This window comes from Sphaeramia orbicularis, chromosome 17, assembly GCF_902148855.1.
Source record: "Sphaeramia orbicularis chromosome 17, fSphaOr1.1, whole genome shotgun sequence".
In the NCBI taxonomy this organism is placed as follows: domain Eukaryota; kingdom Metazoa; phylum Chordata; class Actinopteri; order Kurtiformes; family Apogonidae; genus Sphaeramia; species Sphaeramia orbicularis.
The window spans coordinates 51963220-52094659 of record NC_043973.1 but is presented as its reverse complement, the minus strand read 5'-3'; the positions used below and the strand labels follow the sequence as shown (position 1 = coordinate 52094659).

General features: G+C 36.6%; 3 protein-coding genes across 3 annotated transcripts; all 3 read right to left on the bottom strand.

The window, feature by feature from the left end:
- Positions 1-30158: 30158 nt before the first annotated feature.
- LOC115437433 (formin-like protein 8) lies at positions 30159-98009 on the bottom strand. Its single transcript, XM_030160651.1, has 7 exons — positions 97845-98009; positions 65518-65720; positions 47232-47318; positions 42636-42713; positions 39793-40023; positions 30983-31399; positions 30159-30679 (listed from the first exon to the last, which is right to left on the bottom strand). Exons 2-7 carry the CDS (start codon positions 65708-65710, stop codon positions 30159-30161), a joined length of 1527 nt encoding a protein of 508 aa, XP_030016511.1. The 5' UTR covers positions 65711-65720; positions 97845-98009.
- Positions 98010-112864: 14855 nt separating this feature from the next.
- LOC115436659 (tripartite motif-containing protein 16-like) lies at positions 112865-116061 on the bottom strand. The gene has a single exon (XM_030159568.1). The coding sequence runs from the start codon at positions 115960-115962 to the stop codon at positions 114232-114234; it is 1731 nt and encodes a 576-aa protein (XP_030015428.1). The 5' UTR covers positions 115963-116061; the 3' UTR covers positions 112865-114231.
- A 6359-nt stretch (positions 116062-122420) lies between these two features.
- Positions 122421-124823, bottom strand: LOC115436658 (tripartite motif-containing protein 16-like). Its single transcript, XM_030159567.1, has one exon. The coding sequence runs from the start codon at positions 124743-124745 to the stop codon at positions 122961-122963; it is 1785 nt and encodes a 594-aa protein (XP_030015427.1). The 5' UTR covers positions 124746-124823; the 3' UTR covers positions 122421-122960.
- Between the last annotated feature and the right edge of the window lie 6617 nt (positions 124824-131440).

Below are 131440 nucleotides of genomic sequence, written 5' to 3'. Positions count from 1 at the left end.
TAGTGGATCAACAGGTATGAAACAGTTTAGTTCAGAAGATGGTTTTGGTCACCAGTGGCTGTTTGAGTCTTTATGGGTTAAACAGTGAGTGGACCTGCTTTGTTCGGTACCATGAAGCAATGGTACTAATGCAAGGACTGATGTTCAAAGGGATCATGTGGATGTGGACGGGGTCTGGACCAGCACTTATATTGGTCTACTGTTGTAAAAGTAATGTTCTAATGTTCTAAAATGCATGTTCCTGTCACCTTACAAGTGTTTTTCTTATACTTTTTATATTTACTTCTTGGATTATTTTTTTGCCACCTCCAGATAAGAAACCAAATATGGTAACTTCATTGACCTTGATTTTCTATATAATAAAAAATTGTGAAAAATTTGCCCCCCAAAAAGTCTTGTCCTGTCCTCCAATAACATACTAAGGCTGACATTTTGAAATTCAGAATATTTCTATGAGTGAACTATAAAGGGTTAAGTTCACTGGGTGCAATTACAACTATTAGACTGAGGAAAAGTTACTTAGTTTGGACCCTGGTATTGGATCAGTACCCAGTAGACTTTTAGTGCCAGGCTAATTCTTGAATGAGAATTGGTCTGGGCCCTCATTTAATTTTTTTAAAATCTTTTTTTAAACTTCTGTTTATTCAAGTTTTATAACAACTTTACAAACAATAAACAAACAAACATAAAAAGCAGTCAGTAAAAATTTAAATTATAACGATGCTACAAGACTTTCTTATGTAATATATGCTTGTGCAATATCACTAGCACACTGAGGTAGTACATAATGTTTGCACAATAGCTCATATTGTATAATAAAATAAAACACAAAAGTATGTGAATTAATAATGTTATTTCTTTACAATCAAAGTGAAAAGGAAGACAAACAGAGAAAGCAAAACAAAAAGCCCCTTATTTAATTTTTGATGTTCAATGGGAGTTACTAACAAGCTCAGTCACAACATTTCTGGATGTAACTGGACAGATTTACAGCCAATCACAGTGGTGTTAACTGATAAAAGCCAGTCCCAGCATTCGTCACAGTACCAAACCACATCTGATCTGGTCCATATCAGATGAATATATGGGACTGTCCCTACCTGATCTCAGCTCAGTGGAAATCAGTTTGGATGGGATCAGTGCCAGACTGACCTCCGTCTGGTTCACTGGTATCGGTCGATATCCAAAACAGAGGAAACAGTATCTGTGTCTGACTCATGCATCCATAGTGGTTTCCAGAGTTTTCTAAAGTTACCAGCATTGGCTGAATCTGACATGGATGCTCACACAAGCCTGACAGTAAGAGGAAGCTCAGACAGGAGTGAAACTATTCCTGCATCAGGCCCAGTGTTTTCTGTTTTGTTCAGTAATTTGTCCATCTGGATTTGCTGTCCTGTCACTTCTGCATCTTAGGCACAACAATGTCACAGAAGACAGAAGGACAGAAATCTGGTGAATCTGCTGAAGTAGAAAAGTTGATATGTCTGTCGTCTGTGTAAAATCACAGTATGAGATCCCAGTTAGCACCAGCTCCAAAACTCTCACTTGTCGACGTCTTTTACAGCTGTGTGGGGTTTTTTTGTGCATAAATGTGCATCTGTTACGTATTTCTGTGGCAAATAAAAAATAAAATAAAATAAAAAAAAAACACCTTTAGTCACAGATACATTGTGGGTGTGTGTCTTTAAAATCTCTTAGATCCACGTCAGTAAAAGCTTTCACCTACACACACATACCCATGTGCATATGCACACACACACAACAACGCTAGAAATAGCTGCTCTATATTAGAATGAGTACAGTCGGAGTCAATCTCTAATCAATGTCCCCGCTTTTGCCTGTCGACTGCAGCTGAAAACACAGAACACACTGCTGCATGGATGGATCGACTGTATACTCTTACATATGCATATGGAGAAATCCACAGTGTGTTGTTTTGATATGAACACACAGCGAATATGCCCATAATCTAAATGTGCTTTAATTGGAAGATCCACACTTTTCACTGCTCCTTTCTCTTCTGCTTTGTCTTTCATCAAAATGAACCAAAACTCATAGAAATTGCCTCAGTATTTGTCCTAGAACGGTTATTTCAAATGCCGTGATAAAATGCAAAAATGAGATATCAGTGTGACATTCATTATATGAGGTGAAACACAGTGATGATGAGAAACCTGGTATAAAAGATATTTTCATATTCTATTACCCCATTAAAGAGATATTACAGAAAGAGTAGGTAGTGACAGCACGCACAAAAGCGACTTCAGTGCATTTGTGCGTTATTATAGTGGAACTGGAGATCTTCTACTGTTGCGGAAATTACATTTGTATCAGACAATTTTCAACAGAGAATTGTGTCCCATCAGGCCAGACAAGACCAGACAGGATTTCTCTGGTCCTCCTTGTGGCTCAATGATGCCTGTTACAATGTCGGATAAAAACCACAGGCTGCTGCTACTTCAACTGTTACGTCGACAATCAAATTAACCTTAATTAAATTAAAATGGAAGCAGGTTGTGGTTGTGAGATTAGACAATAGCAGATGCACTTCATACACCCCTGTGCTTCATTATACTGCCCAGTGCTCCTGGTATTGACATGTGCACCAGCCATATAATCCACCAACAGCTCATTAACTTGATTAACACTGCCTTACGTTAGGAGACATGCCATACTATAACACTACTACACTGAGGGCAATGTCAACACTTGCAAGAGCAGCATAAAGGGAGAGTGAATGTACCTAAAAATAGATGTTGTTTTGGCAGCGGGGCTCTGTTTCAGAAGTGTAGGTGTTGTAAATTTGAGGCTTTAAAGACTGAGAGGGAGAGTCAGTGCAACTCTGTCAAAGAGAACCTCAAAGAACCCAGGAGGAGACCAACAGGTGAACACTAGGAGGCTTCAAACAGACACAAAAGATGCAAATGAACAACTCCTCGCACACACCCACATGTTGCAAGTGCATTCTCCCAAAGTGGCAACCAGCAGTTTCACAAAATACACCCCTTTGCAGACCCATGTAATGTTGTGATGCATGTAAAAGACAGCACAGATGAGACACCATATTTAGACAAAAGGCTATTTAGTTATAATCATATGGATTGCAACGTGTGCTCAGCTGAAGTACAGCAGCAAGAAGGACAAAGATGGAAGCGCAGACCATTCTTTGTGCATAATGGCATGACATTCAGAGGCTACTTATGGAGATGAAAGCACAGCACATAACCTGGAACCGTCTGCTGGAGCTTCAAAGAGGTCTCTTTAAGGTTATTAGATGTTAACAGATAGTTGGATATTAATTCTCTTTAAATTCTCTGGTTTCTTCCCTCCTGTAAGACTGGCGATCTTTGTGTTGTGGACCAAACAACATCATTTTTCATCATTTTCAGATGTTTAAGACAAAGTAATGAACCCATTAATCAAAGAAATTATCAGTAGTTGCAGCCCTAGTTACACAACAGCACTACAAAGTGGGTTATGCAGTAGCTTACATCATTTGTTGCTTTGTTTTTTTGTTGCCCATCAAGGAAGTATGGATAAAAATGAGCAATTTTGCTGAAATCTGACACTGTAAGTATGTTAACATGCACAATCTGGACACACTGCATGAAGATGACATGATTAATCAACTGTTTGTGTGTTTAAGATATTGTCCATATCAAGGACAACATTAAGTGCGCAGCTCATTAATCTTTACTGCTGATACAAAAAACCATCTCCCAAAAACCCTTTAGACCTCAGTTGAGTCCAAATTAATGTTGAATATTTTAGTGGCGTCTACTGGTGAAGTTTCAGGTCACAACTGATTGAAGACCTTGCCTCCTGTAGTGGCAGCAGAATGTTGAAACAAAAGATGTTCTAGAATCAGTGTTTGGGTTGTCTGTTCTGGGTTTTAAAGTTTAAGGAAGAAAAACTCTTATCTGCACTCAAACGTAGGTCAGCAATGGAGTATAACACTGGACCAAGAAGGAGACAAAGAAAAAGTTACTGTAGACAGATAAGAGTACAACATGGATTGTGAAAGAGAATCCACTCCTTAAGAAGACATAATTAGGTGTTTCTTATTAAAGCATGGATGATTACACAATAGTGATATATTACTTTGAAGTTCTCCAAATACATTCTTCTGAACCTAAAATCTTTAACCAAGTCAGATTAGTTTCTGTTTAAGGTGTCTGATGAAACATAAATCACTTCATTTGACTGAAAAATCAGCCTGAAAAAGTCAGAATCAACAGAAAATGCACTAACTGTGACATTAGACATGCAAATGATGAGTAAATGATTAGTTAAGTCTTTGGTCAACTCTGGAACTTTTGAAATGTGGAGTTTGTTCTGTGTTTTATGTGTGAAATATGAAGCCATGTTTACCTTCAATGTTCAGTTTATTATCCTGAATTATGTTGACAGACGTTCCTGCAGAAAGTGGAACAGGAAGTAGAAGGTTCGTTTCGCAGCTCCCATGATGCCTTTTAGGAGGGGGTGAGGAGGGCAGCACAGGTGTCAACGGGGTCGTCATCATCATCACCGTGGCGGCAGCAGCTGCAGCCTCAGTGCCATCCGTAACAGTCAGCGAGCGTCGGACTGCGACATGTGGGTAGGGGCTCTGGGTGGGCACGCTGTTCCCATCAGCGCAAAGTTGGGCACATTTGGCAGCATCCCCGGTGAGCCTCCCATCCCAGTGGGATAGGTTCCAGCCATTACCATGGGAACAGCCAGGTGTGAGCAGTCAGACATTGCCCGTCTTACTGCAGCCCGCTGTGGGGGTTGGCTGCTTTGGGTAGTTTTTGAGTCCCTGTCCAATGTCACACATGAGCCCAGTCTTCCATCATTACCCAGACTAACCCTGGTCTCTGGTGGACCTTCACTGAGCAGAAGGCCAGACCCTATTCTCCCCTTTTCAGTTTGGCTTAAGGTTTCCTTTTCCACCCCACTCTCTCCTACATACACAATGTCAACTTTGCTTGCTGAAGCTGGAGGTAGGCCTAATGGTCCTGTCATCGTTCTACTTCCTGTTAACTCAGCAGCAGGAGAAGTCTTCCCAGAGGGGTGTATATCATCAGTCGACTTTCCTAAATATGGCTTCACTTGCTGATTTCCATTCAGACCTGTATTTAAAAGTTCTTTCTGACTAAAAAGTTGGCCTCCTAGTGTAGACGATGTCACAGATTTCAACTCATCAACTTTATTTCCTTGATTCCATTTCGTATTTAATGTGCTGTTTTCACCAGGTCCTAAAGCCTGTTTGGGTGAAAGAAATAAACCCTGGTCTTGAGAAACCATTTGAACTCCTTGGATGTAAAATCCTTCACTGGTGTCCGTCCTGTCAGAGCTCAAATATGTGCCACAAGGGTTAAAGTTTTGATGCAAATAGTTTTTCCCAATGTTAGAATGTGACGTGTGCTTGGTTTCCGCTGCCAAGGTTTTCCCGGGTGAGATAGACGGCGAAGGTATCGAAGAGGACGGCGATGAGTAGGACGACAGTGGGCTGCTTGGACTTTGCCCCGCACTTCCTAAAAACCCCCCCGCCCTGTGTTTGTCCTCCATCAGCTTCAAACCCTCATCCTCTATCGTCAGGCTTGGCGTTCCCACTGCCTCGGCCGCTGTCCCGGCCGCCGTCCCATCGGCCCTGCCTCGCCCTAATTTCACCTCTTCTTCAATCAGAGTTATTTTGATGCCCTCTTGGGGGACAGGAGTGGCCGGCCCTCCCGGTGCCATCTGGTTGTGGCAGTGCCAGTCAGTGTGTCGGGCGGAGGCCAGACCAGAGGGCGACAATGGAGATGAAGCCGGGGCTGCTGGGATGCTGGCACCAGAGAGGGTACTGGGAGTTTTGTGCTGCTGCTGCTGCTGTTGATGCCCAGTGGAAGGTTGTCCGAAGCCACCACTACCACTGATGATGCCCGACTGCTGCCAGGGTGAATCAGAGAGGAAGGACATTCTCCTACTCTGTTGTCAGCCCGCTTGTCTTCCTTCTATCTGTCTTTTATTAGTTTCTTTATTATTTCTGTCTTCTGCTGCTTCTGTCTGTTCCCAGAAAGTTCCGGTTTATTCTCGTCCAGGATGCAGAAAACGTCCCCAGTATCCAAAGAGTTCTGAGCTTGAAAAGTAGATTCAGCAGTGCACCCCGTCTTTCTTAAAAGTAGATGTTTGTGCAGGTGACTGTGCTGATGCATGTGACGTGCATCTGTGCATGCAAAGTGAATGTATGTGTGTGTTTACAAGTGATGTGGGTGAGTGAGCGTCTGGTCGTCTCAGCTTCTCTCTGAGCTCTGCACCGATCAGCTGTGGGGCTAAACTGCACCTTGCTTTCTCTCTCTCTCTCTCTCTCTCTGTTTCTCTTTATCTCTGTTTCCCTCTCTCTCTCTCTCTCTCTCTCTCTCTCTCTCTCTGACATCACACAGTCACATGACAGCCTGAAATATTCCCTCATTCGCTGGTGGGAAATATCAGTATCCAGCCCCTAGCGACAAACACGCACATATATAGACAACATGGGTGCACGCAGATACATAATCACACACATGTGCACCGGAAAATAAAGAAATAACACACATACATGGATGCACTCACACAAACAGATCAATGGTTGTCACAGTTACTCAGCTGCCATATGACGGCGACTGCTCACATGTTGATACAGAGTGACACACGACCAGACGGGGATGGAGCTTTTCCCTCGTCTGATCACAAGTGGGAAAAGATGAATACATTCCTGGGGATGTAATTTACTATATTTACCTCATTAAATGAATGCTGTGAATGAATATATACAGCAGAATTTAATAATAAACTGTGCTGATTTGTACTGTTTCTGTCTAATTATCAATAATTTGGTTGATTAAAGCAATTCATTGGATCTTAAATCATGGTGTTTTTCAGAGATTTGACTCTTCTGAAATGCAGCACATTCTCTTTTCTGCTTTTCTTGCATTAAAAAATGTATAGATACTTTACTACTCTTTTTTTTATTTTAAATGATTAATAATGATAAGAATAATGCAAACATTCCTACAGGTGATGATAATTCATCTTTCATAGATGTTTACAGAGCAGGATGTTATGACAGATACAGTTAATGGCAATTATTGATTACTGACTGATCTAAAATGTTTAATACCTGTTGATCCACTGATGCTATCAATACATGTAAATCATTGGTGTAAAATGCAGTTTGTCATCTTTTCATGGTCATCAGATATGACCCATTTGGTTGTTCACAGACTCTGTACTGAACGTGGAAACATCTTCATCTTCTACAACATTGATTCACCAGTAAAACCCATGGAGTTGGATCAATGACAGTGGATGGACACACTGGGTTTATGTTTAGTTAATGACATATTTTACTGAAAAATGCACTTTTTCTTCAATTTTCTCTGTTTTGATATAATAATCTTTGAATTTACTTGGCTCTTGTATGAACATCAATGTGATCAATGAATTGAACATAGGAAAAAACATGATTTACAGTGAAAAACTCAAAATAAAGAGCATAATATTACAATAAATGGTGATAAATTTAGTAGTTATTTGCACATCCCAACAACATGAAAAAAGTAAAAGAAATTATCATACAAGCGACACCATTCTGTAGGATAGGATAGAAGCCAAAAAAGGCTTATATAATTACCCACATACACAAAAAAGAAATACAGAATAAAAATACGATATAACTGGTACAAATCAATGATATAAAGCCTTACATTTTTATGTAAATTAGAGTCCTTTTGAGATGCTTTTTAAATAATGATAAAGCAGATGTTGATTGAAGTTCAGGACGTAGATTATTCCAAAAATGTGGTCCATGATATTTGAGAGAATACTGACTGACAGAAGTCTGGGAGTACGAAGATAAAATTTGCTTGAGTATCATGTAGGATAATTATGAATAACAGAAGACAACATAAAAAAGTTCTGGAAAACTTTAGGAAGGACATGAGTTAAGTGAACACATTTTTTACACAAAGACACAGGTTTGGTAAATAAATCACTTAAGAACGGTTAAATTTAGAGGAAAAATTCATTTGGGAGCTGTTACTAAAGTAGCACTGGGTCTTCATGGGTTAAATATAAAAGTGTCAAACTATGGGCCATCTTTTCTCACACATGGCACTTGTTGGAAATAATTAGGTTTGATAGCGTTGAGTGGTCAATGAATGAGGCCGTTCTTATAGCATTACAGCAGTAATGATCAGCTTACACTCCACTAATTAAAACAGGATTAAGTCCAAACACTTTCCAGTGAACACTACTGCTGCTGTGATAACCGTGAAGTAGGTTCTTATCTGTTCTTATTCTGCACTAAACAGACCTGCAGATTTCCAAACCTCATTTCTTACTCCTCTTTTATCTCCATGCTTTTGCTTATAACACCAATTCTAGAGCAGGGGTGTCAAACGTGCAGCTCACGGGCCAAAATTGGCCTGCCAAAGGTTCCGTTCTGGCCCGTGGGATGAATTTGTGAAATGGAAAATTTAATTAAAGATATTAATAGTTAAGGGTGTCAAACTCAGTTTCTTTCAGGGGACACATACAGACTAATTTAATTTCAAGAGGGTTGGACCAGTAAAATAACATAAACTATAACTGATTGCGACTCAAAATTTTTCTCTTTGATTTAGTGTTTAAAAAGTAAAATTACATGATGAAAATGTTTACAATTACAAACTATCTTTTCATAAAAATGTGATTAATCTAAATAACCACAAACAACTTAAAAAAGTGGAATTTTGATCTTCACAAATGACTCCTCTGTTATGTATCACACTGCAAAGTCTACATTTATATGACAATATTCATGCAACAAAGAGTCACAGATTAGTTTTTTAAAAATTTTATTTTATGTATTTTATTTATTTATTTAGAACATGCAAAGAAACACAATAAAACAAAACAAAATGAAGCGAATTCAGACAAAAACAAAATAACATTTAAATGAACAGAATCTATCTTCAAGTACGTGCAAGTCTGAATTTTGCATGGTCAAAAAGGAGTAGGAAGAAGAATAAACTTTATTTTAAATTTAATTATTTTCATTCATTTATTTATTTCTCTTTCTTTTTCTTCCTTTGAGTGAGCAATTTTGACACCCTTTTTTCTTTTTCCAAAAAAAAAAAAAAGAGAACAGTGTACTTTGTACCAATGATGTCCTGTGTAATATGTTATGAGACAGTTTTGAATAAAAATTAGAAAAAAATAGGGAATTTTACCAATGTTCTGTCTGTTACTAAATGTTTTGTGTATTTGTAGATCCATCTGTAAGTTGTAATGTACATGTATAAATGATAAACTGAGGCAGAATATTAGGAAAACTGCACTTGTACTTTGTTTTTTTTTGACACTAAAATAAAGTGAAAAATTTGGACTTTTTTGACCAGTTATTATGTTATTTTACTGGTCCTGTCCACTTTAGATCATACTGAACCGAATGTGGAACCTGAACTTAAATAAGTGACACCCCCATTCTAGAGTCTGTTATGAAAGCACCTACATCTAAAATCACCAGACTGAGGATGAACATTACTCACACTAGTGCATTTACGACTTTCAAGCAACATTTTTTGACCTTACGCATTCTTCCTGAGCCCCATTCCCACTGCAGCATAATCTGACTTCAAGGGGTGCAGCCATCTGGACCAGAGGATTCTCTTGACAGAATCTCAACTGGAAATAAAAACTCTGAGCGGTCTTCGGGGTGCCTAAAGTGCACAGAAACCTCCAAGGGTAAATGAGAGGGATGGTCTCACAGAATCATGCATCAGTCTGTTATGGTGGCAGTGCAGCTGAGCGGTGGTTCTTTAGACACAAGCAGAAGTAAAGGAACCAGTTCTGTTTCAACTACAGGTTTCAGTCCAAAATGACACATGTTTAATTCTGCTGCTGCACCATGATGTTACTATGCGGTGCAGTTTATATCATGTAATGTTATTTGTACCCAGTGTTTAATGGTTAGTGTCATTAATTTATTTTTCTTATTGCTTATTATCATTACTATTATTATTATTACTATTACTTAAATTAATTATTAAATATAGATCGACTATTATCACTTAATTATAATTTGAATCCTGTGATTATTAAACTATACATACATACAGGGTGGAATTTGTTTGTTATGCACGTGAGGGTGTGGTCCATAACTAACATAACTAACACTGGCAATGAAACAAAGGTGAAATTTACATACTTTCAACCTCCAACTCCTGGGAGTTCTATTCCTCTATTAAACGGTGGATCTTAAAATTTTCAGAACTTCTAGCGTGTATTCACTGAACCCCCTCCACTGCTCTATGGGTCCCCCCCAACACAAACACACAAATGCTGGGCCCCAAGATTTTGTCATGTTTACACCCCCCCTTTACGGCACCCCATGCATCGGGACGTTCGCAAATTCTGAGACTGCTGACAGTTCAGGTGAACGCTAGTGCCAGTAATGTAGGACATTGGTGTAAGAAAACTGTCGCAACCTGCCTATTATTTACAGCAGTCGGTCCCCCCCCCCCCCCCCGACACCCAAGGATGAAATTTATTGAGTAGAAGTAGGGATGTAAAAACCAGAGGGGGGGGGATCCCCACCCTCCCCAACAAATCACACCCTGCAATCACACAAACATACATATAAATATATATAAAGCAGTAAATATTTTAATACTTTACTAGTAAACTAGCAGTAATTTCTTATTTTTTAATATTACTACTTTGTTATTTATTATTTCTCACAGTACTTTTGAGTGTGTTTTAATCAGACAAATGTCTTTCTGACATTATCTCAACTGTCTCTTTGGCACCATTAACTCTATTATTAATGTAATTTACTGGTTTTATTGTTTTAATGTGTTTTTGTGTTTTTATTGTTTTGCATATTTTATTGGTTTTGCGCAGCTCCTTGATCAAATCTGCTGTTTTTGAATGTGCTTTAAAAGTGAAATATATTGGACCGAATTATCACTCATTCTTCAACCTGGCATTTGAGCTCCATTGAGGTTCAATATAACTGTAATATAGATCCTGCTACCTGAATGACAGTTTTTATGACTGATCATGGTCTTTTGTTTATTGCTGAAAATAGTTTGGTTTTTTTTTATCCCTGAATCATAGTTTTTATACTTAACACATAGTTTTTACATGATTTTTAATTTTATTTTGTATATAGCATTTGTTTTATTCATTGCTGCTGCCTCCTGAGCTAATTGGATTGACATTTCATTTTTAGATGGAAGTCTTAAATGACTAATAAAGTCTGTCTATGTCTAGGTGTAAACATCATCAAACAACCATAGCAGTGTTTGATGGACTGATGTTTTACCAACAGCTGCACAATTCACTCAAAACACTAGATGATGTTAAAATGCTCAAAATCACTGTTGATGTGAGTAACTTCAGGGAATCAGCTGTGACTGAGCCTCTTAAAAACCCTTCAACAGTTCCATTTACGGTTGCTGTTTTTTGTTTTTTACCAACTCTAGCGTCAGTGACCCTATTTCAGCCCAACAAACCCGAGGCCGGAGCCAAAAGAACCCGAGCAGCCCGTCAAGCATGAATGGAAATGAATGAGTATTATTACATAATCCTCCCTAAACAATTTGTCTACTGTTACCGTAGAGGGAGAGGAAGATGAGGGCATTAGAGCTGTTCATGTTTCAGTGGACTTGGAAAGGGTTGTGTGTTACGCAAGTAATCCAGGCTCGGGGTCGAAGGTTGTTTGTGTTAACATTCAAGCAGGTTAAATGAAATTAATGTGTGGGTTTGACGGCTGAGGTAGTGGCATTTCAGAGACGAGACGGAGGCAAGATTGTAACTTCGACCTCTGTGAGTTCCTTCACATGATCCTATTTTAGTAAAAATGAAACGTGCATGAAGCTTATGTCCTCGTAGAATTGTCAGACGAGAAAAAGCCTGTGGCGTTGACCTTTAGCTGATCCTCCAGCTGATGCCAGTTTCACTGCAGCAGTGTTGGAAAGACTGGATGTTACTGTCACTTCACACTGCTGGGGAAATATTTGTGCACATCATGCCGACACAACTTGTATTTCACATTTTCACATTTTTTCCTGGTATCCTGGAAAAATCTACCAGTGTTCAGACTCTGCAGGAGTGTCAAACATGTGGCCTGTGGGCCAAAACCGACCTGAAAACAAGGTTCTTGTCTGACCAGCGGAGTGAATTTGCAAAGTTCAAAAATGACACTGAAGATGTTAACAGTCAATGGGTCATCTCATTTTAGTTCAGGTTCCACATACAGACCAATATGATCTACAGTAAAATAATAGCATCATAACTTATAAATAATGACTCCACATTTTCTTCTTTGTTTCATGTAGTATATAATATTACAGTATGCCTGTAAATAATGACAACTCCAAATGTTTCTCTTTGTTTTATTGCAAAAAAAACCCCATTAAATTATGAAACTATCATTTAACAATAAAATGTAAATAACCTGAACAAATATGAACAACCTGAAATGTCTAAAGAAAATTAAATGCAGTTTTAACAATATTCTGCCTTTTACTAAATGTTTTGTGCCTTTGTAGATCCCATAATAATAAGCTGAGATGTAAAATTGTAGCAATTGTTCTTATTTTAGCCACAAAATTTTAATTATACTATGCCTGTTTACCATTATACACATGCACATGATATAAAGAATATTGCTAAAATTGCCTAATTTCTCTTCGGAAATTAAGTTCTTTCAGGTTATTCATCTTGTTGTTTGGATAGTTTGTAAATGTAAATACGGTCATAATCTAATGCTATTTTTTGCACTAAAACAAAGAGAAAAATAAGCTGTTATGCTATTATTTTACTGGTCCGGCCCAGTTTAGATCAAAATGGGCTGAATGTGGAACCAGAACTAACACGAGTTTGATACTAGTGAGTTACTGTACATGGTTTGGTGCAGATGTTTGCGTTTTTTCTTGGTGAACAGCCTTAATCCTACTGAGGAAGTAGTGAAACAGTTACAGTGACCAAATTAACACTGTATAAAGCTGATAATTACACTATTCTATTTCACAGTTTTTATCAATATATACTAATTCAGTGACATTCCAGTCTCACAAACTTCAATTAAAGACAGACAGATGGAATGAACATGTAGTTGTGGGCCGTTAAAGTTTGTTTTCTGCAGATTTTCTGCATAACAATTAGTCCATTATGCAACAAGCGTTATTTGCTCTGACAGCGTGTTGTGCTTGAAATATAAATATTGCCTCATTTACATACATGTAAACAGCATAAATGCACGGTGATGCTATTGGTTTTGTGACTTGCGCAGTATATTTTTGTCTTATTTGCACCAGTTTAAGATTTGCAACCCCTTTCTGGATCAATGTGTGATATTTAGCAACGTCTAGTACTAAGGATGCAGATACAACTATCTGAACCCAGTGGACTTTAATGATAAATAAATAAATGATGATATTTCATCAATATGGCTGAGAAATGGTTAAAAAACACAAAATCTACATAGTTTACATTCATTTACAGGTAATTTAACCCTATAAGGACACCCATTATAACAGGCCGCCTAGATTTCTTTAGATTTCTTTTGTTTTTGCAAAAAAAAGGGTCAGAAAATGTGTTTTTGACAGTTAATTTGCACCTATTTTCAGGAAGAACTTCACTGTCAATATCTGGCCATTAAAGGAGTGATTTTGCTTTTTTTAAAATGGAATTCTTCATTTTCCAACATTTCCCTGTGGTCTACATAAACTGTAAATGCTCTGCTTGGGTCTGAATTCTTTATTAATTCAACTCCACAGGTCCATCTTCATCCCTATTTCTGAGTAATGACACCAGAAAGGTGGTTTGGAGCGCTGGCCCTTTAAATGCACATGAGCCACTTCAGGCCCCGCCCCCTCCAGGCTGCTGGCTGTGTTGCTCTGTCCTGTTCAACCAACAACTGAACATTTTAGGCAACTGCCTCGAAGTCTGGACATATTTTCAGTATGGACTACAACTGCTGCTGCTGACAAAAAATTATGTCTAACTGGAGAAATGTTCGTCTGAAATCCGAACCTTATATGTGCAAATGTTGTGACGTAACTAGTTATAGACGTAACAAATTAAGCATAAATTAAAACAGGTTGTAGAAATTCACTGGATTTTTGCCAAAATAAATATATAGATAGCTTTGCAGCACCTGGAGGGTTCAAATTCAAAGTGTATGAACTATTAGGGTCCAGATACACAAATAAATGAACCATAGACTGATAAAAGTGGGTTTAGATAAATATGACCCCTTCAATTATCATTATTATATGTAATAACTTTATTTAAAATAGTGTGCTATAGCAAAAAACAACAAAACAGACTTGAATTTTTCATCATATTTATTATAAAACAAAACTTTATGAGATTTATAAGATTACAGAAATAAACTTTCACCTATTTTACATGTGCTCAATCTACAGCATTCTGTGTCCATGTTACAGCTTCTTCTTTTTTGTTATGTCTGGTCATTTTGAAGCACTTTCTGTTTATAAATCGAAAGCTCAGAATCTCAGCTTTCAGATGATGTTAGCACTTTGACAATAGCACAAACGGTTCAGGGTTAAAAGACACAATCATCTAAATGGGGCTAAACGTGTTTTACTTGCTCAGTGATTTGATCTGATGCTTTCGACAGGATATCTTGTTATTTTTAAATGATTTTTGTGTTTTGTTACGTGCCAACTGCTGGTATGTGAATTATGAAGTTGTGTACAACAGGACATTTCGTTGCTTTTCCATTGCATTGTGCTGTAAAATGACATCCATCTCTGTGGTTATGTGAAGCTTTCACTCCCTAACGACAGGAATGAACCAGCTGAAGGATTGTTAAATGGAAAGACCGCTATGCTGCTCAACATGTGAAAACTTGAAATGAGGCGTTCAGGCTACAGGTGTAAGATCTGGGTTCGGCAAACACGACCGTCAAATTCTCTTCAGCTGTAAAACTTTTCATCCTGGAGGTTAACAATCAACTACAAATACAGGAATACAAATGAAGTTCAAGAGCACAGGAAGAAAATAACAGGTCTTATATTTAGATCGAGGAGCGGACAGAGGGGGGGGGGGGGGGGGGGGGACGGGAGGGTATCAAATTAAATATGATACCGCCGCTGCTTTCTGCAAACATGGCAGAGGTCACTGTACGCCCTCCCAGTGAAGGTCACAGATTGCTCGACATCGGCTCGAGATGCGGAAAAAAGAGGAGAGCGGCGCTACAGCTGGTTGTCCGCGGCGCCGAGCAGAAACAGAGCGCTGCTGGGGAGGAGGGGGAGGTGTGGAGGTGTGAGGAGGGGAGGAGGGAGGAGGATCTTGTCAGTGCGTTTCTATTTTTACTTTCGACCTCACTGGCTGTCACACCCAGTCCACCCCTTCTATATCCCTCCATCCCTCACTCGCAGAGTCGCTTGTTTCTATGGCAACCGCCTCCCATGTCTCCGTGACAACGCCCCCCCCCCCCCCCCCCCGCATACTTCTTTCTCTCACTAATACCCCCCACAACATCCCCCCCCCCCTTCAGTCGCCGATGCAGTGATTATTACGGTGCCGCAGCACAGGGAGTCTGTGGAGGAGAAGGGGAGACGTGATGTCGATGGAGGAGACGGAAAGGGCAAAGAGAAGGAGGATGGAGGGACGGGGGAGGAAGGGCAAAAGAGTGGGGTAAAAGAAACAGACGGAAAAAGAGGGAATGCATAGAGATGACAGACGACCAAGGGCAACAGATGAAACTAAGACTGATGATAGAGGGAAAAAAAAGAAGCAAAAAAAAAAACACTGAACCAGACAGAAAAGTGGGGCAGAGATAAACATAGAGGCCGTGGTGAAGGGAGGAGGAAAAGGAGGACAAGAGGCAATAAATAAATCCCAAAACCTCTATACTAGCCAACTTCTTGCTCTAGTGGCTTTAATCCAGTCTGGGTGTCTCTTTGGACCCACCTACAGTGTTTAATTAGAGCTGATATATGATCAGAGCAAAAATGTGGGTCCAAATCTCGTTAAAATCAGGAAAAAACCCTCATTTCACGACCTAAAACACTGCAAAGAAGAGAGGATAAGAAACTTCTAGCTGCCTCTACACTGCAATTTACAGTTTCAAGCTGGGTTTGGCAAGAAAACCAGAAGCGGCAGATATACCTTTCAACTATTCTGGAGTCGACAGATGTGAAAACATGTATAGAAGACAGAAATGTGGATGGAGGAGATGGACAGACAGGCACGAGGAAGATGACAGAACAACAGGGAGACAGATGTCAGGGAGGAAAATACAGCTCTAATGGAAAATTAAGGAGGTAAAGATGGTTTGAGGTAGCCCAACAGGCGCTGGTATCACACAGGGATGAGCTACCGTCACACGCAGGGAAATTAAATGAATCCTCTGACAAGTGAGCATCCTAATGTCTGAGAGACTGAGGTGCACGCACCAACTGGAATTCACCCCGTCTGAGACACACAAAGGAACGAGTCACACACACAAACACATGCTTCTGTACGGTACAGACGTTGATTAAACCGGAACCACACCAGTCAGCTCTTGGACAGTAAAGATATATGCCGTCCACCCGTTAATTTTCGAAAAGCATGGCCAAAAAATGGTGCAGGTCTTGCTCAAAGCCATGCTGATTATCAATATATTGTTCTCTAACCTCGTCACAGCCTAATTTTGGCTAAATCCATCAATTTTTCACAAAAATTAAGTGAATCATCAATTAACTCTACACTGTAAGACCAGATAAGTTGAGTTTATTTAAAAAATTTGAGTAAACCGGTTGCCTTAAAAAATTTAAATAATGAGTAATGAAAACTTGAGTGTATTAAACTTAAATGCTTGATTTGAATGGAATTGCTATTTTAAGTACAACACACTAAATGCCAAGTTAATTTAACTTAAAATGTGTTACAATATAGATTGCTGTGTATAATCATTAACTTATGGTAATGTCATCAGCTCATTGTACTCAATTCCAAGTTGATTTAAATTTAAATCTTTTACACTAAAAATTGCTTTGTTTAATTATTAAACTTAATATATTGTAGCATGGATGGAAGTTGAACAAGAAGTTAGCTCATTGCAATATACCAGTACAGGAAGTGCTATTAATTTGATAAAGCAAAAATTTCCTTAAACATAAACAGTCACAGATGAACAGGAAAGCCAGTGTTCTTCCTATGGCTCTGACTCATGGTGCAGCTCTACAAAAATACAAAAACAAACACAAAAAGGCCATAAACATACCATACACACATTAAGTCCAAATTAACACAACACCACAACCCCGCTGAACCCTGCACATTAAAATAACACATTTTCAACAACATGCCCAATACCCACAATGCAATGCAGAGATAAAAAGGTGTGGTCATGACTAAAACTTACTAATTTAAATCCATACAACTTAAACTTTTTTGTACTTTCACCGATGTCTAAAAATTAGTAGAATATACTTAACATTTTATAGTAATGGAATAAAATTGAAATCACTTAAGTCCATTGTAATTAAAGAATTTTAGTAAATACAAAGTCCAGGCTTACGGTGTCCCTGGACGCATCGGTGACGTGTGATTTAAGATGATGTGGCAGCAAGACAGAGCCTCTGTTTCAATTAGTGTGTAAAGTGCAGATGTCAAGCTAATCCTGTGAAGTCAATGGTGTTAAAGCACACGGAAAACCAAAGTTATGAGACACTACAAAAACAGAATTTTTTGGCAATAGTGTCATTACGTTTGGTGTGTGTTCAGGCAGGTAGAGACGGTAAAAATGGGCTTCTAAGGAAATTTCTTGCAAGCAGGAAGTGTTTACATGAAAAAAGATCACCGCATTTCTGTTGGTGGAAAAGTGCATCACATGAACCAATCATGTCCATACTGTGCCGTGTGTAATCTGACTAATATAACATTTATACTAGTCATCTCCATCTTATATCAATTTACACTTAATTTGTACACCTAGTCACTGAAAAGTGAATAGAATTTTATTATTTTCCCCTTATTTTATTATTCTATTATTTATGTCTATACTATTTTTGCACATTTGTACATGGTTGAATAAATATTCTAAGATGTTCAAATGTTGTTTGTGTAATGAACAGGATCTGACAATATATTCCATGACGTATGTCACTTTTATGCCCGCTGGAATATTACACACCCTGTTTTTTTATTACACACCCTGTTCCTCCATTTCTGCCTAATACACTGGCAGAGACACTGGAAATTAACTGACACCGACACATTTCGGAGCAAAAAGTCTCTTACATCACATGAAAACAAGGTGGTTCAATTATAACACCTGTCCACAGACTCCGATGTGATAAACTCGGGTGCGAGGAACGCAGACATGATGATACAGTCAGATGAATTTGATGCTATGATGCAATTAGACCACAGAAGAATTCGACATCCTCAGTAAAGCTAAGCTAATGATTGTGCCTCAATACTGGTATTTATGTGTGATTAATCCAGAAAAGCCCAGTGCTACTTTTGTGGCGGTTCCACACTATTTTTTTTTTCTATATTCAACCTTTCTTATTATTCTTATATGTTATTAAATGTTTTCTGTATTTGTTGATCCACTGTGATCTGTTGTTGTAATTCACGTGTAAACAATAAAGAGGCAAAATATTTTTCTTTAGATCTTTCAGGTTTTTCATGTTATTCCCATTTTAAATGACAGATTGTAGATGTAAACATTTTCATTATGTAATTTAACTTTTTTCACTTTTTTACTGGTCTGACCCACTTAAGATCATATTGGGCTGAATGTGGTCCCTGAACTTAAATGAGTTTGACCCCCCTGCCCAGTATGAACTCAAGCATCTGGACAGATACCACATCTTATGGTCAGAACCAAAGACACAAACTGCGAAGTCCTAGCCCTGATGCTTCATTTGAATTAATGCTTTAGCAAAGTTTCAGTATTAATATCCAGATGTTCTAACACATATCCCTGACAACACCAACAGACACACAAACTGTACAAATAACGGCTCACCTGCTGTGAATGTGGCCTGTAGTACCATATAAAAAGCACAGTTTAAGAGCACAAAAGCCCAAACAGACATAACAAGAACAGAATTACCTGTAATTCAGCCATGTTGAATGAACAGCTGTCAAGGGCAATGTTTTATTATTATCTGGAGAGAGTCACTTGAAAGAACATGATGAACCAGGGATGAATCTACAGTAACTGCTCATCATTTCTAAAGGAAAAAAAAATCTTTAAAAAGTCATGGTTTAATCAAATACTTTAACTGTACTGAGAAATCCCTTCAACCTCATTTTGCAGAAAAGCATACAGATTAAACCAGGGGGGTCAACATGCATGAAATACATGAAAATATTTACATTTACAAACTATCCTTTAACAATAAATGTGAATAACCTGAAAAATATGAACAAACTGAAATGTCTACAGAAAACTTCGGGCATTTTTACCAATATTCTGCCTGTTACTAAAGGTTTAGTGTATTTGTAGATATACAATTATTAGACCATCAAAAGTCATCAAAATAATGGTTATGCAATCAAATACTCCTGTGTGTATCATGTGACTAAAACACACTGGGAAAAATCTAAATCTTACCAAGTCTATTTCTCTCATTTCTAGTCCAAATATCTCATCACACTTAAAATAAGACATAATCACCTAAAGAGTAACTTTTCAGTGAGATATAAGAACTTATTTTTAGACAATAGATCTGGAAAATCTTATTTCAAGATATCTTACCAAAATAATTTTCACTTGTTCCATTGGCAGATTTTTTTGCTTGAATTAATCACAGCCCATCATGACGCTGTGTTTTATTTTTTATTTGCTTAGTCTTTTATTCTTAATGTTTTATTTTTTATTGAACTGTCTTCTCTCTGTAGCACTTTGAGATTCCGCCAAATGAAAAGTGCTTTATAAATGCAATTTTTTTATTATTATTATTATTATTATTATTATTATATTATTATTATGACTGGAAATGAGAAAAATACACTTGGTAAGATTTAGATTTTTGCAGTGCAGACAGAACAGAAAACATGGAAAATGGATAGGTATCAGCTCTGAAATTAAACTACTATGACCTATTTTTGTTGTTATCATTATATTTGTCCAAACAAATGGACCTTTAGTTGGACCAGGCATTAAAATGAACAAGAAACTGAAGAAAACAAGGGTGGTCTAATCATTTTTTTTCACGACTGTATAAGCTGAGACACAATATTGTAGGAACTGTTCTTATTTTAGCTCCAAAATTTTAACAACCTGTTACCAAATGTTTGTGTAAAAGTGAAACTTTGAGGCACAATGTTGTTAAAGTGGCATTACTTTTGTAACAAAAGTTCAGTTTTTTGAGTTTATTCACATATTTTGTGAAAGGATAGTTTATAAATGGAAATATTTCATAATTTAACATTTTTTACTGCACTAAAACAAAGAAAAAACCCTATAGTTGTCATTATTTATAGGTTATTATGTTATTATTTTATTGGTCTGGCCCAGTTGAGATCAAATTGGGCTGAAAGTGGAACCTGAATTAAAATGAGTTTGACACCTCTGGATTAAAATTTGACGCAGATTAATCAAACTATTGGTCTTGGCAGAAGTTGGATCTGATTTTGGCCGATACCTAATACTAAACTTCTACAATATGAAAAATAACATAACTCACTTCCACCTACATTTTTATAATTAGTCTGATAAAGCAGTGATTCGGGTTTATCAATTTAAGGCTTAACTACATGTTCAATTCAACAGGTATTTGGGTTTATACAGTAGAAGATTAATTAATCAGAAAAAATAGATTAATTTGTGGGAACAGGCATCGATAATATCGCCTGACAACTGACTGATGACTTTTCCTGCTCCAAATTATCATCATTATATTAGATTTTAAAAATGCACTGTCATGGCTGAAGCAATTAGATAATATTAGATAATAATCTAGAGGAAATTAGATTCACAATGAAGCAACTCAACAACTTGCTGATAGTCTGTATAGAAAATTAAATAAGTTAAAGGTCAAATCATGTGTTTCCAGATTTAGGATCAGGGCCAAAATGGGTCACAGAGCTCTTTTTACTGGGAGAGGAAAATATATAGTAATAATATGTGAAAGCATTTTCCTTATTATAACAGCAGAAAAGTGGAAGAATGAAGTATGAATGTTGAGCTCTGTGAAATGCAGTGGAAGCATCAGTTAGATATAAGAAAAATGATGAAAAAAGACAAAAATAACAGGATGAATATAACGTAAAGAGACATGACAACAAAAAAAATGCATAAAATAGAAAAAAAAGACTAAACAATGTTAAAGAAACAAGTTTAAACCAAAGTAAAAGTAAAAAAAAAAAAGACAAAAAATTTAAAAGCAGGCTTTCAGAGTAAAAATAAAGATTGATTCATGATGTGTTTTGTCCACAGGTGATGAGAAAAATTCTTGTTTTGGGTCTTGACATGAAAAACTCTGGTAAGCCCAGTCAAATGTGGTACAGTTTGCATTTATGTGCACTTTCTCGGTTGTGTTAGCAGTGTTTATGTTTATTAAAAGGAGGAACAATATTAATTGTTCCTAAGTCTCAAAATAAATAAATAAAAAATAAATAAATAACTATAAACATTAACCAGTAAGGACCCAGTGCTGCTTTTGTGGCAGTTCCCAAATGAATTCATATTTAACCTGTTTAAGTGATTTATCATCATTTACTGTAACACTATCTTCTCTTTTTTTTGCATTTTTTCCAGTGAAAATCATATATATTTAATTCATTCATATTTAATTCATTGATCACGTAGACGTTCATTAAAGCTCAGAGTAAATTCAAATGTTATTATATCAAAAGAGGGAAAACTGAAGACAAAGTGACGTTTTCACGAAAATCTGTCATTAACTGAACATAAACCCAGTGTGTCCATCCACTGTCATTGACCCAACTCCATGGGTTTTACTGGTGAATCAATATTGTAGAAGATGACGGCGTTTCCATGGTAACTACGGAGCCTCTGAATATCCAAATGGGTCATATCTGATGACCATGAAAAGATGAAGAACTGTATTTACACCAATTATTTACATACAGTATATGATAGAATTAGTGGATCAACAGGTATTTGACATATTAGTTCAGTAGATGGTTTTGGTCTTTGTGGATTTTTGGTTCTTTATGGGTTAAATACTTAACTGTGGATGGATGTCTGGTTAAAACAGCCACTGCTTTTACTTAGAGGGATCTGCTAAATGAACGTTTTCTCACACGTTCTTTCTGTACTTAGCATAAAGCTTATGCACTGATTGGTTTGTTGGTCAGTTTCAGCCCATGAAGATGTCAGCTAATGCCAAAAAAGAAAGATTGATTCCGAATGTAGAGTTTTTTAACAAGACATGAACTTGTAAGTATTCTTTACTTAAATCAGAGGTAAAGAAAAGAAAAGGAACTGAGATATGTAAACAAATAAAGCTGGATGCATTTATAGTTTTTCATTTGAAGATAATGTGGAGCTGGTTTTGCATATTTTCGAAAGTGTTTTTATGAAAATTCATTAAATAGTTGTATTCTGTGCTGCACATTTTCATTTTATTATTGTATTGTTGCATTTACTGTTCAAGGTTACTTTATTTATACCCGTGGGTAGATTTGTTTGACAGACAGAGTGACTGCATTTGGCATTACAACAAAACACACATAGAACCTGTTCGGCAGGTACTTGATCGTGTCGAGACAAAAAGTGCTTAGTGTTCCACCATTCATCAGTATAGAAACATGGATAAGTAAAAGGATAAAATAATAAATAAGATGAAATAAATACAAACAAGATGGAATAAATCACAATAAAAACCTCAAGAAGATAAAACAGTCTCTGAGATAAAACCAGGATAACAACATCAAATTAAAAATTAGAAGTCACAATAATAATAAATAGAGCAAAGAAACAGAATAAATACCTAAATAAGTAAATAAAGTGCAATGTCACTATTTCTTATTGAGCTCAGTGATGGAGACAGGAACAAAGCTGTTTTTTATATTAAGTATATATATATATATATATTTAGAGAGAGAGATATTTTAAGCAGAGCTGCAAGTGTATTGATCCGGCCCTTAACAACTGCCAAAGTTTCTCATGCGGCCCCATAGGAAACTTAATTGCCCACCCATGAGTTAAAATATTATGCTTGACTGAACATTGAATTTCACTTTCTTGTTCTCCTACCAAACACCAGGGGGAGCCAACAAGCGAGGCTTACACCAGCAGCATGATCATCCATCTGCCAACCACAACACACACTCAGGTCTCTGGTGATTATCTCAATTTATACCAATCACTTGGACTCAGAGTCAACCTCAAGGACAAATCCAGGTCGATGCTTCTCATGTTTGTGTGTTTCCTTCCACATTTCACCTCCTTCCAACACATTTACAGCCACGGTAAACGAATACGGATCAACACAGGTGTGACGGATAGTTTTTCTGTATTTTCAAGGCCCCACACACACAGAAAAACCTGAGTGCATCCTCGTTTTATATAAGGATGTGAAATATTTGTAGGCATCAATAATGCATGAGAGAGAGAAAACATGGATATGCAGGCAGATCGCTGATTTATAAATAGAAATAAAAGATAAAAATAAATGCACTGACAGAATAATAGAACAAAAGCAAATGTGTAGAAAGCCTCAAACTCACCGATAACCGAATGAAATTCAGTAACAGTTTAAGTTGAAAAACAAGTTTTACAGCCACACTGCTGAAATAAACCCAACAAGAAGCAATATGTTCAGAAATAAGCCACATATGAGGTCAAATCATCTCTGCAACAGCCGCTTCAGTGCTCTGCGGACATGTGACCCACCTGCAGTTCATAGCCAACATCTTATTTTAACTGGGAACACAATTTAAAAAACGGCCTCATTTCTTCATAAATATCAAATCTGCAAAGCGACACAAGATGGATTTACTTATAAAACTTTCATACCGGGTCCCAAAGTTAGATTTATGTCTGTGTAGAAACAACCTGGATAAAATAAAACAGTAATATATCAAATATGTCTCAATTAGAACACGCTCTGGTATAAACAGAAACAGTAGGAGTCAGTGAATGTGATGGGAAATGACACAAGTTTCAACACACTGACTGTTGAGATTTATGTAAAAGGCATTGTGGTGAAAGGCAGCGACAGCAACACACACTGACAATAAGATGATAAAAAAAACAACTGTAACCTTAGTGATCCATTTTAACAGGTAATACATATTAAAAGCTCCATTTCTTCTAGACTGGTGCCTCTGTTTGGAAATAATCATAAGCACCATTAGCACTAGGATCTTAATAACTCCCATTTATCACATCCAGTGAATTTTGTAACTGCTGCAATAAAAACACCCTACATGGAGTAAAAATACACTATATGGACAAAAGTACTGGGACAGGTAAAAAAAAAAAAAGGTGTTTCTTTTCTAACGGGGTCTGGGATACAAAACAATAATATTATGAACTATATGGACAAAAATATTGGGACACATCATGTCTACAGCTGTAAGATTCCTGTTCGTGCAGTTTTGAGATAAAAACATCAATATTGTCCATATCCTAGTACTGTGTATATATCTTTACTATAATATATATACAGGGTGTCCCAAAAAATGGACATCATTTGAGATGTCCATATCTGGAGTGAATACGTGGTGAGGAGAAATGACACTTAATAGGATTTATTTTGGACATAAATGTTTTATTCAGCAAAATTTAAACAAAAATTTTGGGGGATGGTAATTTTATAATGTTCCAAGTTATTACAAATGTTCAATGTTGCACCACTTGTGACTAACAAATTCACATTGCACATCCACATTTGACTGAGTTGGGGCGTACTTCAGTTCATAAACACCTTTCCATTTGGCAGTAAACGGCATGTCCTATTCCTGAAAGCAGAACAATAAAAAATATTACACTGATTTGAGCAAAAAGAACAAACAAATTTTCAAGAAATTAGTAGGTGATGAAATGAGTGCAATTTTTTGGGCACCCTGTATTATACTATAATAGATCCTGACACACATAAGCGAGACCATATTACACCTGTTTTAGCCTCTCTACACTGATTCCTGTTTCCTTTTAGAATTGTTTAAGATTTACTGTCGTTTTAAGTCATTAGAGAGGTTGGCGCCTTCTTAACTCTCTGACCTTTTAATTGTGCGCATGCCTTCTCGTTCACTGAGGTCAGCTGACCAGATGCTCCTGATTGTTCCAAGGTCCAGACTGCAGCACGGGCAGGGCTTTTCTGTAAGTGCTCCTAAACTATGGAACAGCCTACCAGTCCATATCACAGGGGTGTCAAACTCTGGTCCTTGAGGGCTGGTATCCTGCATGTTTTTGATGTCTCCCTCTTCCATCACACCTGGAAGCCATTACATCATTATCAGGCTTCTGCAGAGCATGACGATGACCTGACCATTAATTGAATCAGGTGTGGCTGGAAGAGGGAAATATTTAAAACAGGGGTGTCCAATCCTGGTCCAGCACACCTGAACGGTCGTTATCAGGCTTCTGCAGAGCTTGATGATAGGCTAATCATTTGAATCAGTGGTTGTTGGAAGAGGGACACATTTAAAACATGCAGGATAGTAACTCTCAGGACCAGGATTGGACACCCCCGATCTAAAAAATGCAGGATACCGGAGTTTGACACCTGTGCCATATCAGGACCACACCTACAGTTGATCTTTTAAAACTCGTTTAAAAAACACATTTTCATCATTGCCATTGTCATCATCATTACGTGTAGTTTTTTAAACATTTTTTTTTGTATAATTTATACCGAACGAGTGATATCAATGTTGGCTGTTGTTATGTCTTGTTCTGTCACTTGCCTAGGGACTGCAGATGAAAAAGTAGTTATTTTTACTAATTCTATCATATTCACATGGGTGTATTTTTATACACATGTTCATAAATATGCATGGTTATGCATTAAATAACTAATAAAATAAACATAAAAGTAAAAAAATGTAGTCATTGGCTTTTAAACCGGACTGAGAACTGACATTTTGGTGTGTATCGATTTTACTTCATTTTATTTATTCTCTGTTTTTTTTTTTCATTTCTATTTCATCTTTGAATCTGTACCACACTTTGGTCAACGTCTGTTCTTTTTTAAATGTGCTTTTATAAATAAAACTGACTTGATTATAGTTGTATATATTTGTTTCATCTGTGGTATAGTTAGTTTTTTGTATATTTTAGTTGTAGTTAATAGTATATGTACATGTATCTTGTAGTTTTATACATTGCCAATATTTTTCAGTATTTGTGGGATTTTTATACACTTGTTGCACTTTAAAGTGTTGCTGCTAAACGGGTTTCCATGGTTCCTGTAACATGACAACACACATCTGTTAAAGTACAGTTAAATTACAGTTAATTATTAGTTAAATTACATTAAGTTTAATGGTAGATTTTTCTTCCTCAGTGAGAGGTGGAAGAAAGTAGATGATTAGTTGTGTAGAAAATTATTATTCACAGTCAGAGCATGAAAAAATAGTTGAGAAATTTAGAGGTAGAACTTTAAAATCATAGTCATGGATAAAAAAAAAAAAAAACCCGAACAAAATCAATGTTGAGAGAAATTAAGTAAAAACCATTTCTGAGTCATTTTGGAACCAACGAACCAATGCAATGATTATTTATCCCAATATAAAACTATATTCTGACATTTGTCATTATGTTTTGTATCCCAGACCCTGGTAGAAAAGAAACCCCTGAATTCAACGTGTCCACATACTTCCTGTCCATATAGTTTATATCCATGCAACGGAGACAACCGCAGGAAGCTTTTTAATCTACAAGACTAAAGAAACGGAGTCACATGATTCCAGCATTTATTGTGTTATGTTTTGGTTCTTGACGGCATATTATTCATTATGTATCCTCACACGTATCCCTGAACTGACAATAGTCTCACACCGATTGCATGTGGTGTTAAATATAACATAGGCATCATCCAAGTGAAGCCATCTGTCGACACTTGGGGACACGTCAAACTGCGACAGAATAATAACTGTAAATGCAACTCATTCACTGTTTTCGCTCATTTTCAGCTTTTGTCTGATTTTTTAAAAGCTCAGGGAAGATAATCATTGTAAAAACAGAATTTGGAGCCTGAAACTGAATGTGTAATTTGATTGTTTAGCATGATATTCACATAAATCTAATTAATTCAACATGTTTCCCATATATGCATGATATTTAATGATGTTTCCGTGATGATATGAAGTTCAATTTTATGGTGTTTGTTGTCGTGATCACTGCCTAAAATAAAATCGGGGTGGCCTTTAGATCACATTTGTTGCATGAACTCCAACTTGCAATGTCATCTTATTTGAACCTCACAATCAAGATTCCCACAGTATAAGACAAAGATAATCTGGTCATTTACATTTACACTATAGAGCCAAAAAATAGAGAATGAAAAGAACGTTCTTACCTGCTGTTCATGATCACAATGGCAGCAATGAAAAAAAAAAACAAAAAAAAAAAAAAGAAAAGAAAAGAAAGAAACAGGGAAGGGGAGAGAGAAGGTAATGGTCAGATTTTTTTCTCCATTTAAGTTACACAGAGATAATTAAAGTCAGTCCTAACAACATCTCAGCATCAAACTACTACCACAAAATGAAACATTGTGAAAAATGTGAGGAGTTCTGGAAGGTACAAGGCCATGTGAATGTAACTCTGTTAGCAAGCACTGGCATGTCAGTCTACAGCATTTAGAACAGGGGTGTCAAACATACGGCCCGCGGGCCAAAACCGGCCGGAACAAAGGTTCCAATCTGGCCCTTGGGATGAATATGCAAAGTTCAAAAATTACACTGAAGATATTACCAGTTCAGGGTGTCAAACTCATTCAGTTCCAAACTCCAATTTCCAACATCTGAACAATATTCTGCCTCTTACTAAATGATTTTGTGTATTTGCAGATCCACTGTGATCTGTAAGTTGTAATATACATGTGTAAATGATAAAGTGAGGAATAATATTGTTAAAATTCACTGTATTTTCTTCAGAAAGGTTCAGGTTATTCACATTTTTTGAGAGAGGATAGGCTGGTAAATGTAGCATTTTTCATAATTTATCGTTTTTTGCACTAAGACAAACATTTACACTGTAACTGCACACAGAAAATAATGTAATAATAATAATGTAATAATGTATTCATAGGTCATTATGCTATTGTTATCAGTCCCGCTGATGTGGAACCTCAACTAAAATGAGTTTGACATCCCTGATTTTGAAGGTTTAGTTTAATAAACTGATGAAAGCGTTAACATTTAAGGCGCATTCCATAGAAACCGTCAGTACTGGTCAGGTTTTAGTATTTGGAAAAAAAATTCAGGAGAAGCAGAGAGAAAGAATCAGTGAAAATAAAGACTGACTGAGCAGACGGTGGGATGTAGCTCAGGATCCAAACCCAGCATCACAAGGAGGAAGAAGCATTGGAACGAGGGGTGGAGGGTTTTCCCCAGTGTGACCGCGAGACGTAAAGACCGTTTGCTGCTTGTTTAAGGGCCACAAATGTCTGTCAGTTGTAAAAATAACACTGGGGGAAACCCTGACCCCTGGAGGCACTTTCATTTCTCATTTAGGATTCTAGACAAAAGATTATAACTACAACAAAGATCTGAACACGACTTGAAAACGACACTGGATCTTTGCATTGCAGGATCAATGTTTATGAGTATTTAAAAGTCAAGAAGAGACTCTATTGCTCTTAGAAAACAAAAAACTACAAATTTAAGGTGGATTTTTTACATCTCTTCCAGGGTTTCGGTCAGTCTAGTGAGTGGGCCTCGAGCTGATACTGTAACATTAGTGGTAAAAATGTGAAATATAAATCTGCCCTTAAATATTTTAGAACGTAACAGGGACAATCAGGAACAAAAGTGATAAAGATATGAAAATTAAAAGCCAAGAAATCACAAATAAGTAAAGAAATCAGGTAATTCCAGAATATGCTCTCCTAGGGCTGGGCGATAAAATTATCCTGATAACTGTCATTTTGTGTTTTCATTGTTTTTTTTCGTTGTGGAAACGCAACTGTGTGATTTTATATCACAACATGTACGGATACAGATGTTTTATTTGATTAACAATGTGGAATAAAATATAAAAATACTTGTTTTACTTAATCATTTTGTGTATATTGTGAAATTAACACAATAAGATTGAATCATATAAAAGTTTCAGTGGTTTAACTTGTTTCTGACCATAAAACAAAGAGTTTAAAACCACGATTAACTGTGATTTATGTTGTTTTCCACCTTGTTCAAGAAACTCTAATTGCACTAAAACTAAGAATTAGGTCTTGAAACCAGATACTAACAAAGCACTTTTATCAAATGAACCTTTTTTTCATCATCTTTGTTCTGTTTTTGGCTCATTTTTATCATTGACAAATACATTCACTTCTCAAAAACTCTCAAAAAGAAATAATGATTTGACATTTAGAATAATAATTACTGATATCCAGTGGTTTGACCATTTTACTCCATATCGCCCAGCCCTATACCCTCCCAGTTTCAACTATCTAAACTATCTTTGCCCTGCAAGGACCCAGGTTATGTATTTGATTCTAGTGACAGAAAGGAGATAGCGGGAGGTTACAAAGACAGCAAGACAGTCAGATGAAAGATCGTGGAGCAAGCATAGACAGTCGAGCTGTCAGAAGCAGCAGGTCAGGTCATACAGTAATTATGTTATGGAACAGCAATACATAGAGGCAGGCAGAGCAGGGATAAAACTACAATACGGCCCAGTTACAAGGACATATCATGTCTAGAATACCGGGTGCTATATCTAGACAGCAAATATTTATGGTTTATTTTGCACATTTCAAGCTATATTATGAAGAAAAAAATATATTTGTGTCTAGATATATGATTAAAATAAACTATAATATGATCTTTTTCATATTTATCTGTCAGGCCGTGGTGATTACAATAAAATAACAATAAAAAAAAAAAAAAAAAAAACAAGAAAAAAACAGATCAAACACCAAGCCTGAAGCCTGGTGCTCAATCAGCACGAATAGCCATGCATACAGGAAGACAAATAGTAGCTACTTCCTGCTATCTTAGCCTACAGTGACTTTAGTTCAAGTATAGCCCCATTGTTATTAGGAATCTTCCCTGTAGGTTCACCAACCTTCCAGTGGGGGGAGCAGTGGCGACGAGGACTCCTGGTGCTCTGATGTGCAGGGTGAGAGGGAGGGGCTGCAGGGGTGACGAGGAGGGGCAGTGGCTGTGGCTGGGCTAAAGGATAGGCTATGCTGGTAGTGGCAGGGGCTAGGAAGTGAGGGGCGAGGGGGATGCGGTGGCGGTGGGTCCGGTGCAGAACGCCGCACTAACGCAGGGTAGGGATGGAACTGGGGGAGGCGGGGCGGTGGTGGCAGTGGTGGGCATGAGCGCAGCTGCAGGGATGAAGGGCTTTGCATCGATGTTGAGGCCTGACCCAACAGTAGTTGAGGGAGAGGGTGTGTCGTGTTTCGCGGTAAAAGGTGAGGGGCTGGTGGAAGCGGGGGTGAACAGAGTGGGGCTGTGGGAACGGACGCTTCTGCCAGAGTCGCTTCGCGACAGGGGCGTGGGGCAAGGGAGGGGGTGTTGGTGACAGGGGTGGTGGTCTGTGAGTCGGGTGCGGAGCCTGGAGGGGTCTGGAGCACTGAGTCCAGAAAGGAAAAGGTCTGGGAACTGGGCTCAGGTTGTCTCCTGTCATTAAAGCTAAACTAGCGCTGACATCTGCCCTCTGCTGGCAGCTGCTGAGCTAATGGTAGTCTCAGTTTGATGGGTGGAACTTTCTCTTCTTGTTGTTTTTGCCCGTTCTTAGTGGAAACGGGGAATCGTCTACACACATGGGCTCATAGGAGCGCGGAGATGAATCTGTGGCGAGGCTAGCGTGGGAGTGGTTGGTGAAACTGGTGGGTATTTGTGAAGGGGAGGTGGGTGGAACAGGCTGGGGCTGGACTTAAGAGCTTTGGAGTCAGGAGGACCAGAGTCGGACAGCTGTGGACACCCAGCTGCTGGGGGGCTCCCCACTCCTCTGGGAGTCTGGCCCGACTCTTAGTCTTCCTGCCTCTCACTCTCCCCCCTCCTCCACTCTCTCTAATCTCCCACTCCCAGTTCTCCTCCTCGTCCTCGTCCTCCTCTTCCTCCTGCTCCCCCTTGTCCTGCAGCCCACTCTTGTCTGATTGGCCGACGTTATTCTCCTGTCTATCCAAGAAGTCGTAGACCTCGTCACGGCCCTTCCTCTTCTTCTTCCTCCGCCTCTGCTGTTGCTTGCCAACCTCACCCCCCGGCCCAGCTCTTTCAGGGCTGAGAGGTTCGGAGGTGGAGGACGTGGGACTGCTGTCGTCCATTGAGCCACTGGGAGAGAGGATGGGAGCTGCCGAGGGGGAGGGTTTTATAAGAGGAGGAACCAATCACATACTGTGTCAGAAAATCACCTGCCAAAAGCCATCAGATTGTGGTTACCATGGGTGGTCTGTGCTACCTCAGCTTTAATTCTGCACTTTTGTAATGTCTTTTTTTTTTTTAGGAGGGGATCTTGTAGATTTAGCTAAAACTTTTTAACCCATAAAGAACCAGTGCTACTTTTGTGTCAGTGTGTCTCTATTTATCCTTCTTTGAGTGATTTATCACCATTTATTGTAATATTATCTCCTGTATTTTGCATTATTTCTATAAAACATGTATTTTCCTTATATAATTTCCTATATTTACCGTAGATGTTCATGAAAACTCAAAGTAAATTCAAAGGTTATAATATCAAAACAGAGTAAACTGAATAAAAAGGGACTTTTTCAACAAAGATATCAATAACTGAATATAAAAACAAGTGTCTATCTGTGCTTTATACTGTACTATTAAACCACAAAGACCCAGTGTTACATTTGTGGCAGTTCCTAAATTAATTTTTCTCTCTATTTGACCTTTCTTAAGTGATTTATCACCCTTTATTATCAAATTATCCTCTGTATTTTGCACTTTATCAGTGAAAATCACATATTTTCCTGTATTTCATTTACTGGTGATGTAGATGTTCATTAAAGCTCAGACTTCAAAGTTCAGGGTTATTGTATCAGAAACAGAGAAAACTGAAGAAAAAGTTACTTTTTCAGAAAAAAAATCTCTCATTAACTGAACATAAACCCAGTGTGTCCATCCACTGTCATTGATCCTACTCTATGGCTTTTACTGGTGAATCAATGTTATATAAGATAACAGTGTTTCCACGGTAACTACGGAGCCTCTGAACGTCCAAATGATGGACCCATTTGGATCTGATGACCATGAAAAGATGAATAACTGTATTTTACACCAATTACTGACATGTATTGATAGGATTAGTGGATCAACAGGTATTAAACAGTTTAGGTCAGTAGATGATTTTGGTTTTCGTGGATGTTTGGGTCTTTATGGATTAAATACTAAAATGTGGACTGATGTCTGGTTAAAGTACTATTTTGCTTGGCTGAAAACTGAATTTCAGTTTCTTCTTCTCCTAACAAACACCAGGGGGAGCATGAATCGATGACAAACTACATTTTACACCAATTATTTCCTTGTACTAATAGGATTAGTGGATCAACAGAGATCACACATCAGTAGATGCTTTTGGTCACCAGTGGATGTTTGTTGTTAAATTGTTAAAGTCTGTAAATATAAAGACTATAGACCTGAAAAGGCACTTCAGCATGACCAGACTGGATGGATTTTCTCCTCTTTAACCCTAGAATTTTCACAACTTGTGACATCAAAGCAGACGGTCTTGTGGCCCCCCTGGGATCTCTGGTGCCCCCCTGAGGGTGGCCCACACCCCGGGATGAAAACCACTGTTTTAGGCTATAGATGAGGATGTTTATTTGCATACAGAGTACAGAAGTCAGATCTGATTAGAAGTGTTCACTGGAGAAGTACATGGGATGCATTTTAATGCCAGGACTGAACTTTACTGCTGTCTTTATGTTGCTGATGCAGACCTGTAAAAGAATGTGCACAGTCATTTTCACTTCAGGCCTTTCATTAGGCATCTACAAGCTTTATTCTGGAGACACAACTTCATCCAGTGGTCGATCGGTAATCGAGATAATCACTGCTAAACTCTAAAGACATTCTCATAATATATAAGGGGATCAGTGTAAGAACAGAATGTATGCTTATGTATGAGAGTTGGGTTGCTGCTTGTTTTTTTTTACCTATTTATTTTCCCTAAAACCTATTTATTTAGCTGCTTTTATTTGTATTTTTATAGTAGGTTGTATTTATGATGAACAGATTGTACTTGTTACTTGTTAGAAATGACAATAAAGATATTGTATTGCATTCTACTCCATTTTAATACCTTTGTGCTTCTTCAAAGTCTAAAATGCTTGTGCAGGTTTTTAACTGACATGTTTCAGTTCATGTCACATGTTGCCAATGCCTGTGATTACAGCATGCATGATGCAATTTGTTACTGTAAGCATCAGCTGGAAATACACTACATCAGTCATCCTCAAGGACAATGCAAAGTCACTAGTGTTAACAAATGCATGATACAGAAATGTATTCAGTGAAATCACTGCAATGAGTTTAACGTCAACTTAAACAAAGGCCTTTTTTTAGTACTTTTAGAGGATAAATATGTAAAAAAAAAAAAATGAGGATACAAATGTAAAAGCTGCTAATGAAATAGAATTGTTCGTCATACATGCATTTAAAGATGCTGCAGCTTATTTCTGTGTTCCAATTGAAAGAAGACAAAAGGAGTAATAAGCAGAGATGTCAAGTGACGAAGTACAAATACTTTGTTACCTTACTTAAGTGGAAATTTTGGTTATCTATACTTTACTGGAGTAATTATTTTTCAGCTGACTTTTTATTTCTACTCCTTACATTTTCATGCAATTATCTGTACTTTCTACATTTTAAAAATAGCCTCGTACTCCTATTTTATTTCAGCTTGTTTTCATTCTGATTTGTCATTGTTCAAATAAAAATAAAAAAAAAACAAAAAAAAAACAATGCAGATAAATCGCACCATCCAGATAGAGTGAATTTCATTGTGGATGGGTGAGAGTATAAACATATTCAATTCCGACACCCTATTGGTTTGGACACGATCCATCGCAGCTGACTTTTAGCACCATTCCAATACTTATATTCAATTAGTCATCATATCCTCCGCTCCATGAAACACATGTTAATGCTCAGTAGTACACATACAGTCACGGAAAAAATTATTAGACCATCAAAAGTCATCAAAAACAATGGTTATGCAATCAAATACTAACTCCTGTGTGTATCATGTGACTAAAACAGACAGAAAAGAAAACATGGAATGCCTAACAACACTGTTTTTGACAGTACAATGCCATAGATATTGATGTAAGAACTGAAGTGATTTGGTTATTATCAAGAAAACCAATGGAAAATGAATAGATATCAGCTCTGAAATTAACTACTATGAGCTATTTTGTTATTATCATTATATTTGTCCAAACACATGTACCTTTAGTTGTACCAGGCATTAAAATGAACAAGAAATTGAAGAAAACAAGGGTAGTCTAATATTTTTTTCCGCGACTGTATATGGTTCTTTAATACATTTGCACAGGACTCAAATGGGCTCATTTTAAATGTTCATATATGCGGCTCAAACAGGTAGCCTAGTGCATCCCACATTTTTCAACATTAACATTTTAATATAACATTATGGCTATTATGGCCTTTAGAAAAATATTTTTTGAGAGGTAGGGTAGTGCACTATAGGCCCCTCCCCTGTGGAACTACCTAAGCTTTTGTCCTAATCCCATTTTTCCCCCTTACAGTTACTTTTATACTTTAAGTAGTTTTGAAACCAGTACTTTTACACTTTTACTTCAGAAGTTTTTTTTTTTTAAACCCTAGTATCTATACTTCTATCTGAGGAATGAATGTGAATACTTTTGACACCTCTGGTAATAAAGCGGTGTTTTCAGCTGTTCTGTAGTAACCATAGTCTGATCGCTTTCAGGTTCCTTTGAAACCAGCAGTTTCATTATGTGTGATGTATGTGACGGTTTCTACTGTTATAAATACATCTGTCCACTACTTACCTACCTGCTACAGACACTCTATGAACACATTAAGACTCTATGAATTCAGTGTTTAATGGTTTAATTGGATCTCTTTTCCAGCAACATCAAGTCTGAGGTGAAATTGGTTTTCATTTAGTGTTAATTTACCTTTAATTTCCTTAAAACTCTTGTAAGATCCCCTCTTTTAGTTGCTCTGTGTAACTCATGTCATGTAGATTTAGTTATACAGTGTTTGGTTGCGTTTCCCCCTCGACATACAGACATGCACTTTAATTTCCCTCCTTTCAATATCATCCTCAACATCATCATCATCATCATCATCATCAAAATCATAAATAAAGGGGCAGATCTGAGTTGTTTTTTTTTTGTAGGAAGCAGGCACTGCACACACACACAGCAGAGCAAAACGAAACACATTGGGAGCATTAGAGCGCTGACGTCCACAAACCAAGCACAGGTTTATAGTCTTACATGCAGGCTTGAAAACAAAAGCATGCATGTCTGAAGAGTCATGGTGATAAATGTCGCACATGCAGAAACACTGGACAATGATTCCACAGTTAACACACGGAATTAGAAAACAACATGAATGCATGCACAATTCAACAGACAAACACGATATTTAGCTCATACTGAAACGATCCCTGCATTGTCTGTTCCCACTATCTTCACAGTTTGTCCATTTTTCTTAATTATTACTGACAAGCACTTCATCAGCTCGCAAGGAACAAGAGATAGAGATGAAGGGATAGACAGAAACAGACAGACAGAGGGATAGATTGAAAAATAAAACTAATACAGCCCTCAGTCTGCTCGTCACGCCACCGTCCTGCCTACATGATTATACCTCATCCTCACTTTTCATCGTCCCATCTCCTGCTCACCTTTCAGTCTGTCTTACATCACTGGGAGAAAAAAAAAACCAAAAACATGTGTTCCCCTCTAAATCTGGCACCTTTCCCCTCATTTCCAAATTGATTGAAGTTGCTATTTTCTCCCAGCTATAAACAGCTCTAGGAAGAGATGAGGCGGGGCCATTATCATCCATATTTAATGCAATAAGGTATTTAATGGGATCACATCTTAATCTGGACTCTGGAAAATGGCCAGGAGAAACATTAGTGCTGTTTGAAATGCTGCTTATGCAGAAGTGAAGAGTGATTTTTTTTTGTGCAAAGGGTTTCCCCCTCACAGATACAGAGGAATAGTCTAAGCCAGTAACAACCAACTATTGGGTGAAGTCAAGGGAAGGTTAACATCTGGTCAAAAAAATTTAATTACAATAATCAACACCAAACTTATATTTGTGGATAGGTAATTACTTATATTTTCAGGAAAATGCATTTTGAAATGAGAATAAATTTGTGAAAAAAAAAAATTTCAGGAGTTTTAAGAGTATGAATGTTTGGAAAGTGACAAAGTTTTCTACCGTGACTCTGGGTTCATTTTATAAACTCTCATAAATTAACTAAATTTATTCCAAATACATTGATATTTGACGATTATATTATTTATGTCATATTCTAAACACACAGTGTTTAAAATTAAAAAGTACATATATCTTTGCAAAAGACATTCAAATATAAAGTTAATATTAATTGAATGTTGTAAATATTGATAAAAAAATGTATACGATATTGATAATTGAAATAAAAAAAGTTTAATTTGATATTTACTTTTGTTGTCCATCCGTGACGCTGCCATTTGTCAAAACTCTTGCTATTTAGGTCTGATTAAATATTTTTTTCCACTAACCAATTATTAGGTTGTAAAATAGAGGGTTTAAGGTATACACTGAATACATATTAGGATGAAAATGTCAGAGGAAGTTCACTTTGGAGAACTTTGTAATTCTTGCAAAAAATAGACATTTTTGTCTGCCCATGATGAAATAGTTTTTGATATTTGTCATTAAAAAATATTTGAAACTAAGTTTTGCCCTTTGAGTATGTTTAAGATGGCATTTAGACCTTTACAATTATGTGTAATATTTGTCGTAAACTTGTCTGGTTCAAAATTGATGAATTATAAAGTAGTGGGCGTTCCATCTGTGACGCCCTTGACCTCGTCCTATTGCGGATCCAATATATTGTCTGCCACCAGTTTAAGGTATTGGCAATGAATGAGTGTGTTGTTTGTGGAGACTTATGGGTTTTAGTTTATTTCTGCTCACAGGATGAATCTGATACATATGTCTGATGTATATAATAAAACCCAGCTTTGTACTTCGTGGTTTTTGTTTCTGCATCTTCATTTTGAACAATTATTTAACCTTTAATGTCAAAAAAGATGCTCATGGAATAGCTAAAGTCTTACATTCTGTCACAAAAAACTCTCCAAATAAAACACAGAATGATCTGGACAAAAGACTGACTTGTACGTTTTACTTTTTTTTTGTTTTCTAGATGTTCATCTCCACAGTGCATGTTAATAAGAAGGTCTGCTCATCAGTCAGTACCCCATTATGTTTAAAACGAGATATCAGTTTGACAAAATATCACATCATTTTGTACAAATTCACTTAGAGGTAACGGGGTGCTTGACCTTTATCCAACTAAAAAATACAGACATTTTCCAGACTTTTTCAAAACTGCTGTTTCTTTCCCCAGACCTTGACTTTATGTACTTCTATAGTTGTATTCCTACTTTTTTGGTTGAGACTGTACCTGTTGTGTGTAGTACAAAAGTTCATTCCAATAAATGTATGAATGAATGAATGCATAATTTGCAGTAAATTATGTTTTACTGACAGAAATGTTTTCGAAACATGAAAATCACAAAAGTGCATGAATATCACACAAACAAGTTTCACTAGAATCATTCCAGTAATGACCGGTTAGTGAAATCACATCTAGTTTTTTATGTTTTCCTCATGCAGTTCTTATCTTACAAGATTATTTACTTTTGCACATACTCTAAAATTCAACTATGAGAGAAGATTTTTTCCAGACTTTATTCAGACTTTCACACAAAATTCCAGACTTTTTAAGGTTGGGAAAACAGGGTATTTTTTTTTTTCAATTTCTGTAAAGCACTGTGAATTGCCCTGTGTATGAATTGTGCTATACAAATAATTCTGCCTTGCCTTGCCTATACAAATTCCATACTCTTTAAGACTTTCAAAACCTGTGCAAGCACCCTGAGGAAGGAGGAATACGCACAATTTTGGTAGCCAAAGTTCAAAGGCTGGGGTCACTATGACCTCCTGTCTGCCCATTCTAATGTCCACAATATTTCTGAGGGTGCATCTTTGCTTTTTTTAATTCAGAACCTATAGGCTGCAAATTTAATCCAACATTTAGAAGAAATGTTTCAACAAGAGTAAAGCATTTCATTAATGTAACCAAATGATGTAACAGCATTGGCCCATTTGCAGAAGTGCTCGGCTATGTTTTAAAATAGCAGCTTGTGATTATATCACTGCCATCTCTTTTCTGAAAATGTAATGAGTGGCAAGAAGTTCATTCTGTGTCAATAAAGCGACTCCACTTGTATTGAAAAGATGTGAAATATGTGTGAATTATTAAAGTGGCTCATTATGAAGCAGCTGTGGACGGAAACATAACATAACATTAAACCCTTTTAAGACGATGTGTGTCTCCAGTGACACATTTGACATTTTATGTCATTCAAATTACCGTAACTCCTGAACCATTCACGCTATGGAAAAAATTTAAACAATATCTGAAAGCTGAGATTGCTGAGGGACACATAATAGTAGGTCCAATACTTTTAGCAGCATTTTACTGAGGTTTTAGCTGTGTTTTTGAAGTAAATTCTTGTAAAAAATTGTATATATTAGTGATAGTGATGTTTTGGAGTGTTCGACCAGTGTGTTCTGCTGTGCATTTGTGGAGTTTAGCTGTTTTTTTCCTACTACAACCTGTCACTGATGCATCGTATCCTGATGCACCTTCAGCGACTCGACGAGAATAGTAGCTCTTATATAACACTTGTGAGCTAGCTTTAAGCTAACTGGGTTATCTTTAGCACAGAAACACAACAGAGGAGAGAAGAGCTTGTTAAATGTTTAATGTGCTGTGGATATACACGAATGAGTCATTTTAAGGGTTAAGGCCTTTTTCTGTTGGAAGATCTTCTGAATTATATAATTTGTGCTGATTGTTAAGTTTATTCACTGCATGCATATTAGTGTGAAGTGCAAAACATATGGTTTACTGAAGTGTTTTTCTTGTCAAGTCACCCTGTTGGTTTGTGTTTTGTTTCCAGGTGACTGCAACAGTTGATTTTCTACCTAAATTATCATTAACATCACTGATTCATATTAAAGGTAAATGGAGATGAACTGTTTTGCCCAGAGGCTACTGTTTTTCTTCAGAGTGTTTAACATGTGGGTCTGATTTGTGTTTTGGTGCTGTTTGTCAGTAGATACAAGACAGAAGGAGGGTGCATGGAGTGTAAAGACATGAGGCAACAAGCAGCATAGAAGCAAAGCTGGAACTGTTCCACTTTAAATTAATCTGACTAGAAAAGGCTGCCCTCTGCTGCCCAAAGCTGTTACTTGGCCCCTGCCGCCCTGTTACAGCTCTATACAGCAGGAAAATAAGACATCAGGGCTTTAGTTTGGATTTAATCTGTAAGTATGGTTCTGTTTTGGCCTGGTTTCCTTCATAAATCCAGCTAACCCATTTACGATGCTGCCCTTTTGTCCTTCTCCTCCAGGATCAAAACATGCAACCAACCCTGTTCCTGTTACCTGTAGAGTGATCCAGACCATGGATTCCCGGTCCACCGGTGGAAAACGGATCACTGGCCTTAAACGGACTCCCTCCGCTAATGTTACCGGCGGGTTTGGGATCTGAACCGAACAGGCCTGAGCTCTTCTGGGTGTCCATGGCCAAACCTATCCCAGACTGGCCCAGGGTGGAGCTCATACTGGTCTGGAAGGGCGGCAGACCGGTCCCTCCCATCCCAGACTGGGAGAAGCCTGATGGAGAGAAACAAAAGACAACAAAAGACAAAAGATGAAACAGGAAGTGGAACTTTAATCCACCTGCTGCATGATTCTGAACATGGAGTGGAGGTGATCAGTGTCTGTGGATGTGGATGTTTTCAGGAGCAGGAGAATCCCACTTATACAGAACCATATCAGACTTGTGAGGTCGAGTTTGTTTTTGTTCTGCTTTTACCACATAATAAAGGCCTGAGTAAATATCAGTTTCCCTTTAGATGTGCACTATATGTAACCCTTAGAAGTCCTTTTTGAATCATTTTGATTTTGCCTTTATATTTCTTTGTTTACTTTGCCTTGTTTGGAATAATTTTTTCAGCACAGCCTCAGATTTTTTTTTTTTATTTAACGTGCTGTATTAACACACTGAACCTAAAATCACACAAACAACATGAAATCCAGTAGGAACTTTTCTTCTTTTTCAAATAGGGAAAAGTTTGATTTTTTTTTTTTTTTACATTTTTTCACCAAAAACATGTTAAACAAACCATTTTGATAACTTTGAATGAACATATAAATAGAAAACTTATATAAAAAAAAAAAAACCCACAAATTTAGCAAACAATAAAGTTATATACAATTATTTGCATGAAATTGCAGGCGGTGCCTGCGGCGTTTTTTTTTTTTTAGGAAAACTATATACAACAACATATAAAACAATCTGGTGTCACAATATGATGAACAAACCATTTTTGCAACTCACAAAACTACATACAACTATTTTGAACAATAATCAGGTGTCACAAGATACCACACATCTGATTGGTTGATGTAGTTCACTTTTACACCTTATAATCCTGTTTTTATTGTCTCTTCCTACATGTGATGAAATATTGTCAAAAATTCAGTTGTGTATCATAAGTCTGGTTTTACTCGTCCTTTCAACACAATTGACTTCACAGTTTTGCTTTGACATCTGCACTTTCCACACAAGTTCAAATAAAGACTCAGTGAGGTTTCCTCCTGCTAGTATGTCATCCTAAGTCAGCTATGCTATTTTAAAGTGATGGTGCGTTCAGGGACTCTGAAGGGTTAAAACATTTTTGCCATATTTTCTCTATATCATATAATGTTTTCCCACTAGAACCGAAGTCCTTAATTGTTCTTAAAGGTAACAAAGTTTCCCAACAACAAATGCACCTCTGCAGCTTACGTTGTCATGTCACTGTGGCATTTTAATACATTATCTCAGATTAAAACTGACAAACAAATAAACTTGATCAAGGCAGCAGTTTTATGAGGCAAAATCACATTATTTATTTGAGTCTGGAGGTTCAGAATAGGACGATAAGAACAGCTCCAGTTCAAACCATTAGAAAACTAATGAGGTTTGTTAGAATCTGACCCAAGGACACAGACTGAACACATCTGACTATAGGTGGTAACAAAGATCAGTTCATGAAGTAGAGTCATACTAAGACAGTAAATGTACAAATCTCCATCATGAAATGAGTATGAAGGCTCAAAAAATATATAAGTATATAATATATAAAACATACAAATATTAAAGCAGCCCTCAGTAGAGACTGCATTAATAAATAAGAACAGAAAATATGTGTAAAAGAGCAAAATATGAAGTACTACATCAAATTTTGCACCTTGCAGAACAACCTGAACACAACACCTGTACATTATACACGTTTATTGATATTGGACTCATTTTTTGTGTGTGCCTGTGTTTTTATTTGACTAATTTTCCATTTCTATTCTAAACTGCTTTTATAATTGCTTTCTGTATTTATAATTCTGAGAACTTTACAGAGCATAAAAAACTAAATTGTGTTGCACTATACAGCTGTATTTTTGCAATGACAATAAAGGTTATTCCTACTGTAATTAGGAATAGCGAGGGGAATTATGACTATTCCTGTTTTTATGGGTCATATACTTGTATGCTAATAATAGCTGCACCTTTTTAAGGGTTACAAGTATTTTTAAAGACAGTGAATCCTCTTTTTGTTGGATTCAGGCAGTGTTTTAGTCACATTACATTAGTGAATGCACCAGTGAGCACAAAACCAGCCATGCTTGAATAATTTAACACTGTACATTAAACAATGTGACCACATCGCAATTATCAAATGTGTGGTTCATGAAAATCTGTGTCTCGAAGAGGGAGGTTAACTGTAAATCTAAAGTAGAACTGTGGCTAAAAATATCCTGCACTCAACTAAAATTCAGCTGCTGATGCTAAATATCACACTTTGCTAAAGTCCCATGGTTTATTCATAGTTAAACATTTTGATTTACATATAACAAATAGTGGCCTCTGTGCCAAATAAGTCCGAGTGTCATAGAATATTCTTGTAACATTCCCAGAAACAGAGCTATCATTAACAGAAAACTTTTACAGAGGCAGGGGCTTCTTTCATTATTACAATCCTACTTCATTATTTCAACAAGGCTGATAATGCAAATGACTGAGTGAAGATTAGAGTCTGCCATTAAATACCAAAATTAAAAATGATAAATTTAAGATTGTGTGTGTGTGACGTCCCACTGAGGGATTGATGATAAGAGCACAACAAAGAAAACTGAGCATATGAAGTGTAAGAAACGACACAAAAAGGTGAAAAAGTGAAGTAGACCTAGGAATGAGTCAGGAACACTGGTGTCCTTCATCTTGTTCTGATTCCACTGACCCGTCATCCCACCCATCACAGGACCTGAGACAGAAAGACAGACAGACAGACAGGCAGAGGAGAGAGAAAAAAAATCAGAAACATAGAGAAGATGGCAAAGACATAAAGCAAACTGAGTAGGAGGACCGAAAAAAGAGAAATGTGGAGCAAAATAATGAGAAAATAACATAAAAACAGTCAGATAAACAGGATCTTCAAAGAATATCCACCTCGGTTTGTTTCATTTTAATTCACTGGAGGCTTCAGGGAAGAGGACGCAGGTTAGTGTCAGCATCCATCTGAAATTCTTTAGTGTCTAGCGCTACAGGGAGTCTCAGATGTCACTTCCTTACCAGAAAATGCATCCTCAGTCACAAATGAAGGGAATGATATGCAGCACCAAAACTGCATTATCAGAGGAAACTACAAAACCAGGACTAAAACGAAGAACTACCTGCTTCAATTAAATGCAGTACATTGCACAATGATTCTTACGGAGGAAGAAAAGAGTAAATATTTACAGACATTGACATGTAATAGGTTAGTAGGCAGGTAGTTAGCTGACATTTACTTATAGGTTACCATATATTGACGGAGTATCCTGGAATATATGTAAACATATGAGCCTTGACAATGGTTGAACTGTTCTCTACATAACCCATACAGTTTTAACAGTGAAGCACATTAAAACCCATAAATACTACAGCTTGTGTTCAACTTAAAGCCTATAGTCATTAAGTAAAAGATAACTAGACTACAGACACTAGATCTCAGTCTTTAGGTGTAACCATGTCAAAGCCTTAAGGAATTTGACAGGAGACCAGAGTCTGATCTGTCTGCATGGAGTCCTATGAGAGGAATGAGTCAGATCCAAGGATAAGAAATTCTTTTGTGAAAACAAACCAGACGACCTCTATGATGTTTTTTAACATTTTGCCTACAGACTAGCAAATTACAACACCACCTGATAAGACCTAACATAGATAAAATCATTATTTTTGTGAGACCAGTGATAGTTTGAGGTGGTAGGACAGGCATTTAAAGCAGCTATGGACTGAACACATATGAGTTTTATATCTCAAACCAGGTAAAAAATAACCAAAGTGACCAAACATGTCACTAATCTCTCACATTGTGGCTAAGAAATCCACAACAGTTCAATTACTGGCAATGTCAAAGAACTGGTACACTAGTCTAACAGTGAAAAACATGATCAAAAGTTAAGCTCGTGGTTAACCTTTCTATTTTCATCAACAATGATTCCGGCCACATTTGATTCTTTTGTCAATAGTCCTGGAATCTTTGGTTAAGTTGCATGTACTTGCTAATGCTAGTTCAATCATCAACACTACAGCACAGTTTTCAAACACTGATTAAGGCAAATGTTAAGTAAATATTTAAAATATATATATATTTATTAAGTTAGCAAGCTGTATTTTACCTGTAGTATTACTTTATTTTGTGCAGAGGTAAAAACTTAACTAACACAAAATTTCATGCTAGAATGCTAGTAACTGTATGCATATGGCCATTAGCCGTTAGCTTACTGGTGCTTGTATAAATGTTAGGGTTATATTAAATATAATGCTTTAAAGCAATTTCATAAGTATTATAACCTGTATGACAGAGTAAGGAGGTAAATATAAGGTAAATATAGTGGGTTAAGTGGGGCCAGCGATCCCCTACCTCTGAACTGACCTGTTTCTGAAATGTCTCTAGTGTAGCTATTACTAGCTAGCGGTGTATTTAGCTGTTAGCCATTAGCTTAGCGGTAAAATAATGGCGCTTGAAATAAAACTTCTGAATTCAAATTAATATTTAAAAGTAATTTCAGATAAATGACAACCTGTATCACGGGTTAAAGAGGTGGAAGTTGTCAGATAAGTGCAGCCAAAGATCCTCAGTATCTAAACTGAACTGTTTTTGTCTCTGTTTTAGCTGCTACTAGCTAGTTGTGTAGTCAGCGGTTATCTTACAGGTACAAAAATAATGCTGTATAAACGGTTAAACTAAAATGAATATTTCAAAGTGAATTCAAATACATTATAAGCTATACGGTGGGCCAACAAGGTGAAAATAGTGAGTTATGTGTCACCAATAATCCTCTACATCTGAATTGACCTTCTGCTGTAGCTGCTACTAGCTAGTTCTGTGTTTATCTATTAGCTATTAGCTAAAGAACATAAAACAGAATTAGTGAAAATTCTATGTATTTGATTCCTCTCCTTGCATCGTACAGGCATTTAGGGAAATAAGACATCTTCACATTAATCTGTTCATGCTAAGTTTTTGTTAACTTCTTATTAAAGCCATGTAGGGGCATCACACATTTTTATATTTAACACTTACAGGTTTTAATAGTAAATCTTCAGACTGAGGGAAACATAGATTTTTTAAAAGTCCTGTTTGTTCAGTGGTTTATACAATCCAGATATGAGCCCCATCTCTCATGTACAGTATCTGATCACCACAAAGAGGATACACCTGTGTGCTCTCAGTCATAACTCCCCCAAAAACCTGACATGTTTTTCATACAGTAGATCAATTATCCAAGTCCATCTAGTACTGGCTGTTAGAAATAACTAACATTAGGCTTCTCCGCTGGAATTATTGACTAAGAGAAAATTAAAAACCCTGATTTTTTACAGTCTGATGTTCAGTGATCCAGACGTTATTAGTTGTTCCTGAGTACATTGACTTAGTTCATCAATTATTCAGTTTCTACTAAATGTAGGTCATAACTGAGGGTTTTATTATCACTATAATAATAATAATAATAATAATAATAATAATAATAATAATAATAATACATTTGTCTACAGGGGTTTTCTGGTGATTTTTTTTTTTTTAATATTCTACCTCATGGACAAAATGTGTTAAATCTTACATACTTTAACATGATGAATTGGAAAATGTGATTAATATGACGAATATGACTAAAGTGCTGGTTAACTGATGTTGTCACTGTATATGATAAAGTGTTATTCCACATATATATGGGTTTATGTTCATTTATCCAATAGATTTATAAATGTTTCAGTATAAAGAACCTGTAAGGTGAATGTATTATAATGTGAAGACAGTATTTTGAAGTAGATCTGGTAGCTCTAAAATTAAGATTCCTTTGGAGTAAAACCCATTCTCTCATTAATTCTCATTATTTCACATTTTGACCCAAGACTGTATTTTGGAAACTACAGCATTTGGACTGAATTTGTCTTTATTAGTGACTCAAACTTGGTAAAGTTTCACTTTTATTCTGGAGGTTTTAGTCTCCTGAGTCCCAGCAATGCATTTTTGTCCTCTTTAAGGGATAAGTTTCACAGTTTTACTAAAAAAAAAAAAAATGCTGTCCACTGCAAATAACACTCCATAAAATAATTTTTAAAAAAAATGTGTCTGCAAAAACTGTTGCATTATGCTATTTGGAATGTAAAAAAAAAAAAAAAAAAAAAAAAAAAAAAGCCAAAACCTTTACTTTCCTAAGTCTCAGGAGAATATCAGCCTTTAAAAATCCACTATGAGTCAACCTACAGCATTTTAGAAATTGAAACATCCTTAAAGATGGTGCTCTGAGATTTTAAGATAAGATAAGATGAGATAAGATAAGATGAGATGAGATGAGATGAGATGAGATGAGATAAGATAAGATAAAATAAGATAAGATAAGATAAGATAAGATAAGATAAGATAAGATAAGATAAGATAAGATAAGATAAGATAAGATAAGATAAGATACGATGAGGTGAGGTGAGGTGAGGTGAGATGAGATAAGATAAGACTTTATTTATCCCACCATGGGGAAATTTCACAGTTTTCCAGGAGGATTAACCCTTTATTAGGCAAGTGACTATTTTTGGTAATTTCCACAAACATTAACTATGGGGTCAATCCCGTGCCTCAGTGAGGTCCAGAAGCATGTTGGTTTTTTTTTTTAACACTATACAGTGATTCAGAGAGATTTTATAGACATGTTGAAGCTGTAAATAGTGAATATGAGTGATTTTTTTGTCAGTTTATGACCTTTCAACAGTTTTATTGCATGTCTTTGTTTTTTAACAAGTGCTGCTCAGATGTTTTATGGCAAGAAGAGGAAGATGATGATGTCCAATAACAGAAAGGTTGAAATGAATATTTGAATGAGTGCCCTTTAAAGGGTTAGGAAGTCAAAGAGGACACAACATTAGGAAATGGGAAGAGGTGCCTTTGTCTTTGTCTTTGTTTTTGTTGTGGCAGCTCCTCCAACTGTGAGATTTTAGCTTGAGATGCTGTTGTTTTTATGTTTATACATAATCTGTGTTTAGAACAGAGAGGAAAGAGCTGCACAATGATAGTGTCATTTTTTCCTGCTGATTTCTGCCTCCTGAAGCTTTAAACGTTGTACAAAACAGACACTGACGTAGGTCACACGATCACATTGTTATTTACAGATAAACCTGTAAATGGTGACATGAAGGTGGTGTGTAGGATGAAATGTGCACTAATGTCACGTGTAATTTCACCGTCTTCAAGAGTGTTTTGTTCAGTCTGAGGTAAATCACTTGTACTCCCTCAACTCCTCACCAGACAGGTAGTCCGAACCGAAGGCTGGCTGTCCCGGAGGCTCTTGGCGTCCACCTGATGACATCATGGATGACATCATCCCAGCACCTAAGGGAGACAAGTGATCACATAGACAAGATCAGTAATCAGATCACATACTATCACATGATCTGTTAAACCCTGGAGCTCAGATAGATGCATAATAACAGATTTTACAGATATAAACACATGTAGAGCTGAAATGATTAATCAATTAATTGACTTGAATGAATTAGGAAAAAACTGATTACAATTTTCCTGAATTGAAGCTTTGTTTCCTTAATTTCTCTGCTGCTAAACATCGGTTCTGGTCTTGTGTTTCACGCTTATTGTGACGCACATGACGCTAGGATCAACACAAACAACAGAAGAAATGAGGACAAAAAGGCAGAAAATGCCTATATTCTCACTTTTCTTCATTGGAACCATCATTTACTCTTTTAAACTTTTTAGCTTTTACACAAACATTAAAAATATTTGGCTTTGTTTTTTTTTTTTTTTGAAGTTTTATGCTACTGCCATGTTAAGTTCTAAGTTGGATACAAATGCGTTGAAGACTGCAGTGCACACATTGTTTGTAGATGTCATTGGGCTTGTTTGTTGTACTTTATAAATATAGATATTTTCATAAATACTTTTATATGGTTGTTGTCATTTCTATACAGATATTTTTGAACATATCCTTCTACTTTTATACTTTCTGTGGTTGTTGCTTCAGTTGGTTTTGGAATAAAGGACACATCATTTTCAGACATGTCTTTTCACATTTTTACAATTTTTTTTTTTTTAATTTCATGCAAATAATCGTTAATTAAATCATATCAAAATGAAAATAATCGATTACAAGCCGTAGCTCTAAACCTGATCCTGAACAGAACTTGCATGTGTCTCATCAAACAGGTCCTGCTTCTGAAAAACCAGCCTCTCTCAAGCCCGTGTGCATCTTTTGACAGTGAGGCGAGCAGACACAACATGTCGCTGACGGGTCTATCTCCATGGTAACGCAAAAAGAGGATGACAGCATCTGCGGTTCCCTAGGCAACGCTTGCTCTCAGCTGACGTGACTTCAGGGATCAATGCATATGTGCCAGACAAACTCACACACACACACACCACACACACCCACACACACACACACACACACACACACACACACACACACACACACACACACACACACACAAACACTGATAAATAACGTTATTTAATGATAATGGAACCTCTATAACCTCATAAGTACTCGAAAATGAAATAAATCAAAAGGAAAATGTTATTCATTGACTAAGTAATGGGAAGATTTGCACTGCCAGCTCCATTAACTCCCATTAAGAAGCACAGAAATAGAGCTGGGATATGTCTGATAAATTATTAACATATCAACACAACTACGTTATCAGCTAAAATATATAAATATTGACTGGAGGTGCATTTGCTGAATTAGAGGCCAGTGCAGCATTTAATCACAGCTGAGCACTACTTAACCTGTGTTTCATGAGATAAATGGCCTGATTTGTTAAGTAAAAATCAGTATATATGTTAAAAGAGTTCCATCAACAGAAAACCGAACCGTGTGACAGGAGTGAATGTGAAGAGCTTTTCAACTGGATGTGAACTGATTGTGTAAGTGGTGGTTTTTGTGTGTACTTAGCCCTGTAAGTGGAGGAGGGAGCATTAATATCCTGTGCTTAAGAAGAAGTAGAACACCACAGTAAAACCGTTGTCTACCGCGAGTGAAAGTCCAGCATCTGTACAGTTTTATCACCAAAATGTGCTTAAAAGGTCAGAGTCTGTGGAAAATAATCATGTGTATGTGACGTTTTAATTCTGTAACAGCAGATAGATCTGATTACAACTGAGCTGACAATGTTTTAGCCGGTTGGTTAAAGTAGAGCTAATTTCATAAAACAGTAGTTGCTTTTCCATTGGACATCTGCGCAAAACTTTACCGATATTTACTAAATGTCAAAAAAACCAGAAGTGCATAATGTCATTTTTTTCATTAAATCATAAATGCGATGATTTGTTTATTATCGCGAGATGACACGAGAAGTCATTCCATAAACATGGCGACGAATGTAAATATGGTGTAGATTTACAGATATATTCATTATTATTATATATTACCCCTCTATCCCGAACTAAATTAAAAAATGTTTGGGTTTCCTGGTGTGTCCATACATACCACGCCATTTTTCTTTTAAAACTCTTCTTCTTCGCTTGTTGTCACGTCCGTTAACATCCGTGTTTTTTTTTTTTTAATTCACGTGACTCTAGTTGCTGAAAAAGGTCTTTCTATTGCAGTTTTGTGTGATATACCAATTGCGCTTGGCCCGAAAAACTTCATGCCATCGCAAACATCTTGCCAGCGCAAAAAGTTTTAATTGAAAAACAAGACATTTGGCGAAATTCTCGTTTTTCCATAAGGTAAATTGTTATGCGCAAGTTGCAATCTCGCAATTTGAGGGTCAATGGAAAAACGACTAGTGATTATCATTACTGTGATATGTATTTTTCTTATGCCTTTTAGGGTATTTTGTTTCCCTTCCTACCTTAAGCCCTTACTAAATGTTTTTTTCATCATATTCTGACCTTAAATAGAGAATTTAAAACTAGAAATAACCGTCATTTACACTGTTTTTGTCTTTTATGACAGTTCTTCTTGCAACATCTTTCATGTAGTTTTTGTCTTGTTGCAGCATTTATGTTTTGGGTTGTTTTTTTTTTGCTCATCTTGTCTTCTACATTGTTTACGTCCTACTGTGTTTTATGTCATTTTTAGCTCACCAGCCGATAGACCATGAGCTATTGTGAAAGTGCTGCGTCTTCTTCACAAATCTTCTCTGACAAAACTACAGATTGTGTTCCTGTCATATTTTATATGTAGCTTCCCCTGGACAATGTCTACAAAGTTTGTTCAAAGTTTTGTGAATGTTAGATTTTTGCCATTTTTCAACAAATTTTGGAAATATTAAAAAATGCACCTTTACTCATAACGGTCCATATTTTGATGGTTTATAACATGAAAATAGTTACAGATATCTATAGCTACTATTGATCACTGATAGGAAGTCATTTACGGACTTCAATTTGGGTCCATGACCGATGTATAGATTTCAACAATCTTCTTCTCTGAAACTACTGGTTGGATTAAGTTCAAAATTTTTATGTAGCTTCTTTGGGATAATGTCTGCAAGGTTTTTTCACAGTTTTGAGCAATTTTAATTTTTGACACATTTTTGAAATATTACTTATAATAATCTATATTTGGTGGTTAATAACAGGTAAATGGTTACAGATATCAATATAGTTGCTATTGATCACAGATAGAAGTCATATATGGACTTTGATTGAATTAGTTGAGTTCTCCTCCAGTGAAAGTCCCGCCCACTTCTATAGTTAGATTGATCTGCATCCAGACCACAGGACTGGAACACAGAGACAGAACCTGACAACCTCACACATTCAACTGGGGATTGAGTCTTGATAGAACATGACACTGACATACAGGGACATTTTCCATCTTTTAGGTCATTTGTGACATAATTGTCTCTTGAACTTACATATACCTGTTTTTAAATTTAATTTAAGGCTTTTACATCGTTTTTATTTCTTATTTTCCTATTTTTTAATAAATAATTTAAAACTACAAATAACTGTCTGGTTTCTTAAATTTTTACACAGGAACAGTAATATTTTCACATTTATTTTCACTGTTATTGTAATTTATATCCACTGATATAAATCGCATCGACCAGCCCTTGTTTCTTCCTTTTCCAGCAGCAGTCATATTCCTATTTGTCAGATATTTCCAAATACTTTTTATTTAATAAACAGCAAATATGTGCAAATTTCTGTAATTAATCTGTAACTAAAAGAATTATATATTAACTGCTAATATCTTCTACGACATCGATGTTTGCATAAATAAAATAAGTCATTATCATGGCTCATACACAAGCTGAAGGTCTATTTTCTGTGAGTGTATTCAGGGGAAATGAGGTCTCATATTTTGGTGCAGTGCCAATATCAGTGTAATGGTGGATGTCATGAATAATTGAGGAGTGTGCATTAACGGTGAGTTGGACTCACTGGATTTAGTGGAAGCGCATTTGTGCAGAGTCATTCAACAGAACCACCATGTGTTTCTTTTCTTCTTTTATCCCTTTGTTTGTTTTCTTATGTATGATTTTTGTCCCTTATTTCTGTTATCTTATTGGACATGTTATGGTAAATGTCTTCTGTTTTCAGGCAGAGCTGCAGGTATTCTAACTGTAAATGACTGTGGATGCATGAGGTGCTTTGCGTGAGAAAAGTTTGTTCTGTTCCCTCCTTGTACTTTTTGCCCCCTTCCCTTTTTCTCAGACATGAATACACTAACACACAGCAGAACACACACTGGGTACAGTATACACACAAGGCACAAGCCGAACCCAGACAGTCCTCTGAGGACAGCAGCCAGTATCAAGCCTTAAGGTCAAACACCTCCTTTTTTTTTAAACCTTATTTTAATGGCATTTCTGCATCACTGGGCTGGAAGCTCTTTTAAACTTTCTGCCAGAAGAAAGAAGTCAAATTATACAAGAGGGGAAACCCAGCGAGGACGCTTTTATTGCGTAGTTTGAAGGAATGCATACAGTTTGTAGGCTTTCCACTGCGCTGGCACATTCATGGTCACTGCACTGTTACATAAGGCCCTGAGATATGAGCTTTATACACATGGAGGACGACTGTTCACAGGTAGAAGACTGATAAAACTGTTGTATCCTTTTCATTTAATGCATTTTATGTGTTTTTGTTTTATAACACCAGAGCAGGGGTGTCAAACATAAGACCTGCGGGCCAAGAGCAGCCCACTAAAGGTTCCAATCCGGCCAGTGGGATGAATCTGCAAAGTGCAAAAATTACACTGAAGATATTAACAGTAAAAGGTGTCGAACTGGTTTTAGTTCAGGTTCCACATTTAGTCCAATATGATCTTGAGTAAAATAATAGCATAATAACCTTTAAATAATGATTACAAATTTCCTTCTTGGTTTAATGTCAAAAAAGTATTACATTATGCCTATAAATAATACCAACTCCAAATGATTCTCTTTTAGTGCCAAAAAACATTTAATTATGAAAATATTTACATTAACAAACTATCCTTTAACAATAAAATGCCAATAACCTGAGCAACAACTTGAATGGTCTCAAGAAAATTAAGTGTAATTTGAACAGTATTCTGCCTGTTACTAAATGTTTTGTGCCTTTGTACAGTAGATCTGATCTCTAATAAAGAAATGGTAAGTTGAGGCATAATATTGTTAAAATTGCACTTATTTTTCATAAGAAATTTCATTTTTTTCAGGTTATTCTCATCTTTTTTGTTTGGATAGTAAAATTAAAGCATAATAACCTATAAATAATGATTACAAATTTTCTTCTTGGTTTAATATGCCTATGAATAATACCATCTCCAAATTTTTCTCTTTGTTTTAGTGCAAAAAAACCCCATAAAATTATACAAATATTGACATTAACAAACTATCTTTTAACAATAAAATGTGAATAACTTGAACAAATATGAACAATTTGAAATGCCTAAAGAAAATTAAGTGCGATTTTAACAATATTCTACCAGTTACTAAATGTTTTGTGCATTTGTAGATCTGATCTCTAATAAATAAATCATAAGTTGAGGAATAACATTGTTAAAATTGCACTTATTTTTCAAAAGAAATTTCAGTTTTTTCAGGATATACCCATGTTTTTGTTTGGATAATTTGTAAATGTAAATATTTTCATAATTGAGTGTTATATTTTGCAGTAAAACATTTTACTGATCTGACCCAGTTTAAATCAAATTGGGCTGAATATGGAACCTGAAAGAAAATGAGTGTGATATCCATGCACTGAAGACATCTGTGGTTTTATCATTTTCTTTGCTTGTTAAAAACAGAGTAGTTTCACTTAAGTACTTTAATGGAAAATTATAAAATACCTCACTAGTTCTGCTTCAGAAATGAAATGATGACAGATAAAACAGCAGAAAGAACCACTTTAACACATAACGATAAACTGGAGCAACATTGGCAAAAAAGTATTGATGCAACGAAAACAACAAAATGATAACAATCACTATATCTGTATGAAAAATGCAAACAAAAAAAGTAGTGATATTATTATATGACAGATATATTTATATTTATATTATAAGCAGGGGTATTAGGGATATTCTAATGATTCCTTGTTTATTAATTCTGCTTTTTGTTTGCTTTTCTTTCTTGATCTGATGACAAAAAGTGAATTTCCCCTGGGGATCAATAAAGTTAATCTGTATTCAAACATACTTTGACTTTTACATTACAGTATTTATGGTGTAATATAAAGCAGTATTTGACTGTGAACATTATGAAAACAAAAAAAATTCATATGTTTTATTCAGTTCATTTGTATGTAAGTGCAGCTAAACCTTCTGGCAGTGAAACAAATTGACTCTACATAAACGTGATTTTTTTTTTTTTTAATAAAAGCCAAGAAAAGCCTTTTAAACACTTACAGCCGTTCTCAATGTAACTAAAAAACGTGGGAAAAAAATCTAAAAAACTTAAGTAGCAAATCTTACGGAAAAAACTTGTGTCGCAGTCAAAAATTTTGGCCACAACTGTTTGTGATTTGTTCTGATTCAGGTAAAACATATGAGAAAATGTTCCAATAGTGGAAGTTATGGTCATAAAATGAGCTCATATAATGAATGTAATTAGAAACAGGTGATTGTAAAGGTGTGGCATTGCATCATTTATAATAAAACTCCAAAATGTACCATTAATGCTGATGAGACTGACATTCTAGAGCAACACAAGCTGAAATTAAAGATGACAAGTTTTGTTAAGCGAAGACAGAGCTATTATTAGAATATGATTATTATACATATACTTCAATCATGATCAATCTTAATTCACTGTATCATCTACTTTTCATAGGCTTGTACAGATTATGCTGTTAAATAATAAATATCAGTGCTGTCAAAACTGCTACTATTCATTAATCAGTGTAATTACAGTCTTTTACAGAGCGTTGCACTGACATATGGGTTTGTAGCATTAATGTCATTAGCACAGGTCGCTAGGCTACTGAGTTTATTTCAGTTTGTTCATAGTGATAGTTTAGCAGCTGTCTGTACTAAACTGTTTGGTTTCAGTTCACATTAACTTGCAGAGTTTGTGTAACGGGTTGTTTTGCTGCTGATGAAATAACATAGATGTATTACTGTCTATTTTTATATTTCCTGTTTCACTTTTGGATTTTATGTCCGTCTTCTGTATTTTGTTTCATGTATTTTGCAGCTGTAAACACTGCAATTACCCCACAGTGGGATCGATAAAGTCTTATCTTATCTTATCTTATCTTATCTTATCTTATCTTATCTTATGTTATCTATTACAAAACTCCAAATTAGACCACCTTTAATAGAAACACTGCTGCTGTATGTACAGGAAAATGTGCACTAGTGTTTACTTCATCAACATATAGTCAATATTGTAAAGGTTAAAGGTTAACTCGCTTTATTATCCCCGCAGGGAAATTTGGAAGCATTAGCATTAGCATATAGCACACATTAAACGTAGTGAGCTGCCACTGAAGGTGCTCAGGACCAACTCCTGGATAATTAACCTATAGGTACCTGTTTTTAATGGTGGACAAAATCTACACAGCATGTACAGAGAGAACAGGTAAAGTTAACACAGACCTCAATGAGAGTCAGACCTGAAAGCTTGTGGCTGTGAGACAGATATGCTAACTGCTACACCACCAGAAACACAGAACGTCTAGTTAAACATGAAAGTATCACAAACATGCTCAGACCTTCAGAGGAAACTACACGAATTCTTACAGTTTGGTTCTAACTCGCCTAGATCTAATACAGGGATGTCAAACATATGGCCCGTGGACCAAAACTGCCCCGCCAAAGGCTCCAGATCCAGCCCACAGGATGAATTTGTGAAATGCAGAAATTACAATGAAGACATTATTCTTGGTATTTCTGTTCGGTTCGTCTGGACTGGTTTAGCTCCAGCTGAACCGAGAGGAACTACCAAGAAGAACGATGACCTGGGCAAATGAGAACCTACACAGACATCTGAAGACATTAACAATCAAGGATGGTAAAATCATTTTAGTTCAGGCTCCACATTCAGACCAATCATCATAGCCTATAAATAATGACAACTTCTAATTTTTCTCTTTGTTTTAGTGCAAAAAATTTTAATTACATGACAATAGTTGCTTTTCCATTGACCCTTAAATTGCACAAATATAACTTGTGCATAAAATTTACCTAATGGTATGAGTAATCATACTCCAAAAACCCTTCCAGGCTACAAGTGTGTTTGTCTGAAATAGTGTAAAAGACTAAATTCAATGATGAATAAAATCTAATTTTTCCAATAAGTACCTCATGAATCTTGTATATTTGGTATAAGTGCTTCACATACTATTAGCACAAACAATATGAACTACTTTAACTGTGTACTTTTGGAGGAATCATACTCCAAAATCCCTTCCAGGCTACAAGTGTTTTCATCTAAAAAGTGTAAAAGACTAAATTCAAATAATAATAATAATAATACATCACACTTATATACCACTTTTTTGGGCACTCAAAGATGCTTCACAAATAAACAAAACAAAATTACCCCCCCCCCCCCCCCCCGAATTATACACCGCCACAGTAAGAGATGATTTTCCCAGGAATCACTGCCAAAACCGATACTGATTTTTGGATGTGGGCTTTTTCCAAGTGCTACAAACAGAGCCCTCAGAGCTTCATTTGGTCCTACATAAGTGTCTTCTCACATTTACACCTGGACATCCTGCTCCTGCTTGCCTCCCCTCAGCCTCCGTCCGACTCTGAAGGACGTCTGAGCGTCACGCGGTGGGCGGGGTTAGACTCACATGTGCTGACAGACTCGTGTTTCTCCGCAGAGGTCACGGAGCGGCGCCTCCAGAGTGCTCCGAGGCTCTCTGGAGTGCATGTCGTGATGATGGAGTGCACCATACGGGGGTGGAGGCGATACCAACCACTAAGATTGAACCCCAGCTGCACTTTAACAAACAGCAGGATGTCTTCCACGAGCTGCTGGGCAAACCTGCTTCTATTTTCATGAGCTAGAGTTGGGCAGCAAGGTCAACATCAGACGGCTTTATTTACTTCAGTTGGACTCGGACTTAACATGTAAAATCTGTTGTAATTTATTTCTTGATCCCGAGCTCCATTAGTCGTGTTTCGTGTGTTAACCTTTAAATATAATTAAAGTGCAACCGCATGGGTAATGAGTGGTTGTGGTAAAAACGCAGCAAGACAGGCTGGTGTTTTGTCTAAATCTGACATGAAACATGAAAATGTGTCATATCAGGCAAGGAGATGGATTAGTCATCTTTCAGTTTGATGTTATCAGAATCAGAATAGTTTATTAATCCCCGGGAATACTGTTGTGTGTTACATTTGCTCTGTGCAATGAAAAATATCAGGAAAGAACTTATCAATACTACAAAAAAAAAAAAAAAAAAAAAAAAAAAAATATATATATATATATATATATATATATATATATATATATATATATATATATGGTACCATATAGGCCTGGAAAAAACTGACACTGATTTTTCTTAACCCTGCAATATATATCATGATATGAAATAGCTGTGTGCTGCCGATGTAAATGGTCAAACAAATTAGTTGCATTACCTTTTGTTGTGGCAACAATTGCAAGGCACTGTCAACACAGAACACGTGTTTCAGTTTCATCCTTCTTGTAGCTGAAATAATTCTAGATAACTGACGCTGCTTTTCTTTTTGGCACCAAGTCTTTGTTTACTGTGATTTTCTCTTGTTCGTTGCTCATTTTTCAATGTTGTTACCAGTGACTCACTCCATGTGCAGGGGGCGTGGTCTGCTGATTAAGATGGATTGTGATTGGTGGATCACTGTGTGCAGTGTGTGTCACGTACCTTTGAACTTAGATGGGAACACACTGAGTTCATTTGCCTCCTACATCGCAGGACCCGCGATGTAACTATTGTGCACATGAACTTCGCGATGATGATGCTCAAATGATATATTGTGCAGCTCTAGTAAATATGTGCCATACTTTTTATTACTGATCATGTTTTTTTTTAATTACTGATAATCATAGTCTTTTCTACTTGACACATAGTTTTTATATGCATATTTATTTTATCTTGTATATAAAGTGTCTGTAGTATGTGTTTTATTTATTGCTGCTGCCTTCTGAGCCGATTACACTGAAATGTAATTTTTGATACAACTGTAATGACAATTAAAGTCTGTCTACGTCTTAACACTTTTGCAATCGATGTTTTCATCGGTCGATTCCTTCTTTGTAGAATTGCTGGAGCTGTACACTGCACATTTTGAATTTATAACATTTGTCTGAGAACTTTTTGACTCTCCCTCACGTATATTCATATTAAAAACACTTTATTAGAACATAATTTCAACAGCAGTTTGTACAATATGTACTAGATGACACTGACTTATGACTCTGAAGTCGCTAGAAAATAAACCATATCAACAATTATTGGAAACTTCGAATTCTGTTCTAACACTTTCTCTGTAAATATCACTCACGAAGACGATGAAAAACCACATGTTTGTTTGTTTGTCAGAGTCTCCTGGTGTTATCATGCCCTGCCTCCATTATCCTGCAGCCTTTCCTTCTCCATACCAAGGACGGAGGAGGTTAGTGTTGAATCCCAGCTGTCACTACCTCTGGAAGAAGAGCAGCACTTAGAGCCCAAGGCAGGAAGAGGAGGAGGAGGAGATGGAGGAGGAGGAGGAAGGAATCAGAGAGAAGGGGTTGAAAGTCAGGACAGGAGAGAAAGCGCTAAACGTCTCCTGATAAGAACAAAGCCAACAATAAGAGTCCAGCTCTTAAAACTTTTAGTGTGTGAAGGGAAACACGCTACGATGAAGATGTTTCATGATGGATCATGAGTAGATGAACTGTGACGACTACAAGTTTCAGTGGTTTAGGCATGTTTTTGAGCTCATGAAACACATTAACCTGTCCTAACCTATTAAACATCATTTATTATATTATCCTCTGCATTTTGCATTTTTCAGCAAAAACTTATATGTTCCTATATTTAATTCACTGACCATGTACATGTTCATAAAAGCTCAGAGTAATTTCAGAGGTTGTTATATTAAAACATAGAAAACTGAAGAAAAAGTCACCTTTTCTCCAAATTTTATCATTAAATCCTCCCCAACCCCCCCTACACATATACACGCACATACCCACCAACCACCCAACAACCCACCACCTCTCATCTCTGTGGATAATATACATTCTGTATATACATTCTGTACACATATATTCTATATATATTGTAATAATCCCATTTGCACTACTGTATATAATAGACATTCAAGTAGATGTATACTATATAGAATTCATACCACACTTCCTGCACACACTGTATAATATGTATAATACACAATCATATGCTATTTTAACCTGAAATATATAATATTTAATCACCGCTAAGCACTTCTGGGTAGATGCAAACTGCATTTCGTTGCCTTGTAGTTGTGACGTGCAATGAGAATAAAGTTGAATCGAATCGAATCGAATCGAATCTACATGAACATAAATCAAGTGTCTCTATCCAATCTCATTTGTCAAACTACATGGGTTTTGACAAAATATAGTTTGTTGTCTTTTCATGGTCATCAGATATGACCCATCTGGACGTTCAGAAGCTCCGTAGTTACCGTGGAAACACCGTCATCTGCTACAGCATTGATTCAGCACTAAAACCCATGGAGTTGGATCAATGACAGTGGATGGACACATGCCTGTTTTTGTGATGAACATCTACATGATCAGTGAATTATACATAGGAAAATACCTGATTTTCACTGAAAAATGCAAAATGCAGAGGAAAATATTATGATAAATGATGATAAAACACTTGGGAAAGATTTAATGTACACATTGGATGCTGCCACAAAAAGAGCGCAGGTTTTTAAGCGTTAAATTCACTTGTACACAGAAACACAGATGAAGACAGTTAAAGCTAAAAGCACAATCTAAAACTCTACTGTCTGAAGTCTGTTTCAGTTTGTCAGGACATCAGACCTGCTTCTGTCATCAGTCTGTCTGTCTGTCTGTCTGTCTCTGTCTGTCTGTCTGCAGAAATGCTGTAAAAGCTTTGCTTACATCATATTCACTGTATCTGCTGAACTCAGCACACACACACACACACACACACACACACATCTTAATTATTGACTGTGACAGCAGCCAAGGTGTGTGTGTGTGTGTGTGTGTGTATGTTGTGTATCTCTTGGTGTGTCTGTGATGAAGTCACTGGGTTGTGTGCATGAGAGGCTGATGGTATTGATGTCCTACTGTACTGCAGTCACATGTGACTGCGGCGTCTTGTAACACAAACACACATGCAAACACACTGGGTGATGCACATGCCTCAGATACACACCAACGCCACTGCAGACTCACACACACACACACACACACATAGACAGTATCTGAAAATGCAGAGGACCCTCTCATCTCACACTCTGCTTCAACACTATCACGCATGTACAGTCAAAGTGCACACACGCGCTGCAGGGCTGTGTTATCACACCTCAGCAAACACAACTCCAGGTTCACACACTGGACTGTACACAGACTTCACATCCACAGAGAGGGTAAAACACACACTCCTGCTGCTGCTGCACAACCTGAAGGCCACGTGAAGACAGAACGCTAATAAACTGGGTCAAAAGATAAAATAAGAGCCAGAAGTAATGATGTAGCAGTGTTTAAAAAAATATACTGTTACAAATAGAAGAAGAATTAAGGAGAAGACAAAATGTCTCCAAACAAATCTGCAATAAATGTTTTTATCTCTATAATCTGTGTCTCTGACCTTTTCCATGACCATTGTTTTCTGCATTATATATGTATTTTTGGGACATATTTGTGACAGTATTCTTGCTTTGTTCAGTTTCAGTAAAATGTAAATTTAAGCTTTGGAGAAAAAATGCACACACAATGAATGTTTCTAAAATCCAAGGGCAGACATTCTAAAAGTACAAATAGTGATTCAACTGTGTTACTTGAATAAAAGCACAAGCTCTGCAATGAACTGAAAGAGTTTATGTAAAAAGTATTGATACAAAACAGAACATCAAACTCTAATTCAGCACATATTTCTGGTCAGGTTCGAACGTGGAAACACCGTCGTCTTCTACAACATTGATTCACCAGTAAAACCCATGGAGGTGGATCAGTGACAGTGGATAGACACACTGGGTTTATGTTCAGTTGGTGATAGATTTGCAGAGACAGTCAGTTTTTCTTCAGTTTTGTCTGTTTCTGATATAATAACCACCAACTTTAATCTGAACTTTTATGGGCATCTACATGATCAGTAAATTAAATATAAAAAAATACTTGATTTTCGCTGATAAAGGGCAAAATACAGAGGATAATATTATAATTAACGGTGATAAATCACTTAAGACAGGTTAGATAGAGGGAAAAAATAATTTAGAAACTGCCACAAAAGTAACACTGGCTCTTTATGCAGGGTTTGTACATATTTTTCAAGGTCAAATTCAAGCACTTTTCAAGCATGTTAAATTTTTTCCAACACATATCTAAAACGCATATCTACAAGAATACATTTTCTCACTTATTATATCAATGATGTACATTGTATTAAACCATAAACATCTACAATTATGACTCATAATGGCAAAAAGTTTAGAAATTAAAGGAGAACACAAAGTTTCATCCATAAAAAGGGAAGCCACTTGAGGTTCTTTAGACAAACTTGCACCAAAGAGACAAAGATTAAGATAAAAATGTACCTGGAGTTGACCTGAGAACACCTGGTAATTTTCTTCTTTTGATATAAAGTTTTATTTTTCTAAATGTATCGCCTCTCTGTAAGTAGCTTTGGCTTGACATCTAACCTGGCAGAGTTAATAATAAAAATAAGGAAATAAGCCACGTCACAGAGTTATACTTGCACACACTTACACTAAAATTCAAGCACTTTTCAGACCTTGAAAGCACAACACTGAAATCTAAGCATTTTCAAAGATTTCAAGCACCCGTACGAACCCTGTGTATGGGTTAATGGTGCAGTATTAAGCACAGATAGAGTCACATTTCTGTCCCCTGGATCCTATTTCATCACCACTGTACTGTATATTGTAGTGACAGATATGAAACTGTGAAAACCCCCACGGTAAAACATCTGCTGCATATAAGATCATCCATATTTTCCCCAAACAGCCTATAGGACGACAGTATAGACACATATACAGTCACTAGTCTGTAGACCACCAAGCCTGAGGATGTGTTCAGCATCAACAGCCCCTAAACAGGCTGATGGTTCATCATACAGGGTTAAAAATACACACATGTCGCTCAGTTCGACGACCCTTCAGCTGCAGAGGCGCTGAACCACTCCACTGAGATCTATGTGTGTCATGTTCTAAAGGCCAATTTAAATTCTGTATTAATGAGGGTTTGGTATGGTATTTGGTATGAACTCAACTGATAGATTTGCTGCTATAAAGTGTCAACAAATAAAGAAACAAACCAAAACTAAAACAATACCCCTTAACGCCCCTTCAGGGGGCGGGGTAAAAATTTGTAGTTGTCATCATCCAGCCAGCATGTCCATGTGGGCCCCAGAAGGGTTACAACTGGACTGCATATAATGGTCCCATGTAGGTTTGTCCACAGTTTTCATGGTGGCTACATGTGTTTGCCCATATCAGAATCAGAATCAAAATCACAAACAGAATCTCTTTATCGTTATTGTACCAAGTACAATGAAATTGAAGTAGAGCTCTCAGGTTCAGTGCAAGAATTTATAAACAGACAACAAATATCAGTAAAACAACAACAAATATCAGTAAAAGGCACAGTTATTTACATTAAAAAATAAAAAGTATTGCAAACTAAGATATTTGTAAAACATAGAATTTAAGTAGTGCAAATGACATGAGAAGTAGTGGAAATGACACGAAAGATAAATATCGTGGGCTAAATAGTGTGAAGAATAAATAATATGAGATATTCAGATCTCTGATTCTGATTCTGATTCTGATATGGGCAAACACATGTGGAATCACCATGGAAACTGCAGACAAACCCAAACGGGACCCTTATATGAAGCCCAGTTATAACCCTTCTGGGGCCCACATGGACATGCTGGCTGGGCATTTATAGGTTATTATAATAGTATTTTACTGGTCTGATCCACATGAGATCATATAGGGCTGAATGTGGAGCCTGAACTAAAATAATTTTAACATCCTTGATTGTTAATATCTTCAATGTAATTTCACAAATTCATACCATGGCCTAAATTGGACCCTTTGGTGGGCCAATTTTGACCTACGGGCCATGTTTGACACCTGTGCCATAGACTGAACCCAACTGAAGTGAAGGTTTTCTTTTTTCCTCCATCTCGAGATTGTTGTGTGTCAAACCCTGACAGTTGGACAGGTTAACATGCGACTCGCTGCACCAGGCTGTGCCACCGGCTGGAAGCTAATTGTGTATGAGCGACGATGGTAATGATGCCAACGCAGCAGTGTCTCCAGGCTGACACAGCGTTACGACGATAGCAAAAGAGAAAGACAGAAGGAACAAAAAACTGCATGGACAGAAAGGAAAAAAAGAGACGGAAGGAAGGAAAAACCCCTCCGAGATAAAGCCGACAGAACAGAGACACGGACTATAAATCTGATACAAGTCTAGACGTGGACGGTCAAAACAACACTTCATCACCCGCCTGGTCCTCAAAGGATTCCCACTGGCCTTGGTTCTGATACTGTCAACAAGACGACGACAAAAGGACATTCAGGTTTATCACCTGATTGTTACTGATAAATCACACCTTCTCCTCATTCTGAGCCTTAAACCACTGAAAATCTGTCAGTATGTTCAGTCCTACAGTGCAGAAAACAACATTAATTATTAATTGAACTGAGCTGAGTAATTAGACTAGTCGATGTTAACTTTAACATCCATAAATCCTCACTACATTGTACTAAATGTTAACACAAAAGCTCACAAGTAAGAATGTGTTAATTTATCTAAATAGAAAGTGGAGAGAATGTAAATATTCAGAATAAGTACATTATTGATACGTGAACGTCTTGTAATGAGTCAGTTTATACTGCTCTCTAATATAACGGGAAATGTTTGTTATATTTGAATGTGTTCACGCTAGCTTTAAAAACAAGTCTTACAACAATGTATTGATGTCCTAAGACAAACTAAACCAAGACAAAATGCAGATAAATAACTGCACCTTTTTCAGATATTACAGAATGATATGGTTTAAGAGGTGAAATGGTTTCTTTTGCCAGTGAACAGAATAATGAGGCAGCCTATGGTGAGATAAACCATGACTTGGCACAAAGAAATAACTTACAGATTTCTACCAAACTGTAGTAATAATGATGACAAATGTAGAAACAGATCTACAGCTGTGGTCTTGACTGGTTTTGAAATAAAACCCAGAATCCTCTTTCTCTGAGATCAACACAAGACCAAGTAATAATGCACCAAGATCTCCACGACAAAGATCAATCTCAACTACCATGACCAACACCAAACAGAGAGGACAGAGCGCATACAAAACATTCTCTAAACTGATGAGCTCCAGTCTCTTGTTAGCAAAACGGACCCCAGGCTTTTAAATAGAACAAATCCTTCTCTATATAATAATCCACGTCTCTGTCCACAGGGCTTTTGTCTCTGCTCTATTTAACTCTGCACTCAGTTTCCCTTGTTTAACAACAGGGACACAGACAAATGTTAATGTAAGGCTTGTCTAATTCTGAACAGCATGATGCATTGTTTTGTCAGCTTGCTAGTTATTTATGTTGAACATGTTGGAAGAAGGAGAACTGAAGAATTCTATTGATCACAAATAGGACGAATGAAATATAGTTTCTACAAATACAGAAAAGAGTGGGAAGATGTAAATAAAGCATCGTACGGTACATGACTAAATTCATGTCTTTAAGGACAGTTTTTGTTACTGATGAACTGATGAAACCAGACTGTGACTTTTGGAGCTTTGTTTTAACATGTAGATCCACGGGTCATATTAATACCAATATCTGGGGACTGAAGCTTGTAAATGCATTGTTCCTATTTTTTTTTTAATTAAATTATACATTTACATAAACATATACTTAGACATAAAGAACCACACAGACACAATACAAAAAACCAAATTACACACCAAACCTACCAACCTATTAAGCAAAAGAAAACAAGGCAAAATCATACAAAAAAACCACCAACGACAAAATAAATAATATTATCAAAAAAAAACCCAACAACAACAAAATAAATAATATTATCAACTTCTCTTTATAATTCTAAGGGCTGATTGAGAGTTAATATAATGTATACTGACAACAAATTTCTCTGGAGTTGACCACTGAGCTTCTTCAATGGCAGCTCACTGCTCATCAAGTATGCTAATGCTAATGCTAATGCTAGGGGCTATGTGTATTACCGGTAAAATACAGAGATCAAATTTCCCTACAGGGATAATAAAGCTAAAAGATAATAAATAATTTAAAGTGTCCTTTTGTTTCTGGATGATATGGCTCCATCCCGTGTTGTTTTTGTTGTTATGGTTGTTTTTGTCTAAGATAGCACTGTTTGTTTGTTTATGTGCTTGTCTATGCTGGTTTGTGTCTATGTATATTTGGCTGTTAATGACATGTTGTATATGTGAAGGAACAGAAACTATATTTTATTTTTGTTACACATGGCATACCCTTTCCATTCATGTCTCTCCAGCCTTTTGTTTTATATTTGTACTTATTCTTTTTCTTTTTTTTGTTATATGAAAAACTCAGTAAAAATATTGACCAGGAAAAAATTTTGTGTCCTAATAAGGGTGAATACATCTGCCTTTCAGTATCAGGTTTGTCAGTCTCCCTCCTCTTGTATCCATGTGGTATCACTTTGAAAGTCCTCATCGCCACAAGTAAAAACAACAGGCTCTGAGATGCAACAACACCCTGAAAATTAAAAACAGTGATCTGAAAGAAACAAACAGACGTGCTTAGAAGATGCTAAGTGTCCATGATGCTAAATAACTATCCTGCCTCTGTTTCCGAACCCCTGACATCCTCTCTCTGTCTACATGTTTTTAACGTTGACTGTTACATTAACTGTTGTGTGAACCGACTTACCACTCTTGGCGTCCTTCCCGTCCAGTAGGGGTCGGTAGTCGCTTTTGGAGACCGTCTCTCCCACCTTATCATCGTAGCTCTCCTTCTCCAACGTGGCCACAAAGTCTCTCTTCAGCAGGGCCTCAGCTGGAGCCCCACCCGGGACCCCGCCGCCACCGCCACCTCCCAGAGCATCTCGCAGGCTCAGGTCCATAGTCCTGTTCCTAGACACATTGAAAAGAAAAACACGAATGTGATTAGTTGGTTCATCTCTTTTTTTTTCTTCTTTCTTTCTTCTCCACCTTAACCTGTGTGACGTTCCTGTTGCCTTTAAACCACACATAGTTTATTTTTCCAATAAATCAGCCTAGTAAACCTTTCAACACCAGCCTCTTGTGTAAAACTTTAGTTACTGCGCACTCAACTGGTGGGTTGTAATCCAAAAGTGGGTTGTCAGCTCATTCTGTGTGGATCGTAAAGTGCATAGTATCTGCTTTAAATTCTCAGCCTTCTGATGTGTCTCTAGTTTTGCATATCCAGACCTTTCTCCACATTTTGTTAACTCGGTGTTGGCATTTTATCTAGATCTGGTTCCCTCCACTATAACTGGAATAGGGCTAAGAGTTCTCTGGGTTGGTTGTCTAGTTCTTTAACAGGTTTCTTTGCAAATTTTTTATTTTATTTTTTTAATTTAACCTTTATTTAACGAGGGTAAAACAAAAAAAAAAAAAATCCCATTGAGATTAAGAACCTCTTTTTCAAGGGAGTCCTGGCCAAGAAGCAGCATGAAATACAACACACAGTTATAACATACAAAAATTTACAAGACAAGTCAAACTATGAAAAACAAGGGCACGATTTTGAGTCAGTCTCTAACATTTTGAGTTTGGATTTAAAATCATTTAAGAAGATCAATTCAGTCAGTGTCCGGTCTTCCATGTGCAAGGAAGTAGACAAATGCCCTTTTAGCCAGCTCTGTACAGGTTATAGGGAGGCAGTAGTTCAAGTATGGCCTTGTAAATAAAGGTGTACAAATGTCCCAGCCTCCTAGTGGACAGGGAAGGTCATCTCACTCAGGAATACAACAATGATGTATCATGGCTTTAGAATAAGTATTAAACCTCAGAAAACATGATAAACTGTGATAAATTAGTGTTGACATTCATTATTTTGGTAGAACATGTGCACATGATTAAGTGTATTATGGTATTAAAAAAAGCTAAAGTAAAACAAAAGTAAACAGCACATAAAAATCAATTGGATACTGAAACAGGTAAAGGGGTTTTTGTCTGCTGTGAACCTTGTGCATGGAATATGTTGCAGAAACACTGGAAACTAACTGAGTTTATTTCATTGAGGGCTTTTACTGTAAATCCAAAGAGTCCAAGAGTTTGTGGAGGCCGACTCCACAACATGCACTTGTTTTTCATAATCTGCTAAAACCTTGGTCTTCTTTTATTTATCTTATCCTTTTGTTTTAACTGTGTAATTTTGTAACTTTGTTTTGTCAAACTTGGCCAGGACTAATTTTAAAAAGAGGTTGGTGACATAAAAGTTAAAGTACACAAAAATGGATGGATGGATGGATGGATGGATGGATGGATGGATGGATGGATGGATGGATGGATGGATGGATAGATAGATAGATAGATAGATAGATAGATAGATAGATAGATAGATAGATAGATAGATAGATAGATAGATAGATAGATAGATAGATAGATAGATAGATAGATAGATAGATAGATAGATAGATAGGTTTGCCTAGGGTCAACCTAATCTAAACATTACATGTACATGTTCTGTAAAAAGTCTCTCTGGAACAAAACTTTTTCAAGGGGACAGTGGACAGATGTCAAAAACACGGCATTTCAAATATGGAATTATATGCAATTAGGATCCGCCAGGCTGTGGTTGACACCGGCTCCATTAACCAGTCTGTACCTGGGTCACCTTGACTGTTTTAATGATAGGGTACCTATGACAATGATGGAAAACTGATTTTTACTAAACTCTGTAAATTAGCCTCACTGTACCAAGAGTCAATTATTTTACTTTTTAATAAACTGTGCCTTTACTAGAATATTCACTCTTACGTTAGTTTATCTATTATTGTTAGTAATGACACATATCAGGGCATTGTTTTGTTGTGATATTAATTGGTGTATGAACTATAATTTTTTTTTTTTGGTTTATTTATCATCACTTGTTGTCAACCATGTAAAAGTCTTGCTTGTGTTTGTGTGGACCCCAGGAAAACCAGTTGTTACCATGATGAAAATTAACCCATAAAGACCCAAACAGCCACTGGCAACTAAAAGCATCTACTGATCTAAACTGTTTAATACATATTGAGCCATTAATCCATACAGTTCTTCATCTTTTCATGGTCATCAGATATGACCCATTTGGATGTTCAGAGGCTCCGTAGTTATAGTGGAAACGCTGTCATCTTCTACAACATTGATTCACCAGTAAAACCCATGGAGTTAGATCAGTGACAGTGTTCATTTTTTGATGTCTTTGCTAAAAAAGTCATTTTTCATCAGTTTTCTCTGTTTCTGATGTAATAACCCTCAAAGAGACTTTGTAATGGTTGGCAAACAGGTACTAAACCAACCGTTACAAACTCTCTTTTCTCCAAACATCCATAGGACTATTAAAGAAGAAAACGGCTTCGATCAATGGGTCCTGAGTCCTCTGTCTTTCATTCAACCTTGCCTAAGGCCTGGTTTTTAAAACTACCCATGTTCTTACTATTTATGTGTTTCATTGGTTTTTAAATCTTTACTCTTTCAGGAATGAAATGACTCCCACCCTTTTTAAATTACCTTGTATCAATTATATTTATTCTATTATCTTGGAGCGAAGGGTACAATATATGAAATAGGTTTGATACATAATTGTGATTATGCCGACTTTGATTTTGTGACTGAGTTGTTTTGTGATTGTATATGTCCAAATGTGAATGCAGCAATGTGTAGATGGATGGATGGATGGATGGATATCTGATTGTATTTACACATTTTAGGCCACAGTGACATAAAGTGAAACAGTGGTTTAAGTGATCTACGGTGTTTTGGAAAGTAGGTGTAGACCAACTACATAAGCTGCTTGGATATTTGACAGTCTCATTGGATCAGTCCTCATGTGGTCATGACTGAGACACTGTTGTCCAAAACTAATTTCCCGCATGGGACAATAAAGTTTATCCTGATCCTCCTGAACTTTACTCTGAGCTTTTATAAACATTTACATGATCAGTGAATTAAATATAAGAAAATACATGATTTCACTGAAAAAAAAAAAGCAAAATACTGAGGATATGATTATAATAAATGGTGATAAATCACTTAAGAAATATTAAATAAAGAGAAAATTCTGCTACAAAATAACACTTGATCTTTACAGGTTAATGAAGATCATAAGTAAATAACTAAAAAAAGGGACAAGAATAAATATGTCAGCAGCGTAAACATAAACCCAGTGCCCTAACCCTTAGACAGTTTGACCCCTGGAAAAACTTTTCCATCTTCGGCCCTCGGCTTTTGTTTACCCCATCATCCAACCTCCCATCGAACAAGCCGCCATTGTCTCGCCGCTGTTCCAAACACACACACACACACACACACACACACACACACACACACACACACACACACTGGGTCCAGTATGAGGACATACAGTAGAGAGTTAGCCGCCCTTGGTGGAACTGTAGGCCATTGTACTCAGAGGACACAGCACCGTGGAAGCCTGTCGCTCCATCCACCACCAACACACTTCACTTTTCATTTATAATCTTATAATCACACTCATCGCTCTCCCAGACACACTCTCACACTGCACTCAGCAATTTCATCATTCACACCCTAAAATAAACCCAACCCACACTGGAGCTTCCAAACCTCTGTTACCCTCTTAGTACATTACTCCGCAACATTTAGCGCTCGGTTGGAGAGGTTTCATAAGCTCAAATAATCAGAGGCCTGGAGTTGGCGTTCTTTGTTTTCTGTCCGAGGGAGTTCCAGTTATTTCTTATTGAACCACCATGATTTATTTAGGCAAAAATTATGTGTAGATAGTGTGATGAATATATACACACAATAACACAGGTGTAAAATACTATCATAATAATCTATAAATAATGAAAACTGCACATTTTTCTCTTAGTTTTAGTGTAAGAAAAGTAAAATTACACAAGCATATTTACATTTACAGACAAGCCTTTTAAAAAAAGTGTGAATAACATGAACAAATATGAACCTGGAAAATCTTAACAGAAGTATGTGGAATTTTAACAATATTCTGCCTGTTATCAAATGTTTTCTGCATTTGTAGATCCACTGTGATCTGTACGTTATAATGCACATGTGTAAATAAATAAACTAAAGCGTAATATTGTCAAAATCACACTTATTTTTCTAAAGGATTTTCAGGTTATTTATACATGTTCATGTTATGTTCAAGCAGTTTGTAGATGTAAACATTTTCATGATGGAATTTAAGTTTTTTCACCTAAAAACAGAGAAAACTTGGGAGTTGTCATTATTTATAAGTTCGTATCCTATTATTTATATTATTTTGCTGGTCCGGCCCACTTTATATCATATTAAGTTGTATGTGCCCCTGAAGGAAAATGAGTTGGACATCCCTGCACTATATGGACAAAAGTATGTGGACACGTTGAATTCAGGTGTTTCTTTTCTAACAGGGGTCTGGGATACAAAACAATAATGACTAATGTCAGAACATAGTTTTATACTGGGATAAATATCATTACATTGGTTAGTTTGGTTTAAATTGTTATCTTTGCTTCAAAAATGCCTCAGAGATGGTTCTTACTTAACGTCTCCCAACGTTGACTTTTTTTTTTTTTAAATCCATGACTATGATTTTAAATGTTCTACCTTTAAATTTCTCTGATTTCATGGTTTACTGCTAAATAAACAAATGACAAAACACTGAAAATGTTTGTGCATTAGCTGAAAATATATATTAAAAAAACGTATTGAGAAGAAAAACACATTATGATAACATTATAACAGTATAAAAATATGTTATAATAATGATTTGCCGTTCTCTTTTTTCTGTCCATCTACTTATTTTACTCAGTTAATTGTATTGTGATATTATCATTATTTTCTATTCTCATTATTGGTGCTTTAACTATAATATTTATTGTACCAATCACGTCACTAACAAACTGAACTAACCAGTAAATACGTATTTTCTTACAGAACTAGTAAAATCCTGTGTTTGGGATGTAGATACTGAAAGGATGAAACTGAAATGCTGAGAGTTTGTTTGATGAGACAGCTGTTGCACTCTAAAGGATTAAAAGTAACTGTACCCACAATCCCTTGCTCCAGCTTCCGCCACCTCTCCCTCTGCAAACCCAACTGTCCACTAGGTAATCACGTTATCTCAACACAAAACCACACATACACATATGTCAAAACATGAAGCACACTGTTTTCCTAGAGACTAAATCTAACCCTAAAACAAGTCTCAACCCACAAATGTAATGATTTAGGTCATCAGACGTCCATTTTGTCCCTTTAATGCACACACAGATCCAAGGATGAGCAGGAAACAACAGAATCTACAACAAAGGTGTCAAACTCATTATAGTTCAGGGGCCAAATTCAGCCCAATATGATCTCAAATGGACCAAACCAGTAAAAATAATAACAAAATAACATAGAAATAATGACAACTACAAACTTTTCTTATGCTTTAAAGAGAAAAAGTAAAATTAAATAATGGAAATCCTAACATTTACAAAACAGCCCTTTTAAAAAAATGTGAATAAGATGAACAACCAGAAACTACGGAAGAGGATTAGGGCCACTGGAAAAAAATAAAATTAAAATTAAGTTTTTTTCCCCATTATTATTATTTTTATTATTATTGTTATTATTATTATTATGAGAAAAAAGTCAGAATTCTGAGATTAAAGTAAGAAGCAGGAGCATGAGGTACAATTCAAGAAGAAAAAAGTTATCCCACACACTGTCCTTTCAACTTGCAAAAAACTTTAATATAGGATCGCAACATTTTGAGTATTTATAGAACCATAACTGAAAAAAAAGTACAGTGTGATTTTTGTTCATAGACCAAACATTGACATTGGTTAATAAAGGCCATTTTACTTTACTAGTGCAAATATCATATTAAACAGGTTTCAGTTAACTTTATATTAAGGCTTTTATAGACTGATTAACTGGTATTCTTCCTTTAGTTACAATAGGTTAAGGGACATATAGCACATGTTTCACTACAATATGTTCTGTTTGGACGTAAATGCTGTCATTAAACTTGCATATAGGACATTTTATCTGTTTACACCTTTACATCTAAAGGTGTAAAAAGACTAGGTTTATGCGTCTTCATATTGACAGATGCTGTTTCCACTCACGCTGCAGCCTCAGTTTATGGGATGAATGATAACTGTTTGTTCACCACTGACTTGTAAACAATGGAAGACAAAGACGCAGAGAGTCATCCTCACCAGAGTAATTTACCGCAATGTGTTCTCACTTTTCTACTTGTTCCCATCTTTACTTGTACAGTCCCTTGACAAATACATGGTAAAATGATAGTATATTATTGTGTATTACTACATAGGTAAATACAGAGAAACTACATAAATACAAAGAAAAACCTCCAATATTAGCCATGAGTGTTCAAACATTACACTTTTAACATGAATTGTGTAAAAGAAGAGATGTTTTTGAGAAATTGTGTAATTTGTGAATATATAACAACTTAATCCAGTCTAACTACTTGTCTGTGTATTTACTGACTTATTTTCTAGTGGCACTAACTCAAAAATGTATTCTAATTTACCTAGCAGTATGGATAAGCCTTTGTATTCAGGGTGTGTTTAAGCTGTGGGTGCAAAATTTAGCTCATTCTCATCCTGTCGCATAAAAAACAGCTGTTTTTGCTTCATACTGATGAAAGTCAGATTTACAGTGACAGAGCGGGTCAGCCGGACCAACAATGACTCACAATGCAATATCTGAGTCTGTGCTAATGATGTAAGAGCAGTGAATGGAGACGTCTGTGGCCCTGAGGAAGCGCTTTTTCCTGCATTTCACTGGAGAGTGAGTAGAAAGAAAAAAATAGACCCAATGTCCCTGTATGTCAGCATTATGTTTTATCAAGAATCAATAACAAGGTGATAGTGTGAGGTTGTCAGGTTCTGTCTCTATGTTCCAGTCCTGTGGTCTGGATGCAGATCAGTCTAACTATAGAAGTGGGCGGGACTTTCACTGGAGAAGAACTCAACTAATTCAATCAAAGTCCATATATGACTTCTATCAGTGATCAATAGGAACTATACTGATATCTGTAACCATTTACATGTAACAAACAATTAAAATATGGACCATTATAACTAAAGGCACATTTTTCATATTTCAAAAATTTGTCAAAAATTTAAATATCAAAATTTCTCTTAACTGTGAACAACCTGTGTAGAAAATTGTCCCAAGGAAGATACATATGAAATTTTAAATGAACCCAACCAGTAGTTTCAGAGAAGATTGTTGAAATCTAGACATTAGTAGCCTTGCATTTGACCCTTCGAGGTCACTCAAGGTCAAAGGTCATGGACCCAGATGAAAGGACATATATGACTTCCTATCAGTGATCACTATTAACTATGTTGATATCTCTAACCACATGTTATAAACCATCAAAATATTATTATATTATTATAAGCAAAGGCAAATTTAAAATTTTTAAAAAATTATCAAAAAATTCAAAGTTGCTTAAAAGTGTGAACAAACTTTGTAAACATTGTCCCAAAAAAAGCTACATATAAAAATCAATCTCCAATCAAGCTCCAATCAGTAGTTTCATCAGAGAAGATGTCTGAGGATATTGCTAACAAAGACGATAACAACAAAGACGACAACGACAAAGACGACAACGACAAAAGTGACAAAATAGCCCATGGTCTATCAACTTATGAGCTAAAAATTACAACTCCACATCCGTAAGCATATGGCCGAGCTGGGACGGTGAACCTACTGTCATATGTTTGTGACAGTCCACCTGTTTGTGCTCATAAACCCTCTAAAACCATTCAGATCTGCAGTGACTGTTCCCTCTGTATAATCATGATAAATTCATGTGGCGCGTGGTCTCTGCAAAGCGCATCGCTGCTTCAACAGCACTTTTGGTTTCACTGCAGGTCTGAGCTCATGCTGCAGCTTTCACGTTCTTTGTCCAGCCTTGAGAGAGTTCATACACAGTTCAGGAGATAAAGGAAAACAAAGGGAGAGGGAGGGAATCACAGAATAACTCAGGGTGTGTTTGTGCCGGTGTCACCCTGCATCAGTAACTGTCACCAAGAAAGAAAAGGTGGAGAAATGATAGCAAATCATGATTATTCTGCACTGAATTATCTTTGTTTTCTCCCTATTAGCAGAATAAACCAAGACAGACTCTACGTAAAGCAGGGGTGTCAAAGTCACTTTAGTTCAGGGGCCACATTCAAGTCAAGTCAACTTTATTTATAAAGCACTTTAAAAACAACACAGTCGGCCAAAGTGTTGTACATGGACATAAAAACAAATGAATAAAACACATTAAAGAAGGAATAAAAAAATAAAAGTAATTATACATTAAGACCATAAAAACCAAAGAGAAAAAAAAATGTTTTAAGAGAGGATTTAAAAATAGAAATTGAGTCATGCAACCTGAAGCTGTTAGTCGTAGTTCATTCCACAGTCTGGGGGCAGCGACTGAAAAAGCCCCGCCCCCTCTCAGCTTCCTCTGTGTCTTTGGGACGACTAAATGTGACTGATGTGGCGATCTGAGAGAATCTGAAGGAGTGTACGGCTGGAGCAGGTCGGACAGACTCTGCAGAGCAAGGCCACTGACGCATTTGAAAACAAATAACAGCATTTTTAAATCAGTTTAGGAACGAACTGGAAACAAGTGAAGTGATGCTAAAAATGGGCTGATATGGTCCCATTCAGCCCAGTATGACCTGGAGTGGGCCTTAACAGTAAAATAATAGCATAATAATACAGAAATAATGTCAACTCCACACTTTTCTAAATGTTTTAGAGTAAAAAAAAGTAAAATTACATTGTGAAAAATGTTTACGTCTACAAACTATCCATGAACATAAAAATAAGTGCAGCTTTAACAATATTATGACTCGGTTTATCATTTACACATTATAACTTACAGGTCATAGTGGATCTACAAAGGCACAAAACATTTAGTGACAGGGTGAATATTGTTAAAATTGCACTTATTTCTCTTAAGACATTTCAGGTTGTTTGTACCAAGGTTATTATCGTTAACGAAAACGAACGAAAAGACGAAAACTAAAATTGAAATAACATTTTCGTTAACTGAAATAAATAAAAACTCTAATTAAAAGAAAAAAACGATAACTAACTGAAACTGTATTGTGAGCTTACAAAACTAACTAAAACGTATAAAAATTATGGATACAATTCCCTTCGTTTTCGTCTTTGTCAATGTCGGATTGATATCAAATTAATTTCTTTGGCTCCAGCAGTTTGAGCTGGTGACACCATAGGACACTTCACAGTCTGTCATGTGTGGTCACTGGTGGTTTCCAGTCGTCTTCTGGTCCCCACTCTACCTGGAACATACAGACTAAAGCTGGGACAAAGGAGCACAGTCCTGTCTGGGGTTTACTGTCGTGATACATGGGTCGGGTTTTTTTTTTTTTTTTTTGGCGTACCGTGTGTGCGCGCGTGAGTGACAGAGACAGAGCAGAGCTAAAGGACAGAGTCAAACAGGACTAGCATCCAGGTTAAAACTGGAGAGTTTATCACCATGAAAAGGCCTTCCAAGCCCTGAACTGCACAGTTTAGAAGAGGAGAAAAGAGGAGGATGAAAACTAATCTAATTACAGAGGTATGGAACCTGTTCTAATGTTAAAAAACGTTTGATGTTACTAGCTACAGCTAGCTGAACTGAACTGAAGCAAAGTTAGCTAATAATGGAACTGGAGATGATTAAGATATGAGAGATCTGCTAAGGTGTGGTTTACTGATGAGGAACTGGGTTATATATGTTTATAAGTGGTTTATATATGTTTCTGTCTGCTTTAACTGCTGGTTAGCTGGTTTATAATATGTTCCTATCTGCTTTAACTGCTGGTTAGCTGGTTTATAATAGGTTCCTATCTGGTTTAACTGCTGGTTAGCTGGTTAATATATGTTTCTGTCTGCTTTAACTGCTGGCTGCTTTGTGCATCTCCTCTCAAGCTTTGCACATCTTCGCATTGTTTCATGTAAGTGACGTTGTGTATGGATTGCACCCCACCTCAACCTGCTATAGGGAATTTATACATTGTACGGTACATTGTGTCTCTGCTCAGTCCATGAGCCGCCCTAACCCGACCCCCAAATAAAGTGTCCTGGGTAGCCCATATCCACGCCTCACTAATTTCTTTGAATAGGATGATGAGGAAGATAAAATATATGAAATAACTAAAACTAATACTAAAACTAAACTAAACTAAACTAAACTAAACTAAACTAAACTAAACTAAAACTAAGCATTCAGAAAAAAAACGATAATTAATAAAAACTAACAAACCTGCTCTAAAAACTAATTAAAACTAACTGAATAAGAGAAAAAAAAGTCAAAACTAATTAAAACTAAACTATAATTAAAAATCCAAAACTATTATAACCTTGGTTTGTACTTGTTCAGGTTATTTACATTTTTTGAAAGGATAGTTTGTAAATGTAAACATTTTCCTGTAATTTTACGTTTTTTACACTAAAACAAAGAGAAATATTTGGATTTGTCATTCTTTATAGATTATTGTGATACTATTTTACTGGTCTGACCCACTTCAGATCATATTAGGATGATAGATAAATAGACAGATATACTTTATTACAGACTCATGGTCCACTTTAAAAAGCAAACACATAAATACAAACACAATAAAAAATAAAACAATAAAAAAAACCTCAATACTTCCAAGAGGCAGTCATACCAGTGTTTCCAGGACAGAGATGTGTAACGTACAGCACGAAATGAAGGATTAGTCAGCAATAAAATTACAGTATTTTCTGAATGATTCTGGCGACCCATAAATTTAAACATCAGATTTCTCAGTACAGCACGCAATGAATTTACATGATTAGACATAAACAATTTACTGGCACTAGTCCATCTGGGCTTTTTTAATAATAATAATAATAATAATAATAATAATAATAATAATAATAATAATAATGAATGTGACCCCTGAACTACAATGACTTGTTAAAATCTTCAGTGTAATTTTTCCATTCTATAAATTCACCCCATGGACCAGTTTGTATGTTTGACACCCATGCTCTAAATAGTAAATATAAAGTTGAGATGTTCACCAAAAACTAAGCTCTGTCCTACCATTACTTCCCTTATAGGATTATATAAGTATAATCGTTCCTATTTGTAAATAAAGTGTTTGGTTTTATGCATCTCCATGGAATGTAAAACTTCAAAGTCATCGTGCAGGAGTTATTATCAGAGGCGTAGTGTGTAAAACTGAACATTTCTCCTGTTCACTAAGACTATATTTAGATTTAACCCTTTCACCTCTGTAACCAGCTGCACTGCAACTTCTAAGACTAGATGCAGATACATTCTGTTAAAACTGCTGATGCTGTAGATGCACCGAGAGAATCAGCAGATGGAGATTACAACGTATTTGGTGTATTTAGATGGTAAAAATATCATGTGTGATGGATGTAATGAAGTAAAAGCCATGGAAATATAAAGATGAGAGGCTACATTACTGATATACTTTTTTTTTTTAAATTTTCTGCCACATAGATTAAATGTGCTAAATCTTACATACACTTTGTTGACAAATCCCAGTCATAGTTCGGTGCGATACCAGTCATGCTTGTGGCCACACTGGTACAGTTGTCTTTTATAACATTGGTGATGTTTTCTCTGTGTTTTTAACCTGTGTATTTTATTTATTTTTCATTTGTTGCTCATTTGTTTGTTTTTAAATGGACTCCTGAGTCTGGAAATAAAGATGAGGACACTATATGGACAAAAATATTGCAACTACAGCTGTAAGATGTCCTGTTCATGCTGATTTGAGATATAAATATAAAGATTTCCTTCAAGTTTAATGGGAGATTTTTCCTCCTAAGTTTGATGTAAAGAAAGTAGATGGTTAGTTGTGGTAGAAAATTATTATTTACAGTCAGAGCAGGGAAAATACTGTAGAAATTTAGAGGTAGAACATTTAAAATCACAGTCATGGATAAAAAAAAAACACAGAATCTGATCAGAAAACTATAAATACTGTTGAAATAATGCACATATGTTTTATTTGATGGTGATAAATAATTTAAGAAAGGTTAAATAGCAAGAAAAATTCATTGGGGAACTGCCATAGAAGTAGCACTGGGTTTTTATGGGTTAAGTGAACTGAAGCTGCAGGAGTTGAACTTAGTGTGAATCACGGTAAAAAAGTCCATGATGTTGGGAATAAACGGTACAATGCAAAATAAAACAAATAATCAACAATTCCCCTTGAAAGTAACAAGTCTATTTTGAAAATGTTGAGGAGCATTAAGTGAGGTTGGGTTAAAATGAGGGAGTGGAAGAGAAAATAAATGCTCAAGTAAAAATACTTGGAATGAATCTGGTCTGGTCTTATGTTTCTGCTCAGTGTAAAAAAATGTACAGATAAAATTTTGCTGTAGATCCTTTGTCAACTGAAGACGGAGCCAAACTTGGACTCAGCTCCATCATCAACATCACAGTTTTTCAAGCTTTCGCAAAAGTGGCTGCAATTCTTGCTTTCTGGGCCACAAAGTCCGTAGTCAACATTTTGTTTTTCTTCTGCATCTCATCCACAGCCTGAACGGAAAGATCAATACGGGTTTAATCTGTGGCTTTGGACGAAGAGCAGTAATTCCCCAAATGATGCCTTTAAAATGTGTTTGTCACTGTGTGAGATGAGGCCAAGACAGGCAGATGAATCAGGAGGCAATTTAGCAAGAAGCTCATAATGAAGACAGTAAAATGTGTCCCAGAGGTTTTCTAGAACGTCTAAAACGCTGAAGCGAATCTGGAGGTTAAATCAGGAGGAAGACACGCTGGAATCTGCCTTTGGATGGTGTATTTTCAAGCCTTTTCATATAAATATTTGCAAGCAAATGTGAGTATACTGAAGTTATTTACTATAACAGTATTATTCTTTGCAAAAATGTAGAATAAATGAAATGCATCTCCTACAGCCTGGACCTGGACCTGGTACTGTTGCATTCGGAAGGAGACCTGGACCTGGTACTGTTGCATTCGGAAGGAGACCTGGACCAGGTACTGTTGGACTAGGAAGGAGACCTGGACCTGCTACTGTTGGACAAGGAAGGAGACCTGGACCTGCTACTGTTGGACTGGGAAGGACACCTGGACCTGGTACTGTTGGACTGGGAAGGACACCTGGACCTGATACTGTTGGACTAGGAAGGAGACCTGGACCTGGTACTGTTGGACTGGGAAGGAGACGTGGGAAGGAGACCTGGTACTGTTGGACTAGGAAGGAGACCTGGACCTGGTACTGTTGGACTAGGAAGGAGACCTGGACCTGGTACTGTTGGACTGGGAAGGAGATGTGGGAAGGAGACCTGGTACTGTTGGACTAGGAAGGAGACCTTGACCTGGTACTGTTGGACTAGGAAGGAGACCTGGACCTGGTACTGTTGGACCAGGAAGGAGACCTGGACCTGGTACTGTTGGACTAGGAAGGAGACTTGGACCTGGTACTGTTGGACTAGGAAGGAGCTGGTACTGTTGGACTAGGAAGGAGACCTGGACCTGGTACTGTTGGACTGGGAAGGAGACTTGGACCTGGTACTGTTGGACTAGGAAGGAGACCTGGACCTGGTACTGTTGGACTAGGAAGGAGACCTGGACCTGGTACTTGTTGGACTAGGAAGGAGACCTGGACCTGGTACTGTTGCATTCGGAAGGAGACCTGGACCTGGTACTGTTGCATTCGGAAGGAGACCTGGACCAGGTACTGTTGGACTAGGAAGGAGACCTGGACCTGATACTGTTGGACTAGGAAGGAGACCTGGACCAGGTACTGTTGGACTGGGAAGGAGACCTGGACCTGGTACTGTTGGACTAGTAAGTGTAAACTCTTCTATAAGATCTTCTGTATTTAATCTGACTATGTTTCTGGTCATGTTATTGAAACCACGTCCTTCCGTTTATGCCCATACATCATCTTATTCAAGCAGTAGCCTTCCGCAGTTTTATCAAGCCTGTAGCTAACGTGCTAAACGTTTTTTCATTTCTGATATTTTTTAAAAATAAAACAATGTTTGTATCGAACGCTGTAAGGCTACTTTATCCGGCCTGAAGACATGGTTGAATGCACTTTAATTGTCTTGCTTCAGGAAGTTTGCCGGCATCACTGGGTTGTCAACAAATGTGCGAGATACAGATTTTACAAAAGTTGTTACAGACAATATCATTTCTTGACTTTAGTGGGACCCTGTGAGCAAAAGTTCCATGGTGTTTTGGGTTTTGCATCAAAAAATATAGTTTGTTCACATGGTTTGTTCATAGCATTTAAAGGGTTTAAAAATGACAGTTACTGAGTATTTGGTATTTTTGTTTATGGCTCAAGTTGATGAAACAAAAAAATTCAAAACAAATGATGAAAAAACATTTTGACATGACTGGTACTGTGCAGATTATGCACTTTTGGTGTTTATGAAGGACTTCTATGGACAGAGACTGGACAGAAAAAGAAATGATTATTCTTTAACATTTCTACCAAAACACTCCACAGTTTCATATTTTTTCCATTTTCATGCTCATGGAGAACAAAATCCTGTCATGGCTGCCCAGCCAGTCGCCATGGTGACTCAGCAGCTCCTCACCGTCTCCTCCACAAACGCACACACCAACACACACATGCACAGTGTGTGTGTGTGTGTGTGTGTGTGTGTGTGTGTGTGATGAGCAGCAGTTTAGATTACTGCTGACAACACATGGTGTCAACCTACATGCACACACCACTCTGCTTTAACAGAGGACGGAGCAGACGGTCGGTTTATTCACCCTCATGTCGACCGTGGGCTCCAAATCAGAACCAAATGTGATCAATAACATCAAGACCAAACATCCCAGACTAGACAAATGTAAGGAATGTAAAACTGAACATTACTGCAGCGCTCGTCCTTTTCGCTTCATGTGGCATACAGTAGGTCAGATATTTTACACAGACAAGACGGTAACCAGGGAAAGGAGACAGAAAACAGAGACTGGTGCCTTCAGATTACATTATCTTTGATATCCAAGTACATTTTTAAGCATTTTTAAGCAAAAAAAAACAGAGTATTGAGGTGGCTCTCAACCCACCAGTTATCAATAAAACATTGGCTCCAAGCCCTTCTCAAGTTGATCTATCTGGAGTGGTCATCAGCCTGTATTAATGATGCTAAGCTTAGAACGTTGAAGATGTAGAAAAAAGCTGCAGAAGATGTTAAGAAACAGTTGTCGTGACTATTGAGATACTCATCTATGGTAACTCTATATGTCCAGTTTGTAATCCTGATTAATACTCTATTTAGTTATTTTGATTTGGACTTCATTTGTCAGATTCTCAATACCACACTGTGTGTCCCACGAGGAGGGGAATAAAGGTGGGAAGGGGGGGGGGGGGGGGGGTTCTGTGTGTTATATAGGTGCAGTATACAGGTTTTGTTGTGTAATGTTGAATTTGTTTGTTTATTCTTGCAAACGGAAAATCACAATCAATAAAAACAGCTGATTACAAAAAAACCCTCAGTATTTTAACATGTATTTCACATTAAGGCGGAATAATTAACTCTTCACAGGGCACTCATAGAAATACTCCAAAAATCTAAATTTCAGCCTTTGTGTGTTACTGGAGGACATAACAAGACTTTATTACTTTAGTGAATTCAAACGTTTTTGTTGCCGATTAGAAAATCAAGGTCAATGAAGTTAGCATATTTCGTTCCTTACCTGTAAATGAAAATAAATAAATAAATACAAGAAGTAAATATTAAAAATATGAGAAAAAGCACATGTAAGGTGATAGGAACATGTAGTTTAGAACATTAGAACATCACTTTTAGAACATTAGACACCCATGCGTGCTGATCCAGACCCCTGTCCACATTGTTATTATCACTGTCTGTAATGTATGTGGAAATGACCAAAAATAGTCTCTTGCCCGATAAAGGGTTAAGTGAAACATTATCAAACTCATTATCTTTGAGGTTCCACATTCAGTCCAATTTGATCTCAACTGGGCCGGACCAAAAAACCATAGCATAATAGCCTATAAATAATGACAAATCCATTTTCTTTTTTTTTTTATATGAGAAAATGTTCCTTATCTTATCTAACGTTCCCGTTTGGCACAAACACCAGCAAATATCCCATCTTAAGTTGTCGATTGTTCTGTACATGTTTGGTCCGTTCTCTTTGCAGAAATGCTGCACACTCTGCTTTTATGCTTCATCTATATAATAGTCTTTTTTTTTTATAATTGCTTCCATTGTTTTTTTCACTCCTTTGGGCTTCTACTCTGTTTTGTCAGCTTTCTGTGTTATTGTATTGTTCTAGAGGAGAATTCAGCATCTGGACATGGAACAACAGATGAAAATTAGCCATTTGGCAAAACTGGAACATTCACTGTATATAATATAGGATTTTTATTTCTGCCTCTGACTCGTTTTGGCCGTCATTTTATATATTTTTTGGGAAATACCTGCAATTAGTCACTTTTTTAGTTACTCTGGGACTCATTACAATTGTAATATCTATCAAAATAATCACAGTATGGTTTGTTTTTGTATCATTTCTTTCTGTTTGTGTACGTGTTTACCTGGTGCTTCATTTAGGAACTCTACTCCCAAATGTCTTTGCTCCTTAATGATGCTTAATGTGCTTTATTGTCCCTGTAGGGGAATTCAACTTCCTCATTTTACCCATAATACACACAGTACCTAGAACTACCATTAACATCTGCACATTAGGAGCAGTGAACCATTGAAGATGCTTGGGGACCATCTCCAAATCCAGAATTAACCTACATGTACCTGTTTTCAAAGGCCAATGGAAACCATGAACAATCAAAGGTGTCAAAATCATTTTAAATCAGGTTCCACATACAACACAATTCGACCTCAAGTGGGTTGGACCAGTAAAATACTATCATAATAACCTATAAATAATAAGAACTCCAAAATTTTTGTCTTTGTTTTAGTGTAAAAAGTTAAAATTACATGAGAATGTCTATATTTATGAACTATCCTTTAACAAAATATTAATATAATAATAATAATTCAGGTGTTTCTTCAAGGGTCTGGGCTACATGTCACTTAGGAAGGAAAATCTCCCATTAAACTTTCACGAAATATTAATGTTTTTATCTCAAAACAGCATGAATAGGACATCTTATAGCTGTAGACATGATGTGTCCCCACATAGTTCATAAACATCAATATTTTCTTAAAGTTTAATGAGAGGTTAATACTTCCTAAATGAGATGTGAAGAAAGCAGATAGTTATGGGAGAAAATTTACTAAATTAAGTTATTAAATTATTATTTACATTAAGAGCATGAAAAATATTTTAGAAATTTAGACGTAGAACATTTAAAATCATTGTCATGGATAAAAAGAAATACAGTTATCCGATCAGAAAAGCATAAATATTGTTGAAATAATACACATATTTTTTTTATTTCCCTGTATTTAATACATAGTAGTACCTCTGCCAATACATTTAGAGGAAAAAAAACCTTATGTTTGTTAATATTTTGTACTTGAAGCCAAAGAATCTTCTTACAGCTTTATCAATCTATGTGTCATGAGCATATTTTTGATCTGATTTCCAGCCTTACGACATAATATTTTTAGATGAGAGGAAATGTAGAAATTATGGGATTTCAGTTACTTCCCAATGTTTATAAAGTATATGGACAAAAGTATTGGGACACATCATGTGTGCAGCTGTAAGATGTCCTGTTCATGGTGATTTGAGATAAAAACATCAATATTTCCTTTTAATTTTAGTTAAATGGGAGATTTTTCTTCCTCAGTGAGATGTGAAGGAGGTAGATGGTTATTTGTGGTAGAAAATTATTATTTACAGTCAGAGCAGAAAAAATCTTGTAGAAATTTAGAGGTATAACATTTAAAATCATAGTCATCGACAAAAAAAAGGAGAAAACAAAATCAATGTTGAGAGAAATGAAGTCAAAACCATCTCTGAGGCATTTAGGAACCAAAGATAACAATTTAAACCAAACTAACCAATGCAATGATATTTATCCCAATTTAAAACTACATTCTGACCTTTGTCATTATTATTTTATATTCCAGACCCCTGTTAGAAAAGAAACACCTGAATCCAGTGTGTCCACATACTTTAGTCCATGCAGTGTAACTATAAATTCCAGTTTGGGTCTTGCATTTAACATGTTCTCACATAGAAAACGGTCCACACTTTCAGGTGAAAAATATTTGTAATTCATTTCATTCTGTCTAAACTGTGTCGATTTGAGTGGAAGTAGATGAATTCAGAACAGATCCATCTATATTATAAAAGCCAAGTGGCCTCTGTGTGCTTGTGTGTGTGTCTGGGGATTCACACAAAATCTGTAAAGAGCTGACCGCTGCAGTTTGGCATACTGTAGTATTTTTGGTCAAGGAAGACAGTAGCAAAAACGGCAAGTTCATAGGACCAAAATTTGGGGAGATATTAGTAATTTTGGAATATAATAGCCTAATACTCAAGTTACTATGGCCGGAATGCTGGACAAATGCGGTACAGCATGCACGAATACACAACAGCATAAAAACTACCACATCTAGAATCAGTGGATCCCCACGGGTCAACGCACCAGTTTCTTTTAACCAGAGTCCATTAAGCCACATGGTTTTCTGTAAACATCAAACTTATCTATCTTGTACAGCTCTGTTTATTCACATACACTATAAAACATATCCATGTAGCTATATATAGATCCCAAAACCAAAACAAATAGGAGTCTTTCCCAGTAACCCACACTGCAGCTGTCTTAGAGACTCCTGATGTTTACTTATGCAGAGCAGTGTGTAGGAGGAGATTAACACTAAACCGAGGCAGATGAAGGCAGCATGCAGCTCCAGGAAGAAGGAGGCCATGAAATAACCTGGGGTCGAGGGGGTTTATTTGTTGCACCTACAACACCATAAACGAACAGAACAACAACATATTTAACCAATAAAGACCCAAACCTCCACTGATCTAAACTGTTTAATACCTGCTGATCCACTAATTCTATCAATCCATGTAAATAACTGGTGTAAAATACAGTTTGTCGTCTGTTCACGGTCGTCAGATATGACCCATTTGGACGTTGAGAGGCTCCAAACGTTTACCCCTACTGTCTACGTTGTTGAATATAACTTGTATTGTACTTTTTTTATTATACGTATTTTTGTCTCTGTGTGCAATTACAGTGTGTCCAATAATGAAAGACAGGAAATAAAGGAGCTGCCTTCAGTTCAGGAGGTAGTGGAGCTGTGCATAGAGCCCATTTCAACTATTTTACGTCTCATCTTATTAACAAAATATGCAAATTGCACTGGATCTACAAATGCACAAAACATTTATTAACAGGCATTATATTAATAAAATCGCACTTATTTGTCTTAAGACATTTCAGGTTCATATTTGTTTATTTTATTCACATTTTATTGTGACAGGATAGTTTGTAAATGTAAATATTTTCATAATGTAATTTAACGTTTTTCACATTAAACCAAGGAGAAAATTTGGAGTTGTCAATATTTATAGGTTATTATGTTATTATTTTACTTGATGTCACATTTTTACACTTTGCAAATTCATCTCACAGGCCAGACTGGACCATCTGAGGGACCAGTTTTGGCCCGCGGGCCTTATGTTTGCCACCCCTGACTAGAGCTGGGTGAAAAAAATCATATCACGATCATTTTTGTCATATTAGACGATACCAATGTGTATCACGATATAAATCAAATCACTATTTTTTGTCAAGCTTAAATTTTCCATGACTCATAAGTTAGTAGTGAAGACATCACAGAGAGCGCGAGAGAAACATGTCGTGGTACTTATGGAGAGGTCCCCCCCCTTCGCTCTTAGAATTATCCCCCCCTCCGCTGTTATGTATTATTTCCCCCATTTTATTCATCTCCCCGCAGACCCCCATCTTAAGATTCTTACACGCGTCTTAAGTTTCAGTTATACAGCTGTATGGTTTGCACGTATTAGTATTTCAGTAGGCATGGACCGCAACCCCCACCCCACCCCCCAAGACTGTCAAGCCCTGCGTACCTCTGTGCCATAACTAGCATAAACCAAAAGTGAAACAACATGCTTTGACCATCCGACTCCTGGCTTTTATGCCTCTGTTGTACACCGGAACGGAAATGGTTCACACCCTACTATTCAGTAACCCAGTCGCCTGAGTTCTCGCTAATTTTTTCTTATGAGGGAACACTCATTATCTCCCGCTGTAGCCCAAACATTAGCATGTGTGCAGCGGCTGCTCTTCCGCCTGTGCTGTGGGTGTCAACCTAACTTGACGTGGCTCTAGCATGATTGGTTCGGTGCAGCACTACTTAATTATGATTGGCTGTTCTTATGTCTGTCAAAACATGGACGAATGAATTCTATCGAGCATGTCTCATATTTTTATCGAGGAGAAGTTGTATCGCGATGTATATCGTTATCGTTTTATCGCCTAGCCCTACCCCTGACGAATATGTAAACTCATCCAATGCCTACTCTGACTAATATGTGAACTCATCTAATGCCTACTTATTTGACTGAGTAACCTCATGAATGTTTATGATGTGACCTGATACTGGATTCCAAACATGTATTGTTATAAAGTCTCTATAGCTGTTATATCTACATCCTTCAATATAAAGACAGTAGAGGCGGGGGACATCCTACTCATTCTCCCTTTGTCTATATCTGATGTCAGGTCTGATCTGAATCTCAATTATTTCCATGAGAAGGACAGTGAAGACCTTTAGGTTTTTCAGATCACAAACACAGTGGGTGATGGACGCTGTTAGGTAGAGGTCATCCCATCCTCCGTGGCTCTATACAACCATATGATGTCAGGTCTGATCTCCGTCTCGGTCTCTTCCCACAGCGGGACACAACGACCTTTGTTTTTTCTCTGAACTGTCTGTTTGATCTGTTCTCTGCTTCTCAAATACAATCGGGTCAGCTCATCGCCTACAAAAAATACATCCAGGTAATGTATGTGTTTGGTGTCCATCTTTTACACCGCTTTGAAATGAACAGGCATATTCTACAAAGCTACCGTCAAAATCATACATACTTTTAACCTGTCAGTGGCCATTCATTAGTCAGACAATGAACCACGAGTGTTACATCCTCCATCTAATAAACAACCAAGAGGAATACGACAGGATATAAATGTGCACTCAAGTTGAGGAATGTTGTTCATTGTATCCCATGTGAAATGTTTGTTTGTTGTCATTGTCAATTTATTTTTCTTACTGCTTATTATTATTAATATTCTTACTCACATATTTATATTACTTATTTTTATTTTGTTATGACTATTACTATTATCACTTTATTATAACTTTTTTAATCACTCTTGTGATTATTGAACTATATATGTGTTCAAATTGTGCATATTATAATATTATAACATAATTACTTATGTATTATTATTATTATTATTATTATTATTATTATTATCATTATTATTATTATTACTACTGCTACTTTATAATTACTACCTTGTTCTATTAGTACAGGGGTTCCCAAAGTGGGGTATGCATACCCCTAGTGGTACTTGGAAGAAGCCCAGGGGGTACTTAATATTTTTTTTGTAAAAAATACATTAAATAAGTCATCATGTACTACAAGATAGATACTGAGAATTAACGCTGAAATATAAAACACAATAAATACATTCATCTAATAGTTTTATTGTCAATCATCTTGTTTAAGCTTTGCTAAGTAATTATTTTTGGTTGATGAAAGGTTCATTTATTAATTAATGACCAATTTATTTATTTTTCTTATCAATGAGTTTTCTTATCAATGAGTTTATATTTTGCACAAAATTTACTTAAAAAATGTTTTGTTTTTTTTTTTAAATCTATTATAGTTAAATATATGTTGTTTGATTACAGAGTTTTGAAAATAAAAACAGACACCTTTGACACAGGAACAGATTTTGCCTAATATTTTTCAATAAAAAATGCTGAGCAGAGTTGGGGGTACTTGAATAAAAAAGTCTATTTTGGGGGTACTCTGTAAAAGGTTTGAGAATCAATGTACTAGAACATTCTAAGGTGCAATTTCCTGTTCATTCACTAGTGTTTTTATAGTTTTTGTTATTACTGTTTTCTTGTAATATTTCTCATATGTGTGGATTCGTTGTACTGCTACTGGAACCTTAATTTCCTGAGGGATCAATAAAGTTCTATCAAATCGAATCAAATCGAATCTAAATAATACAACACATCAGTTTATGCAGCTAAAGTTGGCCTCCACGTCCATGCTCTTAGATTGTGTTCCCATAAAAACCATGAGTGATATGTAGCTGAATTTCAACTATCACACTGCAGAATAATACTGGAATAAAAGTGAATATTTCCATTATGCAGTGTCAGTGATTGTCACACCCCTTCCCTCTTCTATGTATTATTCCTTTGAAAGGCCTCCTCAGTTCTACGTGAAAGAACAACCTCCAAGCTCTAGATAAATGACAAGCTTTGACAAAGACACATCTCTTTTTTGAGATTTACTTCTTTTCCTACCATGCTATGATCCCTTATGTACTCACCACCACCCAAGAACTAGCCAAATAACTCAGAGAATTTTAACCTCTATTTTAGAGCAATGGTGGATGTAAAATCTATCTACGGCACCAACAAAAAAAGCTAACGAAGTGTGGAGATTATGCAAGGTTATGCGGAACTAATGCACCAATAAACAGTGAGCTGAACTGTATTACAGTCAACAATGAGAGACAAGTACATGTTTTGATCCTATTTGATTTATGCATCATTTACATTTATAATATTTGTCAGTTTTAACCCATAAAGATTAGGGATGCAAACTATTGATTAATCCATTAATCATTAGTTGGTTGACCTTGTAGATCAATTAACAACTAACTGAAAAGCAGCGATTTTCCTCAGAATCTAATACCTTAATGATTGATTTGGCGCCCATGGCTCAGATGGTAGAGCGCGTCGTCTAATAACCGAAGGGTTGGTGGTTCAAATCCCCCTCTGTCCCAGGCATGTGTTGTTGTGTCCTTGGGCAAGACACTTCACCCTCCTTGCCTCCAGTGCTGCTACTCACACTTGCGTATGAATGTTTGGTGGTGGTCGGAGGGGCCGTAGGTGCGTATTGGCAGCCACACTTTTATCAGTTTGCCCCAGGGCAGCTGTGGATACATATGTAGTTTACCACCACCAGAGTGTGAATGTGAGAGTGAATGAATAATGGATCCACTGTCCGCACTTTTAGTATGTGTTCATAGAAAAGCGCTATATAAATGTAATCCATTATTATTATTATTATTTATTGTACCATTGATACACAACAGGCAATGACATTTATGTGTTAACAACATAAATTCTGCAGAGAAATTTAATAAAATAAATGGATCTAAAGAGGGGCAGTTTAGAAGAAATGGGCATTTCTGACTTTGCATCACTACCTGACACAAGTGGAGCGAAAATTCCAGTGGAGATGCCGTCCGCTGCCCCCCTCCCTGCTATTTTCCCGTGGTCACATGGGGTGACCGTGGGACATACCTGTGGCCCAGATCAGGACCCTGGAGGATGTTTTCAACTTCTGTCTCACTGACCAGACAGTCCAGACTGTGGACTACACTCCAGGGAAAACGCTCCGGCTATCCCAGCCATTATTCAACTTCAGTGATGAAGCCTGGTTTGGGCAGTGGCACCCCCTACTGATGACATCACAAATCCCCCCGTGGAAAAGGGCAATTAACTGACAATTGATAATTTAATCGAGCAAATTCTTATCAACAATAGTCGATTAATTGTTTACATCCCTAATAAAGACTCAAACACCCACTGGTGACCAAAACCATCTACTGATCTAAACTGACCAATACCTGCTGATCCACTAATTCTATTAATACATGTAAATAATTGGTGCAAAATACAGTTTGTCATCTTTTCATGGTGATCAGATATGACCCATTTGGACGTTCAGAAGCTCCGTAGTTACCATAGAAACACCATCATCTTCTACAACACTGATTCACCATTAAAACCCGTGGAGTTTGATTGTAGATGCTTGCTTTTATATAAAAAAAATTATTTGGTTTAAAGGTAGATTGTTTCATTTATATGATTTTGCTCCACCACTTTGTCCATAAATGACTGTTCGGACCAAAACACCCATTCAGGCACTGGTCTTCTAATGGGAAACGGTACAATCAGGCTGAGCGTACATGACATGCCCATGTTACATCCATGTTGCACAGCGTGGCTTAAAATAAACTCATAAATCTCACAGTCTGGAGGAGCCTTAAGATGTTGCCATAGTGCTGCTAAACGTCAGAGTCGATAAACCTACTGTACCTACTTTAGCCCATACCATAAACATTATTACGTGACTCAATCACTATCGAAGCTCAATCTAACATATTATAGATGGATGTAAATGCGTAATAGACCTGTTTTACGTATGTGACTGAACAGATTAACCACAGCCTGACAGCATCTACACATACAATCTACCTTAAATAAACTGAATGTTCAGACCTTTTTCAGAAAAGTGGATATTTTTGCTGCACAAATCCATTACAAAGCTCGTCTTTCTATATAGTCATCCCCATCTAACATTTTAGAATCCCCTGCTGTTATTTAAAACATACTTTCTCAATCTATGACTGCAATAAAAGCTCATTTTATCAGATTTTTTGTCAAACCAATGCTCATTCTTCATTGTTGTTTCAGGGCCAGACAGGCGTTTCAATCATTTCCCCCTCAATGATGATTTATTTTTCCAGACACAGTGAATGTCTGGAGGGATTTCAGCCTCTTAATTCCCACTTTAGCAATAAAAGTGGCATCTAACAAATAGCTCGTACAGTAGCTTACATCGCTCTCTGCGGTCATCAATAATGAATGAAAATTACTATTGCACATTATGTTCAACGCAGGTCTTTCACAGGATTCTTATGAGAGACTGGGGACTGAACTCACGTTGTAGTGAAAAGTCAATTCAAGAATCACTGCCGAGAAAATGTGAAATCAATCAAACAAGTGGTGAAACTATCAGTTCTGCATTACTTTGATCTGCTCTTGCCTTGTAATTAACATGCTGTGATTTTATAAAACATCATTATCTGGTTATTTCCAACAATATTTTATTGCTTAAGTTTTTGATGGTGTTACAGGTTAAGGTTGGAAAGAGTACAGAGCATGTTTTTACTAAAGAATAAATGTCAAAAAATGATCAAAGTTTCTAAAAATTCAAGAAAATACCTGTAACGATCTGTATTATCAACTTTGACGCTGCATCATAAAGTTTGAAACCAAAAATTAGCAGAACGGAGCAAAATTTGGCACAAGGTTTAAGTTTGATGCAAGCATGAACTGTGGTTAAGGGTCAAAGGTCAAGGTCACAGTGATCTAACTACCTGTTCATTACAGTTGGGTCAGTTTCTGTTTTTTCCTCGTCCAGTCGGGTGTTGACGCTTTAACCAAAAGCCAAGGATGATCTTATTTTTGTAGTCTTTAGTCTAAGGGCAAAGACACACCAACCCAATTGCCGATCATTGCTAGGGGTGTGTATTGGCAAGAATCTGGTGATATGATACAAATGACAATACTAGGATCACGAGACCATATATCACGATATATCATGATACTGTCAAAAAAGCAATTTTTTGTTTGTTTCTTTTTTTAAGATTATTTCCTGGAAGAATTGAATTACACCAGAAATATGCACAAATACTAAACACATTTTTAGTTGACCACAACAGGATCTGACGCTATATCACACAATGTTCCTGTGTTAAAACTTAAATTATGTTTTACAGACTTTACAGATTAAGATACTGTTCAAATGTACATATTCTATTAGCTCATGACTAACATCGTAACATTATTTTTGTGCAATCCCAACAAAGGAACTAACATGTCCTTATCTCAGACAGTAAAAAGTGCTTTTAGGATCCTTCAAATAACCATTATTTAATAAAACAGTGTTAAATTATAATAAACAAAATATAAACAAAAAAGAAAAACAAAAAAAACAACAATGAACTCACACAACATCTACATTTGAATAAATACCTACAAATATCGATACAGTATTGTGAAATGAAATACTGTGATATATCGCAGAACCGATGTTTTCTTGCACCCCTAATCATCGCCGGAAAAGGTAGGCCAACTGATCAGTCGGTTCCCATCTCCCCGACACAGTCAAAAAAGTGTGAAGAACACACCAAATCGGCTACCGACTTCAGAGTACGTTCTGTGCTTGCATGAGATGTAAAACCGGAAATGACGGAATATCTCTCTAGGCCAAGTAGACGAAAACTAAGGAGAAACCGCACTATGCTAACAATGCTAACAGTGTTCACTTAATGGAATGAATGAAGTCCATAGTCAACAATGACTGGCACTCATTCACATACGATATGAGCAGTGCATGGCCTATTATAGAAGTACCTTGGCATAACTGGATTCACATGGAAACTTCTCCATTACTGATTCACTAGTCAAGGGCTATCCCTCCACCAATCAGATTGGTCCGACTGAACAACTGGTAGTGGCCGATTACACATATTGAATCGGCCAAAAAGACTGGTGACGGCATTAACAATGGTCAATCGCATGGAAAATACTAAGCAGACTCATGTCACTGACCTTGCCAGACTGCCCGACGACGTCCGACCACTAAAAATCAGGTTGGTGTGTTTAAATGCACACAACAATGAAATTATGTCAATCCTCAAAAGTTTAATATCATTTCGGCCTTTCGTCCACATGACATTGGTAGTTTGGTGCCCTGAAATGGTATTTACAAACTATCCAAATAGAAAAGATGTGAATAATCTGTCATTATTTATAGGCTATTATCCTATTATTTCACTGGTCAAGCCCACTGGAGATCAAATCGAGCTGAAAGTAGAACCTGAAAGAAAATGAGCTTGACATTCCTGGTTTAGATGATGGAAAAATTAGTGAAAATGTAAAAAATAGGGCAAATCCTCACCTACTTTTGTATATTTTAAATCTTACATACTGGTAGGAATCTTGGTCAACATGTCAGTGCATGCTTAAATTTGACAAACTTTCACTTAAACACAGAGATGAACTGAAAAGACTTTGGTGGCCAGAGGTCAAAGGTCGAGCCCACTAATTATTAAACTAATGATTACTAAACTAAGAGTTGTGTTGTTAATTATAGGTCACTAATGATTACGAGAACTGCTTGTTTCTTAAAATCTTACTCAAATTGATTAATCAGTTGCCACAATAGTTGGTGATGGAGTCAACCGTTAAATGTGGTGGTGATTTTTTCCCAATGTGATAGACAATTTACAATTTTTAATCGACAGTTTTCTGGTTACATGAACTGAACTTAACTAAAACTGCTGTCATACATGACTGGAAAAACACAATCAACTAATATATTAAAAGATGCAAACAAGATTAAATCAAGCACGACAGGTCTGCAGGGGAATAATCTTAATTTTGTGATTCAGGCATTCTTCTCACTCTCCAGAAAACATTGTCATTCTTTTTATCACTGGGCCTGTTTTTGTTTTTTTTCAGCACAGATTGGTGGAGTCTCAGTAGTGCATCCTTCCAGGTTTTGCTAATCCTTTTTTTTTACCCTACAGCAGGGGTGTCAAAGTCATGCTAGTTCAGGGGCTACATTAAGCCAAATCTGATCTGAAGTGGGCCGGACCAGTAAAATAATAACATAATAATATATAAATAATGTAAACTCCAAACTTTCCTCTACGTTTTAGAGCGAAAAAAATAAAATTATGCGATGTAAATTTTTACATCTATCAACTATCCTTTAAAACAATGTAAATAACATGAACAAACTGAAATTTCTGAAGAAAACTAAGTGCAATTTTAACAATATTACGTTTCAGCTTATCATTTACACATGTAAATTACAACGTACAGATCACAGTGGATCTACAAAAACAAAAAACATTTAATAACAGGCAGAATATTGATAAACTTGCACTTCCGACATTTTAAAATGTTCAGATTTGTTCAGGTTATTGGTGTTTTTGTAAAAATGATACTTTGTTTTAGTGTAAATACAGTAAAATAACATGAAAATGTTTACATTTACAAAGAGAAAAATTTGGAGTTGTGAGTATTTATAGGTTGTTATGATAATATTTTACTGATCCAACCCACTTGAGATTAAATTAGACTGTATGTGGAACCTGAACTAAAATGATTCATATCTTCAGTTTAATTTTTGAATTTCACAAATTCATCCCAGGGCCCAGACTGGACCCTTAGGTGGGCCAAATTTGGCCCCCGGGCCGCATGTTTGAGACCTCTGCCCAACAGTGTAGCCTTACACTTATTAAACTAGATCTATGGGACTAAAGAGCGACCAGATGTCTACCTGTCTTCGAATCTACCTGGCTGAACAACAGCTGCACTGACTTCCCTCCTGCTCGGCCGGTAATCTGGGAGGGATTGCACGTAATCCCACCAATCCCTAGAGCAGAAATCATGGCATCATCATCATCGTCATCATCATCATCATCACAGCAGCCATGCATTAGAACATCTGTGATAATCCACAGAGCTTCCTGCTTCACATCTTAGGCATCATCTGCATGAGTTGCATCTATTTCCTGGATCTTTGGTTCAAACATTAACAATAGATCGTAAAAACACACTTTAATCTCTCAATCAATCACAGTAAAAGAGATTAATTTATCAAACCGATCAGTACTACCAGTATGAACCATTTAACAAAACCTGCTCTATGTCCGATCTGTCGAAACCTACTTTAGTTGAAGTGTACTTTATCCGGATGTGATGAAAGTATACTCTTTCTAGTAAAAGTACAGGTCCTTGCATAAAAGTAGAACTGATTTGACTTCTAACTGCAGAAAAACTGAAAAGGCTCTGAAACATATAATGCTTTCCGACCAGAGATAATAGCCATGTTTTCATGTCTTTACATATTTTACCTCATTTCAGCATTCAAACGTCTAACTCTACTGTCTAAATTGTTGGATTTATCTTGTATTCTATTTTTATTATATGCACTTTTGTCTCTGCACAAATACAGTGTGATAATGGTGTGAAACAGTTTCCTGCTTACTTTTTAGTCTACTTATTCTTTGCACTATCTTGCTCTGCTGTTCTATTTTTAATATTTTTGCAACTTCTACTGCTAGTTGTTGTAATAACACACTGGTGTGGGAGTAATACACCCTATCTTATCTTATCTTATCTTGTCTTGTCTTGTCTTATCTTATCCCTTAAAGCATCTCCTGATCTAAAATGTTTATGCGTTTCATGGTCATCAGATATGTCCCATTTGGACGTTCAGAGGCTCCGTAGTTACCGTGGAAACACAGTCATCTTCTACAACATTAATTCACCAGTAAAACCCATGGAGTTGGATCAATGACAGTGGATGGAGAGACTTAATTTATGTTCAGTTAATGATATATTTTGTAGAAAAAGTCACCTTTTCTTCACTTTTCTGTTTTGATTTAATAACCTTTGAATTTACTCTGAGCTTTTATGAACATCTACATGATCGGTGAATTAAATATAGAGGAAAAATATGATTTTCACTGAAAAATTTCACTGAAAGCTTCATTACACAAAGCTCTTACAGACATGAGCAAAATGCAGTGAGACGCCATTGTTTAACGATCTCTGCGCTTTCCATGACCACACGGACACAAACAAACCAGAGTTTAGAAAATCTAACCTAAAACACTGTTTACATGTGAATGAAACCATCTGATTGTGATACATTTGCATTAGTGTGGACGGGGCATCATATTATCCTTTCCCTCTCTCAACAAATTTAGCAATAAAATAGCGAAACACCCTTAATATCATACTGTATGAATACAATTTTCTCAGTTCTCATTTTCTAATCATCTTTTTATTTATTGACTTTTTATTGTTGTTTTTGAGTAAAACATAACACAAATACAAATAATAATAGAACAAACAGCAGGGGCAGAGTTCAACATTCGAGTGGCATTCAGTCCACATGTACATCAATTTGCTCATATACCCATATTAACTTTCTACTTTATGAGAAACTTTGAGGATATGCCCCCCCGTAGAGGCACGTTGTAATTATACAAAATCAGGCCTTACAGTTGAAACATAAGTGAGCCATTTTAACCAATTTTCAGCAAAGATATCAATTTTACATCTCAGTTTAAATGTGATTCTCTCCATAACATTTATACTGTAAACTACATCAATCCAGTCATTTATAGTTGGTTTGTCTCTTTTCAGCCATTTTCTGCTCAGGACCTTCTTACTTGCTACTAAGAGTAATCTCAATAAACATTTATCTCTCTTTGCACACTTGAGTTCTTCTAAATCATTGAGGTACATGGTTTTAAAGTCAAAACAAATGTTAAACTTAAAAACTGCCTTCAGAAGGCCATGGACACATCTGTATTCTAATCATCTTTTATCAGTGATTTGCAACTTATTGGTCTGTATTTGCCACTAATGTAAAACGAACTGTTTAATGTAGTCTGACATGAAACTGACAGAGGCAAAAAACTCAAATATCTTTACAAATATACAAAACATTTGCCTTGTGTGTTGTTTTTAACTAATTTACCATAAGCATTACACCCTTTAGCATTATTATATAATCACCATGGTGCCATTATTGGAGCTAAACGCAATTATTTTACATAATTGTGACAAACAGAAACATCATATTTCACCACTGTTTCCTCATAATTTTCAGTGTCAGTCATTTCAGTCAAGTCTCATCCCTCTTGTACAAGCTTTGTTTCTGAAACCTATACAGAGAACAAAAAGGCCATGTTTATGCATTTAATGTCAATAAATGACTCCTCTTCTTCATTAGATGTTCTGTATGTGGATAAATAAACTATTCTAAGGCTAATACTAGACTAATGGCATAAAATGCACAGAAATGACAGTTATTTGGTCGATAATAATCGCCACAAATCACCACAAAGCGGTGACAAAGTGCCAGGACACAAAGTTACAGACCACACTCTATGATGCCGTCACACAGTGTGGACACAAATGTTTACTCCAACTTCTAAGGGACATTTACAAGGAAACGTAGGCGACGTCCACAGAATCCACGGATCCAGAATAATAAAAACCAGCCCGATGATTTCCACAGATGAAAGGGGCTGAAGACGGAGGACAGAGAGCAGGGCAGAGACAAAGAAATGAGCATAGATGGAACAATGTGTCCTAATCCACACAGAGACAGAGGATGCAGTGTGTGTTTGTGGATGTGCATGTGTGTGCATGGGGTGGGGGATGAGGAGGAGGAGGAGGAGGAGGGGGGGGGGGGGGAGTGGTGGAGGATGGAGAGGGGGGGTTATTGTATAACGATAGGCTTAGTCCCTATAGAACATGACAGCCTCCCTAAAACTGATGCACTTGACGCCATCACAACACAATGAATATTTTATCCAGGCCTTAATCTGCACGTGCATGTATGGGAAATACACAAAACACAGACATATTTAACAAATACAACTAAATCAGATATTTTGGTGGATTTCATGCGCAATGAGGCCATAACATAAATTCCAGTTGGCTGTCGTGTACTGGGGGGTCCACTGAGGAGTATTTAGGAGATATGACTGGAGTAGCCTACTACAGTGGTTTTGCAGGAGGAGGGTGTACCATCCCGACTGCGGCACCACCATAACAAAGAGACACGGATCCACGGAGCTCTGCGTGAACCGAGGAGAGATCCCCAGCACACACGCCCACCATCCTCCTCTCCCAGAACGGATGGGAAACACCGTGCGCAAGAATGCCAAATATCCAGACCGCCTGCACAATGGGACAAACACAGGCCCGGATCCGAACCACGACTGCGGACCCAGACTAAACACAGGATCTGAATATGACATGAAACCCACCTCTTTTTTTTTTTTTTTTTAAATAAAGAATGGGATGGTTGGCGCAGCGCGAGGACGCAGAAAACACGGGTCAAACCGCGCGGTGGCAGTGCGTAAAATTAGAGCGTTTAATTGTAAAATGATGCACACTCACCGTCTGGATGCGTCCCGTTACTCGACTGTGTGTATGTGTGTGTGTGAGTGAGTGTGTGTCAGACAGTGGATGTGTGTGATGCTGAAAATCTCTCCACCTTTCGCCGCTCGCGGAGCAGACGGGTGCCAGGACTCCAGAACAAGGCCCGCCCCGTTTCCAGCCGGATCAGCCAATCAGAGACGAGAAGTTTTCACTCTCTTCTGCGGGGATGCTGCCTTCAGGGGCTGAAGGAAAAGAGACGCGCTTTGTGGTTTGATGCGTTTAGAGACGCTAAAAAAAAGAAGAAGAAGGATATGCTAAAAGACCTACCCAGCCACCAGTGGAGAAAAAAAAAAAAAAAAGCAACTACCAATCTAACAAAGACTGTCAATACATGTAAATAAATCAGCTAAAATGCAGTTTTTCAGCTTTTCAGTGCCATCAGATCTATCTTTTTTTTTGAAGCTTGTGAAGATGTTTATCCCTGTAAAGCCTGAAGCATTAACTAATTGACAGAAAATTCCAGTTCTTTGAAACTGGAGCCTTTATTGGTCCTTCTGAACAACCAAAAAAAAAAAGTTTTTTAATATTAATTTCCATGTATGAGTTTCAATTTTGCATCATATTTGATACATCAGGTCTCAGTGCTCAAATATACAGATGTTTCTTAATCCCCGCTGGTCCCTGAACCGGATGTAGCCACAGTTCCGTCTGTGTTTCCATGGTAAAGCTGAGTGACGGATGTAGCCATTAGTATACACATGCTAATGGCTACATAATAATCCACACGTCATCTTAAAGTTCAACAAAGACAATTTTCTGACAGCAGAACACAATCCGAACAACAAGCACTTAAATGGGAAAATATCTAAATATCTAAATTAAGCAAACAGTCTGAGCCCAGCATGTGTCATGAATAATTTAATAAAACAGACTAATGTGACAAACTCTGTAGCGCTAAGCTAACACTTAGCAGATCCAACGGTACAAATATTATTTCTCTACTGATAAAAGTCACTGAACAAGACAAAAAGAAGCAAAAATAATGGTCACATTTTGAAGTTATAATCATAACTTTAGTCTTACCTTTGCTGTTTTCTTCTCATAACTTGGTTTTATATTAATAAAGCTCCTGCTATAAGCGAATTCATTGCTATGTGTTACATTGCAATGATTCCGACTGGAAACAAAGGACTCAGGGTTTAACAGATTAATAATGTGCACATATTTACAATATTTTCTTATTGTACCTGAGGAGACTGAGAAATAAATATGTATGCTTATTTCAATCCTCCTAAAAACACCAAAGGTAAAGGTGGTTGAAACTTTTGCACGGTACTGTATAGTTAATATAAAAAGGATAGAAAATGACAAATAAAACAGAGGTAGAGAGAGTAACAATGAGGCAAATAGACCATAATAGTAAAATTCTTAACTCACACAATCTACAGAGGGTTATGTAAAGCATGTGGACACACTGTCATCTTCTACAACATTGATTCACCAGCAAAAGTCATGGAGTTTGATGAATGACAATGGTTAGAGATGCTTATTTTATGTTCAGTTAATGATAAATTTTGCACTAAAATGTATCTTTTTCTTCAGTTTTCTCTGTTTTGGACATAATAACCCTCAACTTACATCTGAGCTTTAATGAACATCTACATAATTAGTACATTGAATATGGGGAAACACCAGATTTTCACTTAATGCAAAATACAGAGCATAATATGAGAGTAAATGGTGATAAATCATGTAAGAAAGGTTACAAATAGAGAAAAATTTATTTGGTAACTGCCATAAAAGTAGCACTTTTTGGATCTTTATGCGTTAACTCAGAACCAAAAATTAGATTTTAAACATCATGGTCACATTTGTGTCCATATTGTCCACCAATATATACAGCTCTGATGCTTGCTAAAATTCTGTTATATGTAGAGTATATGGAAGGCTTAAAGGATTAGCTTTTTGTTTTGTCAGGTCAACTTTCACTTGATTTAATTCACTTAAATCATCATCTTGAGTCACTTGGCAGAGTCCACAGCTGTAGATATACTGAAGTTGCATTATGTGGATGTATTTTGTCATATTTCTGGAGTCCATTCGGTTTGCTGACGTCTCAACAGGGTGATGAAGCTACGTAGCCAGATGACTGACCAGCTACTGGAGATGCAGAGGTTTCTGTAGGATTATCTGGGATTATACGTCCCATTTGATTCAGTGGGTTCATGTGTAATCTCTCAAATATCACACAATCATAAACCAGTGCAAATAAGCACTCACCACAGTGGTAGATATAACATATAGGACACACTGTTGATATATTTTCATTGTGTGAAGTCATTTTTTCCTCATAAATACAGCATCTACAGTGTGATTTGTCTGACTGGTGACGATTTCACTTCATCTCAGTTACAGAGTTGATGTTTTTGTTGAGATTTTTGTCAGTGCTTTTGATCTTCCGGTAAGTCAATGACCTAAACCACACAGTGAAATCCACACAGAAATGGTTTTAAGACGACGAAGTGAAAGTTCTGGAGTCAAAGTTCAAACTTCAGTCCAACAGAGGATTTATGGATTTATGAAAAATGCTGTTCACACACGATTACTTTGCAACCTGATGGAGCTTCAGCAGTTTTATAAAGAAGAATGGAGTAAAATTGCAGCGTCCAGATGCACAAAACATGAATATACTGTATTGGTTCACATTACTTTAACAGGAAAGAGTCGTCGTTTTTTCTTGTTAAAATTACATTGACCATTGATTCTATTTTGTACCAGAATAAAAGGGAGAATTATCCAAGAGGTGAATACTTCTTATATCTGTATATAGTTAATTGACAGTCATATATATGTATAACACATATTCTGCTACAAACAGTAAAATTTACTTTATTTATTTATATATACAGCTCTGGGAAAAAAAAAGACAAAAGAAAAAGAGAAAAGAGAGAGAGATCACTGCAAAATTATCACTTTCTCTGATTTTATCATTTATAGGTAATGAAATCGGTTCATTCTTTTTAAATATCCCTGTATAAGAACAACAACATCTTGGCTGCAACTACATGTTAAAAGTGACAAGTTTTCATTTCAAGACTCGTATTTTTATTCTTTGTTTTCTTTTCCACCAAACCGCCTGGAGGGTTTTTACTGCTATTCCAGTACAATAGATCTGACTATGTGGAGACTAATTGCAGATTAGCACTGACATATTTCTTCAGTTTTCTGAGGTCATTTAATTTTCAGTTCTTTTGTTTTAAATTTAGAAAGTCCTTACACAACCAAACCACTGTTTTAATTTCAAGCAGAACAGAGTTGAAATAACAAAAAATGCACCAAACTACAACAAAGAAGAAGTGCCACAATAAAGAAAGTTGTCCTTATTCAATAAAATTAACAAGAAAATAAATCCAATGTCAGTTCAGCCAGTGTTTGTTCCAAATTCACACACGTAATAGCAGATATGACAATTAACAGGATGTACTGATAATTATACATATTGATGACTACTCATTTTTGCTTTGTTTTCTTTCTTCAGTATAATCCTCCTATTTCTCTTTCAGTCTTCATTTTCTTCTCTTCCTCTACTGCTGAAAATGCAAGTTTGGACAAAAATGCATGTCTATTCCTGTGCCATTTTCTTCTCATTTTAATACCTCAACTCGCTGCTCGATATGTAAATGCTCCAACAAAACCACTTCTCCCCAACGGTATTTTGCCAGACTAATCTCATTAAACGGCATTATATGTCACACTCGTTCTCATGGCATTTGGTGTGCTATACCTACACATTTTCAAGCTTTCACGTGTTATTCAGCACCACTGACGTGAAGATCTACAGTTCACATAACCCTAACCCTAACTCTCAGTGCGTGGTATTTGACGCTAATAACAGCGTGAACATACACGTGGAAAGCTTATAATGTGCATAGATAGCACGCCAATTAAAAGTGGCGTGTATATTTATGTCATTATATCACGTTGATTTTGCGATGCCAAAATGTGCACAGTTTGTGTAAAAAAATGCAAACAGGCCAAACAACCTAGAAAGTATTTTCCTGTTTTGCAGGATGATCGTAGATGGTGCCAGATCTCTGTCAGCGCTGGCATCACTCTAACACAGTAAGGAGAGAAGTCTGGCTAAGTCAGACGCTTCTCACTTTGTGCTATCCAACATGTTTCTCCCACTCGCAGCAGCAGTTGGATTTAGACGCATTGCACTGTAACGGCAGCCATTAGAAACCCTGTTCTCATGCTAAGTCAAGGTATATTACTAAATTTAAAGCAATTAGTCAGTTCATACATTAACCCATAAAGACTCAGCGCTACTTTTGTGAATTTTACTCTGTATGTAACCATTCTTAAGTGATTTATCACCATTTATAATGATATTATCCTCTGTATTATGTTTTTTTCCAGTGAAAATCATTTGTTTTCCCAGATTTAATTCGTAGATCATGTAGATGTTCATAAAAGCTCAGATTAAAGTTGACAGAAAATTTATGTTGCAAAAAATCGAAATCTTACCAAGTGTATTTTTTCTCATTTCTAGTAAAAATATCTCATCACACTTAAAATAAGACATAATCACCTAAAGAGTAACTTTTCAGTGAAATATAAGAACTTAATTTTAGACAACAGATCTGGAAAATCTTGTTTCAAGAAATCTTACCAAGAGAATTGTCATTTGTTCCATTAGCAGATTTTTTGCTCAAATTAAGAAAAAAATAAAATAAAATAAAAATCTTGAATTGAGAAAAAAAAAAAAAAAAAAAAAAAAACTTGAATTAAGCAAAAAAAAAAAAGAAAAAAAAATCTTGAATTAAGCCAAAAAAAAAAAAAAATCTGCCAATGGAACAAGTGAAAATGATCTTGGTAAGATTTCTTGAAATAAGATTTTCCATATATGTTGTCTAAAATTAAGTTCTTATATCTCACTGAAAAGTTACTCTTTAGGTGACTATGTCTTATTTTAAGTCTGATGAGATATTTGGACTAGAAATGAGAAAAATACACTTGGTAAGGTTTGGTTAGATTTTTTTTCCAGTGTATCAGCAACAGAGTAAACTGAAGAAAGTGACTTTTTCAGCCAAATCTATCATTAACTGAACATAAACCAAGTATGTCCATCCACTGTCATTTATCAAACTGTTACTTTGTGTATTTTCTTATTTACTTTTGTTCATTTTGTTAATTTAACTACTTTTACTTGTTCATTCAGTTGCCCTTTTTTCTTTTCTCCACTTTGGTTCAGTTTGTGGCTTATTTTGTTAATGTTACTTATTTTGTTGATTTATTATTCATTTTTTTTCACGTTATTCATTATTTTTATTACTTTTGCTCATTTTGTTGCTTAATTCATTCTTTTTTTTTCTTTTTACTTTATTTTAGCAAAACGTTTTGCTTTTTTTCACATTATTTATTATTTTGTAGGTTTTTGATTCATTCTTGTTCGTTTTATCCTCTCTCATTTGGTTGTTTGGGTTAAAATGGGTTAAAATGGGCCTGTATGATCTAAGGGTAAGATGTTCTGGGATCTTTGCAGATACATCAGATAATGTTCACACTGAATGTTTTTCTTTCTCTGACTCTGCCAATAGGAATGATGACACATTGGATTGTGGGATATATTTGGCCCAAAAATCCAGCTTCAAAACAACATTAAGAAAAGTGTGCATGAAAAGTGGGTGGATGTCCTGTGGGTTGGTATATTTCCAGCTTTGGACACGCCTACTGCCTTCTGATCATCATCATCACACATTTTAATGCATATGGACTTTGAACCTGAGGGACAAACACCTGTAAATAATTGGTGTAAAATGCAGTTTATCATCTTTTCATTCCATTTCGACGTTCAGAGGCTCCGTAGTTAGCGTGGAAACACCGTCATCTTCTACAACATTGATTCACCAGTAAAACCCACGGAGTTGGATCAATGACAGTGGATGGACACACTGGGTTTATGTTCAGTTAACGTTACATTTAACTGAAAAAGTCAGCTTTTCCTCAGTTTTCTCGGTTTCTGATCAGGTCATAATTGCGCTGAACACTGCTGGATATTAATATAAGTGTGGAATGCTGACTGTTGTCCAGGGGCATATGATGATGTTTTATGTGTTTTACACTTTCAATGACACTTTTCTGAACTGCTTTTTTTTTTTATATTTATGCCATCAGGGTTTTTCTTTTATATTTCAGTTTTTATACTCTTTTATATACATTATTTATACTTTTATGGCACCTAAAGAAGACGATTGCACTTTTCAATTTCGTTATACCTGTACAATAACAGAAAAGCCATTCTATTCTATTCTATTCTATTCTATTCATAGGGATGCACCGTTCCAACTTTTTCAGTTCAGATGCCGATACCGATTTTGGAGCCTTGCCCGATATCATTGAGTTAGAGTCTCCATAGAGCATCTACTGCCGTCAGCTGTGTTCTACCTCCAGTGGCGGCATCTCCTTTGATCAGTTGAGCTCCTGGAATTCCTCGTGCTCCTTTGTGTGGTGCTTCTGCAGGTTCTTCATTAAATTTTTTCGTGTTGTATTTGGCAGTGCTGCCACCACCCTCAGCAACACTCACTTTACAAGCATTACAAACTGCCGTTGAGCTGGTTGGTGTGGTGAGGCTGACATACCTCCAAATCACAGAGCCCTTAGTTCGCTCCATGTTCCTGTCTGTGTTTCCAACAACTCCACTCAACTCTCGGCGTGCATGACGTAGCCCGTGTCGCAAAATATTAAAGGGGAAGGAGCAGTCTTATGGATTGGTTGCTTTTCCAGATCCCTGATCCAGCTAAAATGTTGATATCGGATCGTTGCAACCTTAGTGGTCCAACTGGTGGTCCTCAGCCCATGTTTGCTCCTACGGGACTAGACCTTTTACTAGATGCTCCTTTTGTGCCAAATCCTGATCACAATCACCTGTTCACATGTATACATTCACTTTGCTTCACTTTATTAATTGTTCTATAGCAGTGGTTTCCAACCTTTTTTTCCTCATGACCCCATTTTAACATCACAAATTTCTGGCAACCCCAGACATTCAAAATGGAGACATATTTTTTGCTAAAATTAATTTGTTTTTGATCATGTAATAGTTTGCTATACTATGTTACAAATACAGGTTAATTTTACATGACATTTAGTCTATATACTGTATATTATTCTGGACGGAGGCAAAAAAAGCCAGGTAGATTACTGCACAAAATGAGAATTTGATTTTCTTTGGTAAGGATATGTACAGTCAGTCCAGCTTGGATTTACAAGGCTGACAATTAATACTGAAGAAACAAGAACTCAAACTATGAGTTATGAAAGAGCTGCAGAATCTGAAACTGACCACAATGAACAGATTGACAGATAAACAGAACCACAGTGCTGCAGTTTTCAGCTTCACTGTTCGTCATGTCTGTTATGGATTGTGATTGTCTCTGTCAACTCACCATATATATATATTTTTTTTTTTTTTTTTTTTTTGGGAAGTTTTTTTTTTTTTTAAATCAATTACTAGAAATTTCAGGCGACCCTATTTGAATTCGAGGCGACACCACATGGGGTCCCAACCCCAAGGTTGAAAAACACTGTTCTAGAGTGATTTGGCTAGCAGCAGAACTGTCACAAATGCCACATTTACCAATTGTAAATGACATAAAACACAGTATAAAAACACAGTATGAGCATCAAATTAAATTATATAATAAAAACACAGGCATGAGCAACAAAATACAGCAAGGTGGGTATTAAAAACAGTACAAGTGGACAGTAAATAATTGTAAAGAGCAAAATAAAGATTATTTGCAGTAATAGCACAGTGCTTTACCTCCTCCTCTGCAGCATTTAAAGTCTATGTTTCATTGTCATTTATAAAATGAAGTGAAATATGCTGTGTGCACACTATCTACAACAAAATACAAGTCAAACAGTGTTTAAATATTTCTGCTTTAATTTGCATTTACTAGCATCCCAACATACTCCTTTTTTATGGTATTTATGTATTTTAATCATGCATTTCCTGATAAAACATGATTTTAAAGAAACTGCAGCTAAAACTGAATCTTTTCATGGGTCCATCTCAGGTTTGTCTGTGCAGCAGTATATGACTCAGAAGGTGTGGCATTGGCGGGGGTGGGTGGGGGCTCCGTCATGATGATCAGGTTTCTCCATGGGAGGGGCTGGAGGTGGTGTCATGGCTTCGTTCACAGACTGCGTCACACATCCACCATCCTCTCCTTTTCGTTCTTTCCTCCCATCAACCCTTCCTTCCTATCTCTTCTAACGGAGTGTTATGTAATCATCCTGCCTGCATCATCTCCCCCCTCCTCTCCCTCGCTTTCATCAGCATCTCAGTCGGACCCACACTCAATCTGTCGCAACATCTATTCTCTTTGCCTCTCGCTGCTTTATTCCTCTTTATCTTAAAACATGAAATCGAGTGCAGAATAATTGAAAAAGTTAGTATTAATAATGTAAGTCTTCTGCAGATGTTCATGTAGACGTCAGATACTTTAATCCTTTAACCCCCGGGGTGTGATTCCAGGTAAAGGTGCTGCTGTGAATCTGCATCTGTTTCAGGTTCATTAAAGCTGCTGTGAGTATGTACTTGTGTTCCTTTTCTTCGGTGGTTTTGTTTTACTGTGTGTTTTAGGGTGAAAACAGGTGGAATAACAGAAAAAGACCAAGACAGGAACTGAAGTTCGACAGGTTTAGACTAAATAAGGCACTCAGAATGTACATCAAGAAGAGATTTAGGATGATGAATATCAACTGTGAACTGGAACACACTGAACAACAACAAAGATTTGAATTTGGGCCCAGTAGTTTTTGCTTTGGACTTTTTTTTTTATATATAAATAATTTCAGCTGCTTTTTAATGTAATGCCAACCAGTTACATGGTCAAAAAAATAAGTAACAAAATGAACAAAAACAGCCAAAGTGATCAATAAAATGAACAAAAATGAGCAGTAAATGAACAAAATAATAAGTAACATGAACAAAATAACCCACAAACTGAACAAAATTAAAAAATAAACAAATAAAAACCAAAATGTAGAACAATAAACAAAAGAAGCAACTCAAGGAACAAAAATGAATATTTACAAAATAATATGAAAAAATATGTAAAAATTGACTAAAATTAAGTAAAAAACAAAGAAAGAAAGAAAGAAAGAAAGAAAGAAAGAAAGAAAGAATAATATAAGGAACAATTATTTGAATTTGGGCCCTGTAGTTTTTGTTTTGGGCTCTTCTTCTTTTCTAAATCAGTCCAGCTGCTTTTTAACACCTGGTTGAACTCCAAAAAGCAGTTACACAGTCAGAACTGGAAAAATGAAAATCACAACACTACAAACAACAGTAAAAACAAAAAAGTATAAAAAAAAAAAAGTATCAGTGTCAATAAAAGTCTTCTCTCTGTAGCACTTTGAGATTCCACCAAATGAAAAGTGCTTTATAAATGCAATTTATTATTATTATTATTATTATTATTATTATTATTATTATTATTATTATTATTATTATTATCATCATTATTATTATTATTATTATCATTATTATCATGAAGATATAGGTTTATGAGATTTGTAAGTGATTTTCTTCTATTTATTTGCATTTTTACACTTTTTTTTTAGAACTGCCATTGTATAATTGGAAAATGTTACAATAGAAAGTATTAAAAAGAATACAAAAAATATATTAAATAATGCACAATCTATGTGGGATGGAAAGTGAGCAGTACAATCATAACCATATAAAAAAGTGGATTTAAAGAAACCTGAGGCTGGTCATGTAAGTGGCTAGAAAAGGAAACTCAAACCTCTTATATCTGTATTTAATCTGAAGGTAACAGTTCATATTCTGAACATTAAATATGGAATGGGTCCTTCTGAAGTTTTTATTCCTGTTTATTAACTGTGAAGGCTTTTATTTCTTTTTTGATATTCGTGTGCGCTCTACCATTAGAAAAAAAAAGAAATGCTTTAATTGTACATTTCAAGGGTAAAGTTAATGACGGCACCAACCTGTATGTGGTGTCGTGTGCAGGATTTAGGCCACGCAGTCCAGTTGTTGGAGTTGAAACCATTCCTTTTTAGGCTGCAGAGGAGTTTAGCATTAACTCTTTAACCATCTGATGACCTAAATAAGGAGCGAACCCCTGCAGCGTCAGGGCTTAGCAGAGGATTGACATACTAATACACTGGATATACCATGTAACAGTGGACCTAAATACATGCACATTTAGACTACTGTCTCAGTAGCTGTGATAATATCAGCAGTAATGGTCCTGTGAATCACTTTAAGGAGGAAATAAGAAGAAGAAGAAGAAGAAGAAGAAGAAGAAGAAGAAGAAGAAGCTCTGATTATATGAGATGAGGAGGTTTGTTGAAGATGGTGACAGGTTCGGTCCTGATGTGAGGAGGATTTGGAGGAGATGGTTTCGAGGTTGTAGGGGGATTTGGGCCGAAGCGGTGCAGGGGGTGTCTGGGCTGGAGGCCGGGGAAAGCGGGGGAAGGGGAAAGAAAGTAGGAGAGAAAAATAGACCAGCGTCCCTGCATGTCACCGTCATGTTCTATCAAGACTCAATACTGAGTTGAACGTGTGAGGTTGTCAGGTTCTGTCTCTGTGTTCCAGTCCTGTGGTCTGGATGAGGATCAGTCTAACAACAGAAGTGGGCGGGACTTTCACTGCAGGAGAACTCAACTAATTCAATCAAACTCCATATATGAGTCCATATATCAGTGATCAGTAGGAACTATATTGATATCCGTAACAATTTACATGTTATAAACCATTTAAATATGGACCATTAGAAGTAAAAGGAAATGTAAAATATTTCAAAAATTCATTAAAAATGTGAAAATGTAAATTTGTCAAAACTGTGAACAAACATTGTAAATATTGTTTTAAGAAACCTAGATATAAAATTTGAAATGAATCCAACCAGTAGTTTCAGTGAAGTACAGTAGATTGTTGAAATCTAGACATTGGTGATCTTGAGTTTGACCCTTCAAGGTCACTCAAGGTCAAAGGTCATGGACCCAAAAGAAAGTCCATATATGACTTCCTATCAGTGATCAATAGGAACTATATTGATATCTCTAAGCATTTCCATGTTAAAAACCATTAAAATAGGGACCGTCATAAGTAAAGACAAATGTTAAACATTTCAAAAATTCATCAATGATGCAAAAATCAAAATTTCTCAAAACTGTGATCAAATTTTGTAGATATTGTCCCAATGAAGCTACATAAAATTTTAAATGAGTACAACCATTAGGTTCGGAGAAGATGCTTGAAGAAATTGCTAAAGAAGATGAAGAGGACAAAGATGACAATGAAGACGACGACAAAGATGATGATGAAGAAAATGAAGACGACGAAGATGACAACAAAGATGATGAAAATGACACAGACAAAGACAATGAAGATGACAAAGATGACAAAGATGAAGACGACCGAGACAACAAAGACGACAGAGATGACAAAGACGAAGATGACACAGATGACAAAGATGATGAAAATGACATAGATGACAACAAAGATGACAAAGACGATGACAACGAAGATGAAGATGATGAAGATGATGAAAACGACAAAGATGACGACAGCGAAGATGAAGACGATGAAGATGACAAAGAAGACGACAACGAAGATGAAGACGATGAAGATGATGAAAACGACAAAGATGACGACAGCGAAGATGAAGACGATGAAGACGATGAAGATGACGACAACGAAGATGAAGACAATGAAGATGATGAAAACGACAAAGATGACGACAACAAAGATGAAGACAATGAAGATGATGAAAACGACAAAGATGACGACAGCGAAGATGAAGACGATGAAAATGACAAAGATAACGACAACAAAGGTGAAGACGATGAACATGATGAAAACGACAAAGATGACGACAGCGAAGATGAAGACGATGAAGATGACAAAGACGAAGATGACAAAGATGATGACAACAACAAAGATGACGACAATGAAGATGAAGACGACAACAAAGACAATGAAAGTGACACTGACAAAGATGATGAAGATGACAAAGATAATGAAGACAAATATAACAAAGACAAAGACGACGAAGACGACAAAAACGACAAAGACGACAAAGACGATGAAGACGACGTAGACGATGAACACGACGTAGACAATGAAGACGACAAAGATGAGAAAGACGAAGACGATGAGGACGAAGATGATGAAGATGACAAAGACAAAGATGATGAAAAAGACAAAGATGAACACGACAGTGATGATGACTACGATGATGACGATGACAACAAAGACCAGGAAGACCACGATGGCACCGGACACAGTGCTTTCACAACAGCTCAAGGCCTATCGGTGGGTGAGTTACAACATGTTAACTCCATGTCCCAAAAAACTACATAAATGAATAAACTAAAGGACACGGGCACCAGAGTCGACCCTCGACATTTCTGTGACATTTGTATAATCTGCAACAGTTCACTACAGCGTGACATGAAACAAATGGAAACCGCTGCGATGGTCATGACTTTTTAAGTGGAGAAGGTCGGGTTGGAGGTCCAGATGGTTGACTGGATGAACTGTACATGATATGAACTGATCATATCCCGTGTTTTATGAGAAGTTTTCTTTGTCTGTTCATGCATTTAAAGCTGTTTGTTACTTTTATTTAAGTTTTTTTTCATAACATATTAAACAGTTTAATCAGTTACAGCTGCAGAAACAATGGAAGAAGATAAAGAAGGAATGCTGAGGTGCTTCTATATACATTTTGTAGATGTTTTAGACCTTATTTGTCTATTATATTGACTTCATAGATAAGTGATAAAAGTTAAATATATCAACTGGCATTTGTACATGCATATATCTTTTTTGTTTGTTTTTTTTTTTTTGCATATTTGTTGAAAAGAGTGGGGTGTCCATACTGAAAAGTTGACAGTTCAATCATGACTTTTGATAGCAAATGAACATTAACTAACTTGTAATCATAACGTATACAGAGCATGCGCACTACTAGTGAGTACGATGTCTGCTTTAGTACATATCTAGCAAATGCACAGACATTTAGCAGAATGACCTACATCCTCTCCTTTTAGCTAATGCCCTCTACAACATTAGAATAAACACGGACATAGAAAATGAAAAAAATAACAGCTGCCTAGACTGTGTAACTTATTTTTTTCCAAATACTCAACAGTCTATACTTCAACAGCAGAATGGCAATCTCACAGAATAAACAGTGAAGGTGAAGTCTGCTCAGAATAGTTGTGAATATCATGGTTAAAATATTATTAGAACTTTAAAGTGTAATCGAAGTGCCTTATGTTTCAAATTTCAAATAGCACAGCAAACTTAAGTACTCAGCAAAAAAAAACAAAAAAAAAACATTAAATGCTGGACAAGTAACAACAGTGTAGTAAACAACACATTTCATTTCATTTCATTTTATTTTATTCCAATTTGACAGTTTAATCACAACTTGTGATGGCACCAGAACATTACTGTGTCAGTGTGCGTAAATAACTTGTAATTATAATGTATTGCTAAGTCAGAGCATGCACACTACTAGTGAGTACAGTGTCTGCTTTAATAAATATCTAGCAAATACACAGACATTTACCAGAATGATCTACAATACTGTTACATGATTTAACTTATTCCTGACTTATACCTCAGTGCAATCATCACATTTTTAATTTTAACCTGTATATATACTTTATGACCTGTATATATACTTATAGGTTGTACATATTTCTTATCTGTAGTAAAGTTATCTTTTTGTACATTTTAATAGGAATTATTTGTATTTTAGCAATATTTGTATTTTTTTTATCATTTGTATTGTATTTAATGTTTGATCTCTGGAGTTTTTGTATATTGCCAATATTTTTCAGTATTTTTATGTGATGTTTTTAACAGTCTTTTCCGCACTTAAGAGTTTGCTGCGAAACAGAAACAGAGCTGATAACGGATTTTCATTGTTCCTGTAACATTGACAATAAAGATCTATTCTGCTGTATCCTATCCTATGCGGTTTGTTGTTGTTTCTTGTTTTTCTCCATCTATAATTCAAAGTTAAATGATTTGCTGCCACCTGCTGGACACTTTTGTGTGAACTCTCTTTCTCCTTCCACCCACTGGACAGGAACGTGAAAGAAGAATGAGGAAACAGATTAAAACCAAAGACACATTGGACTAGATTCTTCCACACAGCAGTCACTTTAATAAACAGTGAACTCTCTCCATTCAGATCCATAATTGCACTAAAAATTGCCCTATAACTATATATAAGTTGATACTGTGTCCTTATGTACAGACTTTATATGTACAGAATGTCTTTTTTCTTATTTTAGTTTTGACATGTTTTAATAAATTTATTGTATTTATAATTTACTAGAGACCAAATGTTCCAGCAAGTAACTCCTTGTATGTGTTTACATAGTTGGTGAATAAAGATGATTCTGATTCTGTTGTAGACACACACTATATGGACAAAAGTGTGTGGACACGTTGAATTCAGGTATTTCTTTTCTAACAGGGGTCTGGGATACAAAACAATAATGACTAATAATGTCAGAATATACTTTTATATTGGGATAAATATCATTGCATTGGTTAGTTTAGTTTAAATTATTATCTTTGCTTCCAAAATGACTCAGACATGGTTTTTACTTAATTTCCCTCAACATCGCTTTTGTTTGTTTTTTTAATCCATGACTATGATTTTTAATGTTCTTCCTCTAAATTTCTAAAATATTTTTCATGCTCTAACTGTAAATAATAATTTTCTACCACAACTAACCATCTACTTTCTTCACATCAAACACAGCATGAAAAATCGACCATGAAAGTTTAAAGGAAATATTGATGTTTATAAACTATATGGACAAAAATATTGGGACACATCATGTCTACAGCTGTAAGATGTCCTGTTCATGATGATTTAACATAAAAACAGTGTTGTACAAGTTATTTCCAAGCTGTAATACATTACAGATTACTTGTTACTGTTATTTAAAAGTAACTTCTTACCTTACAATATAATGCATTACATGACTCCTGTATTACTTTTGAGTTACATACAGACTCTCGTCATGCAAGAGACAGGAGAGCCTTGGGATGCAAAAATTTGCGCCCTGAGGTACACGTAGACAGATAGCTCAGTAAGTAACTTAACAATGTACGATGTTCAAACCCCAGCAGAAACACTTGCATTTTTTCCACGTTACTTGCTTTATTTTTTTTTTTACACAAAAATCAATATTTTTCCATACACTTCCCAATTATGTGATGATTGATAATCCTCCAAACATTACATCTCGTCTCATATTTACAACATCAGTATTTTGTAATTTGTCACACCTCAGGCTTTAATAAGATCTGATAAAGTTTAGGTTCCATTTTTACACCTGTTCACATACATAGAAATCCTTGTGCAAAGGACTCTCAGAGCACAAGCATAAAAGATTAAAAGATTCTAAAGATATAAGACATGAACAGTAAAAGGCTGAAAGACAATAATAGAGTGACTTAAATTAAATATATGAAGATTTAAGAAAAATATGTTCATTTTTTAAGATGGCTGACATCTATCTATTAAACTGGATCATCCAACATTTTCAGCCTGTTTACACGACCATAAAAACCCTACACCTGTTAGTAATCAGGTAACTGTAATAATCAGATATGATGCATTTACATGCACTTCACAAATAATCGAAAAACCATGTTTCAGTCTATTATAAGATTACTTCTGGGGTTTTATATAAGTACTGATAGAATCAAACTTCCTGTGATTGCCTTCAGCTCATATTTGACTCAATCACTTCAGTTTTCTATGATTTCTTTTTCTTTCCACACATGCACAGGTACAAGAATGATAAAAATCTGATTAACAGGTTTACATACATGAGCTCAGCCTCAGTCTGAGTTTGTTCATTTTCTCTACTTCTATTGTTGTCTCCAAATCCATGTCCTTGTAACTGAACCAATCAGGTTCCACTATTATCTGAAACCCATTCCAGTCACATGACTGAGCCTCGTCAGTCCACGCTGCTTCTTTAGGAAACAGGAAAGAACAGTAGATTTGAACGAAACTCCTCCAAAGTAGAAAAACGGCACCACTTTGTTTTACTTTTTAAAAACACAGACATGATGAAAGTCTTGTTGTGTCGTCCTCAGTTAATGACAGCTCTGTGAACATCAGAGATGATTTTATAAACAGACTATTGGCTGGTTGATAGTCACAAAGAGTTGACTATTAGAATCCTCAGGAAAAAGTCTGAATGGGACCAAATCTGGATTGTGAGTTCAGGAAAAAAAAAAAGTTGATCTATTTTTCTGTCGTGTGGTTTCGAGAGGGACACGTAAATATTGATCTAATCAACTGGATCAAAGTTAACAAGTTTACTGGAGTTTAGGAAAGTGGGCAGTGACGCCGACTTTCCAATGCCGAAGCCAAACTCCAGCATACAGAGGTTCAGTGAATGTGGTCTGGACTCTGTGGATCAGAGTCATGGTTTCAGAGACGCTGTAGAAGGACAGAATACCTGCTGTGTGATCCAGGTACACTCCGATTCTGGATGAAACTGGACCTGAGACACGAACCTGGACACTGTTGTACCGAAATACAGGAGGGTTTTTGTTACAACATAAAGCCCAAGATTTGTCATTGTGTCCAAATTTACATTCATCAGAGTTTCCTTCTCTCTTAATATCCTTATATGCAACTGCGACCTCAACGAACTCCCCACTCCACTCCACCTCCCAGTAACATCGACCAGTCAGACTCTCGCTGCTCAGGACTTGATGAAAGTCACTGAATCTGTCTGGATGATGAGGATAGTCCTGTTTTTGACCAGTACGTGTTACTCTTTTATTCTCCTCAGACAGTGACAGATGTTCATTCACTGTGTTTGGATCCAGTGTGATTTTACATGAATATTGTAAGAAATCTGCTCTGGTCTGTGGTTCAGGATGTTGATTTGACGGTGAAACACAGGTTAAGGTTATGGTTAGGGTTAGGGTTAGGGTTAACACTATCCATAACCATAACCATAACCCTATCCCTGGTTGAGGGTTCCATTCCTCTGTCAGACTGTGCTGTAGTTTATCTCTGAGCTCTGACACAGCTGTCGTCACATCCTCAAAGTAACTCCGAGGACGGATGTCGATGCTGGATGAGTCTGGGTCTTCACTGAGTTCGGACACTGATGGATACTGGAGTAAAAACTGGATGTGGTCGTCTGTGCGTGACAGTTTGTCCATCTCAGCGTCTTTCCTCCTCAGCTCAGTGATCTCCTGCTCCAGCTTCGACTCCAGCTCTTTAACTCGAATCACTTCAGTTTCCTCCTTAGATCTGATCTGCTGCTCCACATCACGCCGTCTTTCTTCCATCAGTTGGGTCAGCTCAGTCAGGATCTTGCCATTCTTCTCCACTGCTTCATCAGCAGAGCGTCTGATGGCCTCCACCTCCTGTTGACACACCTTCACATCTTTCTGTTTGTCTTTGATTCTCTGCTGGATTTTCTGTCGACTCACCTCCAGCTCTGTCTGCCTCTCAGTCCTTTCTGCTGCAGCTGAAACTGTGTCGTGGCCTCTATGTTCATCCACAGAGCACAGATAACAGATACACTGATGATCAGTGAGGCAGAACATCTTCATCACCTCACCATGACGAGAGCAGACGTTCTCCTGGAGCTTCTCCAACGGATCCATCAGCTTGTGTTTCTTAAAAGCAGCAGATTCATGATGAGGCTGAAGGTGTTTGTCACAGTAAGAAGCCAAACACACCAGACAGGACTTGACAGCTTTCAGTTTCCTCCCAGTGCACACATCACAGACCACATCTTCAGCTCCAGCGTAGCAGTGGTCAGCAGCAGCAGGTTCAAGTCCAGTCTTCTTCAGCTGTTCCACTAAATCTGCCAACATGGTGGTTTTGACCAGGACAGGCCTGGGTATGAAGGTCTGTCTGCACTGAGGGCAGCTGTTATTCCCGTCCGCTTCATCCCAGTGTTTTTTAATACAGCTCATACAGTTGCTGTGTCCACAGGGAATAGTCACCGGATCCTTCAGTAGATCCAAACAGATCGAACAGGAAAGTGTTTCCTGATCCAGCTGAACTCCTTTCTGCGCCATTTCTGCTTTATGTAACAACAACTGTTAAGTTAAGTTTCACTTTGAGTGAAAACAGTTTGAGCTCTGATCTGTACATGCAGTGTTTCCTGTTTACTGTCTTAATCCACATCATGTTGACTCCACCCACCTGGAAACTGTCAGATCTGCAGGGGAGGAGTCGAGGTCATGTAAGGACAGAGCGGAGCTGCTGTGTTTGTTTCGACACAGAGGAGAAAAAAGTTCAGTCTCTAAGACCAATTCTGTCATAAACACAGTCAGGGTTTGGACTGTTTTACTCATCAGCTGCTGTAGATCGTGGTTTGAAGATACTGTCCCCTCATTATTTTCACCAACACCTGATTAACGATGACTAAAGTCGACTATGGATGGTTAAAATGTACTTGAACTACATTTATGAGCCTTGTAAATGTCAATGACCACTGCACAAATAACACTATGGATCAATAATTAACCCTGGCAAGGGTGTGTTTGAAGCTCCTTTTTCATGATAATATTCAGACAGTTCAGATGAAGGTATGAAAAGAGAAGTAGGGCATTAACTGAAAACATACAATAAACATAAGGTGCTGCACAGTTTTAATCCACCTCGGCCAAATATAGTGTAAGATTCTGTTGAAAGTTACTGCCCTATGATTTCCATTAGACTGTCTTTGTGTAAAATTTATTACATACATATTTATATTTGAAAGTACTCAGATATTTTAACTGCACAAGACACAAGGCCATTTGACCTTGAAAAAGTAGGTTAATGTCACCTATTTTCAGTATTCTTCTGTTCCATGCCAAGATGCATCCACAGTATAAATTTGGTGCAGATATCTCAGTGCATTCTACAGATAATGTGATTATGTCGTTTAATGGACAGACAGACAGACAGACAGACAGACAGACAGATGACCAAACAATTACAATATCCCTCAGCTGAGGGGTAAAAAACTGCTTAAATATGACTGATTAGTACAGTTTCAGTGTTTGTAGGTGAACATTTAGGTGAAAATTCAAAGTGGCATTAGTAGAAACTTTCCCACATTAGAAAAAGCTCACATTCACAAAATAAAAGCCCCTTTAAGAGGTGAATGGTTTCTGTCCAATGAAACACTGGAAGACTTTTATTTTGTAGCAGTTGTGGAAGTGTTTCATTCCTGTTAATGTCACCAACAAGAGTGGAATAAAATTAGGTTTTGTTCTAAAAACACCCACCTTTACCTGATAAACAGAAGAAATAATGACAGAAAAGAAATAAAGGTCTGGACCTGATTTGAGGAATGCAGGATACCTATATATTCACCTATATTTACAGTCCTGCGTAAAAGTCTAATTCCACCTTTTTCTGTGTGTTTTTTCAGGGTTGAAATGATCGTACATATTTATTTCTAATTCTGTTTTGTTCACATAGAATAAGAAAATACAGGAAAAATGTGCAAAGCCTTAAAAGACACAAAAAAACTGAACTAAATGTGTTGTAAAAGTTAAAGTCACTATTTGTTATGACCTCTGACCCTATGACAAGAAGAAGGATCATTAGACTGTTATAGCTCAGGACCAGGACCAGTTGCAGTGATGCTGAATGTTCTGGGTGAAAATGCAGACTCTTACCTTTCAAAAGAGGCCAGGACCATGTCTGTACTGGAAATGGCTCAGAAAAAAATATGAATTAAATATCTTTAAGACTTTATTTAGATGTTTTAGGCCAAAATGGGTAGAATTTAAAGGGGTTAATCTCATTGAGTCATTTTTCATTGTTAAAAAAAGGCTGAATTATCAAGTGGTTCCAGGCACAACAAACCCCGACCCTTGCACATATTTCAGTTTATTTTGGCATCGATGCAGCTCATGTCATCATGTCTATGCATGTAGTGAAATCAGCATATCACTTGCCTCTATATATGTGCCAAGTTTTAAGTAAACTGAAACAAAATTGATGTTTTTATAGATGTGAAATTTTCCTCATTATAAGTAAATGGGAGAAATTTTTTATTTGTTTTTAATTCATAGAAAACTTGAACTTTGACCTACTTTTCCCAAAATGTGATCACATCTATTCTGGGTCACTAGCAGTCTATGAATCCAATTTAGTATGAATTCACCCAATACTTTTGCTGCTACAGGCATTTGAAATTTTGCTGATTATAAGTAAATGGGAAAAAAAGATTTAAAAAATTCATAAAAAATTTGAACTTTGACTTACTTTTCCCAAAATGTAATGAGATCTATTCTAGGTCACTCTCAATCTATAAACCCAATTTGGTATAAACTCAACCAATAGTTTTACTGGTAGAGTGTTAAAAAACAAAGAAACAAACAAAGAAACAAACACACCAAACCAAAAACAATACCCCTTGCCTCCCTTTCGGGCGGCTGGCTAAAAATAAATAAATAAATGAATCAAAATATCTTCAGATCCATCTAAAACCCACCCCATAATTCAGCTGCCTTGAGGTTTTTCACTCAGGTCTGAACTGAACTGGTCTGAATGATGATGCAAGTCTTTGCTTCTTATGGTTTGGGGTTATCGTGGGGAGTTCAGATCCCAACGTTACCTTCAAAACCATTTAACAAGACCACGCTGAACATTGTAATGACCCTCAGCCCCTCTGGACCATGAGTTCTGCCCTGCACCTACACCCCTGCTGCTAACTAGTGTCTTCCATCTGTCCCATGACCACGCACTGACCTCCAAACACCTGAAAAATATTGGTCAACTCTGACGTGTTGACCTCAATTTGACCTTGAAAATGAAGGTCAAGGTCGACGCCCTATGAATTCTTCACAAGTTTCACCTAAATACCAAACATGACGGAGATCAGTGATTGTGTGAAGAGTAATCGCATTGACACTGAAGGACGGACAGACGGACGCTGCAAGACAATACCCCTGTGGGCGCTGGCCGAGGGGTAAAAAGCAGAGCAGCGGCTGTCAATTATTATCTTTAATTCATTTAAACAATAATTTGAATAAGTGAAAAAATAAATAGTAAAAATGTGAAAAAGACATGTCTGAAAACGACAACTTGTTCTTAATTCCAGAACCAGCTGAAACAACCACCACAAAAAGTAGAAAAGTAAAAGGATATATAAGAAATATATAGATAGAAATGACAACGATCATAACAACAGTATAAATGTATATATGAAAACATCTATAGACAGAAACAACAACAAACAAGACCAATGACATCTACAAACAATATGTGAATAAAAGCAGTCGTTTACTGTTTTCATTCTTTCAGACATGTGCCCAGTGTTTCCAGTTCCTCAGTAACAATCCTCTGTCTGTCCTAAAAGCCACTAGAAACTGCTAAATCATCACCTCATTTGCATAACTGTAAATGTGCATGTGATGAATGATGTAGGACAGAGGAATAACACTGTGTTAAAGACAAAAAGTAAGTATAAAAACACCATAAATATGTTTAGAACTACAAATGAAATATACTCAAGTCTTGTTTTTTTAACCCACAAAGACCCAAACATCACCACCGACCAAAACCACCTGCTGGTGGAACCTGTTTAATACCTGTTGATCCACTAATCCTATCAATACATGTAAATAATTGGTGTAAAATACAGTCTGTCATCTTTTCATGGTCATCAGATATGACCCATTTGGATGTTCAGAGGCGCCGTAGTTACCGTGGAAACACCGTCATTTACAACATTGATTCACCAGTAAAACCCAAGGAGTTGGATCAATGACAATGGATGGAGATGCTTGATTTTATGTTCAGTTAATGATATATTTTGCTTTAAAAGTCACTTTTTCTTCAGTTTTTTTCTGTTTTGATATAATAACCTTTGAGTATCCTCTGAGCTTTAATGAACATCTACATGATCAGTGAATTAAATGTGAAAAAACACCTGATTTTCAGTGAAAAATGAAAAATGCAGAGGATAATATCATAATAAATGGTGATAAATCACTTAAATACGATGGAATACTAAGGCCACATAAGAAAATAAAAACACTTGTCACTACAAGAATGAAGTCATAAAATATCAAGATAAAACTCGTAATTTTATAAGAATAAAATCGAATACAAAAAGTCATAATTTTACAAGAATAAAGTTATAATATTAGGTGAATAAAGTTGTAGTTTAAAAAAAGTCATAATTTAATGAAAACAATGCTGTACTTTTATGAGATTAAAGTCATAATACTTTGAAAATAAATTCGCAATAATGCAATAAAAAGTCATAATTTATACATTGTAAGCCTTAAGCCTTGTTGATGACAGAGTTTCTGATTACAGCGAACACAAGTGAAGCAGCAACTTTCACTTCTGTTGGACCGAACGAAACCCAAGTAAAAGTAGAACCTCACAAAATGTTCCTAGTTCTTCATTGTGTGATGAGTGGGTATGATTTTATTCTTCTAAATTATGATATTTTTCCTGCCTGTTTTAAAATTACGACATTATTCCAGTAATATTATGGCTTTATTCTCAAAATATTACGACTTTATTCTCAGAAAATTATGAAATGATTTTTGTATTTGACTTTGACTTGAAATTTTCCGACTTTATTCTCATAGTGCAGGTGTTTTTCTATTCTATTCTATTCTATTCTATTCTATTCTATTCTATTCTATTCAGTATGTGAGATGAATCCAGTTATTTAAATTCGTTTCACTGAGGTTTGTTGCCATTTCTACTCCATCTATAATTCAAAGTTAAATGATTTGCTGCCACCTGCTGGACACTTTTGTGTGAACTCTTCTCCTTCCACCCACTGAACAGGAATGTGGAAGAAGAATGAGGAAACATTAAAACCAAAGACACGTTGGACTAGATTCTTCCTCACAGCAGTCACTTTAATAAACAGTGAACTCTCTCCATTCAGATCCATAATTGCACTAAAAATTGCCCCATAACTGTATAGAAGTTGATACTGTGTCCTTATGTACAGACTTTATATGTATAGTGTCTTGTTTTCTTATTTTAGTTTTGACATGTTTTAATAAATATATTGTATTTATAATTTACTACAGACCAAATGCACCAGCAATTAACTCCTTGTATGTGTTTACATAGTTGGTGAATAAAGATGATTCTGATTCTGTTGTAGAGATACACACGAAATGGACAAAAGTATGTGGACACATTGAATTCAGGTGTTCCTTTTCTCACAGGGGTCTGGGATTCCAAACAATAATGACTAATAATGTCAGAATATACTTTTATATAGGGATAAATATCATTGCATTGGTTAGTTTGGTTTAAATAATTATCTTTGCTTCCAAAATGACTCAGACATGGTTTTTACTTCATTTCACTCAACATTGATTTTGTTTGTTGTTTTAATCCATGACTATGATTTTAAATGTTATTCTTCTAAATTTCTAAAATATTTGTCATGCTCTGACTGTAAATAATAATTTTTTACCACAACCAACCATCTACTTTCTTCACATCAAACATAGCAAGAAAAATCTACCATGAAACTTGAAGGAAACATTGATGTTTATAAACTATATGGACATAAATATTAGGACATATCATGTCTACAGCTGTAAGATGTCCTGTTCATGATGATTTAAGATAAAAACAGTGTTGTACAAGTTACTTCCAAATTGTAATACAGATTACTTGTTAGTGTTATTTAAAAGTAATTCCATACTTTACAACATAATGCATTACAAGACCCCAGTATTACTTTTGAGTTACATACAAACTCTCATCATAAATGTCCCCCCCATGCAAGATACATGAGAGCGTTGGGATGCAAAAATTTGTGCCCTGAAGTACATGTAGACGGATAGCTCAGTAAGTAACTCTACAGTCTACGATGTTCAAACCCCAGCAGGAACACTTGCATTTTTTCCACATTTTACTTGCTTTATTTTTTTATGCACAAATCAATATTTTTCCATACACTTCCCCATTATGTGATGATTGATATTTCTCCTAACATTACATCTTGTCTCATATTTACAACATCAGTATTTTGTAATTTGTCACACCTCAGGCTTTAATAAGATCTGATAAAGTTTCGGTTCCATTTTTACATCTGTTCATGTACACAGAAATCCCTGTGCAGAGGACTCTCAGAGTACAAGCATGAAAGAGTAAAATATTCTAAAGGTATAAGACATAAACAATAAAAACACTAAAAGACAATAATACAGTGACTTAAATTAAATATATGAAGATTTAAGAAAAATGTCTTCATTTTATAAGATGGCTGACATCTATCTATTGAATTGGATCATCCAACATTTTCAGCCTGTTTCCATGACCATAAAAACCCTATACCTGTTAGTAATCAGATAACTGTAATAATCAGACATGATGCATTTACATACACTTCACAAATAATCAAAAACCATGTTTCCATGTTTCAGTCTATTATAAGATTACTTCTGGGGTTTGTACATAAGTAGTGATAGAATAAAACTTCCTGTGATTGTCTTCAGCTCATATTTGACTCAATCACTTCAGTTTTCTATGATTTCTTTCTTTGTTTTCCACACATGCACAGATACAAGAATAAACTAAATCTGATTAACAGGTTTACATACATGAGCTCAGCCTCCGTCTGAGTTTGTTCATTATCTCCACTTCTATCGTTGTCTCCAAATCCATGTCCATGTATTTGTAACTGAACCAATCAGGTTCCACTATTATCTGAAACCCATTCCAGTCACATGACTGAGCATCGTCAGTCCACGCTACTTCTTTAGGAAACAGGAAAGAACACTAGATTTGAACTAAACTCCTCCAAAGTAGAAAAACGGCACCACTTTGTTTTACTTTTTAAAAACACAGACACGATCAAAGTCTTGTTGTGTCGTCCTCAGTTAATGACAGCTCTGTGAACATCAGAGATGATTTTATAAACAGATTGTTGATAGTCACATAGAGTTGACTACTAGAATCCTCAGGAAAAAGTCTGAATGGGACCAAATCTGGATTGTGAGTTCAGGGAAAAAGAAGTTGATCTGTTTTTCTGTCACGTGTTTTAGAGACAGATTCATGAAGACTGATCTAGTCAATGATGAGTTTACTGGAGTTTAGGGAAGTGGGCAGTGTCTCCATTGTACCAAAGCCAAACTCCAGCATACAGAGGCCAAGTGAATGTGGTCTGGACTCTGTGGATCAGAGTCATGGTTTCAGAGACGCTGTAGAAGGACAGAATACCTGCTGTGTGATCCAGGTACACTCCGATTCTGGATGAAACTGGACCTGAGACAGGAGACTTGACCCTGTTGTACCAAAATACAGGAGGGTTTTTGGTACAACATAAAGCCCAGGATTTGTCATTGTATCCAAATTTACATTCATTAGACTTTCCTTCTCTCTTAATATCCTTATATGCGACTGCGACCCAAACATCCCACCCACTCCACTCCACCTCCCAGTAACATCGACCAGTCAGACTCTCTCTGCTCAGGACCTGGTACCTGTTACTGAATCTCTCTGGATGAGGAGGATATTTAAGTACTTGATTCATACATGTTGCTCTTTTATTCTCCTCAGACAGTAACAGGTATTCATTCACTGTGTTTGGATCCAGTGTGATTTTATGTGAATATTGTAAGAATCCTGCTCTGGTCTGTGGTTCAGGTTCAGGTTGCAGTAAAATCTGTGTTTGAGTGATTCTCAGTGAGATGTTGGTCCATTCCTCTGTCAGACTGTGCTGTAGTTTATCTCTGAGCTCTGACACAGCTGTCGTCACATCCTCAAAGTAACTCTGAGGACGGATGTCAATATTGGATGAGTCTAGATCTTCACTGAGTTTGGAAACTGATGGATACTGGAGTAAAAACTGGATGTGGTCCTCTGTGTGGAAGAGTTTGTCCATCTCAGCGTCTTTCCTCCTCAGCTCAGTGATCTCCTGCTCCAGCTTCGACTCCAGCTCTTTGACTCGACTCACTTCAGTTTCCTCCTTGGATCTGATCTGCCGCTCCACATCACGCCTTCTTTCCTCCATCAGTCGGATCAGCTCAGTCAGGATCTTGTTGTTCTTCTCCAATGCTTCATCAGCAGAGCGTCTGATGGTCTCCACCTCCTGTTGAAGCACCTTCACATCTTTCTGTTTGTCTTTGATTCTCTGCTGGATTTTCTGTCGACTCACCTCCAGCTCTGTCTGCCTCTCAGTCCTTTCTGCTGCAGATGAGACTGTGTCGTGGCCTTTATGTTCATCCACAGAGCACAGATAACAGATACACTGATGATCAGTGCGGCAGAACATTTTCATCACCTCACCATGACGAGAGCAGACGTTCTGCTGGAGCCTCTCCGACGGATCCACCAGCTTGTGTTTCTTTAACTGAGGTACATCATGATGAGGCTGAAGGTGTTTGTGGCAGTAGGAGACCAAACACACCAGACAGGACTTGACAGCTTTCAGTTTCCTCCCAGTGCACACATCACAGACCACATCTTCAGCTCCAGTGTAGCAGTGATCAGCAGCAGCAGGTTCAAGTCCAGTCTTCTTCAGCTGTTCCACTAAATCTGCCAACATGGTGTTTTTGCCCAGGACAGGCCTGAGTGGGAAGGTCTGTCTGCACTGAGGGCAGCTGTGGATGCTCTTCATACCTTCTGCATCCCAGTGTTTTTTAATACAGCTCATACAATAGCTGTGTCCACAGGGAATAGTCACCGGATCCTTCAGTAGATCCAAACAGATCGAACATAAAATTGTTTTCTGATCCAGCTGAACTCCTTTCTGCGCCATTTCTGCTTCGTGTAACAACGACTGGTTACGTTTCACTTTGAGTGAAAGCAGTTTGAGCTCTGATTTATACATGTAGTGTTTCGTGTCTGTTGTCTGAATCCTCGTCATGTTGGCTCCACCCACCTGTAAACTGTCAGATCTACAGGGGAGGAGTCGAGGTCATGTAAGGAGAGAGTGGAGTCACAGAGGAGAAACCAGCTCAGTCAGAAGGACCAGTTCTGTCATAAACACAGCCAGTGCTTGACTTGAACTGTTTTACTCATCAGCTACTGTGGATTGTGGTTTTCAGATACTGTCCCCTCATTATTTCCACCAACCCCTGACTAATGATGATTAAAGTCAACTATGGCTGGTTAAAATGTACCTGAAATATATTTATGAGCCTTTATTGTGTGACTATTTTAAATTGTTATTTATTATTCTAACTCCAAATGACTTTTTTTCCTTTGTTTTGTCTTTTTTCATGTTTTTTTTTATTATTTCCATTTTTGCATCTGCAAAAAGTCTGGAGAGTGTTTTTCAAACTTGGTCTTAAAACCACCAGAATAGAATGTTTTTGGTCAAATGAAGTCAGACCCAGGTATGGATAGGCCATCTGGTGTATTGGGCATTGCCCGGTGAGCCGACTCTCATTTCTGAGCTGGGTCTGTCATGATTTAATCAAAAACATATATTCTAAATAATTTTTATCGACCACGGCGGTATTTGAGACATGAAACATGGCCTATTGGTTGATTTTCTTAAGTACATTGGGCTAACCCAATGAAATCTCTCAGAACCCCCCCTTCCTCCTTGGCCTGCTCCTCCCCTCCTCGTTGACCTAGGTTATCATATTTTGCCATTCAAGTTTGAATGGAGTTGTTGAGAAGTGAGTGTCCGTCTGTGGAAATGGATAATAAACCACAAAAGCACAAGGGGGGGCGCAGAGAAGCTGAGAGAAAAAAGACTCAAAAGCCTACAAGTAGAGGCAGGCAAATGTGCCAAAATCACAGATAAGTTGGCCACCACAAGTTCGACTGCAGCAGCAGGTTCAGGGCTGTCCACATCAAGTGCAGAAGCAGTCCCGTGGAGTGCACAGGCTGTTGGAGTGGCACACAGCTTTAATGCACAACAGTGTAGTAACACAGAGGAAGGATGTGTAGCTCTTCAGGTGGATTCATCAGAGGAGGAGAGACGTGATCCGGCAGGGACAGACTGAGGAGGAGGTCAGAATAGCTACTGTTAGCCCAGTAAAGAGTCGCTGAAATGTTAGAAGAATGAAGAGCAGAGGGCTCTGTGTGTGTGTGTGTGTGTGTGTGTGTGTGTGTGTGAGAGAGAGAATTGCTTTTATAGCCTTTGTTTTCAAAAAATGCTATGAGTAGACTGGGTGTTCAATTTACAGTGTTATCTTAGCTTGCCATAAAGTTATAGTTTGCAGGTGTTACATCTTACAGCTGTTATTATCATGTAATGTTAGTGCCTCTTCCACATATTGTATAAATAATCATGGTGGACCGCCAGGACCAAAAATACCAGGGCCATTTTTTGGTTCCAGTCCAGCCCTGGTCAGACTTCTTTGATTTTTTCACTGTTTTCAATAGATGTAGATTGGGGTTTCTCAACAGGGTCGTTTTGAATGAGAAAGCTTGGGGGGCAGGGCACTCAGGCACAAATGGGGGGCGTTAGTCACTGTTATTCATCACAAATTTATGTAAAAGTATCAATATCAGAACAAACTGCTCATTTGAACATGGAATAAGATAAAACTATGTAGTTTGGGCGTGTTGAGAAATACCAGTGCTACTGGTGCTTTTGTTTTTCCTACTACTGCCATGTTATCTCCATAGCAATGGCCCTAAACACATTCCTCTGCAGTATTGACTGAGCTCTACAGTCTTTGGGCAGAGAGGTGGACGGCTCCTGACAGCTGACAGCAGACAAACCTGGTTTTGTGGGTTCAAATTCCACATCCAATCAAAATGTACACAAGAACAACTACATACAAAAATTTTAATATCAAAATGTAATCTAACAACATGGCAGAAAGCAAGAAAAACTGCAGGCAGTATAGTGTCAACTGGATTAACTTTGGCTTTAATCCCTTGCCTGCAAATGTTCATTTTCTGATGTCATATGCAAAGTCCTTCTTACCATTTACAGAGCGAAAGGGGCTGCAGGTGCAAAAATCCCAGTTTATAGTGTGTGTGTGGGGGGTTAATAAAACATGTAAAAAGTAAAATAAGACAGTAAGATAAAAGACACTCTACACATTTAAGGTCTATACATAAGGACACAGTATCAACTTGTATATAGTTATAGGGCTATTTTTTTATGCAGTTGTGAATCTGAATGGAGAGAGTTCACTGTTTATTAAAGTGACTGCTGTGTGGAAGAATCTAGTCCAACGTGTCTTTGGTTTTAATCTGTTTCCTCATTCTTCTTCCACATTCCTGTCTAGTGGGTGGAAGGAGAAAAGAGTTCACACAAAAGTGTCCAGCAGGTCGAGGAAAATCCTTTAACTTTAAAACTCTGTAACTACCGAAAGTGAAACTTAACAGCTTCAAACACAATGAAGTTTTTTTTGGGGGGTGGGGGGGTGTTGCAGCGGTACTGAGAATTCAGCAGCAGTGCTGCTGCTGAATGTATGTAAGAGAAACCCTGCACATGGGTTCTGCTTGCAGCCACCCTGCTCATACTGGGTGTGTTACACTTCAAGGTTTGTGTGGAAACTTAAGGTGAGTGTTTGCATTCTTCACATAGGCTACATGTATTTGTTTGGTACACCTCCGTATTGTATTGAAGGCCCCAAACCAAAACTGTTTGGTACAAATGAGTGCACCATTACACCCCTATTAAAAATACACAAAAATACAAAGATACAGCTAACAGATTACAAATATTAAATATACAAATATTACTAAAATACTACTTATTACTACCAGGGGTGAAAATCCCAGTTCATAGTTTGGCAGTAAACAGTAACATCTCAGAGATTAGATTAGACTAGATTAGATTAGATTAGATAGAACTTTACTGATCCCTTGGGCAGCACTCTCAGGAAATTGAGGACTTATTCCTGGGTGGGACAAGGAAAAAAAATGCTGTATCTTTTCACTGTGCTGTTTCACATTCTCTCTTTCTCTTACATTAAAAAAACAATTTAACACACCAAGAGTTTTGTCTTTACAATACTACAAGGGACATTCCCTTATTTGGTAACATTAATAGACAAAAGCTCCACAAACTGACCTGAGAGTCTTTGCCTCTGTCTGATGGGCTCTGGCTCTCTGGGCTGAGCTGTGTTTTCTGACCTGCTGTTGCCTAAACAAACCATTTGGAAACATTTTCATCACCACTTCATTCCTTTCTTATGGATGTTATATCATACTGTCATGATATTACTAGTGTCTTTCCACTTACTTTGTGTTTTGGTGGTGTAAAAAATAAGCGAATGTCTGCATCTCTCCTTTTCGGTGCCATTTCAACTGACGTGGCTGTCTGACAATTAGAGTTGGACAAATGGAGCCCAGAGTAAGAACCAAGTATAACAATACATCTTACAAACACAAGATATCTATGGAAATAAATGCAAAATGTCAGAAAAATCCAAACTATTGGCTGGTAACCAGCTGCACTGCAAGACACCGTTCTGTTATCATTCATTGTTACTATTGCAATCCTTTAGGTGGGGCAAACTATGCCTACTAGTAACTCAGGACACTCATATCATCCATTATCATCACTGGTTGCTTTTCCATTGGACATATGTGCAAAACTTTACCAAAATTTACTAAATGTTGAAAAAACAGAAGTGCGTAATGTCGGTTTTTCCATTAAATCACAAATGCAATGATTTGGTTATTTATTATCGCAAGATGACATGAGAAGTCATTCAATAAACATAGCAATTAACGTAAAATATAGTATTGATTTACAGATATATTCATTATTATTATATATTACCCCTCTAATACACAAGAGAAGAAGAATAGTCAAAAAAAAAAAAAAAATATGGCGTGGTATGTGTGGACACACCAGGAAACCGAATCAATTTTTAATTTAGTACGGGATAGAGGTGTAATATATAATAATAATGAATATATTTGTAAATCAACACGATATTTACGTTCATCGCCATGTTTATGGAATGACTTCTCGTGTCATCTCGCGATAATAAATAAACAAATCATGGCATTTGTGATTTAATGTAAAAGCCGACATTACGCACTTATGTTTTTTTTTTTATTATTTTATTTAGTAAATATCAGTAAAGTGTTGTGCATATGTCCAATGGAAAAGTGACTAATGAAAAAGCGCCTACTGATAAACAGTCATCTAAATGATCCAGTGATGTTTTTGGTGTGTTATTTCTGAAGGTCCGCACGAGCTTCTCAATAATTATTAGCTACTAGCTTGCTGTAGGATGCTGATAAAATGCGGTGAAATTGGGAAAAAGCACGATAAATGTTCCTATTACAAGCGTGTGGTTATTGAACGGTTAGTGTGATAAATGACTCACTGTCTTTAATTCGTTGTGGTCTTATATCTCCGTTAAACTGGCCGTTGACGCTGCCTGTGCCTGACTTCTAAAAATAGAAACAACGGACCTTCCGCTCGCGCTGCAAGTTCAAGAAAAACTTGTGGACTGTACCACTGTGAGGAAGGGGGGGGGGGGGGGGTCCAAAATGTAACTAAAAAAGTTGTTTAACTTTTATTATATATAGAACCACTTGTATCGTGCCTTCATTCTTGACAAGTTATTCAAGTTTTGTTTGTTTGTTTGTTTGTTTGTTTGTTTGTTTGTTTGTTTGTTTTTTTGGGGGGCGCTTAATAGTGAGAACCACTGATGTAGATGAATCTCAGACAGTTGAACGGTCTGATATTCTGTGGTTGTACACCACCATCTGCTGGACAAATGGGGTTATTGCATATTTTGCATGTTCTGTCTCATCACATGCAGTCATTTTTTCTCCCGGTTGATGGAAAATACAAACACAAAACAGAATATCCACTGGTTTAAAAACAATCTGACTTTTAATTTGATGTCAAAGTTCTAGTTTTCAGTACATTTTAAAATATACAGTGCAATTACAGGTATACAGGTTTTGCCATTCGTGTCTCATGGAGGATAAAGAATTTATATGTTGAGGAAAAAGTCATAATATTTCAGAAAAAGTCATAATGATATGAGAATTATGTTTAATTTTATGAGTAAGAAGTCATATTTCCATAGGAAACAAAAATACAACAGTCAAAATGATCAATTTAACCCTTCAAAATATGCATATCTTTTCAGTTTAACCTGAATCAAATGGATTTTGTCCTGTGTGAAACATATAATCAAGTGTAATTTATTATTATTATGTCCTGTATTCCTCAGTTTAACACAACACTGTTCTGCTGATATTCCAACGTGATTTTCTTTGGTAAAATATTATGACCTTATTCTCATAAAACTTTTCACATTATCTATATATCTATCTATATCTATCTATATATATATATATCTATATCTATATATTAAAACTTTATCCGAGAAGTTTTATGCCTTTTTTCTACAAAATATTCAGATTTTATTGTGACAATATTACTAAAATATTATGTACTTAACACAGTTTTCCTTCAAAATTATTGACTTCATTCTCATAATGTTGTGACCTTTCTCCTCAAAATGTTATGTTATTTTTTAACATATTATGCCTTTTTTTCTCCAAATAATACAACCTTATTCTTGAAATATATATTTTCTTCCCTGAAGATTATAATTTTACATTTTTAATATTACACATTTTTCTTGTATTATTGTGATTTTATTCTGGTATGATTACACTTTTTTTTTTTCTTTTTTTTTTTCCACTCACAATTATAATGATTTTTTCCGGAAAATATTATGACTTTATTCTAGTCATAATTTTTTTATAGAAATATTGTGATTATTCATAAAAATGAACACAGTTAGTTGATGTAACACAGAGATAATATAATGTACTAGTGCAGGGGTACACATAACCCCAAAGGGGTACTTGAAATAAAAATAAATAAATAAATAAATAAAAAATCCATTAAATAATCATGGACGAATAAAAAAATAAATAATGAGAATTAAAGCTGAAATATGAAATACAATAAATACATTCATATAATAGTTTTAATGTCAATCATTATGTTTAAGCTTTGGTAGCATTTGGAGAACATTTCTATTTCATATTCAAAATTAGTTTATTTGAGTAATTAAGTAATTATTTTTTGTTGATGAAAGGTTCATTTATTATTGATGACCAGTTTATTAATTTTTCTTATCAATGAAAGAGGGCACTTTTCAGTTTATATTTTGCACAAAATTTACTTTAAATTTTTTTAAAATTTTTTATATATTACAGTTAAATATATGCTGTTTGTTTACAAAGTTTTGAAAATATAAACAGACACTTTTGGCACAGGAACACATTTTGCCTTTTTTTTTTTTTTTTTTCAGTCAAAAATGCTGAAGCAAGAGTTGGGGGTACTTGGATAAAAAAAAAAGTCTATTTCAGGGGGTATTCCACTGTAAAAAGTCTGAGACCCACTGACTTACAACAGTGGCTTTTCCATTGGACATGTGCGCAAAACTTTACCAATATTTACTAAATATCAGAAAAAACAGAAGTGTGTAATGTCAGTTTATCCAATAAATCACAAATGTGAGGATTTGTTTATTTATTATCGTGAGATGACACGAGAAGTCATTCCATAAACATGGCGACGAAAGTAAATATTGTGTTTATTTACAGATTTATTCTTTGTTATTATATATTACCCCTCTATCTGGTACTAAATTAAAAATG

What these genes read in the sequence shown, in the direction of transcription:
- LOC115437433 (XM_030160651.1), bottom strand. Translation starts at nt 65,710, where the DNA reads ATGGACCTGAGCCTGCGAGATGCTCTGGGAGGTGGCGGTGGCGGCGGG. An exon ending in CGGGAAGGACGCCAAGAGTG is followed by an intron (nt 47,319 to 65,517) that starts GTAAGTCGGTTC and finishes TGTCTCCCTTAG; the next exon opens with GTGCTGGGATGATGTCATCC. An exon ending in CCTGACTCCAAAGCTCTTAA is followed by an intron (nt 30,680 to 30,982) that starts GTCCAGCCCCAG and finishes TTCTGGACTCAG; the next exon opens with TGCTCCAGACCCCTCCAGGC.
- LOC115436659 (XM_030159568.1), bottom strand. Translation starts at nt 115,962, where the DNA reads ATGGCGCAGAAAGGAGTTCAGCTGGATCAGGAAACACTTTCCTGTTCG.
- LOC115436658 (XM_030159567.1), bottom strand. Translation starts at nt 124,745, where the DNA reads ATGACGAGGATTCAGACAACAGACACGAAACACTACATGTATAAATCA.